This window comes from Chironomus tepperi, unplaced genomic scaffold (assembly GCF_022539635.2).
Source record: "Chironomus tepperi strain 1889 unplaced genomic scaffold, CSIRO-AGI_Ctep_v1 contig_388, whole genome shotgun sequence".
NCBI classification, from domain to species: Eukaryota; Metazoa; Arthropoda; class Insecta; order Diptera; family Chironomidae; genus Chironomus; species Chironomus tepperi.
This window is the reverse complement of record NW_027226510.1, coordinates 85,984-230,162: the sequence shown is the minus strand read 5'-3', so window position 1 is coordinate 230,162 and position 144,179 is coordinate 85,984. Positions and strand designations below refer to the sequence as shown.

The 144,179-nt window shown below is 32.8% G+C and overlaps 11 protein-coding genes and 3 pseudogenes across 19 annotated transcripts; 7 read left to right on the top strand and 7 right to left on the bottom strand.

Moving 5' to 3' along the window:
• Window positions 1-11,613: 11,613 nt before the first annotated feature.
• Window positions 11,614-23,867, top strand: RhoGAP100F (Rho GTPase activating protein at 100F). Of its 3 annotated transcripts, none has more exons than XM_070648126.1 (11): window positions 11,614-12,027; window positions 15,262-15,305; window positions 17,936-18,169; window positions 18,243-18,402; window positions 18,466-19,689; window positions 19,790-19,932; window positions 19,999-21,192; window positions 21,256-21,478; window positions 21,618-21,832; window positions 21,901-22,009; window positions 22,068-23,867. In XM_070648126.1, the coding sequence occupies exons 1-11, from the start codon at window positions 11,985-11,987 to the stop codon at window positions 23,492-23,494; spliced, it is 5,016 nt and encodes a 1,671-aa protein (XP_070504227.1). In that variant the 5' UTR covers window positions 11,614-11,984; the 3' UTR covers window positions 23,495-23,867. The 3 variants fall into 3 exon arrangements, with proteins under 3 accessions (XP_070504227.1, XP_070504226.1, XP_070504225.1); XM_070648125.1 differs by having other exon boundaries at window positions 19,745-19,932; window positions 21,910-22,009; XM_070648124.1 differs by having other exon boundaries at window positions 19,745-19,932.
• A 9,985-nt stretch (window positions 23,868-33,852) lies between these two features.
• Window positions 33,853-38,804, top strand: Uba1 (ubiquitin-like activating enzyme 1). Its single transcript, XM_070648090.1, has 6 exons — window positions 33,853-34,932; window positions 35,433-36,740; window positions 36,815-37,123; window positions 37,183-37,443; window positions 37,523-37,620; window positions 37,751-38,804. The coding sequence occupies exons 1-6, from the start codon at window positions 34,087-34,089 to the stop codon at window positions 38,166-38,168; spliced, it is 3,240 nt and encodes a 1,079-aa protein (XP_070504191.1). The 5' UTR covers window positions 33,853-34,086; the 3' UTR covers window positions 38,169-38,804.
• Window positions 38,805-39,731: 927 nt separating this feature from the next.
• LOC139096412 (leucine-rich melanocyte differentiation-associated protein-like) lies at window positions 39,732-41,407 on the top strand. The gene is made up of 6 exons (XM_070648115.1): window positions 39,732-39,964; window positions 40,028-40,142; window positions 40,383-40,504; window positions 40,557-40,612; window positions 40,731-40,808; window positions 40,942-41,407. Exons 1-6 carry the CDS (start codon window positions 39,932-39,934, stop codon window positions 41,291-41,293), a joined length of 756 nt encoding a protein of 251 aa, XP_070504216.1. The 5' UTR covers window positions 39,732-39,931; the 3' UTR covers window positions 41,294-41,407.
• Window positions 41,408-41,849: 442 nt separating this feature from the next.
• LOC139096387 (aldehyde dehydrogenase 1A1-like) lies at window positions 41,850-43,973 on the top strand. The gene is made up of 6 exons (XM_070648092.1): window positions 41,850-42,106; window positions 42,174-42,379; window positions 42,440-42,556; window positions 42,622-43,076; window positions 43,188-43,754; window positions 43,809-43,973. The coding sequence occupies exons 1-6, from the start codon at window positions 42,071-42,073 to the stop codon at window positions 43,892-43,894; spliced, it is 1,467 nt and encodes a 488-aa protein (XP_070504193.1). The 5' UTR covers window positions 41,850-42,070; the 3' UTR covers window positions 43,895-43,973.
• Window positions 43,974-44,084: 111 nt separating this feature from the next.
• LOC139096403 (uncharacterized) lies at window positions 44,085-46,178 on the top strand. The gene is made up of 2 exons (XM_070648106.1): window positions 44,085-44,198; window positions 44,270-46,178. Exons 1-2 carry the CDS (start codon window positions 44,138-44,140, stop codon window positions 46,084-46,086), a joined length of 1,878 nt encoding a protein of 625 aa, XP_070504207.1. The 5' UTR covers window positions 44,085-44,137; the 3' UTR covers window positions 46,087-46,178.
• Window positions 46,179-46,626: 448 nt separating this feature from the next.
• Window positions 46,627-51,019, bottom strand: LOC139096388 (prosaposin-like). The gene is made up of 6 exons (XM_070648093.1): window positions 50,856-51,019; window positions 50,686-50,773; window positions 48,175-49,787; window positions 47,990-48,111; window positions 47,151-47,837; window positions 46,627-47,089 (listed from the first exon to the last, which is right to left on the bottom strand). Exons 1-6 carry the CDS (start codon window positions 50,881-50,883, stop codon window positions 46,955-46,957), a joined length of 2,673 nt encoding a protein of 890 aa, XP_070504194.1. The 5' UTR covers window positions 50,884-51,019; the 3' UTR covers window positions 46,627-46,954.
• A 681-nt stretch (window positions 51,020-51,700) lies between these two features.
• Window positions 51,701-52,105, bottom strand: LOC139096414 (3-hydroxyisobutyryl-CoA hydrolase, mitochondrial pseudogene; annotated as a pseudogene).
• A 1,353-nt stretch (window positions 52,106-53,458) lies between these two features.
• Window positions 53,459-54,581, bottom strand: LOC139096400 (3-hydroxyisobutyryl-CoA hydrolase, mitochondrial pseudogene; annotated as a pseudogene).
• Window positions 54,582-57,512: 2,931 nt separating this feature from the next.
• On the bottom strand, window positions 57,513-59,203 carry LOC139096401 (3-hydroxyisobutyryl-CoA hydrolase, mitochondrial-like). Of its 2 annotated transcripts, none has more exons than XM_070648104.1 (2): window positions 59,102-59,203; window positions 57,513-59,034 (listed from the first exon to the last, which is right to left on the bottom strand). In XM_070648104.1, exons 1-2 carry the CDS (start codon window positions 59,128-59,130, stop codon window positions 58,068-58,070), a joined length of 996 nt encoding a protein of 331 aa, XP_070504205.1. In that variant the 5' UTR covers window positions 59,131-59,203; the 3' UTR covers window positions 57,513-58,067. The 2 variants fall into 2 exon arrangements, with proteins under 2 accessions (XP_070504205.1, XP_070504206.1); XM_070648105.1 differs by having other exon boundaries at window positions 57,513-59,030; window positions 59,102-59,191.
• Window positions 59,204-59,329: 126 nt separating this feature from the next.
• LOC139096396 (3-hydroxyisobutyryl-CoA hydrolase, mitochondrial-like) lies at window positions 59,330-61,876 on the bottom strand. The gene is made up of 2 exons (XM_070648100.1): window positions 61,023-61,876; window positions 59,330-60,954 (listed from the first exon to the last, which is right to left on the bottom strand). Exons 1-2 carry the CDS (start codon window positions 61,178-61,180, stop codon window positions 60,009-60,011), a joined length of 1,104 nt encoding a protein of 367 aa, XP_070504201.1. The 5' UTR covers window positions 61,181-61,876; the 3' UTR covers window positions 59,330-60,008.
• A 5,037-nt stretch (window positions 61,877-66,913) lies between these two features.
• Window positions 66,914-68,061, bottom strand: LOC139096413 (3-hydroxyisobutyryl-CoA hydrolase, mitochondrial pseudogene; annotated as a pseudogene).
• Window positions 67,194-69,677, bottom strand: LOC139096410 (3-hydroxyisobutyryl-CoA hydrolase, mitochondrial-like). 4 transcript variants are annotated; one of them, XR_011544968.1, is made up of 4 exons: window positions 69,380-69,677; window positions 68,137-69,311; window positions 67,937-68,065; window positions 67,194-67,880 (listed from the first exon to the last, which is right to left on the bottom strand). XR_011544968.1 is itself a non-coding variant. In XM_070648114.1 (2 exons), the coding sequence occupies exons 1-2, from the start codon at window positions 69,535-69,537 to the stop codon at window positions 68,366-68,368; spliced, it is 1,104 nt and encodes a 367-aa protein (XP_070504215.1). In that variant the 5' UTR covers window positions 69,538-69,677; the 3' UTR covers window positions 68,090-68,365. The 4 variants fall into 4 exon arrangements, 1 of the variants encoding a protein (XP_070504215.1); XR_011544969.1 differs by having other exon boundaries at window positions 68,140-69,311; XR_011544970.1 differs by having other exon boundaries at window positions 68,184-69,311.
• An 811-nt stretch (window positions 69,678-70,488) lies between these two features.
• LOC139096385 (CD2-associated protein-like) lies at window positions 70,489-94,709 on the top strand. 3 transcript variants are annotated; one of them, XM_070648088.1, is made up of 6 exons: window positions 70,489-70,835; window positions 88,972-89,173; window positions 89,519-89,640; window positions 89,893-90,249; window positions 90,451-92,015; window positions 93,819-94,709. In XM_070648088.1, exons 1-6 carry the CDS (start codon window positions 70,814-70,816, stop codon window positions 93,867-93,869), a joined length of 2,319 nt encoding a protein of 772 aa, XP_070504189.1. In that variant the 5' UTR covers window positions 70,489-70,813; the 3' UTR covers window positions 93,870-94,709. The 3 variants fall into 3 exon arrangements, with proteins under 3 accessions (XP_070504189.1, XP_070504188.1, XP_070504190.1); XM_070648087.1 differs by having other exon boundaries at window positions 70,490-70,835; window positions 89,893-90,324; XM_070648089.1 differs by lacking the exon at window positions 70,489-70,835 and adding an exon at window positions 82,023-82,173 and having other exon boundaries at window positions 89,893-90,324.
• Window positions 94,710-140,860: 46,151 nt separating this feature from the next.
• On the top strand, window positions 140,861-143,153 carry LOC139096407 (sulfotransferase 1E1-like). The gene is made up of 4 exons (XM_070648111.1): window positions 140,861-141,198; window positions 141,390-141,847; window positions 141,961-141,992; window positions 142,577-143,153. Exons 1-4 carry the CDS (start codon window positions 140,909-140,911, stop codon window positions 142,751-142,753), a joined length of 957 nt encoding a protein of 318 aa, XP_070504212.1. The 5' UTR covers window positions 140,861-140,908; the 3' UTR covers window positions 142,754-143,153.
• The last annotated feature ends 1,026 nt before the right edge of the window (window positions 143,154-144,179 follow it).

Below are 144,179 nucleotides of genomic sequence, written 5' to 3'. Positions count from 1 at the left end.
GTCCGGAAATTGTTAATTTTCCGGTCATTTTCCGCCTAGAAAAAAAATGTTGTCTTTGATTCTTTCATTCTCAATTTGTGACATGAATAGCACTAGATGGTAATTGATCTAGAATCCGACAACAGGCTGGCGTGACTCTCACTTGGTGTTGGGATAAGATTAAATCCGGCATCAGGTTCTCTTGACTCTGACTTGGTACTGGATTAGGTTTAAACACGACATAAAGCCAAAGTCACGCCAGAGTCGGTTTGATGCCGGATTTCGGATGCCACGCAACACCTCGGACGAAAGACTCGACCGAAATCCTTGACATTTGACATCCTTTCAAAAAATTTCAGTGGCACACTAACGTGCCCTGGCACACAGGTTGCCCACGACTGCAATAATGTGTCGCGTCACACCCTTTGAGCAACACTGCTTTATAGGGAAATTGTAAAAAAGTAGACAAAATAATTAAAATGTCACAATTTCAAGGGATTAACCATATTTAAAGTTCTGACATCCAACCAAGAAAAATGTATGAAAAATTCATTAGATAATTAAATTGAACCCAATTTTCCAAATTGATTTGCCTATTTAAGAATATAATTTTAAAGACTCAACCTTTAACATTCAAAATTGAAAAGTCGAATTATACCCTCCGCAATCCATAAAAACTGTCAATGAGATGAGATATGCATCGATATAAACCGATAAGGGAGGGAAAAAAAAAGAAAGTCACAAAAAGGATTTGACTCTAAAAAGATGTTTTGGGGAGAGCGAATACAGAAAAGGGGGAGAAAAAAGAGAGAAATCAAATAAAAACACTTTTGTCAATCATTGAACTTATCGCTGTAAAGAGGTTACCACGACTCCCCACACGACGAAAAATTTCGCATTGAAATTTTTTAGCGGATTTTGGAATGAAATGGTGCTTATAAACTCACTTTGGTTGGTTAGATGGGTGGCTGGTTGAGGTGCGAAATCTCAGCAACCTGACATCGTAGAAAGACCGCATTTTAAGCATAAGCTCAATTTTATTGATTTACTGACTTATCGCTAGGTCTGGTAACTTAAAACTGTCCCTAAATGCTTTAATTAATGATTTTTCTGTGAATATTTTAGTTTTTTTCCAAAAATCTTCGAAAATTTCCCCTCGTAGATTGTTTGAATTTATTTTGACCGTTGAATTTTGAAAAATAATTTTGACCTTTAGTTGCATACAATTCTTTATGATTTCACGAAATCGCTGGAAGATTATTAAAAACTCGGAAACTGATCGGGACAGGACTTCCCCAGTTTTGCCAAAGTTTTGCTCCCAACATTGAGGAATTGGGAAAACATATTCTTTGTTAATTTTCAAAAATATTTTGTAATGATAAATTTGAATTTTTTAAAGTCGTTTAAAGTTCAAATTTCAAAAACCCGTTAAATTTTAAAATTTATCAAATTCAGATGATTGATTTTATTATGTTCGCAAAACTACATTTTAGACTGATATGTCAGTTTATTGTGCTGATTGACAACTTGTTATTTGTAAGGTTTCACCATGAACCTCAGGCCAGCATTCCCTGCTGTTTAGATGCATATTAGATGCACATTTATCGATTGCAGGTCAGCAGTTTTGAACGAACATCATCTATATGTCTGTCAAATCACTAATCACTTGGTCCAAAAATGCGCTCAATTCCCTCAATACCACAAGAACTTTCAAAATTATTTCTTATTTTTTGGTTCGATGACATTGAAGATGTATCTCGTACGGAAGGAAAAGATTTTATATATTCGTATATTTTTAGGGTTTTTTTTTTGTATTCATTGCTTTTATCCCAACCCTTTGTACCTTTCACTCCATATCCTGATTTAAGATTTTTTCATTTACGCATCGATACAAAAAAAAAATAAAATTTTTTGCGATATTTTCAATACAAATTACATTAATTTGAATTTATTTGTGCTCTCTCTCTTCCCATCCACAGGAACTGAACTTTGTATATATATTTTATTAGATTTATTCAATTTTTACGTTATATAATAAAGCACAAAGAGTGATAATGTGAAATCATATCGGAATATGTGTGCACTTGAGAACATTTCTTTACAATAAGCACAAATCCAAACAAAAGGAATGAGCAAAAAAATAATCAAGTTTATTAAAAATTCAAAACTCTTCTTCAGTTCCTTAATATCTTTACAAAAAGCTTTTCTATGTCGATTTAAAAATGAGCGTAAAGTAAAAGAAAAAAAATCTGATAAACCAAATGAATTTTTTATACATTTATCTCCTTTTGTACTGACGATGCTTTCAATTCTCTTACAATTTTATTTATTGAACAATTCATTCATATTTATTGAAAGATTGAAATATGTTTTTTTCGTACTTTAATCAAATATTTCTTTTATTATTTTCCCTTAGTGTATTCTCAGAAATGAAATTGATGGATTTCTTGTTATTTAGGATTTTTCTATTGTCTGTAAAAACATCTTTACCTTCAAATCCATTATCAGCTTTTGGTTCTTAGAATGGTTTTACTTGTATTAAAAGTTAAAAGGATTGTTCTTTGAAATATATTAGCAGCAGATTAATGTATTTTAGGATTTCGACGTATAAGTGCGTAATCTACACTAAATCGTTTGTTACTAAGTCTTACTGAGACCTTGTCTGAGCTGGATAAGCTTTACCTTAGGTCTTGGGCATTTGAGTCTTGCATAAGTAAATAGCACAAATCAATTAATCGATTAAAAATCTGACCCAAGGTCGACGTGAATCTGACTTGGTACCTGATTCGGTCTGAATCTGCTACATTTCAGAGTCATGCCAGACTGGAGACAGATTTTGAATCGACTTATACTCGTGATATATTTACTTTAATTTTTATTTTTCAAACATTTTTTAGATAATCCCATTTTAAGACAGAAGGGACAAACTATTAATGAACAAGATGGAAAATGCAATACGAAGTTTCACCAAGTAATGCTGTACGAGTCTGAGTCATATGGCTTTTAAGGAACAGAACAAAACAGGTGTGTTTGAGTGGACGGTCTTAAGTCAAGTGCAGAGTTAAATCAGATATTCAATGAAGCTAGCTGATATTCCGAGTTACAAAAATGAAGAATTTTCGGACACGAATTTTCTAAATGCTTTGCCAAAGGTAGAGCTCGATGTCGACACACATTGTTTATGAAGTCGAGTCGACTTGAGTGGATTTTTCCATATTAAACCCCAGTCAACTTCGAACTCTGGCCAAAACTCTTTTGCCACATTGATACCTGAATTTGCGTTATTCTTTACATTATATTTGCGTTATATTTGCATTATATTTGCGTTTATTCTTAATATGCTTGATGTAGTCTTCTTCATTTGTATCGCTCGAATTTTATAGGACGAAAAAAGATTAACAATCGTGATGAGATTCAATACATTTTAAGAATTATTGTCGAAGCTCTCTTTTGTCGAATACGGTTTTTAAGTCTGACTATGTAGATGACAAAATTTCACTTGGATGACCAAAGAACTGTTGAAAAGCGACTGTTGGTAGAGACAGCAATCTGAAGTAATGTCTAGTTCTAACGTAATGCATATGACATCGATAATTATGAAGCGGAAGTCAGTAATAAAATAAACTTCAAGTGACATCTAAGGTAAGCCATAGATCATATTTGATCTATACTCCCATCAAATTAAGTAAGTCAGACAGAAAAAAGTCAAACTTCCATCAAAAGTCATATTCCTTCCACTTCATTGAATTGAAAATTTTTACACCTGTTTAATCAATTTAATAACTCTAAAATATGATTGCAATTTTTATTTATTGCAACAACTTTTTTGTGTAGTTTTTCTTATTCTTTCTAGTGTTGTTTGAGATTTTAAATTGATTGAAAAAGTTATTTCGATACAACTTTACAGATTGAACCATAAATATGTTTTTGCTATTTTATGACTCGAAAAATTTATTCTTTTAAACTTTTGAAGTTCTTTTTTTTAGTTTTTAATGTAGTAAATTCTGGCAAATTGAGGTTTTATACCAAATTATTTTGAAGCTTGCGAAGAACGCGAACCTGGGTGTCGGGTGACTATTGTTGACTAAAACTACAGAATTTATAAGTAGGGCTCGGCCAAAAACCGCAGACTTGCATTTTAGATGCACAGACTTGCAGTTTTTGACTGTATTTTATAGCTCGTCCAAGGTCTGCATTTTGTCCACAGGCCCGCATTTTAGGACGAATCCGATTTATAATCCTGCTAATGATAAGCCAAATCTAGTCGACTATTTAAAATCAATTAAGCTTCTCCCTCTGCATTTCACTCTGTCATGTTCCAAAAACTTTTGTCAATTAAAGTAACACAAAAAGTTAACCACCGCATACCTGCATGATCTAAAAACTGGAAGTGCGATTAAAGGATAAACTTCATCTTTAATCTACTTCAATCTATCCAAACATCTACTATAAAAACTCTAAATATTTCATGACGAATTTAATTAGGTTGTGAAAAGGTCTACAAAAAAGGTTCATCCAGACGGAATAAATTTTACTTTACAGACTTCTTTGTCGATTTCGAGTAAAATTAATTTTAGATTTTTTTACAGCAATAAGTCAAAAAGAGTATTTCTAAAATTTCGCAGAGCTCGAAGTCGATTCGAGTCGACCAGAAAAAACCGAGTCGAATTCGAGTCGACTCAAGTCGACTTCGAGCTCTGAAATTTCAATATAAATGTTTGATTTATTGAAGTAAAATTAAACGTTTACTAGAAGGACATATGGTATAGAAATGGCTGAAATTCAGTCCCACGCCAGCAGACTCGGTAAAATTTGGGCTTAGTCTAAAGACAAGTCGGTCTGGAATCGAATTTTCAACTTGTAGTTGAGAGTGATGTTGTTAGCTTTAAGTTCCTAATCAGCACAAATTTTGAATGTCAGTCACATGTCAACCAAATTATTACTGATACAGACATTGCGAGACAGGCATTGTTTTGAAACGTAAACAGAGTGTTAGCAGAAAGAAATTGACTTGATGTGTAACTGTAAAGAAAGAAGAAGAGCTATGAAAAAATAAAATAGCAGAAGTAGCCGTTTATGTCAGGAACAGAAGCCTGTTCAATTGGTTTATTAACAGCGCACGATTCAAATTGGGTCAATATGAACTAATTATGAAGTTACTGCCTCATGCGATCCAAGTCGGAGTTGACAAGACTTTAAAAATTCAGGCTCCAAAAGTTCAAAAAGTTGTATCTTCCGGAGTTCATTCAAGTCGCGACTACACTTTTCTTGGAGTTCGAATTCCACGAAGTCCAGATTTCACTGCCTCGAGTCCTACCAACATTGGAAGACGTAGTAATGTTCATGTCAATTACCAATGCAATTCCTGTAAAAAATGTGCTTAAGTCTACAATTTTCAGCTGTAGTTATTAACTGTAGGCCCACAGTTTGGGACGAACCCTATTAAATTGTCACTCGGCCTCCACTTTGCTGCAATGAAGAACATGTGCCAATCAAGATTAGATTAGACATAATAATTCAAAAACAAGGCAAAATATGGAGCAGTTTTGCAAATTTTGCTCCAAAAAAGACGGTGATTTTTAAGGAATATTCAGCAAACATTTGAGCAGCATGTGGGAAAAGGTGTAAATATGAAACCAAAATGACTTCAGAAAAATAAAAATTGATATTTGAAACATAATCACCAATTCATCTAATTCTCCATCCATTCTCATCGTTCAACCCCTCATGTGGCTCAAATGTCTGCTATTCAGCTCCACAACATTGTAAATTTGTATTTAAAATAAAATCGCGCAAATAAAAAATCGAGAAAAAAAAACCTAGAATTATATTTTTTAATAAAATATTTTGCATCTTAGGACATAAATCACACTTCTGTTTCCATAAAAAACCCTCTGAATATCTCATAAAATATATTTTTTTCTTGTACTTATGCTGCCTTGCATTGCTGGGGGTTTCTTTTATTACTTGCTTTTTGTGTACATTTTTTTACATTTCCCGGCTTGCTAGTTTTTTTTCCATCCATTCAGTTGACGCCAGGTGTGTAAAATCAATTTTTTCATATTAAAGTTCATGCGTGTGTAATTTGTTTAATGTTCCTTTATGAAAGCCTTCCTTGAAGTTTAAAAAAAAATTGTTTTCTAATTTGATTGAAATTTTTTTGATGATTTTATTGCCTCCACCTTTATTTTATACCTTTCGTACTTGATGTGTAAAGTCAAATACGCATCATAAAATCATGAGTGAGGCATATGTGTGCAATATTCTTTGAGATTTTTCTTGCCTTTTATGACTTTCAATAATTTTAATTGCACAATGAAAAACGGAGGGAAAATATGTCATAAAAATCAAAACATCTTAAAAAGTGCTGCTTCGTCTTTGACGCTCAATAAATTTCCGTCTATGACGCAATAATGCTTTCTTCAAATAGGCAAAAAAATAATATATACATAAAATAAAAAAGGAGAAAAAATCGTGTGATCCGTGACTTGTGCAACAGTTCATAAAATACGAGCTAAATGTTTATATTCACGTTTTTTATTGCATGACAAAAGCAAATTCTTAAAAAAGGAGATTATTTGCGCATCATGTTGTCTCTTTCCGGCATATACATACTGCTGCTGCTTTTTTTTTCACCTGTGAAACGGCTTTTACCAGTTGCTTGCTTCCTTGCCGAATGTAATTTCGCATCGATTATCATCGTCAGTGCTTCAACCTGTTGTTTTGGCGAATGATGAACACAAATACTAATGCATGTGCACCCCATCATTGATTCTCATCGTCGTCATTACTTTTTTCCCCTTCAACAATCATTTTAATGACTGTTTCTCATTTCCCCTCGCTTTTTACTTCCCTTTGCATGTATTTGAAATTATGATTTTAGCACAGACTACTTTGTTCTCATTTCAGCTCACGGATAGATACTCATAATATTTGTTTTTATTCAGATATGATGGCCGGGTGATTCTAGACTCAACGAAAAAGGTGCTTCATAGAATCCTGGAAATTATTGACTTAGATTTAGGTTGTATGAAGAAGAAATTTGTTAGAACTAGGAAGTACAGGTGTAGTCCAGAGTGACGTGATTGAATAATGTTCTGTCACGATTATGATATATTTATTAACATTTCATGGTAGCCCCGAGCGAGACAATACGGTGACCCACATTTATCGGCGTGAAAATGACTCAGAATCAGACGTCATGCAGCCGTCTGGGCAACTTGACGCGTTATCATTGATACGACGACATATTAGTACACACCTTATTAGACACGTGGTTGTGTTCGGGAGCTGTTTTCACATGCACTGTTAAACAATATAATTATGATGAAAAACATTTACGGATTCGTGATGGAAATTTTTTCAATTGTGTTGCTCGGGACTAGTGATACTTTCCATTTATAAATAGCAATAAATAGTACAACTATCCTTAACATTCTTTGAAAAATGCATCAAGGACCAAGTTACGAGAAAAGAGAAGATTCGACTTACCAAACAGACTCATTGCATAGTTATCTAAATTAACGTGCTCATGAAAATACTCAATCAATATAATAGAACATGCTCAGTTTTGTGAGCGTACTCATGAGCAAGCTCCTTGTCTGTTCGGGAATTAGATTAATATTAGTATTGAGGATTAAGATTTTAAGGTTGTCATTCATGGGATCTATAGAAAATATTTTCAAACCAAAATTCTCTACCCAATTTTCGTCTTGTAAAAATAAATATTTTAGATAAAAAATTTGAATAAAACTCGATGAGTCGAAAAAATTGTGAATAAAATTTCGAAGAGATTAAGCAGAATTTTCCGTTAACTCCATAAGTCACACTCAAGTTACACTCGGATTGTAACGATAGACTTTTAGAAAATTCCGGCTCAGCGCTCTTGGTAACGCTCTCAAATAGTTTTTAGTACTATCTAAGTGTCTATGTTAAGCTCATGCTTTTGAACCTTATAAACTTCAGTAAATCTAAACAGCTTTTTAGTCAAATACTTATATTGTCATTTTATAAAGATTGCAATTTAGATCAAAGTAAACATTTATTTTTACTTTTTTAAAGTTTCACGCAAGAGTGCGCTTAAAAATTCAATATTTTTATTAAAATATTATCAATTTAGTTCCCTAGCTAGGAAAAAATGTGCTCTCAAAAACACAAAGTAAGCAAAGAGCAACGTTCACAAGCATGCTCATCTAGTGCTTATATTTAAAACAGGATTTAAGGTGAGTTAACACTCGAGACCTTTCTCTTTGCTTGTTAGAGATTAATTTCAAGTTAATTTAAAAGATTATTCAAAACTTCTGCATAAAATCAGAATCAAAGATTATAAATCATACTGCATTTCATTGATTCAAATAATCACACTTACCACCCATAACATTTCTCACTGGGACATTTACGATAAAAAGAAAAATCTTGTCCTTAATTTATAAACTCCTTAAAATATTTCCAATTTTTCCTAACGTCTCAAGAAAATTCAACTTCCAAAAAAAAGTCATGCCTAGATTTCTTTCATTATCACTTATCCTTAGCAAAATTTTTTTCGCATCTGCGCAATTGATAATGAAAAAGCTAAAGTTCAATTTTTTCTCTGCAGATATTCAAAAGTAAGTCCCAGTATTAATATTAAACTTTGTTAGTTAATTCATCAATCTAATAGATTTAAATAAGTTATTTACATAACATAGTCGAATGTTAATGTAATGGTGATGAAGTTATTTAAATTTTCATTGATAACTTGACCAAAAAAGTCAATTGAAAATTGAGTCAAAAAAAGTTTGAAAAGAAATAAAAATTTATTTAGTGAAAGCGTTGCTGCATAAAGACGGAAATTTATGATCCAATAGCACTTGAAATACTTAATGCTTATCATTATTTTAAGTGATTTACTTTAATTAATAGTTGAATATTATTTTGAATTTTTAAAGTTATAAAATCAAGTTTCAAAGTCAATTCCAAAGTTTTATGCGCGAAGTGAAAAAAAGCTTTTTTCAATTTTTAGCCATTTTCTCACGAAAAATGGATATGGATGTGACTGTAAATGAACAAAAGATAATTCTCATCATTAATAGCTCATTTATCTCAATTTCTTGTGCCTAATTTTCGCCTATTTTTTTCTATATTCTAAAATCGAGTAAGGAAATTGAGATATCAATTGATACTCATTCGCTTCCTTCATGCTTACTTTCAGATACATAATAATGAAATTGAGTTCTTATTAATACCCGTGAACATTTTCTTTTCTTCTTTCCTCTTCCTTTCCATTTTTTTTTTTCGGAAAATACTTTGCACATATAAAAAAAAATTGAGAGAGGAACGGAAAAAATATCGATCGACTTTTTTTTTTACTTCTTCTTGTTCCCATCACGAAAAAAAAATCTCTTTTTATGTATATTCTATTCAGTCGCTCATAAAATATACGCAAACATAAACATATAAGATGAAAATGAATATTGAGTGAGTAAAAAGAGCAAGACATGTGTGTATACTTATTCATTCCTTTAAAGCATGAATACATGACAGTTGGAATTAATTTCTTAGTTGCTTTTTTGGGGAGTTAAAGACGGAAGAGACAATTGCCATAAGATGACGCGTCTGTGTACAAATGCATTATATATATTTTACAATGCTGCTTCCGTTATGCTTACTCAGATTTTTATTTCATGAAATATGAGACGGAGAATGAAAATTTATAGGTTCCTTGACAGTGCTCCTATATATAATTTTATCTTATGACTTTATTTCCCCCGAAAAAATCTCATGACTTCCTACATTATGATAAATAACTTTATTATTGTGGGAGTTTACAGCATACAGTTAGATTGGTCTGGAAAAATGGGATCAAGTGGGAGAATATTGAAGATTAAAATGAGAAATTCAATTCCGATGCTCATTGCATTTGTTACTTGTATGAAAATATGATAGTGTTAAAGAAGTGGCACTTTAGCTAAGAATACTCAAAATCTTCTTCATATTTCTTTCTTTTTTCGATGTGCCTTTTTATTCTTATCACTTTTCTTATTTTCCTATTCATATAAATGCTAGAGAAACTACTAAAATGGGATTTACAAGTTAACAAGCACGAAAATTTCAAGTTTTATGAAAATAGAGCAAATTTTGATAAGTCTTAAGTGGATTAGGAAAGCAGCTAGATATTTTATGTGAAAAATCAGAGATCGAAACCAATTTAGGTTCGCCAAATAATTTTAAATTCGGTAGCATCTTATTGAAAATTTGTATGAAATAATATACTTCACAAGTGCCAGTCGAGGAAAATTCCATGTTAATCTTAATCGGTTTTTAGTGGGATTCGTCTAAAATTGTGGGTCTGAAGACAAAAAATTCAGGTCTGCAGCTAACCATCTAGACCATTAAAACTATTTCGCTGCTTGCAATGCTGCAGCCTTGAACGAACTTTAAGATCTATCCCAAAACTGGAGACCTGATCCTCTAATATGCAGGAAATGTAAGCTAACAGTTCTTGTCCGAACCCTAGTTTTTAGTGAAACCGGAGTGAACTCAAGTCTTTTTTGATCCCTTTAAAAAACTTCAAAGTTTACTAGGCCAAATAATACTAATAAAGAAAGCCCATAATCCATTGTTTCAGCTTCCAATTGGTGATGGAAAATAAATTCGTTACGGAAACTTTTAAGATCAATGGCGAAGCCAATTTAATTTATACCACTTGGGTCTGAGTTGATAAATCTTTAGGATTTTCGATTGAGTTTGGACTCCATAAGTCCAAAAAAGCGCCTCTAGTTGAGTCTTACCAACACTAACTCGAGTAATATTTAGAGTTTTCTTTTATTAATAATTCCAAAATTTGAAACATTGTAAAGAATCATGTCAGAAAATCATTTTATTTCTTCTTCCTTAAATTATAATGACGTTTGGAATCTTACCAACAACTAAGAAGTAAAACTTCTAGAACTACTTTTCTAGAAGGAAACTAAACTTTCGTTACAACATAGTACGAGTGGGATTCAAACCCACGCAATCTTGAATTACATATCAAATGCTCTTTAGTGCTCTTTCCTAATGAGCTTCCGGGGGTTGTAAAAGAGTGTGGGACAATGTTCATTTAAACCTTCTTCACTAAACAGTAATCAGAGCTATGAATATTTCTCGAATGGATGCAATGTGCTCACAAAATTGAGATTGCTTAATTATATTGGCTGAGCAAACCAATGAGCACGCTACACTCATTAAGGTGAGAATGATCATTGCACAGTACTTATCTTAGTATTGAACCCAGACACAAACTCCAACGAATGAGCCCAATTATACACCTCATCATTAATTTTGATTATCTCCTAACAAGTTTTTCAACTAAAAATTGCACTAATTTGTTAGCATTGCTCTTGAAATACTTATTAAGGAAGTTTAGAAAACTTTAAAAAAATCACTGAGCAAATTTACTGATTTAATCACTAGGTCAATCTAATAAAAATGTCAAAATAGGGAAAAAAAAAGTATGTTTTACGGATTCACAAACGATAATGTGCTTAATGACTCGAATAATTTCATTCACAAACTTTTAGTATTTCATACAACAACAACAACATGCCATCATCATTAATAAATCTTTATATCATCTTCTTCTTCTCTTTTTTTTTTAGTGTGGTGTAATAGAAAATTTGCAGAAAGAAATGGCTGAAATAATTTGAAAAAAAGTGAAAGATTTGAAGGAAATCATGACAATATACAGAAATACAGATGAAATTGTTTTATGATGATAAAAAGGTACAATTGAAGTGTAAAGTTTTGACAATATATATATTTTGTTTCCTTCACGCAAGAGCATAAACGGCCAGAGTAAGAAATAAAGAATAAGAAGAAGGAAATCCAGTGAAAAAAAAAGTGAGAAAATAAGAGAGTAAAAAAAATTTTTTTTTTATGAATGAATTCAGAAGCGAAATACGTCGGTTGATATTTCGTCAATTGAGTGGAGTTTTCGATTCGACACTAATCCACAATAAGTGCCGAATCGTAGACCCATTAATCTAATGCAGTGGCGTAAATTTACACGACTGAAAACATCGGCTACAGGTATGTGCATCATCAGTTATTATTTATTATTATATAATTTATTGCAATAAGCATACTTGACATAAAATTTCACTTGCTTGCTGTAAGTGGCAGGTGAAAATTTTCTATTGTTTTAACATTCCTTGAATAATGAGTTCAATTTTGCTTTTATTATCCACGAATCCATGTCAATAATAAATGCTAGAATTTGTAAAGATTTTATCTGATATAATGAGCTACTTAGTCATCTACTTGACTTTCTCTTTACTATTCTATAATCAGTTTTTTATGAGCTGTTGTTACCATTACATAAAGTTCAGTTCCGGTGTTAATAGCATGCTATTTGTTCTCTGATTTTCTAAGGTTTTGCTTGGTAGCTTTAACACTTTGAAAACTATTAAACTACAAATTAATACAGAGAACTTATTAGCAGTTCTCTAAGTCGACTCGAAACTCGATGGAGTCGAGTTAACTTCAGTCGATTTTCTCATACAAAATCCGAATCAGCTTCGAGCTTTTCTTATTAGCTTGAAGACTTAAAGTAAAAATAATTCATTCTATCATTAATCATAAGCAATTGAAGCGCATAGATTGTAATTGAAATTTAATGACAATTTGAGTGGCATTTATGGTCGGAAAACAAAGTTGGAAGGATTGCATTGTGCAGACGACCACTTTCTATGGAGAACCCTGATTCTAAAATGCCACCTTTTGGTCTTTCCTGACTCCTAAATTCCTTCAAACTATGAATTAAAACATCATTTTAGTTTGAAGATTAAGAATTTCCAGAACTGCCTATAACTTTTGACAATTAATAAACAGCTCAATTCCCCTCAATTCCAAATTAAAATATTGACCCAACATCATTTTTACCTAAGATTTTCAAGAAATTACCAAAAATGCAACCTTAATTTAAAGGTTCAGAACTCATAGTTGACTAGATTTTTATATTGAGTCAAATCGACCTGAGTCGAGTCAACCTAACTGGAGTCGACTTCTTCATATAAAATCCGAGTCTACTCTGAGCTCTGCAAAAATTAAAAATACATTTCTAAGAGAATTCCCAACAAATATTTGCATAAAAAAACATTAGCTTATGTAAACATAAAATGCAATAGCAAAAAAAAAGCATGGATTAAAGCCTTGAACTAATTTCATAACATTTATGTAAATTTCTTACATGTAGGTTTATCTTTTACAGTCATAAATCTAGCATTCTTATTAGGTTAGGTCTATTTATAAAAAATATGTTCAAAGTTTCCTTGTTCTTTAATATTGATTACAAAGTTTTCTGTTTTTAATAATTTGTCATGTCTTAAACCAGTGGTGGGCAATCTGTGTGTCGGCAAATATTACCACGAACCAAATTCCGTGAAAGAAACTGCTATCATGACTTTCCACCAGAGTTGAAAAACGGCCTGATTTTATCGGCCGGCCAAAAACGGCGAGCGACAAAAACGGCGAGCCGATTGGTTTTTTAAAACGTTGGCCGATAAAAAACGGCGGCCGATAAAAACGGCGGCCGATAAAAACGGCGATCGATAAAAATGGCGGGCCGTTTATTTTTTAAAACGGCGGCCGATAAAAAACGGCGTTTAAAAGTTTCAAATCAACGCATATATGCTATAATTAACAATTTTTCATTTTCATAAACAACAACAACAAAAACAATAACACGAATTTTCATTGTTTTTCAATGTTTTCGATGTTTTTACAGTGTTTACTGATCAAAGTTTGAAGTGACTTAAATCTTACTGGATCTTGTTATTTAGGTCTGAAAGTGTACTGGATCCTACTGGATCATGTTTTTAAGGGTCTGGATGTTATATGGATTCTACTGGATCTTGTTATTTAGGTCTGAAAGTGAACTGGATCCTACTGGATCATGTTTTTAACGGTCTGGATGTTATATGGATCCTATTGGATCTTGGTTTTAGGTCTGAAAGTAAACTGGATCCTACTGGATCTTATATTTTAAGTCTGGAAGTGATCTGATTCCTACAGGAACTTGTTTCTAAGATTTGGAAGTGACCTGGATCCTACTGAATCTCGTTTTGTGGACCGGAAAGTGAACTGGATTTTACTGGATCTCGTTTTGTGAGTTAGGAAGTGACTTTGATCCTACTGAATCTCGTTTTGTAGATTTTAAAGTGACTTATTAATCAATTACTGATTGCTGGGAAAAAAATGTGCTTAAGTCGCTTGACCAATAACACGAGGACTTTTGTAATTTTTAAAAAACGTTAGCCAATAAAAAATGGTGAGCGATAAAAATGGCGGCCGATAAAAACGGCGAGCGATAAAAACGGCGGGCCGTTTATTTTTTCAAAATGGCGGCCGATAAAAAACGGCGAGCGATAAAAAACGATGGCCGATAAAAACGGCGAACGACTGGCCGATTCTCTCGGCCGCCGACATCGGCCTTCGCAACTCTGCTTTCCACCAATGTGTATCATGATACAAAAAAGTTTGCCCACAACTGGCTTAGACACGCATCTAAAAGTTTCAATTATATTTAGGGTAACAGGAAAAATTGTAAAATTTTGAACCCTCCTTACTATACTGGAACGTAACAAAGTTATGAAACAAAAAGTGTATATCAGTTATAGACAACCTGTGTGTCGTGGAAGGTCTCGAAATGTCATGATTCGTATGCCCTATGCGGTTTCGGTCACTGATGTACACCTTAACAAAAATGCAGATTCTCTCTTACCTTTAAAACGTTCTCTGAGTGTCTGAATCTGAAATGAAAATTGTAGTGTTTGGATCCCCGTACCCACCTTCCTAAATAAGTCCTTACTCTTGTACCAATGAAGTAATACCTTCTCAATCATAATTATTTGTCATTCCGATCATTTTGATAGCTTAGGTAATTTTGATAAAGTTGAAATTTCATAAACACCAAATAATTCCAGATTAGAAATTAAAATTGCTTCGCCTAACAGATAAAGCTTGTTCACCTTAAAAATGTCTTTATTAAAACGAGGAAGATTTCGAGAGCATTCTCTTTGTTTATTATGGTACTACATGAACATGGTATTGAATGTTGCTCTTAGCTTATTCTGGCCTGGAGAGCACTTTCTTTGTCTGCTTGGGTTCCAAATTTGTAATCTAATCCCCATAGAACCTTAACTTGACGAAATTATACCTTAGTTTAGAACAAAAAAAATAATCATTTTAAATTATCAAACTTAGTTTTTTATCATAACACTTTTAATCAATGTAATTATTTTCTCTCTCTTTTTTCATTTACAGGACATTCCCGTTGCAAGGCAATGCTTTGTTGCGGCAGAAGAAAGGTATGCAATTGATTTTTATTATATAAATATATAAATCTATAGTTGAATCGTAATGATGATAAAGACTGAATATATCTATAAGTCTGCTCCACTTAAAAGACATTAAATAAGAACTAGAAAATTGAACTTCTGTATTGTAAGGAGCAAATAAAGAACTGAAAATGAGGGCATTTAGGATATTTTCTCTTAAAATGAATCATGTCTAATCATTCATGTACAAATACGATACATTTTCTCACACTTGATATAAATGAATGCAACGAAGAAGAAGCAAAAAAAAACGATGCAATTCCTCTGTGGTATATAATAGTATTTTTTTTTTATATCCAACAAACAACGAAAGTTCTTTTCTCCTGTTTTTTTGGTGTGTGCTTGCCTGTCGAGTTGATTGCACTTAAAGAGTAGATGAGGATACAAATACATGTAAAAATTGCATATAGGTGAACTGAATGTAACGTATTTGTACAGTCGTGCAGCTTTGCATTATTCTCTCTCATATCGCTAAATTACAATCCTCTCTGACTTACTCTCTCTCATCAAAAAAGGTTAAAATAATGAATAAAATTAGTATACAAACTATCCATAATGCGCATGTACTCGTACACATTTCACACACATTTTGTACAACTGAAGAGCAGCACACAAAAAAAATATAGCGTACGAAAAAGCTTCGTACACACAAAATAAATGAAGTACTAGATTCTTTTTTGAAGAACTTTTTTCATTTTCTCCTTAACCATAGAAACTTTCAGAGGATTTTAAGGCACAAAAAGGAATTGAATAAAAAAATTCTCATTCGCCATCTTTTTTCCCACTGCGATAGAAAAATTGTATTATTTTTTTTGTTGAGAGAAAGATTATTTTATATTCTAAATTTTATTGCTTAATTAAAGCATTAGAAAGTGTTAAAAAAATCTATTATAAAGTATTAAGTGACATTAGGACATGATAGCAATAAACTTTTATAAATTTTTTTGAGTGAAAAATGAAAAAAATAATTAAAAAAAAATTGCTCAATGGAAGTGAACTTAATGAAGCTTAATTAGATGACAGATACATATCAATACATAGGAACTAGTTACTGTCCTTTTTAAAAATAATTCCAACTATTCTATATAAGAATTTAATAAAACTTTTTTTTTGGTTGGTTCCGTGGAAATCGATATTAACTTAGATCCTCAAAGTCCCAATTTTTAACTCCAATTCTGAGAGATATACAACAAAATTTTGTGGATAGAACAATTTTACCAACTTTTTTCTATATATAAATGTGATAAACTTGACTATTTTTAAGAATTTTTTCTGCCAATTATGAAGCAACATAAGAATTACAATCATAATGATATCCACCTACTTAACATATCAAAGAGATGAAATTCATATGAAAAGTATTAAAAGTGTAAGGAACAAAAGGAAAAAAGCTTTTCATTCAAGCAAATAAGTGTGGAAATTTATAAAAAAAAATCTAGATAGTAAAAATTTTCCGCCTTCTCTCTCTCACGCTTATTTTTTTGTGTGTCGTTGTCGTCGTCGTCTCCTAATTTCCAATCGTCCTTCACCACTTTCATTTTATTCGTCATCGTAATAACAAGAGAAAAAATATGTGTGATAGTACAAAAAGTGGATGCTTCTTTATCAGAGGCAGTAAGGTAAAAAAATTATAATGAACTTAATTCGAACAATTGGATGTGTACTCGAATGTGTGTATATCCAGCACAATATAGCAAGAAATGAATGTTGAATAATTAATTAGAAATGTTTTGCGATTATTGTGAATGTTGAATGGAATTGTATAGTATACATAAGTGCAAAATATAGTTGTACGATTCCATTAATGTATATAATTGAAAGTTTTGTAGTGGAAATGGCAGTTCTAATGTGTCCTAAATTGCTACTTAAGTATGAAATTGGAGGAAGTTTTTCTATTTTCTTTTTTTTCGCCATGAAGTAAATGAACAACAAGATGACTCATTAAAACGTCCTTCAAATGATTCAAAATTTTCCATCATATAGTTCAGTGGTGGGCAACCTTTGGTTTTCGAGGCACATCTTGAGAGTATGATTTGAACAAAACTGCACTCGGCATACGGTTCATGGAGTTTTGAACAATTTTTGGCGGTACATTAGTGCTGGACAACCTTAGTGTCACGGCACACTCATTTTTGGAACTGCCATGAACTGTATTAATTGTGCAGCTTCGATCAAAGCAGAGCTCGAAGACGACTGTGAAAAAGTAGTGAATATGTCGACTTGAGTCGACTCGATTCCATACACAATTCGAGTTGTGCATTTGAGTTGTGATTCCATACACAATTCGAGTCGACATCGAGCTATGGACCATAGCTTACCACCAAAGTGTGCCACGAGCAATAAAAGCTTGCCCACCACTGATCTACCACTTCAAAATTATAACTATAATAGTCCATAAAAGCGGTCATATTGCACCACAAGGACGCTCTATAACGACATCCTCATTACCTATTACAGATGATTTATCATACCTTAAAAAATTTTCCCTCCAACTCAACTATAATGTTGCCTTAGTGACTGATAAAGCGAATACTTTACAGCATAATGCTACCCAATAACAAATCATTAACAGAAAATTGTATTTTATTTAATAATTCTAGGATAATGGAAGATCAGTACCAGATCTCACAGCGAGTCCCGGACGGGCACCACACCCGGGACCAAATAACATTCAAAATCAACAGAATGCACATATGCAAAGACAAGGTGGTATGAAGGAGCCAGTATTGTTACAGGGTGATTTTCGAAAAGTATCTGGCATTAGTTCCGAAATTTTTCGTCAAATAGAAGCAGTTGAAAATGATCATGATCCAAGCACGGCTGCAGCATTGGATGTAAAGTCCTACACATATATACTTATTAGATAAATCCACCTAAATGTTATTTCATCATCTATTTTTTATGTAGGCTGTGGAGAGACGTGGGGAGATGATTGTAAGAGTATTAGAACCACGATGTATTGGAAGTCGTCAATCATATGAATCAGCGCAAAAGTTTTTAGCAAAGGCTGACTCCCGTCATACGGTACAAATGGTTGAGATTGTTAAACGCCCAGGACAGACATTAGGTAAGTTATTCAACTTAATAATTTAATGTACATCCATAATTTAATATTTATATATTTCTAAAGGTCTCTACATTCGAGAAGGAAATGGCGCCGACCGCTCCGATGGCGTCTTTATATCACGTATAGCTTTGGAATCCGCAGTTTATAACAGTGGATGTCTGCGAGTGAGTGATGAAATACTCGCAGTAAATTTAGTAGATGTTACAAAAATGTCATTAGATGATGTTGTAATAATCATGTCTATACCGCGCCGTTTGGTGTTGGCAATAAGGACACGAAGAGGTCGTTCAACTTCTCCCCCGCCACTTCAACGTTCGGAACAGAAACCGCCAGTTGTTGTTATAAAGCGTGATTTACGTGACGATCAAGATATGATGTTAGATGAACCAGATCATGTGCCACGTTCTAGATCATCACGCGAACGTCGTGATGGAAGGGAGATGAGTGAATCGAGGTCGAGACTAGGACTTGGTCTCACTAATTATAGTCCACAAAGTGAACAAATAGATTTGTATTATAATTCACGCTCAAGCACTGTTGATCAGCATACCCCAAGTTGGGGTTATAAGCCACCAGCACCACCATCTGTAATAACGGAGCAACCGAAAGGTGCTCATCAATTTCAACCATCACACGCTTATTATCAAAATGCAGGAACTCTTGAGAGTCTTGCTGAGAAAGTTCACTCATTCTATCCGGGACCTAGTCGACGTATGTCGGACACAAGAGCAGGTGTATCTATGAGTCAATCACATCAACGATTTCCACGTTCAGGATCGGCAGATATTCTACCTCGTGTAGAATATTCTGACTTTTCTGCATCACTCGGACGACATTCATTCTTGAGATCAAGCATGAAGTCGGGCGGTGCACCATCACCACAAGCACAACTAGCAGGAGGCACATTAGGACGATATGGACCTCGTTATGATCAGCAATCATCAAGGAATGCAATTAAATATTCGTCGCCTACATCGTCGGCAACATTAGGACGACAAAAGCCACCACTTGATTACTCAAGTGACACAGAAGCAACAATAGGTCGTCAAAATTATTACTATTATAATAACCGACCGAGTGGAACAATGGGACGAGGAGGTGCGGCGCCATCAGCACCAATAAACAGCGGAGCTGACTTTGCAAAATTCAACTCACTGCCAAGAAATCGTAATGATGCATTAGCAAGAATGAACTTGAGATCACGCTTAGTTGATAGAATAGGAAGTGAAGATGATGGAAATTTATCCGCTCCAGAATACTCACTGCCAACAATACGTCGGGATCGAGGTAAGAATTTGACGAAATATGTTACAAAATTGATTAAACAATCATTTTGTTGCAGATTTGCGACAGAGAATATCCACAAATCCCTCAATTTTTACTTCAGATGAGTACCGAGCGTGGCTGAGACGAGCACCAAGCAGTTCAGCAATTTGTGAGCAAATGAGAGCATCACGTGATATATTAAATCAGCAGAGAGCCCACAGATTTTCATGTAGTGCTGAGAATATACATGATGCATTGAAGAATGTAAGTAGAGCATTTAATTAATATTTTAATTCACTTATGTCCAACACAATATCCTTATTATTTTAGACGGAAAATATCTATAGCGGTAGAGCAAGAATGTTGGGCACATTAGACAGAAATAGCATTGGATTAGGAGCACGATCTGGAATTGGCTCTCTTCCTGTGAGATCACTTTCATCACAGCACATCGGCGGTCCATCATCAGCAATACGTTCCTCGCCTAATATTCGTCGTATGAGACAATTACTAGAATTAAGTACGGGAGCCGGCAATGTGCAATCACCAGGAAGTATGAGTGGACATCAAAGTCCAGCACCGACACCAAGCACAACATTACCGAGAAATCAACGACAAATTGATATAAACCCTGCCGAGTTTACAAAATATAAGCTTGATAAGCCCATCATGGAGACACAAGGTACATCCGGTATGTTATGGCTCAATTTGTTAGCCGGTAGAGGATTGCGTGCAACCCCTGAAGGTATACAAACCACAAATACGCAAGTACGCGATCTATACTGTGTGATAGAATGCGATAGAGTTCATAAAGCACGAACCGTTGTACGGTCTGGTGATTTACAATTTGATTGGGATGAGTCATTTGAATTGGATTTGGTTAATAATAAGCAACTAGATGTTTTAATATACTCATGGGATCCACAACATCGACATAAATTGTGTTATCGTGGAGCGATTGCAATTACATCACTAATACGACAAGCGCCAATACATCAACTTGCATTAAAAGTTGAGCCTCGAGGTACAATTTATTTAAGAATGCGTTATAACGATCCATTGCAATTGTATCGTCGTCGTGGTGTACCGGCACTAAGAGGTGGCGTTTCATCAGCTTTATTCGGCGTTGATCTCGAAACAGTTGTCACGCGTGAAGCTAAAGGAGCACCAGGAAATGCACCAGTACCAATAGTGCTGAGACGATGTGTTGAGGAAATTGAACGTCGAGGATTAGATATAATTGGACTTTATCGACTATGTGGATCGGCAACAAAGAAACGATTACTACGTGAAGCATTCGAAAGAAATAGTCGAGCTGTAGAACTAAGTCCTGAACATGTACCAGATATAAATGTCATAACCGGTGTTATAAAAGATTATCTACGCGAACTTCCAGAACCCTTGTTTACTCGTTGTTTATTCCAAATGACTGTTGATGCGTTAGGTGTTTGCTTACCTGATGATCCCGAAGGAAATGCAAAATTAATGTTGAGCATACTAGACTGTTTACCACGAGCTAATAGAGTAAGTTCACATTGCATTATTAATTAAGCTTGTTATGCTAATTTGTATAAATTAATTTTATAGGCAACTTTAGTATTCTTACTTGATCATTTGTCGTTGGTTGTATCGGCGTCAGAGAGAAATAAAATGTCAGCACAGGCATTAGCAACAGCACTTGGTCCTCCATTAATGTTACACTCAAGTGGAGCACCAACTGATATTGACATTGACCATGCACAACCAATAGCCGTACTAAAGTACTTATTACAAATTTGGCCACAGCCGGCAACGGCTGGAAATATTTCAGGTAATGTGGTTAGGTTACTACAATTCCTTAAGTTCCTGCATGCTAGTTAATTGTCTCTTAAAATATTATTTAATATTTCTCACAATTAGAGCTAGGAAATATTAATGATTAATACAGAGACTTATGTATTCTTAGACAGGCATGCAACGGCACGGCAACGAGCAGCGAACCGGTCAGCGTGGAAGCAAAGTCAATGTATTGCAAGTGGGCAAACAACCGCTGGTGGTGGTCAACAATACCCCCACCTCGCTCGCTCGAACTCAGCTTTCAGTCACAGTCAGCAATCCTCAGTATCAATCAGTAGTGGGTCAGTTAGCTCAATCGCATCGAGTCTTACAGCCGGTGGCTCAAACGGTAACCACAACTGCTCATCATAATGCGTAAATGTTTATCTAATTGTAAATTTTATTTCTTTCCATAAGTCACTGCAGTTGGCAGCCTCGTCGGGCTCATTGGCAGTGCAAGACCAATCGCAACCGCTCGCCACACCATCCCCAAGCTCTAGTTCGGCATCATCAGACTCTGGCTCTGGTATGTTAATAAATAATGTATTTTATAGCATAAATTATAATAATTCTGACCTTTTTAGGAACTGAAACAATAAAACGAGGTGCATCACCTCCCACAAGTATCACAGATTCAAATACAATATTGAAAGAGTCAAATAGCAACAACTCAATCAAGCAACAATCTCAAGAACAACACAAATCATCAATAATAAAGCAGCAAACTGATATAAAAGATGAAACAAAAAGACATCATATTACAGAAAGCAGTACAAGTGGACCAACAACACAACAATCGTATGACATGTCTGCATACACCAAAAATTCTTTGCTACCTTCAACTTCATCAGTATCATCAAGTACTAATCATCAGTATAAGCATTATTCTAGCATAAGTACAACAAAGTCATCACCAATTGACAAGTATACCAGTAGTATTGGAAACGGCAATGGTAAAAGCGATATGTCTAAGGAATTGCCATCATCAAAAAAGAATGGTGATCATGATGATATAACTTTATATAAACCAATATCGTACACAACATCGTCATCGACTACAGCTGGAACATCATCATCATCAAGTGCTAGTACTGATGCAAAAAAGACAGAATCATCACCAGCCACAACATCATCGACAGTCACGACAAATGGAAAGCATAAAATCACAAATAATTTCAAGCTTCCACCATTCCCAATTTATGTACCACCAACGGATTTACCAATGCATTTAACATCATCAACAAGTTCTTTAGCAGGTCTAAGTAGCAAGAATGAGCCAACATCTACATTCTCGGGAACGAGTAAGTATAGCGATTCATTAACATCATCCACAACATCGTCATCGACAACGTCGTCATCCTATTCGACGACATTGGGTCGATTATCAAACGTTTCATCATCTAGAACAATAACTAATAGTGCTAATACACCAAATACAAACACATTACCGTTACATTTAGGTAGAACTAATCCATACTTATATCAATCAGATTCAAATAATTTTAATAATGCAATTGCAACATCATCAATAAGTCCAGCGACAACAACATCATCTACAACATCATATTTAAGTCAATCAAATTATAATAACATTTATAGTACTTTGCCCAAAACAACTGGCTCATCATCATCAACGTCATATACAAATAAATTTGATACGACTAAAGATAATAATGTTATGTCGGGTGCGGGCACTTCTTCTTATTCATATAATTCGTATAGTACTGATTATTATTCTAATCTTGCAACGACAAATAATAATAACACATCAAGTAATACATCGACTTATACAAGTAGTAATGTATCTGAAAATATTTATAGGGTACAATATTCAGCGACTAATCCATTCCTCGATCCAATTGATACTAATGTAACCACACAGACGGCCTCTGACAATATAAGTTCAATTTTTAATGCAACACGTAATGGCAATAGTGGTAGTAGTAGCATGAGCGTCTCAGAAATAGCACGAAAATTTGAAAAACTCGATAGTGAAGAAGATTTAAAATAATGATAACTAATAGAACTACATATAACATATTAATTCATTCAATCTCAATAATACATTACCTTTTTCTCCCCCCCGATCAGTATCAGTTTTTGGCCAAATTATTTTTTAAAAAAATACGATATTCCTACCTTAAAATCGCAAAACGAGGTCATTCTTATAAAATATCTTACAATATATAAAATTTAGAGAAAAAAAATCAATGTTACATCACACAAAAGAGAGAACAAAGTGTTTAGATTCTTGGCATATAAATTATCTCCTCCATCCTCTTGTCTACCTATCTCTTTTCTCATTCCTCCCTTTCTCAAAAAAAGCTTTAATTGTAATAGAGAATGAATAACTATATATATATATATAATGATGATAATACTTAGCAAATAATAATCAATTACAATTTTAGTGACTTTTTTTCTTTACAAAGAATACAATACTAAATAATATTATTAAATAATAATTAAAAACTAATAATACATAACAATAATAATGAATTTACCAAAGATACCGAGATAGTATTACTTTCTGGATAATATAAAGAATATTTCGAAAAAAAGATAAGATCGATTAACTTTTTAATTAGTTTAAAAATGACACAAAAAAATGTATGGGAGAAGCATTTAAGAATCCATTTAACGCGAAATTCACTACTATCAACTACTGTTGTGGAATTGAAGAGTTTTTGATGAGTTTTTACAAAAATGTCGAAAATCCATAACTGCCATAGTTTTTTCAAACTTTTTCAATATTTACTGATATTTACCGTAATATACAAACTTATATATTTCTTTATTAAAAACTCCAATTACCTTGAACAATAAGCTTTTAACTTAACTAACTGATTAACAAAGTGTGGATAGAAAATTATTTGAAACAGCAATTTTCTTGATTGAAAAGCAATTTATCTTCAAATCTGTATTGGAATCACTTCTGTAACTTGTAAATGAAGGAACTTAATAGACCTTGGTTGTTGTAATTGAAGGAATATGCTGATAATTTTTAAATAAGATCTTAATTCTTTGAAAATCAAAAACAAACTAAATTTTTCTATTGAAGGGGAAAAACAACCATAAAAAGGGGAAACCAACTAAATATAGTTGTAAATGTAGTTTGAATATGAAATAACCGTTGACATATTCTCAATAAACTACAAAATTGTGATTCTAACGAAATTTCCAAAGAAAATCAGCGTGTTTTCTAAAATGTCTTTGAGAATGTTGATCCAAAATATTACAAATTGTATTCAAATCTTTCAAATCTAACTTTGAAGGTTGTTGAGGATTTACGTAAACAGCACAATTTAAACGAAATTTGGAATGATTAGAACATTCTTTCTAAGTCTAACTTTAATGAAAATGAAGAACTAAATCCATTGAAAAGCCAACATAAAACAATGAAAATTGTTCGAAACTTGCTAAACCTACAAAACTTTTGTCAAAATATTGTTCCAAGCAACAAACACAAAAGGAACTTTTCAATCAACGAAATTTGCCATCAGAAAATTCTCTCACCCACCTTTAAACTTACCAAACAACCAAAAAAAGGTCATCCATAAAACTTTTCAATTTCACAACAAATAATTCATTCCTACTGTATGCCCTATCAGTTATCACAACCTTTAACTGAAATGAAATTTCTAAGAGTTCAATAAATAAAATATAAACTTTATAAGATTAGAAATGATAGTGACAATACGTTATTAACAGCATTAAAAATGTGTACAAGACAGTCAATGGCCATCAATGTGAACAACTTTTTCTATATTTTATTTCAAATTTGTATTGAGCAGCTAGACCAAATTATATAAAAAAAGAGGAAGACAAATCAAATTTATACAGGAAGAAAATTTTAAAGGTTTTTTAAGAAAAATATGAAAAACAAAAAAAGCCATTACATCCGCATCAAGTTTCTATTGATTCTTTTTCTATTGAAAATTCGTAATAAAATGGATGCATCAATAATTCACATACAAGCTCTCTCTATCTCTCTCTCTCTTTAATATCGCCCTTCCTTTCTCTAGTTTTCGACTTAGTTTCAGTAGATTTTTTTATAAAAAAAAATGAATATAAAATAAAAACAAAATAGATTGAATGAAAATGATTAAAAAAACGAGGAATCGAATGAATTAAGCATGTATAAAAAAATATATAGACACGCTAATATGCATGAGGAAAGTGAAGAATGCACTTAATTATTATCATTATCGATACATTACTCAAAATTACACTATAAAAAATTTACGATGAGACATAAAACAAAATATAGGTGCTTTATTTATCTTGTGGTGTAGACAAATTCTCATACGATGTATTTTTAAACAATTTGTGGCTTAAATGCCCAAGTAATCAAAAGTCGTTAAAATCGTTCAAAATGTATTATTACATTTGTTTCTCTTTATGAATATGTGGACGATTTAGTTTTGAGCCTATCCCTCACCACCCCTAACAGTCAATGAGCATACTCATCTGAATGAGCGTATTCATACTCTCATACTAGAGAGTATGCTTATTGATTGTTAGGGTTATTAATTGTTCTTGTTAAATTTCCTTCTTTCCAATTATTTTGACACCCTGGCAGGAAAAGAACGTGCTTTTAAGAACAGACCATGCAGAGAGTCACGCTTATGAGCATCAACGTCTAATATATTTAAACAGAGTTGGCTCAACCCCATACAAAACTTGAGTAGACTTCGAGATCTGTAACTAAGCATGCTCTTAACCTGTTGGGGATAGTTTTAAATTATTGTTGCGAAATCTTCAATCAATAATGTTGACTACTTAATCATTGGGCTAAATTGACATTTCTATTAATGTTTGTTATTTGATACTTTTGTTTTGGATTATATGCTATCGATTAGTAATCGAACTGATTGAAGCGGATTTAAAAGGGATGAAGAAATATTTATACTAAGTAGTCCTTAACACTTTGCTATACAACAACTTCTTAAAGTTGAAATGGATTAGTTTGAATTGAGGATTCTATCAGATCCTGTATCATCTTAAACATGACTAATCCATTATTTATGACTACAATCTTCGCTCTGATGCGAATTTTAACAGAAAAACCTTTCGAAATCATTCGTTACTGTACGGTCAAGAATTATTTGCGTCTTACCGCTTGTTCATGCGGTGACTTAGAGATACTCTAGCAGGAACGTCATTCTGTTAAGTAACAGTAAAATACAAGCTCAAAACATAAGAAAAGTATCTAAAACAATCAAATCTAAAACAAACCTTCAGTACCAAGTAGTAAAAATGAAGTAAGCTCTTCCATAGAGCCTTTAAAGATCCACTAAAACTGTTTTACGAGCATCAAATGGAACCGAACTCTATTTGACACCAAATGAAAGTTAACTATATTTGACAGTCATTTGGATGCTAGGCAGAAACGACTTCCATTTGATGTTGATAAAGGAGCATAAGCGTAGCCTTCTTCTATATTTGTTTAACTCAGAAATTAAGTATCAAATAACAAACACTGCAATCAAATATCCAACTTAGTTCCCAATTGCGTGTAAAAACTTGCGTTAATCTCTAAATCCAAATCAATCTAAGATTTCCGATAGAATTGATTTTTTCAATATTCGTTCCACCAAAATCGGAATTAGAAATGTCAACATTATTGTTGTATACTCGTTTTGATCCTATTATCTACATGTGTATAGAACCTTGTTCAAATTGAGATTTAAAACCAAAAAAATATTTATTGAGATTTTAAAATAAAAGTCAGAGATTAATTTTGAAGTTAATAGTGAAAAATATTAATTAAATTATACTTATGATGAATGCGAATTGTCCTTACTAATTATTACGCGCTCAATTAATGATTTTTTCATCGATATATAAAGTAAAATTTGAAAAAAATCGTGATTTTTAAAATGCATTAGATTCTTTATTTGTCATGTAGGATTGAAAATTTTTTGGAAGGAAGCAAAAAAAAATATTAAAATAACATAATATATATACCTAAATATTGTATCATTATAATCATTGTTGACATATGAATATATATATAAAAAAAAAAATGTATAATGTTTTTATGATTTTTGATGTGTCAGACGTTTTAGTAAATTGATTAAACTTTTTTTAGTAATTTTCGAGTCAATTTAATGAAAATCTGATGATCAAAAGTGTTTTCTGCTTTTGTGAGGCTTATGTTCCACCCCCAAATACAAAACTCTCTACTATGAATTACTCTGTTGTGGTTATTTATTATCGATATAAAAAAAGACAATGTTGTTTCCCCCAATTGCATTTAATGCGTTCCATGAGCGATTCTTTTATGATATCAGACATATATAATCTCTACCTATAGTCCTTGAATATTGTACACTTTTCATGTATTTAACATTTATTTAGAATGTTTATGAACAAGAAGAAGAATGGTGCCGATTAATTATTTAAAATCTTTAATGTCACATAAAACTATATTCATAACTTGTTGTTGACACATTTGTGAATATTTTTGATTGATTTTTTTTAAAAAATTATTATCTCTATTATGGATGAAAGCAATACTTATTTAAGTACTAATCTAAATCTGCGTAATTAACTGTATATGTGGGGTTTCTAGGGTTAAGGGTAGGATTTTTAGTGGACTAGATGTATTCCTGAGGGACAAAAATTACTGGACACGACGGAGCTTTTAGCTCATATTGATCTCTTCTATTAGCATCAAATGGAAACCGCATATTTTTGGCAGCCTAATGTACGCCAAACTGGGGCGGCTGTATTAACATCAAATAAAAGGCGTCCTCGTTTGGCATACATTAGGCTGTCAAAAACAGGCAGGCTTCATTTGGTGTTAATAAAAGAGGTTTAGCGGAACCTTAAAAGCTCCTTGGCGAAGTCTTTTTAATTTGTGTTATCCGGTATTACTAGATGAGTTCAACATTAATATTTGGTGAATCAAAATGAACCAAAATGAAATATATCGACATCTAATTGAAAGCAAATCGATAGAAATGAAAAAAGGTCTGCAACAGATCTTTTAAGGCTTCGCCAAAGGTCTTAGATTAGGACCAGAGCTCGAAGAAGACTCGGATTTTGTTTGGAAACGTCAACTTGATTCCATATAAAATTCACATCAACTTCGAACTCTGATTAACACCAAATGATATCCGCCTCTAAATGACATCCAAATGGATGCCAAAAAGAGTCTGTTTTCATTTTGTGTTAGTAAAGAGCCTTTTTTATTTGATTCGTGCCATAAATAGATCCATAAGACCCTCTCAGAACTTCCTTTTATCATCCTATATCAAAAACAGAGGTTTAGCCTGGATATTATGGAATGCAACCACGGAAAACCATAAAAAATCGAAGAATGATTTCCAAAAAATGGATATGGGAGAAGGGTGTTAGTTGACCCAAGGTTGATCAAAAATGGACCTTCTGAATAGCCCTTGAATACGCCCATGACCAGAAACCCTACAAACATACAAAGCTTCATAAAACTTTAAGTACTCAAAAAATATCGCGTGTTTTTCTGCTACAATTTGAAGATGAAATGAATTCCTGGAAAACAACAAGATAAGATGGACAAAGACATAAATTGTTATTACAATTTAACACTAAATTTATGATGTTGATGCTGTTTTGGCTTCTATATCGGCCCCATCAGACGAAAAAAATATTATAATGTATTTTTAATTTGGCGCTGGACAAAAATCTGCTGATGTTGTTTATATCACTGTTTCATATCGTATATTTAATGAAGTAAAATGAAAGCAGCATTTGACAAGATTCATATTATGGCTTTATACAAGAAAAAAAAAATGAAAAAAACTAAAATAAAATTAAACTTTTTAGATGAAAATACATGTTTATTGCACAATATTTCATAATAAACCGTCTTAATGATAGCAAATTGAACATATATAATGAAGAAAAATTGGATGATAAATAAAATAAAAATTTTTTAGATGCAAAAACTAATAATAAATAAAAAAAAACTAATACATATTCGAAGCCTATGAATCATTAAAGAAAAAAAGTAAAAAAAAAATCTCTTTATGCGTTTTTCCTTTCTCAAGTTTTTCTCTTTCTATCTTTCTCGAGCGAAAATATAAAAATGTTTAAAAAAAATTACTGCAAATAAAACCAAAAAAAAAGAACAAGAAAAAAATCAAATGAAATTAGCAAATACACCAAAAAAACATACTTTAAATTGAAGAAGAAATAATGATAACTATTTCAATAAAATTTCAAGCTTTTCCAGACTTTGAGGGAGAAAATTTTGATCAAATTTATTCTGTGATTTAATCTTTTATAGTGTTGATAAACATTTTTTGTGACTTGATGTGGCATATATGACTATCAGCAGATCAATAAACCCCTAATTTTAAATTCGTTAGATCTCAGAAAATTTTGATTCGATTTTTTACTCTCAGTGGAAATTTCCCAAAATTTACTTTATTCTTTTCCGAGCGGCACAATGCGTCGAACCATATTTTGGGTGAGTAACGCTCATTTAGGTGAGTAACGCTCATTTAAATGAGTAACGCTCATCTTAGTGAGTAACGCTCATTTGAGTGAGTAACGCTCATTTGGGTGAGTAACGCTCATTTAAGTGAGTAACGCTCATTTAGGTATGTTCTGCCAGGCATTGTGCTGTTCGGGCCTCATTCATTTCTTCTTAAAATTTCATATTTTTTTACTTTATCTTCAGTTTGACTATAAATTTGGACGAACTTAAAAGAAAATTAATTGTCATTGTAAACATTCCTTAACAACTTAATTAACGAATGATGTTTCATTAAATTCAAGACTGGTTATTTACATATTAATTTACTCAAGTTGAACTATTTAAAAGATTTTAAGCACAAACAATAGAAATCGAAACAAATTTTAATTATAATTTTTACTAAAAATGACAATTTTTCTTAATTTTGAACTAAAAATCTTTTTGATTTTACTAAGCAAATACCTTAAAAAGAAGTAAATTTACATCTTTATCATTTTTGTGTAGGGAAAATTAAAAATATATTGTGAAAAAATATCATAATCGTAATGTTTTCGTGAAAGAATTACGTAAAGGAATCAAAACTCTTACTTCTATTTTTGTCATGAGAAAAATACTTTAACTTATGAGGAAGTGATATGTGCTGGGAGATGGATTGGCTTTTTATAAAAGTGTATAGTAATTCTCACGAACTTGAATTGATTGTTTTATAAACAATGAACTTTTTTATGGATTTGTAATATTCATCTGAGTAGCATAAATTGGTAAATCTGTCCGAATTACCAATGTCTTGACAACTATGAATCAGAGTCTGAATTTGACTCCAATTTTGTATGGAAAAGTCGATTCCAATCTGTTTAATTCAAAGTTTAAATCAAATTTAAAGAATTTCTGAAATTTCCGACTTGAGAAGCAAAAACTCAAATTTCAACTCAAATATTGGAATAACTTTGTAAAAATCTGCATTAACTTAAGTGTCGTATCCTGACAGAATCAAAATATTTAATTTGAAATTCAAATTTGTTTATAAATCAGAAGAATTAGTCAAATTTTAAAAAAGATAAAATCAGAACCGCAGTAACTCAAAATCATCTCAAATCAGCAGGCGCGCAAATGAAACTTATGAACACTAATTATCACACCTATCCATCTCTTGGTAAATCAAAAAAAGAAAAGTGAAGCTAAAACATATAAAATAAATAAAAAATTTGTCAATTTGAAAACTATACACTAACATCAACTATCTAGGCTTTATAAAGGCTTTCAAAAAAATAAGAAAAATCTGAAGAAATTCTCTTTACCGCGATTATTTAACGGAAAAGCACGGAATTCCAAAAAAAATAAAATAAAATAATTGTTATTTCTCAAAATTTTTATTGATTTTTTGTTTTAAAAAAATTGCAATTTTTTCCTTGCTAGACTTTTCCGGAAAGAAAAACTAAAATAAAATTTATTTTTGAACCATCGATAGTGATTCTTCTTGGAAACAAAAGACAAGTTATGGAATTTAAAAAATACACACATTATGACGCTCTAAATGAAATGAATCTATATGAACTTAATACGTTAAATTATCTATTATCAAAAAAAGAAATAAGTATATAGAAAAAAATGAAGTCCTATTGAAATTCGTTAGATGAAGAAATAAAATAAACAAAAAAAAATGTATGTAACGCCCTCACGATCCATCGATAGATTATATAACTTATAATAAACAACTGTTTTAACCAGTGCACAATATTTAATTTTATTTTTACAAGATGAAATGATTTGAAAGGAACTACTTTTCTGTGATTTTTTGAGGTTAGAATTTTCATTGTGGATAGCTTTAATCCTCAATTTTGTTTGCTGCTTCAACTTCTTATGGGTAATTTCAAAACAATTCAACTTCAATCCTTATGTAGTATCCAACAAAATACTTTTCAATAATGAAGTCAGATGCTCTTTTGGAATTAGTCATGAGAATTGAAATCTGCTGGAAAATTGAGGATTAAGGCAGTGGTGGGCAACTTATGTGTGACGGCACACTAGTATCTACACTAGTCAACACTTATATGCGTCCAAAGATGATTGAATATGGCATGAACCGTATAAATTGTGAGGTTTCGATCGAGGCTTACCACCAAGGTGGGCCTCTTTCATTAATGCTGAATGACAGAACTTATAACTGTTCAGAACTTAAATTCTGAAAAAAAAGATTGTCCATCACTGAATTAAGGCATCGACACTACAATGAAAGTTGTTTTTCCTTTAAAATCATCAGAAAATAGTTCCTTATTGAGAATAAAATTGCAATCAATGAATTGAATATGTTAATTAGTTATAAATCATAAAGATGATTGTAAAACCATTGAATATGCATTTTTAACAGTGAATTATTCGTTTTTATACTTAATTTATTATTTCATTTCTTACGTATTTACTTTACTTTTGTTTTAAAAAAAACATATATAGGTATAAAGAGAAGATTTAATCAATATGGAAATGAAATTTCAAAGAAGCAGTTATAATGATTAAGTTCTTTTTCAAATTAATACTCTATATTACACTTTACACTGCCACACAGATTTATAGCGTTTATACAATACAAAAAATGAAATATAAATAAATATAAAAATTTTAATGGGCGCGATAATTTATTGAATAAAAACTAAAATGAATTATTATAGTAAAATAAAAATAAAAAATTCCTTGTTTTCTTTCATTTTATTTGTCTTTCAGCTCTTTGAAGTACTTAACTAGCAGTAAAATTTTATTTAAAAATTAACGGTCAAAAAAAATTCAAATCAATAACGAGGGGAAAATTTTCAGTTTTTTTTTTTGCATGCAAATTTAAAATCCTAGCTATAATTAAACCATTTAGCGATGATTTTAAGCTTCCTGACCAAGCAAAAATTCAAACTTGAGCTCTGCGATGTCTTGTATCTGAAATTACAAGTTCTCTTAAATGTTTCTTGATTATAACTGTTCACGTAGATATTAATGTTTTTTATTTGTGTCCTAATTAAATGTTTTCAGAGAAAAATCAATTCAAAGTACCTAAAAAGCTTTCACCGGCTCATCAAATTCGTTGATCTGTTCAAAAAATTGAGAGGGGCTTTTAACTTTTTGTTTCAAAGGGGCTCTTAACTTGAAAAATTTAAAAATTATTTCCGTTATTTTTAAGAATTTTGATGATATTTATTTAATAATAAGGGCGTAAATGCTTAAAATCTGTCATTAAAAATCTAAATATGTGAACATTCAATCCAGTTTAATTCATATTATCCAAAATAATTTCAAAATCTCGTGAAATATTTACCGAAAAAATTATGAATCACCCTATTCAGCCGACTCAAGTCGAAGAAATTCCGCATGCAATGATGATTTAAAACGCATTATGTTAATATGATTCGATTTTATGATATTTAATTAATTAAATTATTCAAAAAGGTACAAAAGGACAGTTGAAATCCAATTTATTCGTCCTTTTTAAGCAGTTATTTTATTTTGGTTGTCTTTGAAATCTTAACGGTTTTCAAAATTTCAAAAGTTTCTGCAAAAATTTTTTTGACTCAGTAACAAGGGAAGGACAAATCTAAGTAAAGTGAAAAATTACACTAAATTATTAAAGAACTTAATAAAACTTTAAGATTTTACATAGTTTAACATCATTCTTTAATACATTCATCAGTTTTACATAAGCAATATTGAGGTAGTGTGAAATATGGATAAAACTTTGCAAACTTAAGTGCTCTCCCCCTGCCCAGTAATAATCAATAGTTTACAACCAAAACACACGCGTTTCTCTTTAAAATTAAATAAAATTCGAAACTTTTAGTTAAATCACTGTGGACAGCCAAGAAGACAACTTGAAGCGATCATCTCCTGTACATTAGTGAGAAGTACAAAAAATTCAGTTGCTCACTTTTCTAGAAACGGCATTTTTCGATTAAATCAAGTATTTGTGAGTTAAAGTGAAAATAAGGTATAACTAGAATCGTGTTTAGGCCGCTTATTATTTCATTCGTATTAGCTTATTCATAGTTGTAGAATTTTCACTAATTCTCTCAGCTAATTGGATCTCGAAGAAGAAAATCGAAGGAAAAGCAAGGAACGAAAAAAAAAATCTAGTTGCGCACTTTTGTGAAAATTGCTTCATGTCTGAAACTATAAATTTTTCTTCACCTGTCGCAAAAAAGAGAAAATTAGAGAGTGAAATTGACGATAATTCAGTTGCTAACAACCTTAGTACTAAACAGCACTCCAAGAATTCGTCGTCGGCGGGTGAATTAGAAAATAGTAACAACCATACAAAGAGTCAGCAACAACAACAACAAAAATCTTCAAATAAAACAATGGCGAATGGAAATAATGATGAAAAAGGCCACAAAGAAATCGATGAGGGACTCTACAGTCGTCAACTCTATGTGCTTGGACATGAGGCGATGAGACGAATGGCAATATCGGATGTCTTGATATCAGGCATCAATGGATTGGGCGTTGAAATCGCTAAAAATGTCATTCTCGCTGGTGTCAAAAGTGTCACTTTGCATGACGAACAAAATTGTACATTAGCAGATCTCTCGTCGCAATTCTACTTAAGTGAGTCATCGATCGGACAAAATCGTGCTGAGGCAAGTTGCAATCACTTGTCTGAACTCAATCAATATGTTCCAACGACGGCAATTACTGGAAAATTAACTGAGGAAATTTTGCAAAAATTCAGCGTAGTCGTTCTTACCGAAAATGATGAAATTGAACAAAAGCGCATTTCTAAAATTGCTCGTAAACATAATATTGCCCTTATCGTAGCTGTTACACGTGGACTTTTTGGCCAAATTTTCTGTGATTTTGGTCCAGAGTTTGTTGTTAATGATGTGAATGGAGCCAGTCCACTCTCAGCAATGATTGCTGGAATTTCAAAGGACAAGGAAGGTGTTGTAACATGCTTAGACGAAGCACGTCATGGATTTGAGGATGGCGATTATGTGACATTTACTGAGGTGAGTAATCTCTATGACCTTGTCTAAATTGTCTTCTTATTATTATGACTTACTCACGTCTCTTTATCTTTTTATTATATTTTCCTACTTATTTCACTGTCGTCATCATTATAATTAATAATTTATTTTTGGATTAAACAAACATTCCTTACTGTTTTTCATTACACATCGAGAAAGTAAATTTAATCATGCTTTTAAATTTACATACGATGAGATACAAATTAGTAGGAAAAATATTGAAAAGTAGTCGTTCTTATCGCGTCACTTAAGCGCATTTTGTGCTAACAATTGATAAATAAATATCGATTTTGTAAATTGGACGGAGCTAATGCTTCAAATCCGAACTCGGTGATGTCTGGTTGCTGAGATCTTGCGTCTCAACCAGCCAGTTAGTCAGCCGATCAAAGTGAATCTCTAAGCTTAATTTCTTATCAAAAATGCCCCTAAAAAAATCTATTTACCCAACTAATTAATATATTTTGTTGCTATTGCCTTTATAGATTCAAGGAATGGAAGAACTGAACGGATGTGAACCGATGAAAATCAAGGTTCATGGACCCTATACATTCTCAATTGGCGACACGACAAATTTGTCAGACTATATTCGTGGTGGTATTGTAATACAAGTAAAGATGCCGAAAAAAGTCGAGTTCAAGACCTTAGAGGAAGCTGAAAAGAGTCCAGAATTTGTTCTGTCTGATTACTCTAAATTTGATCATCCACAAAATATTAATATTGCCTTTACTGCTTTATCACGTTATTTCGCTAAAAATGGACGTAATCCACGACCATGGCATAATGATGACTATCCTGAATTCCTTGAACTGTGTAAAGAACGTGCAAAAGAATTAAATGTCGAGGAGCTTAAAGAGGAACTTCTTGAAATTTTCTGCAAAACATCAAGCGGTGATTTGTGTCCAATTAATGCCGTTATTGGTGGTATGAGTGCACAAGAAGTGATGAAAGCATGTAGTGGTAAATTCATGCCAATCATGCAGTTCTTTAGTTTTGATGCAATCGAATGTTTGCCTGAAGATATTAGCGTATTAACAGACACAGAATGTCAACCGATTGGATCACGTTATGATTCACAAATTGCTATTTTTGGAAAGAAATTCCAAGACAAGTTAGGATCATTAAAGTACTTTATTGTTGGTGCTGGAGCAATTGGTTGTGAATTATTAAAGAATTTCGGTATGATGGGAATTGGTGCCGGTAAAGATGGTGAATTAATCATTACGGATATGGATCTTATTGAGAAGTCAAATTTGAATCGTCAATTTTTGTTCCGACCAAAGGACGTTCAATCTCCAAAATCACGCGTTGCTGCTGCTGCTGTTAAACAAATGAATCCAGAACTTAATGTCACTTATCATGAAAATCGTGTCGGTGCAGCAACTGAAAATATTTATGATGATGACTTCTTTGAACGATTAGATGGTGTTGCTAATGCTTTGGACAATATTGAAGCTCGTAACTATATGGATCGTCGTTGTGTCTATTATCGTTTGCCATTGCTTGAATCTGGTACATTAGGAACAATGGGTAACATTCAAGTTGTTGTACCATTCTTAACTGAATCGTATAGTTCAAGCCAAGATCCACCAGAAAAGAGTATCCCAATTTGTACTCTCAAAAACTTCCCAAATGCTATCGAGCATACATTACAATGGGCACGCGACATGTTTGAAGGAATTTTCACTCAATCGCCACATAATGCATCAGAATATATTCGCGATGTTGGATTTATTGATCGTACTCTTAAATTGCCAGGCGTTCAACCATTAGAAACAATGGAATCAGTCAAGGTAATGTCATAATTTGCCTTGAAACTAAGACGATAATTTAATTAAATATTGATTTTTATTTAACTCTTTTGTAGCGCGCATTGATCGACGACCGTCCATTAAGCTTTGCTGACTGTGTAAAATGGGCTCGTTTCCATTTTGAGGAGAATTATACGAATCAAATTAAGCAATTGTTGTTTAATTTTCCACCTGATCAACAAACTACAACTGGTCAACCATTCTGGTCTGGTCCAAAACGTTGTCCAGTTCCAATGGTTTTCAATAAAGACGATCCACTTCATCTCGATTACATTTTTGCTGCTGCTAATTTGAAAGCTGAAATTTATGGCTTGCCACATGTTCGCGATCGCAGCAAAGTCTACGAATTAGTATCTCAAGTTCATGTAAGTTGCTGGCTATAGATTATGACTGCTTTAATATTTAATATGAAAATTCTTTTTAGGTTCCAATTTTCACTCCGAAATCAGGCATCAAAATTGCTGAAAATGATGCAGCTTTAGCTCAACAAGACAACAGTTCATACGATCATGATCGAGTACATTCAATTGTTGATGAATTACAAAAATTGGGAATGCCATCATTTACGATAACTCCACTTGATTTCGAGAAAGATGATGACTCTAATTTCCATATGGATTTCATAGTAGCCGCATCAAACTTGCGTGCAGCTAATTATAGTATTCCACCAGCTGATAAACATAAGGTATGTTTGAACAGAAAATCAATATGGATTTCCATGTATAATAATCGCATGTCTATTTTTTCCTACATAATTATTTTAGTCCAAATTGATTGCCGGAAAGATTATTCCAGCAATTGCTACTACAACATCATTAGTTTCAGGATGTGTTGCCTTAGAATTGATCAAATTAGCTCAAGGGTAAGCATTACAAAATTTCTAACGGTTTTCAAAAAATCAAAATTTGTTCAAAATAATTTTTGAATTTCAAAAAACCGATTGAAATTTAAATTTTAAAAGTACGTTAAACTTAATTTATTATTATTTTTAGCTTCAAGACACTCGATCGCTACAAGAACGGATTCGTTAACATCGCATTGCCATTAGTCGCATTTACTGAGCCAATTCACGCAAAGGAACTAGAATATAATGGCAATAAATGGACATTATGGGATCGATTTGAGGTTGAAGGCGAAATGACATTATCAGAATTCATTGATCACTTTAAGAATGATCACAAACTTGAAATCACAATGCTGTCTCAAGGTGTTGGAATGTTGTATTCATTTTTCCAACCAAAAGCAAAACGTGATGAACGTATGGTAATGAAAATGACTGAAATTGTACGGAAAGTAACAAAGCGTGAGATTGCACCTTATGAACGTGCACTTGTATTTGAAATTTGCTGCAACGATGCGAATGATGAGGATTGTGAAGTTCCATATGTTCGCTATACTTTACCACGCTAAAGAAAATAAACAAACAAACAAAAAAACACTTGATGATGATAATAATAGTAAATAATTGCATTCGCATTTATAAGAAGAGATGAATTACTTCTTTTTTTATTAAATTAATTAAATCATCCCACTATTTTCCAAAATTAGTGCATTATTTGTGCGAATGATTCTATTTGACATTGATAATTAATATATTTGATAAAGTTTATAATTCTGCTTATCGGTGGTTCGTTTAATTCATAAGAAAATCTAGGAGAAAAACAATATTTTCACAACTTTTTTTTTTTAATTTTCAATGAGTATTTTTTGATTATTCTACTCCCGAAACTAAGTTATCATCCTTATTCAGCGATTTTATGAGTACGTAACCTCTCCTTTGTATTTTTTGAATCCATTAAATGTTATTCATTGCTGTGCTTTTTTGGAATTTTTGTATTTTTCAATTTTTTTCTTTTTTCGTGTATTAAAAAAAAGGCTTTTCTGTTTAGTTTTATTCCCCGATAAAGCATTCACAATATTGATTATTAACATAATAATAATTTTTTAGTTGAGAAATGAAACACACTTAAGCTAAAAAGAAAAACAAAATTTATTAATAGACCCAGAAATAAAGGAAATCTGCAAAACTTTTTCAATCAACTTGAAGATGACTTCGACTTTTGGCGTATTACTTTTTAATTTCAGATTTTGTATTTTCTTTTGTTTATAAGGAAGACGGAAGTAAATACAAAAGTACTCGTTTCTGTCGAGTCATTTCAGCGCATTTTTGTCTCAGCGATCAATATTTGATTAATAAAGAAATGCAAATCAATTCAAAAATTTAGGCTTTGATCTTAGAAGTATGATCCAATAATGATTCAAGCCACTTTTGATGACAAAATACAACATCCAGAAACGTTTCAAAAAAATTCATCATTTCAGAATTCAAAATTTAACGGTTATTGAAATTTCAAATTTTTTCCGATCAAAATTGTTTAATACGCACTAATACAAGCATATAAGTATGAAAAATTGGATTATCAAATTTCTACTCAAATATGAAGTTGTGCTTTATTTTTCAAATTTAGCTTATTCGATTAGTGAATAAAGAATCATTTTAAATACTTCTGTGCTGAAGGAGTTCAATATAAAGAAGAGAATTTTGCAAACCCAAATTTTGACAAATTTCTTTCACAGTGTTAGTGTTTTCAAAAAATTCAAATTTTTGACAGTTATGCACAAATTTTTGTACGTGAGCATCTGCATATCTGGAACAGCATGACAAAGGAAACTCACAGACAAAACTCAAATCTAATCTAATACACTAAAATATTGAGTCATCTAATCCAAATCTAGATTCCCGAACAAAATTAAGACCAGAAACAACCAGTGATTTTGTCAACATCCTTTTATAATCAGAACAATAGAAAACTCGTAAAATAAATATTTGCAATCAACGCTAATTCCTGATTGGAGTCAATTTTAATTGCGCGGGAAATTGTCTTTATCGATGCTCTCTACATGATTAGTTGCAGCAAGCATTTAAATCTCTCTTGACTTCTCTTTTGTTTAACGCTTCTTCTTATCAATTTTTTATGTCTCTCTATTTTGTTTTCTTTTAATAAACATAAACGAGCAGTAAGGGAAGAAGTCAGTCAGTTTGTGATTGAGAAGAAGCCTTACAACCTTAAAGCGGATACCTGTAGACGAAAAATTCAGTTTTTTGAGTTTTTACTTTAATTTTCGTGTGATATTTAAATTATTCAGTCTGTGCAGCAACATTAATTTCCAAAATGATCTACAATTACTTTGAAAATGAAAAAAGAGTAAGTGGAATCAAGAAAAATTTCAGTGACCCAGACACGAGTGTTATTTTTATGTATTTTTAGTTAATTTATTATGAACATGATGCAGACCAAATTCCAAGTGAAATTATCAATGAATTTAGAGACAAAGATGTTACACAGATTGACTTTTCATCTAATTCCCTTATGTCAATAGACTGTAAGTAAATCCATTTCTCTGTCAATGAATTAAATCTTGACGTGTGTCAAGTGATAAGGAATCTTAAAAGTGAGTCATAAAGTCAGTGAGAGATGTTGAGCATTCTCTTCTCAATAGTATGCTCAAAAATGCATATTTTATGGAGAACTCATAGACATGGGTCACAGACATCCAAAAAATGTTGATTCTTGACCATAAATTGATGTTTTCATGAACTAACTGGATCTACTGTAATTTCAGTCATATCAAATTTTCCTAACTTGAATGAAATCATTTTGGATAACAACTTCCTCTCTGATGAAACAATGTTCCCAAATAAAGTTTTCCTTAAGATACAGCTGCTGTCATTGAATAATAATAAGGTAAATCAGATTGAATTTACAATTCTTCTAATTTAGTTAATGAAATTTCTAGTTTGAGGACCTGGACAAACTTGTGTACAATATTTGCTACTCATTCCCTAACTTACGGTAAGTGTTAATGTCTTTAGAATCATGAAATTTCAAAATTTACAAAAATACTTCAAAATGTTTCAAAACCTTACAATTTTTTCAATTCTAAAACCGTTCAAATTATTTTTTTAAATAGTCATTTAAGTTTACTTGGTAATCCACTCTGTCCCGTGCTCAATGAAAACTACAATGAAGACGATTATCAAAGTTATAGGTAAGCACGAGTCTGGCTCACATTTACAAAATAGCTATAAAGTATCAAAATATCACAAATTTTATGTCTGGAAGATACAAAATGGCTATAATGTGCTACATATAATCAATTATTAATTAATTTGTATTGATAGACTTCTCATCATCTCTCGAATGCCCAAATTGAAATTTCTCGACTCAAAAATGATAACAAGACATGAATGGTCAATAATTCACACAAATATTCCAAAAGTAGAGGAAGCAGTAGGACGTGTACAAAAGATCAACAGCATGGATCCAATAAGCTTCTTGAAGAAATTTTTCAAGTATCAATCAGCAAAGGAAGTTGAATCTGTGGACGAAGTAGATCACAGTAATTACACTGCTCTACCAACTGAAGGTAATACTGGATCACAGGAACCTCGAAGCAGTTACAGCAAATGTAAGCATTTTTATCAAGGCACTGAATCACAAGGAAATCGATTTATAGGAAATAAAATGCTGTAAAGTTCAAATATTTTGAATTATTTTAAAGCTCAAAAGCTCATTAATTAAGCTCATTTAAAAGAATAAAGCTCAAAACGATTTTTGTTTTGAATAAAAATACAATTAAACTGTAAATCTGTATTTCAATGTCAAAGGCATATGTATTTGCTGCTATATGTATATGTTACATGCTGATTGTGAGCATTCTTTACAGAAAATTGAGTAATTTGAATATTTTGTTCTTCAAATGCTTTTTTTTGCCAATTGTGGATTAATATTTTCAAGGACCTTATCTTAATGATCTTAATGGCTGAATAAGCTATGAATGAGAAGCCGTGTATGGTGAAATTTACATTTATTTCCAGTTATAAAGAATAAAGCTCAAAGACACTTTTTAAAATTGTACTGTTTTCATCAAACAATTGTATGGTTCTAATTTTAGGTAAATTCAAATAATAGTAAACCGGTAAATTTTAATATGAATATTCTCCGTCAATGAAAATGCTTTTTAAGACCTTACGCATTAAAGTATGTAGACATTATTACTGCAGTATAGAGAGCGCAAGTTCTGTTTACATTTTCACATACTTTTCATTCATTCTCTCAATTTTCATTTTGTGTAGAATACATTTAAATTTGTACAATTATTAAAAGTTTTCAGTGTATGTCCGACTGTATTATCATCAATATTAACAAGTGGTTTCGTACTTTATAATTAAGCCGGTTGATATCAATTTCAATATTTCTATAAATACAAAATTCTATAAATAGACGTTAGCCTGTAAAAAATCCAACAAAATGGCAAATCCAGCTCAAGAAATCAAGTATACGAAGGTTTGTTCTATTATTAATGAATCTTACTGGATGTCGTTCAATTTATATTGATTTTTAAACTATCCAGCTCTTCATTAATAATGAATTTGTTGATTCTCAATGTGGAAAAACATTTGCAACAATAAATCCAGCAACTGGCAAGAAAATAGCCGATGTTTCTGAAGGAACTAAGGCAGATGTGGACATTGCTGTAAAAGCTGCCCAAAAAGCTTTTGAAATTGGTTCTGACTGGCGTAATATGGATGGATCAGCAAGAGGAAAATTGATGAATCGGTAAATATCCATTTTCTGATTAATTTACCTACAATTCCTACTTTTTTCGGTATTTTGCAGCTTTACAGACTTGATTGAACGTGATGCGAATATTCTGGCTAACTTAGAAACATTGGATAATGGCAAAACGTTTGATGATTCTTTATTTGATATTCAAGTGTCTTGTGATACATTAAGGTATTTGCTTGAATTATTCGTTTACATATGTTAAGACGGCATCTATACAATTATTATTATTACAGATATTATGCTGGATTCTGCGATAAGATTCATGGCAATACAATACCAAGTGATGGAAACATGTTTAGTTACACAAGAAAGGAGCCGGTTGGTGTTGTTGGTCAAATTATCACTTGGAATTATCCAATCCTTATGATTTCGTGGAAGATTGGACCTGCTTTGGCAGCTGGTTGTCCAATAATCCTTAAACCAGCTCAACAAACTCCATTAAGTGCATTGCATATTGCTGCCTTATCAAAAGAAGCTGGATTTCCTGATGGTGTATTTAATGTGATTAATGGATTGGGCGAAGCTGGTGCTGCTATAGCTTCACATCCAGATATCCAGAAAGTTGCATTTACTGGATCTGTTAATATTGGAAAAATCGTAATGGAAACGGCAGCTAAAACAAATTTGAAGAACGTTTCATTAGAATTGGGAGGAAAGAGTCCATTAGTGATTCTTGATGATGCTAATTGTAAGTAGCAGTGCCAAAACAAAAGTGTCCAGACTAATATATTCTAACGGATATATTAAATTTGAAAGCTTTTGGATATTTTTCGATTTCTTTAAAACCTAATTCTTACAGTGGATGAAGCAGTTGAAACAGCACATAATGGAGTATTTTCAAACGCAGGACAAAACTGCTGTGCTGCAAGCAAAACTTACGTCCAAGAAGGAATTTATGACGAATTTGTACGTAGAGCAGCAGAAATGGCACGAAATAGGAAGGTTGGAAGTGGATTTGAAAAGGATGTACAACAAGGACCACAAATTGATCAAGCTATGTTTGATAGAATAATGAACTACATTGAATACGGAAAACAGGATGGAGCAACATTAGAAGTTGGTGGAAAGAGATGGGGCACTGAAGGATTCTTTATTGAACCAACTGTTTTCTCAAATGTCACAGAAGAGATGAGAATTGCACGAGAAGAAATATTCGGTCCTGTTCAATCAATTTTAAAGTTCAAAACTCTCGATGAAGTTATTGAACGTTCTAATAAGAGTGACTATGGCTTAGCTGCTGGAATTTTCACTAACAATATCAATGATGCGATGAAATTTGCTCATAGCATTCAAGCTGGTTCTGTTTGGGTCAACACTTACGATGCCGTTACTCCTCAGACACCATTCGGAGGCTATAAACAATCAGGTAAATAACTTTTTTATTAATTTTTTAACGTTATTTAACGAAATTTCAATTTAGGAATCGGCCGAGAACTAGGAATGGATGGTCTAGAACCTTATTTAGTAGTAAAAAGTGTTTCTGTGAAACTTCCAGCAAAATATTAAAAATCAATCAATCTAATATTCTTGAAATTGTAGCGTCAAGTATAAAGCATGTTAATAAAATTAATTTTTAGAAAAAGCAGCAATCATTTTTTGTAACGGTTTTCAAATTTTTAAAATAAATTCTTTTTGGTAAAAGAAATTTTAACGGTTTTCAAAATTTTAAACTTTCTGATAGAAAAATAAATTCATCATTTAAAGGTTAAAATTTTGATTCGCGCACGGAAAGAGTTTAATTAATATACTATGGCTGATATTAAGGAGATAAAAGCTCAAATACGATCTGTATTGTTAAGTCTTGGAAAGAGTAAGTAGAAAGTTTTGAAAATTACTGCAATTGAGAAAAAATTAATTAATTTAAAACTTTACGCTATTTAGCTGCAACTGAACAGGAATTTAAGAAGGCATACTATGAAATTGAAGGAACAAGCTTTAATGAGGTCCTTAGAAAACTCAATATTAATTTTAAGGATTTGTTTTTGAGGATTCCGGATGTTGCAAAGATAGTTTATGCTTACAATCAAGTTTTCATCCAAAGAGTATCAAATGAAGCAACAGCACACATGGAAAATCTTACGGTTAATAAATACTCTAAGAACTTTCGTGGACCAAAGCTTGTAGCTAAAAATGGTGCGATAAAAGGCCGTCCAATGTTGAGTCAATTCAGCGTAAAAGCACCAGTTTATTCACCTTATCCCATGCAAACAGCACCGCTTAAAAAAGTGGTTCCTTTTCAGCCAAATCGTTCGTATGGATATCAAACTCCAGTTCAAAATAATTTCAACATGAAAGTTTCTGTTGGAACAAATAATAGCAGGGATGTCCAGTGCTATTATAGTAATAATAATACCAGGACCTCGTATAATAAGCCATCAACTTCAAATACCTCGACCAAATACTACGAAAATAATAATAATGCAGGTACCTCATATAATAAGCCTTCAGTTTCATCAGCAATATCAAACAACTCAAATCAACCATCTAATTTTGCGGACATTTCAAATACATCGACCAAGAAAGATTTAAGCACACAAGTTACAGTTAAAGCTAATGAAATGCCTCAAACATCACTCACAGCTGGTAATTTAGACACACTCTCGAAAACCTCCAGAATGCCACAACCACCGCCAAGCGATATAAGCAGCATATCCACAACAGTTGATAGTGAGTCTACTAGAATTGATGAAGACTTTGATGAAGTTAACACAATGGATGATAAAACAAGTGTCAAAAGTGAATCAAAAACTCATCAAAGAGTTCTTACAGAATCGCCAAGAATTGCACCAATGGCATCGACTACAAAGCCTACATTAAAGCCTAATATTATGAGTTTATTAAGATCCAATAAACAGGAAGAAGCCAAAGATTTATCGAAAGTGGAGACATTAGCTGATAAAGTAGGAACACTCAAATTAAATGAGACAGAAAATGGAGCTCAAAATATCAATCCTGTTATGATTAGGCAGCGCTTAAGGTCAATGCGTATTTTTAGAGAAGCTTTAAATACCATTAATTTAAACCAGGAAAATGGTTCGCAAGACACAGAATCATTAATAGGGACAAATGAGATCATCATTCTTCCAGAACCAATTCAAAATGAAGAGGAATTGTTTTTCTTTGTGAAAATCATCGATGTTGCATCGCCTGGAAAATTTGTCTTTCAATTCTCGTTTGCAAGACTTAAAGATCTTAGCAATAAGATGAATGACTTCTACAACAATTTGAAAGACCTGAAAAAGTATGAGACAAAAAATTTAGTTAATGATAATATTGTGGCTGTGCGTTATAATGATTTGTGGTATCGTGGACAGATTAAATCATTCAATGAAACTGAAGCTTGCGTTCAATTGGTTGATTCGATGAAAATTCAGCCACGAAAAGTTTCGATCAAAAATATTTTCCATCTTCATCAAAAATTCACAACAGAATCGCCAAAATCAGCTTTCGGAAAGCTTTATGGATTAAAGCCAATAGAAGGAGATTGGGGTATGCGTAGTACAGCAAAAGTGGACGCAATTCATGAAAAAATGGTGTTGGCAACAGTCAAGTCCATTGATAATGGAATTTATTCGTTGTCCATCATTACCGAAACTGGAAAATTTACACGTTTATCTGATATTTTTGTTGAAGAGAATCTTGCTGAATTAGAACCTGAAGATTTTGCAACTGAGGCTGTTTTTCGATCATTGGTATAATGAAATTTTTATACAATTTTCCCTTATATATTACTTATATTTTTAATATTTTTTACTGAATCTACAGAAGTAAAGACTTATAAACAATTAATATAGAGAAATAATAATAAAATAAAGGATTTGAAAACCTTTTTGAAATAGAAATTTTCTTTAAATTCTTCCTATAATAATTTAGAAAAGTAACGGCTGAAAAGTATTTGAAAAATTGTCAAAAAATGAATGCTTTTCAAAATAACGAATTTCAAAAATTTGAAAATTAGTCTACTTTTAAATTTCAAATTTTTGAAAGCCGTTAAATTTTGAAATTTTTGTTAATTTCTCGATAAGAACTGAAACTTCATTTAGGCCGTTCACTGATTACGTTACGCAGAAAAACAAATTTCTAGACCCCCCTCGTTACAAAATGTCGTTACAAAAAAATTTTTTGGTTGAGGCTGTTACAAAATTCCCTTAAAAAGCGAACGTAATAAGTGAACGGCCCCTTAGGTAGACATTTAATTAAATCTTCCTGTAAAAAGCTGTCAATAAAAGCAGTTTAAGTGTTTTCCAAACGCGTAAATACGCGATCTATTTTATTAAAGACATCTTATCAGGCACTTTATCTTCATACATTCTTTGGTTATTTCAAACAAACATTCATATCCATTAGTGATAAAATAGGGAAACTAATTAAAATTGGAATTGAAGTAAACAGCCAAAAGAAAAATAACAAAGAAAATCTATTAAATCTACTAGAAACTTCAAAATTACATAAATCATGTACTTTTTAATAAACTAAGCATGAATTATCCTGAATAAAAAAAGAGGAATACTTAAAATATTTATTATCAGTTCATTAAAAATAATATTTTTGTTAAAAGTCTTTCATTTACGACATTTTCACCATTCCTGATGTCTCCGTTTGAGAACATAAGTTAAGTTTGTAGCATACTTGATCCGATTCTGTGACATTTTTCAAAAGGTTGAGTATGGCTACACCATAAGTACTTGCAAGGTTGCGGCACTGAAAGTTAAAAATTTTAATAAGAATATTTTACAGTCATTACCAAATCTTTGATTCTCACCTTATCCTTAAACTTTCTGGCAAATTTCTCACAAACTTTTTCCTCTAAATTCTCAAGATTTGTGTCAACTTGTGGATCTTCAATGATTGTATCTAATGCATCAACAACTCCTCTGCAGACAGCACAGGTGTAGATGTCATTCTTAATTTCAAGATATTTGACTTCTAAAAGTGGATTCATCTTTGGACATATCTTCAAAGCAGTACACATCTCTTCTGGCTTTGTTGTCTCAATCAGTGCAATTATCATGTCAAAATAGTAATCAATAAATTGATGGCATTCCTTTGAAATAGTTTGTGGCATTTTTGAGCAAATATTCTTGATTGTTCGCTTAATTTCTTCATCAGTTTGTTTGTCATTCAGTTCTTCTTCAGCCTTAGTCATAATAAACTCACAAATAATACATCCTGTTGATCCTGTTTGTTTTTCTAAATCATCATCATCGTTATCATCTGCTGGAATCTGTAAACTTCTAGCAAAGATATCTAATCCAAAGTCATAATCTTGCATATCTGGTTCGTTGTCCATAACACAGTACATTAATTCCTGACAGACTCTTTGTGGTTCCAATTCTTGACTAACTAAGTCAACAATTTTATCTGAATATTTATCGACAAATTCTTTGCATTCTTTTTGGAATTTTCTAAGATGTGAGCACGAGTTTTCAAGTTCACGACGGATTTCATCCTGAGTAATAAAAAAATTTACAAGGTTAACGATTTTTGAAAATTTAAATTTTTAACGGATTTTTAAATTTTAAAAGGGCTAAAGTTCAAAATTTTTAAATATTTTTTGAACGTTAGAATTATTTAAAATTACGAAAGTAGCAATCATATTACCTTTGAATTATGGTTAATAACTCTTTGTTCAATTAATTCAATAACAGTCTTGCAGAGTTGACATTGTGGATTATTGACCATTTCAGGAGTTTTCTTTACTTCTGTGCTATCGTCTTCAAAATCTAACAAAAAGTTGGTAAATGATTAAATTTACATATTTTAAAAATTAACAAGTTACTACAAACCTGTAAATTCCTCGCTCGATTCCGATGATGAGAGAGCACCTGGCAACTTAAATCTTTTAAGCTTAGGTTCTGACGATGTACATAATCTGATAAATACACAAGCTTCCTGTGGCGTGAAATCAGCAAGAATCATGTCTACGACTTCTGCTGAATAAGTTTCAACAAATGTCTTACATGGTGCTTGAAGTTTTACAGATAAATGTGTACATAGACCGTCTAAAACACTTAAAATGCTGTCCTTTGTTGAATTCTTATTAACGACTGCCTTGATTTCTTGCATTGCAAAAAGACAGAATGCACAAGTTGGCTTCTCGCTGACATTAGTTTGTTCCAAGAAATGGAAATCGTTGCTTGGTGGACACATTTTAATGATTGGACATACTAATCGGGGATTTGTTCCAGCTTCAACTGCTTCCATAATTTGGTCACCAAACATATCCACAATTTGTTCACATTCAGCGATATAAAGTGGCAATTTCTTGCATTCACCTCTGACTTTTTGAAGGATCTTATCATGAATTGTATTCTTAGTCACTTCCATATGAACTAATTGCATGGTATATTCACAAGCTGTGCACAAAGCACCATTTTTGACTAATTTAAATGAGTCTTCAGAAACGATATGAACTTCAACTGAGTCAACGTTTACTTGATAAGGTTGTGGAAATAAGTCACTAGACACTAAAGGCATATTTGGAGCATGAATAATACGTTCGTCACTTTTTGGCTTACAAATTTTAATCATCGTACATGTTTTATCAGGATCTAGACCGCTGACTAAGGATTCATAAATTATATCAGCATACTGATCAACAATATTAATGCACTCATTCTTTACTGACGGCATTTGTCCACAGATTCCTTCCAACATGTTTCTGAACTCAATTTCACTCGTATTAGATATTAATAGCTCACGTAAATGAACCATAAGCTGTTCACACAATGCACAAGGTATATCTGGATCGTCAAAAGCTGGCTGAATGTCAATAATTCCTTCATTATATTTATGATGCTGTGTGCATGTCGAATGACAAAGTTTTTCTTTGTTTACGATTTTAGGTAGTTGTTTATGGATTTCATTGAAATTTGTGAGAATCAAGCTTGAACATGAATCAGAGAATGATGACATTTGTCCACAAAATGCGAGCATTCCTTCCAATAAATCATCGCCATTAGTTGTGTCCAATTTCTTTTCAATTAAGTCACCGATGTGATTACATTGAGAGCATGTAAATGGCAGCATTTCGACTTTCTTCTTTTCCGGTTCTGGATTCTTAAACATCTTAGTGAATTCCTTATTATTACAGAGATGAATTGAGGAACAGACAGCATCAGGATCCATATGTGAAGCAAGAATCTTCTGGATTTCATTGATATTTCCTTCAATAAGCTGTTTGCATTTGTCTTTACCATTCTGATTTGGACATAGCTCACAAGACCATTCCAAGGTTTTAATGAGCGAGTTAAAGGTTGTGTTCTTAGATATCAAATCTCTAGCTTGTCCAACCCATTCCTTACAATCATCACATAATGGATTTGAGTCAATTTGGACGAGGTGATTTTCCCAAACAGTTTGAATACAAAAATCGACTGCATTACATTTTTTTGCGTTCCTATAAAGAAATACAGAATTGTCATATTATTTATGTCTTACATCTATTAAGGCTAATTGCTAACGACGTAGTTTTTAAACTTTGATTTATTTTTGACTAAATGACCTCTATTATTAAGACGAGATTGTTATTGTCGTAATATGCTGGTAATGGTTGTTTTAGATACATATTGTAGATGACAAATTTTGTTGATTATGCATCACGAATACATGGGAAAACATAAGTTAGTCATGAAAATGATAAGGAATCTAGTTCTACTAAATAACAATATACGACCCATATTCTTGATTAAAGCGATTTGAATCATACATATCTAATACATATACCTTTTAACTTCCAGTCATTCCTTTTATTCAACTTCCAGAACATCGGATTTACTTTTAAATCCTGAGAACAGCTTATAACTTTAAATTAGCATTTCAGTTTCAGCATTTTTCATAAATTGTGACTGATTGCGACATCAAATCAATAGTCATCAATTTTTAATTTGTTATATATCCACAATAATAATTATTTTTATGGGAATTTAAAGCCCTTTGTTGTTAATTTGTCAGCATTTTTCTATGTATACATTTGACAATATCATGATAAATGCTGATAATTTAACACATTCATACATGACTTAAAAAGCATTCGAGTCGGTCTATGAGTCATGCGAAGGAATCGACACTTTGTTTGTAAAGAAGTAAGAACAATAACATTTGATATCATGATGATGAACACTTATCAGAATGATCAAATTTAATTAATAGAACACGAAACAAAGAAAAAAGATAAGAGTGAAAATTTTAGACAGAAATAAAGTCGTTTGGAAACTAAGGCAATACAATGACAAGGATGATAATGTATTATTTTCAGAATTGTCGGGAAAACGCAATTAATTTAATTAGCGACTTACATTACATGCTCGCACCAATATTCAATTCCCTTTGAGCAGTCTTCATGTTTAATTAAAGTTGATTTTGCCGATGACACATATATTATCACTATTTGTTAATTAAATTAAATAAAAATTAGTATTGAAATATTTTTGCGAAATATAAATTTTAAAATGATTTTTATGCTTACCAAAAAGCAGTATCGAAAGATACTTCATCTTCTCCGGTTAATTTGCACAATAAATACTTATAATTATATGATATACACTTTTAATGATGCTCGTATGTCGAATGAAAGCTATTTAATGAATTAACGCTTTTTGCAATTCCTTCTTTGTTATTATTTTGACAGGGGAATATCAAATAAACATAGGGGAACAACAGCTGAAAATTAAACTAAAATTTCAAATAATTAAAGTTCGTTGAATCGGTTTATTTTAAAAACATTTTTATAATTCTGAATATCAATATAATTAATATCGTATCGATACGTGAATGCCGTTTCACAGTAATTACAACAACTTTAGATTTAAGTAGACATGTTACAATTTAAGACTATTTAAAAACATTTTTATCTCTTAATATCCACTCTAAGAGATATAATCGTAAAGATAATGCAAATATTGAACTTGTTTCTTTATGAATATATTTATAGATAGGACGGGATAGTAACTACAATTATTATTGTATTATCTCTTAAAAAAAATTTATGTGCAGTTCATTAAAAGTGATTGCAAAAGAGGTTATCAAAAGAGGTAATACTGAGTATTACTGAAAGTTACTGATAATGTGTTAAAAATACATTAGGCATTTTTCAAATTCAGCAAAATTATTAATTTCAAAATTCGTTGCGATTTTTTTTAAATTTTTTTCAAATTTAGTAAAAAATTTGAATTTCGAAAAATCGTTAAAAATGGGGAATCCAGACGAGGAGCTGGATGTTGAAAATTTAGACACTAAAGAACTGATACTTATAGTTGTGAAGTGGATCGTTCCATAAATGCAATGCTCTTAAATATTTTTGATCAGCTGGTCCTACATCTCTGACTTTTCGATATCACTATAAAATTTAAGTTCAAATTCTTCAGGAATTGACGCAAAAAGTTTATCGACATCTTCGTCCTTTATATCATGTAAGACTTTTGGGTTCCATTTTGGCTTCAGGTCTTTATCAATGATCAGTGCACGAACACCTTCTTTGAAATCATCAGGGAAATGATTCTCAATATTATAAGTTAGGATCATCTCAAGCTTCAAACATTCTTTAAGTGAAAGTTTACTTCCTACATTCAATAATCTATGACAAATTTTCATACTCATCGGTGACATTCTATTGAGACTTCTGATTGTCTGGAGTGCCCATTCACTTCCATCCAAACCTAAATTATCATAAATTTCTTCAACAGAATCGCCATCAAAACATTTATCAATTCTCGGCATTACTTCGTCAAGTTCACTGTCTGTACAAACTGGAACTGTCGAATAGTTTGCAATTGTTTTACCTACTTCATAATCATCCTTACAACTGACCAAAGCTTTCTTAAAATCTTCCATTCTCTTACTCTCAATAAAATGTGAAGCAAGGCCGAATTTCTTTACATCATATCCATATAATCGCGCACCGGCTAATGCAACATAATATCCAAGATTATAATTCAGTCTTGGCAAAAAGTAACTCGCACCAGCGTTTGTGAAAAATCCGATTTCTGTTTCTGGCATCGCAAATACCGTTCGTTCTGTTGCTATTCTATATTTTGATGTCATTGAAAAGAAGCATGCACCACCCATAGTTATTCCATCAATGATTGCCGTATAGGGCTTCTTATATTGCGATATTAAGTCCATTGTATTTGATGAATAGGTGACCGCGTCAAAAATATTCGGATTTTTCATAAGCTCTCGAAGATCTATTCCAGCACAAAATGCGCATTCACCGGCACCTTGCATGATAATATGCTTCTTGTCAGATGTCTCTAAATCTTTCAACAGACTATAGATCTGTCTAAAAATAATCTAATTAGCATAATTCCGCATAATTATACTTAGTCTAAACAAAAGCGTAATTTACTTTGGCATATCTTGGGTGAATGTATTCATCTTTTCCGGACGATTAATCGTGATAATAGCTGCGTTATTTATTTCCTTTAGTTGGACGTGTTTCGATTGAAAGGCTTTTAAAATTCGCGAAAACATTTTTCTACGAACAAAAATACCAATAAAATGTTTTTAAAGATTTTACTTTATTTTAAGATATTCAATGGTTCTTACAACCTGATTTGATTAAATCGATTCTTTAAAATATTAATTAATTTCACTTTAACTTCGATTACTATTTTAAAACCTTTTAAGTTTTGATAAAGTAAAAACAAAAATAACAAAAGTTCTCGTACTTATCGAGTCACTTTAGCGCATTTTTGTCCCAGCGATCAGTAATTAATTCCTGATTTACAAAACAAGATCCAGTAAGGTACAAGTCTCTTCCCTGACCTAAAACAAGATCCAATAGGATTCACGTCACTTCTAGACCTAAAAAACAAGATCCAGTAGAATCCAAGTCACTACCAGATCTATAAAAAAAGATTTTATGACGGTTTTCTGGGATTCAAATTCTAAAAATTTCAGTTTTACAGTTTTAAAAATTCTCCAGCATAGATTTGTTTACAATTTGTATGGAAATCAAAAATTCATTAATCATATTTATGTATTTATGCTATGATTTGAAACTTTTAAATGCCCGGCGCAGCAATAACTTTTTGGAACTGATCTTTTAAAACCATTCCGAGCTCTCATTCTCTAGTTAAAAAGTTTTTAACGTCAGCTGACCGACCAACCGAACATTGTGTATTATTAAGCTACCTTTTGAAAAAGAATTCAAAAATAAGGTTAAAAATTTTTTGTTGCCCGTCAATTCTTCGTCTCAATCATCGTCAAATTTATAAATGAACGTTAAATGATAAAGTTATAGAAAAAAAGATACTAGTCTTTAAATACAAGTTCTCGTTGGTCGTCAAGAGGTTTGAAAAACTGATCCATATATTCGTCCGTGACTTCATGTAATGCTTTGAATTTCCACTGTGGATTATTGTCACGATCAATTAACAAGGCACGAACACCTTCGCTGAAATCTCCTATGCCAGTAAAGTGATGGACAGCAACTCGATATTCCATTTTCAAGCAATCATCGAGTGACATTGATTTTCCAAGTGTTTGCCCCTTGTGGCAAAGTTTAAGACTGGTTGGAGAATTCTTATTCATTGAACGGAGTATTTCCATTGCCCAGTCACTTCCATTTAAATTCAGATTGTCTATAATTTCCTCAACTGTATTACCGTCAAAACATTTGTCGATTTCTTTAATTAATGTGTCTAATTCAGTATGTTTCGGCGGTTCCGATGTGAATTTCTTCAAAGTGCGTTCAATATCGTCTGTACTCTTAGACTTGACTAATTCATCTTCAAGTTCAGGAAGTCTTTCACTTTCAATGTAGTAATCAGCTAGTCCAATTTTAATCATATCATATCCTTTGATACGGGGACTTGCTAATGCAATATAATATCCAATATTTCTCGGAACTCTTGAAAGGAAGTAACTCGATCCGTTATCTGTGACACCTCCAATTTTAGCCTCAGGCATCGCAAAATCCGTTTTTTCAGTTGCTACTCGATATCTCTTAGCAGCAACGGTTAAAATGGAAGCAGAACCATAGCATACTCCATTCATAAGTGGAATAAAAGGAATTTTATAGTTATGAACTAGCCGGAAGAGATTTAATGTATGTTGAAAGTAGTCTTTTGGCTGATCAAGAGAAGTAAATTTTATAATCTCTTTAATATCACCTCCTGAAGAGAAGATCTTTTCGTTTCCTTTAAATATAACGAGATTATTTCGATGTTGGAGTTCATTGAGTAGTACGTAAAGATGTCTGGAATTTAACAAATGCCGGTATATATTTACTGGATGATTTCTTCTCAAATAATTGAATTACTTACTCGAAAGTGTCTCGATTGATAGCATTCAATGCCTTTGGTCGGTAAAGTTGCAGGACTCCGCAGTTGTTCCTTTCATTATGAACAAAATAAGGATCGGCCTTTGAGCAGACATTTCTTCCCAACAACATTAAATTTTTATTAAATTTACTGAACAACATTTTGCCACGTTTTGTCAGACTATTAGTGAATGTTGAATAAAAAAAAGATATGTAAGCACTAATTAACTCCTTTAATTTTTCTTTTGTTAATGAATTTTTACTAAAATGCACAGGGGAATGAGTGACCACTGCGCTGTGAACTTTCAAATTAAGACATCAAAAGTTTACTGAACTGATAACACAGTTTTCAGTTAGCACTTACATTACGCAATTTAGAAACCAAAACATCAAAATTAAACAGTCTGGCGAATTGCAAAACATTGCAACAAAGACTCAGAACCAAGGCCACCATTGATTAATGCAGATAAGTGCAATTCAGATAAGATAAGAAAAAAAGTTGACTGAACTGATATCACGGTTTAGAATTAACACTTACAAATATAAAACCATCAAATTAAACAGTCTAGCAGATTGCAAAACATTGCAAGAAAAGTTCAAAATCAATGGCAATGTTGATTAATGCAGATAAAACGTTCAACACTAATAAGACAAAAGCCAGGGTTTTCAGTGAATATTTTCGTAAAGCCAACGAAAATGCATTTGATTAAAACAACATTGAACATATCCAGGAAGTAGACAACACAGTAAAGGAAGCATTGGAAAGTGAAAATAGTAACTCTACAAATGTAGAGGAAATCTCATAAAAGAAAACTGAAAAATCCTAAAGAATCAGCACTAGATCATGTCAACAACATAATCCTCAAAAATCATCCACCAAAAGGAACCTTCTTGAATACTTGAAGCTCATCATCAATACGTGTCTCAAACTTAACTATTTTCCAAAAATTTGGAAATAACCAAAGTAGTCCCGATTCCAAAATTTGGCAAATCAGCCAAATGAAGTGAGTAGCTATGGGTCAATAAGCTTGCTTAGTTCCATAAACAAAATATTGCTTTCGCACACGATGATCAACATCTCAACTACTCTTCAAAGAAATCAGCAAAGAAAAAAATAAGCAGGAAGTAATCAAGAGGCATGAAAAAAATCCATACAAAAAATTTAAATGGATGCATTTGGATGTGCATTCAGAACAATAGAAACTGCAGGCCAACAATATCGCACTCTTCTTGGATGATCCTGCATTGTATCATTCTGCAGAAAACTCAGCCGGATATTGTAATACCTCTACAACACACTGGAAAAAAAGTACAACAAAACAAGAACAAATGAAAAATAAATCTCAAAAAACAGAAAATTCAAGCCATATTCATCACAAAAAGGTGCTTTAGGCAACATTAAATGGGGAACCGAAGCTAAATATCTGGGAATGGTAATCGAAAAGAGAGTTACATTGAAGCGGCATGTGGTATATGCCACCAACAGAGCTCACATTGCTCTAAAACTACTTTTTCCCTTCATCAGTAAGAACTCACATCTCGACGCTCGAAACACACTTCTCATTTACAAGCTAGCCATGAGACCCATATTCACAGCTATCCAACATTTGTAAGGATTGCAAAAATTCATCTTCATAAACTTTAAAACAAATTCTTGCGAATTATGCTCAACAAAACAGGATATATAAAATATCGGATCAGCATACAGAAGCAAAAATACCCTCCATTGAGGACTACGTCGGAAAGTTGCAACCAAACTTTAATTCCATATGATTTTTTTTTTTCACAAAAATAAATTTTTTTTAAATTTAAGTAAGAAAGTCACATGCGTAATTTTATGACAAAAATTCTTAATTTGGCCAATAAATTTTTAATTAAATCACTATATACATGCAATCATACAAAAAAATAGCACCAAAAAAAAACTATTACTATCACAATTTTCCATTGTTTTCCGTGTTAAATTCGAATGATAGTGTTAGTAATTTTTCAGAAATTGACAGTTGAATTTTTTTGTATGATTGCATGTGAATATTAAATTATATGAAATACACTTTTGGTGATGCTACTTTGTCGAATGAAACTTGTTTAATGAATTAAAGTTTTTTGCAACTCATTCTCTTCATCGTTTTGAGAGTGAAATAGAAATTGCACATAGGGGAGCAAAATCTGAAAATTAAGCAAAAATTTCAAATGATTAATGTTCGTTAAATTGGGTTCGTTTTGAATTTTTTTTTTTATTAATTCAAAATATCAATATAATTAATATCGCTGAGGTACATTTCATAAATGCCGTTTTACAATAATCACAACTATAGATTTAAGTATGCATGTTAAAATTTAAGAATTTTTAGAACTGTTTTACAGTTTTCTCTCTAAGAGATATAATCGTAAATAGAGATGTTAATCCCAAATAATTTCTACAGACCCAAATAGAACAAGAGCAATTCAGATCTAGAAGCTTCGCTAATGATTGCTTAACGTGTGAGGTCGCCCCAGACCACTGTACTCAATAGACCTATAGTTTGTTACAACATATTCTGTTTTACAGAATAGACATATGCCAAATATTTCATGTGTGCACATGGGAAAAATGTGTGGATATGTGTGGATATTCACACATTTTTACATGTGAATTATTTTCAAAACTGCTTTTAACAACCCTGGTTTATAGTGTGATCAGAACCACTCTTTGATGACGCTATTATCAGCTTAATGTCTCTAGTTCACAAATTGAGGCTGTGAGCTGTGTTTCCACTACATATGATTCGAAAAAGGACACGTGAAAAATTTCCAATGCCGAGTCTCGAACCAATGATCGCTGGATCGGTGTTACAATAATTCTGTACCGAAGTAACTAAACCATTCCGCCACCGAGCCACTTCGACTCACCCAAATAGTGAACTAAAAACTACTATGATTAATTCAAACAGTATAACTGCTCCTAAAAATAATGTTTTTTAGAACCATTTGATACTAAAACATATTTCTACATCTTTAGATTTATTTTAGACAGACTGCAGTCAGATATTTTTCTACTGTTTGGGTTAGTAGAAATGATTTGGGATTGACATCTCTATCCGAAAAGATAATGCAAATATTAATCTTGTTTCTATATTAATATATTTATAAATAGTACGGGATGGGAGCTATTGTTTTATGTCGTCATAAATATTTTTAGTGAGATATTTACTCTTTATAATAAGTGATTGTTTAAAAGGTCATCAAATTAAGTATTAGTGAGTAAGAGGTTATCAAATTAAAAAAGTATTACTGAATATTACTGATAATGTCAAACATTTTTAGAATTTGGACAAAGGATGTTGAAAATTTTGGTACAAATGAACTGATACTTATAGTTATGAAGTAGATTTGTTCCATAAATGCAATATTTTTAAATATTTTGGATCAGCTGGTCTACAACTTTGAATTTTTGATATCACTATCAAATTTAAGTTCAAATTCTTCAGGAATTGACGCAAAAATTTTATCAACATCTTCGTCCTTAATATCATGTAAGACTTTTGGGTTCCATTTTGGTTTCAGGTCTTTATCAATGATCAGTGCACGAACACCTTCTCTAAAGTCTTGAGGGAAATGATTCATAATATTATAAGTTATGATCATCTCAAGCTTCAAGCATTCTTTAAGCGACAGTTTACTTCCCATTTTCAATAATCTATGAGAAAGCTTCATACTCTTTGGTGACATTCTATTGAGAACTCTGATTGTCTGCATTGCCCATTCACTTCCATCCAAACCTAAATTATCATAAATCTCTTCAACAGAATCGCCATCAAAACATTTATCAATTCTCGGCATTACTTCGTCAAGTTCACTGTCTGTACAAACTGGAACTGTCGAATAGTTTGCAATTGTTTTACCAACTTCATAATCATCCTTACAACTGACCAAAGCTTTCTTAAAATCTTCCATTCTCTTACTCTCAATAAAATGTGAAGCAAGTCCGAATTTCTTTACATCATATCCATACAATCGCGCACCGGCTAATGCAACATAATATCCAAGATTATAATTCAATCTTGGCAAAAAGTAACTAGCACCAGCGTTTGTGAAAAATCCGATTTCTGTTTCTGGCATCGCAAATACCGTTCGTTCTGTTGCTATTCTATATTTTGATGTCATTGAAAAAAAGCATGCACCACCCATAGTTATTCCATCAATGATTGCCGTATAGGGCTTCTTGTATCGCGATATTAAGTCCATTGTATTTGATGAATAGGTGACCGCGTCAAAAATATTCGGATTTTTCATAAGCTCCCGAAGATCTATTCCAGCACAAAATGCGCGTTCACCGGCACCTTGCATGATAATATGCTTCTTGTCAGATGTCTCTAAATCTTTCAACAGACTATAGATCTGTCTGAAAATAATCTAATTAGCATAATTCCGCATAATTATAAATACTCTATGCAAATAATGTAATTTACTTTGGCATATCTTGGGTGAATGTATTCATCTTTTCCGGACGATTAATCGTGATAATAGCTGCGTTATTTAATTCCTTTAGTTGGACGTGTTTCGATTGAAAGGCTTTTAAAATTCGCGAAAACATTTTTCTACGAACAAAAATACCAATAAAATGTTTTTAAAGATTTTACTTTATTTTAAGATATTCAATGGTTCTTACAACCTGATTCGATTAAATCGATTATTTAAAATATTAATTAATTTCACTATAACTTCGATTACTATTTGAAAACCTTTTAAGTTTTAATGAAGTAAAAAAAAAAATAACAAAAGTTCTCGTACTTATCGAGTCACTTTAGCGCATTTTTGTCCCAGCGATCAGTAATTAATTCCTGATTTACAAAACAAGATCCAGTAAGGTCCAAGTCTCTGCTCTGACCTAAAAACAAGATCCAATAGGATTCACGTCACTTCTAGACCTAAAAAACAAGATCCAGTAGAATCCAAGTCACTTCCAGATCTATAAAACAAGATTTTATGACGGTTTTCTGGGATTCAAATTCTAAAAATTTCAGTATTACAATTTTAAAAATTCTCCAGCATAAATTTGTTTACAATTTGTATGGAAATCAAAAATTCATTAATCCTAGTATTTATGCTATGATTTGTAACTTTTAAATGCCCGGCGCATCAATAACTTTTTGGAACTCATCTTCTAAAACCATTCCGAGCTCTCTACATTGTCTAGTTAAAAAGTTTTTACCGTCAGCCGACCGACCAACCGAACATTGTGTCTTATTAAGCTACCTTTTGAAAAAGAATTCAAAAATTAGGTTAAAAATTGTTTGTTGCCCGTCAATTCTTCGTCTTAACCATCGTCAAATTTATAAATGAACGTTAAATGATAAAGTTATAGAAAGAAAGATACTAGTCTTTAAATACGAGTTCTCGTTGGTCGTCAAGAGGTTTGAAAAACTGATCCATATATTCGTCCGTGACTTCATGTAATGCTTTGAATTTCCACTGTGGATTATTGTCACGATCAATTAATAAGGCACGAACACCTTCGCTGAAATCTCCTATGCCAGTAAAGTGATGGACAGCAACTCGATATTCCATTTTCAAGCAATCATCGAGTGACATTGATTTTCCAAGTGTTTGCCCCTTGTGGCAAAGTTTAAGACTGGTTGGAGAATTCTTATTCATTGAACGGAGTATTTCCATTGCCCAGTCACTTCCATTTAAATTCAGATTGTCTATAATTTCCTCAACTGTATCACCGTCAAAACACTTGTCGATTTCTTTAATTAATGTGTCTAATTCAGTATGTTTTGGCGGTTCCGATGTGAATTTCTTCAAAGTGCGTTCAATATCGTCTGTATTCTTAGACTTGACTAATTCATCTTCAAGTTCTGGAAGTCTTTCACTTTCAATGTAATAATCAGCTAGTCCAATTTTAATCATATCATATCCTTTGATACGTGGACTTGCTAATGCAATATAATATCCAATATTTCTCGGAACTCTTGAAAGGAAGTAACTCGATCCGTTATCTGTGACACCTCCAATTTTAGCCTCAGGCATCGCAAAATCAGTTTTTTCAGTCGCCACTCGATATTTTTTAGCAGCAACGGTTAAAATGGAAGCAGAACCATAGCATACTCCATTCATTAGTGGAATAAAAGGAACTTTATAGTTATGGACTAACCGGAAGAGATTTAATGTATGTTGAAAGTAGTCTTTTGGTTGATCAAGAGAAGTAAATTTTATGATCTCTTTAATATCACCTCCTGATGAGAAGATCTTATCGTTTCCTTTAAATATTACGAGATTATTTCGATGTTGTAGTTCATTGAGTAGTACGTAAAGATGTCTGGAATTTAACAAATGCCGGTATATATTTACTGGATCATTTCTTCCCAAAAATATTGAATTACTTACTCGAAAGTGTCTCGATTGATAGCATTCAATGCCTTTGGTCGGTAAAGTTGAAGAACTCCGCAGTTGTTCCTTTCATTATGAACAAAATAAGGATCGGCCTTTGAGCAGACATTTCTTCCCAACAACATTAAATTTTTATTAAATTTACTGAACAACATTTTGCCACGTTTAGTCAGACTATTAGTGAATAAGGTATTACATATAGTTATTGTCAAAATAAGCTATGTAAGCACTAATTAACTCCTTTATTTTTATTTATATTCACACCGTTTTCACGTGTGAATGTATTGAATTTGTTCAGATTTGAAAACCAGTTTTTTGGATTTTTCAGCCAAACTAAGCATAATGGAAAGTTCAGTTCTATCACAAAAAGTTTGTGCCTGGAATTCCTCACCATAATCAAAAAACAGATTTGAAATTGGTTGAGGCATTGCTGAGAAAATCGAAAAATTCGATTTCTGTAAGCAAGCAAACAAACAAGCAAACAAACAAGCAAACAAACAAGCAAACAAACAAGTTAATCAGCAAGAAATCTCAATAACGAGACATCGTAGAGACTTCTAGTTTTTTGCAATCGATCCGTATTACTCTATAGAAGAGCTGATTAGTTTTTGAGCATGGCAGGAACAGCCGTTGCTTCAAAAAAAGCAAAAAACTTTCGTTTTCATACAAAATTTCAAAATCAATGTTTTCTATGATTTTTTGAAACTTTGAACATTGAAACATTGAACATGTGCCAAGCGAAGCTTTGCCTGCCCGCTGGAGCCTGATTCCTCAAACATTCGCCAAGCGAAGCTTGGCCTACCCGCTGGAGCTTGATCCCTCAAACATTTGCCAAGCGAAGCTTGGCCTACCCGCTGGAGCCTGATCCCTCAAACATTTGCCAAGCGAAGCTTGGCCTCCGCGCTGGAGCCTGATCCCTCAAACATGTGCCAAGCGAAGCTTGGCCTACGCGCTGGAGCCTGATCCCTCAAACATTTGCCAAGCGAAGCTTGGCCTACCCGCTGGAGCCTGATCCCTCAAACATTTGCCAAGCGAAGCTTGGCCTACGCGCTGGAGCCTGATCCCTCAAACATTTGCCAAGCGAAGCTTGGCCTACGCGCTGGAGCCTGATCCCTCAAACATTTGCCAAGCGAAGCTTGGCCTACGCGCTGGAGCCTGATCCTCAAACATTTGCCAAGCGAAACTTGGCCTACCCGCTGGAGCTTGATCCCTCAAACATTTGCCAAGCGAAGCTTGGCCTACGCGCTGGAGCCTGATCCCTCAAACATTTGCCAAGCGAAGCTTGGCCTACGCGCTGGAGCCTGATCCCTCAAACATTTGCCAAGCGAAGCTTGGCCTACCCGCTGGAGCTTGATCCCTCAAACATTTGCCAAGCGAAGCTTGGCCTACCCGCTGGAGCCTGATCCCTCAAACATGTACCAAGCGAAGCTTGGCCTACCCGCTGGAGCCTGATCCCTCAAACATTTGCCAAGCGAAGCTTGGCCTACCCGCTGGAGCCTGATTCCTCAAACATGTGCCAAGCGAAGCTTGGCCTACCCGCTTGAGCCTGATCCCTCAAACATTTGCCAAGCGAAGCTTGGCCTACCCGCTGGAGCCTGATCCCTCAAACATTTGCCAAGCGAAGCTTGGCCTTCCCGCTGGAGCTTGACCCCTCAAACATTTGCCAAGCGAAGCTTGGCCTACCCGCTGGAGCCTGATCCCTCAAACATGTGCCAAGCGAAGCTTGGCCTACCCGCTGGAGCCTGATCCCTCAAACATGTGCCAAGCGAAGCTTGGCCTACCTGCTGGAGCCTGATCCCTCAAACATTTGCCAAGCGAAGCTTGGCCTACGCGCTGGAGCCTGATCCCTCAAACATTTGCCAAGCGAAGCTTGGCCTACGCGCTGGAGCCTGATCCCTCAAACATTTGCCAAGCGAAGCTTGGCCTACGCGCTGGAGCCTGATCCCTCAAACATTTGCCAAGCGAAGCTTGGCCTACCCGCTGGAGCTTGATCCCTCAAACATTTGCCAAGCGAAGCTTGGCCTACGCGCTGGAGCCTGATCCCTCAAACATTTGCCAAGCGAAGCTTGGCCTACGCGCTGGAGCCTGATCCCTCAAACATTTGCCAAGCGAAGCTTGGCCTACCCGCTGGAGCTTGATCCCTCAAACATTTGCCAAGCGAAGCTTGGCCTACCCGCTGGAGCCTGATCCCTCAAACATGTACCAAGCGAAGCTTGGCCTACCCGCTGGAGCCTGATCACTCAAACATTTGCCATGCGAAGCTTGGCCTACCCGCTGGAGCCTGATTCCTCAAAAATGTGCCAAGCGAAGCTTGGCCTACCCGCTTGAGACTGATCCCTCAAACATTTGCCAAGCGAAGCTTGGCCTACCCGCTGGAGCCTGATCCCTCAAACATTTGCCAAGCGAAGCTTGGCCTACCCGCTGGAGCTTGACCCCTCAAACATTTGCCAAGCGAAGCTTGGCCTACCCGCTGGAGCCTGATCCCTCAAACATGTGCCAAGCGAAGCTTGGCCTACCTGCTGGAGCCTGATCCCTCAAACATGTGCCAAGCGAAGCTTGGCCTACCCGCTGGAGCCTGATCCTCAAACATGTGCCAAGCGAAGCTTGGCCTACCCGCTGGAGCCTGATCCCTCAAACATGTGCCAAGCGAAGCTTGGCCTACCCGCTGGAGCCTGATCCCTCAAACATTTGCCAAGCGAAGCTTGGCCTACCCGCGAGACTTTTTTGTTAATGAAATTATTTTTACTTAAATGCAGGGGGAATGAGTGACCACTGCGCTGTGAACTTTCAAATTAAGACATCAAAAGTTTACTGAACTAATAACACAGTTTTCAGTTAGCACTTACATTACGCAATTCAGAAACCAAAACATCAAAATTAAACAGTCTGGCGAATTGCAAAACATTGCAACAAAGACTCAGAACCAAGGCCACCATTGATTAATGCAGATAAGTGCAATTCAGATAAGATAAGAAAAAAAGTTGACTGAACTGATATCACGGTTTAGAATTAACACTTACAAATATAAAACCATCAAATTAAACAGTCTAGCAGATTGCAAAACATTGCAAGAAAAGTTCAAAATCAATGGCAATGTTGATTAATGCAGATTAAACGTTCAACACTAATAATGCAAAAGACAGGGTTTTCAGTGAATATTTTCGTAAAGCCAACGAAAATGCATTTGATTAAAACAACATTGAACATATCCAGGAAGTAGACAACACAGTAAAGGAAGCATTGGAAGAAGGAAATAGTGACAGCCTTGAACTTACAAATGTAGAGGAAATCTCACAAAAGAAAACTGAAAAATCTTAAAGAATCAGCACAAGATCATGTCAACAACATAATCCTCAAAAATCATCCACCAAAAAGGAACCTTCTTGAATACTTGAAGCTCATCATCAATACGTGTCTCAAACTTAACTATTTTCCAAAAATTTGGAAATAAATATAGTAATCCCGATTCCAAAACCTGGCAAACTAGCCAAATGAAGTGAGTAGCTATAGGTCAATGTGCATGCTTCGTTCCATAAACAAAAAATTGCTTTCGCTCACGATGATCAACCTACTCTTCAAAGAAATCAGCAAAGGAAAACATAAGCAGGAAGTAATCAAGAGGCATGAAAAAAATCCATAAAAAAAATTTAAATGGATGCATTTGGATGTGCATTCAGAACAATAGAAACTGCAGGCCGAAAATATCGCATTCTTCTTAGATGAAACTGCATTGTATCATTCTGCAGAAAACTCTGCCGGATATTGTAACACCTCTACTACACACTGGATGAAAAATACAACAAAACAAGAACAAATGAAAAATAAATCTCAAAAAACAGAAAATTCAAGCCATATTCATCACAAAAAGGTGCTTTAGGCAACATTAAATGGGGAACCGAAGCTAAATATCTGGGAATGGTAATCGAAAAGAGAGTTACATTGAAGCGGCATGTGGTATATGCCACCAACAGAGCTCACATTGCACTGAGACTACTTTTTCCCTTCATCAGTAAGAACTCACATCACGACGCTCGAAACACACTTCTCATTTACAAGCTAGCCATGAGACCCATATTCACAGCTATCCAACTCATCTTCATAAACTTTAAAACAAATTCTTGCGAATTATGTTCAACAAAACAGGATATATAAGAATATCGGATCGACATACAGAAGCAAAAACACTCTCCAATGATGACTACGTCGGAAAGTTGCAAGCAAATTTCAACTCCATATAAAATTTTTTTTCTTCACAAAAATAAATTTTTTTTAAATTTAAGTAGGATTTTCTAGTAGTAGGACTTGCGTAATTTTATGACAAAAATTCTTAATTTGGCCAATAAATTTTTAATTAAATCACTATATACATGCAGTTATACAAAAAAATTTCCCAAAAAAAAACTATTACTATCATAATTTTCTATTGTTTTCCGTGTTAAATTCGAATGATAGTGTTAGTAATTTTTAAGAAATTGACAGTTGAATTTTTTTGTATGACTGCATGTGAATATTAAATGAAATGAAATACACTTTTGGTGATGCTACTTTGTCGAATGAAACTTGTTTAATGAATTAAAGTTTTTTGCAACTCATTCTCTTCATCGTTTTGAGAGTGAGATAGAAATTGCACATAGGGGAACAAATCCTGAAAATTAAGCAAAAATTTCAAATAAATAATGTTCGTTAAATCGGTTCGTTTTGATTTTTTTTTATTAATTCAAAATATCAATATAATTAATATCGCTGAGGTACATTTCATAAATGCCGTTTTACAATAATCACAACTATAGATTTAAGTATGCATGTTAAAATTTAAGAATTTTTAGAACTGTTTTACAGTTTTCTCTCTAAGAGATATAATCGTAAATAGAGATGTTAATCCCAAATAATTTCTACAGACCCAAATAGAACAAGAGCAATTGAGATCTAGAAGCTTCGCTAATGATTGCTTTACGAGTGAGGTCGCCCGAGACCACTGTCCTCAATAGACCTATAGTTTGTTACAACATATTCTGTTTTACAGAATAGACAAATGCCACATATTTCATGTGTGCACATGGGAAAAATGTGTGGATATGTGTGGATATTCACACATTTTTACATGTGAATTATTTTCAAAACTGCTTTTAACAACCCTGGTTTATAGTGTGATCAGAACCACTCTTTGATGACGCTATTATCAGCTTAATGTCTCTAGTTCACAAATTGAGGCTGTGAGCTGTGTTTCCACTACATATGATTCGAAAAAGGACACGTGAAAAATTTCCAATGCCGAGTCTCGAACCAATGATCGCTGGATCGGTGTTACAATAATTCTGTTCCAAAAAACTGAACTATTCTACCACCGAGCCACTTCGACTCACCCAAATAGTGAACTAAAAACTACTATGATTAATTCAAACAGTATAACTGCTCCTAAAAATAATGTTTTTTAGAACCATTTGATACTAAAACATATTTCTACATCTTTAGATTTATTTTAGACAGACTGCAGTCAGATATTTTTCTACTGTTTGGGTTAGTAGAAATGATTTGGGATTGACATCTCTATCCGAAAAGATAATGCAAATATTAATCTTGTTTCTATATTAATATATTTATAAATAGTACGGGATGGGAGCTATTGTATTATGTCGTCATAAATATTTTTTATGAGATATTTACTCTTTATAATAAGTTATTGTTTAAAAGGTCATCAAATTAAGTATTAGTGAGTAAGAGGTTATCAAATTAAAAAAGTATTACTGAATATTACTGATAATGTCAAACATTTTTAGAATTTGGACAAAGGATGTTGAAAATTTTGGTACAAATGAACTGATACTTATAGTTATGAAGTAGATTTGTTTCATAAATGCAATATTTTTAAATATTTTGGATCAGCTGGTCTACAACTTTGACTTTTCGAAATCACTATCAAATTTAAGTTCAAATTCTTCAGGAATTGACGTAAAAATTTTATCAACATCTTCGTCCTTAATATCATGTAAGACTTTTGGGTTCCATTTTGGTTTCAGGTCTTTATCAATGATCAGTGCACGAACACCTTCTCTAAAGTCTTGAGGGAAATGATTCATAATATTATAAGTTATGATCATATCAAGCTTCAAGCATTCTTTAAGTGACAATTTACTTCCTACATTCAATAATCTATGACAAATTTTCATGCTCATCGGTGACATTCTATTGAGACTTCTGATTGTCTGGAGTGCCCATTCACTTCCATCCAAACCTAAATTATCATAAATTTCTTCAACAGAATCGCCATCAAAACATTTATCAATTCTCGGCATTACTTCGTCAAGTTCACTGTCTGTACAAACTGGAACTGTCGAATAGTTTGCAATTGTTTTACCAACTTCATAATCATCCTTACAACTGACCAAAGCTTTCTTAAAATCTTCCATTCTCTTACTCTCAATAAAATGTGAAGCAAGGCCGAATTTCTTTACATCATATCCATATAAACGCGCGCCGGCTAATGCAACATAATACCCAAGATTATATTTTAATCTCGGCAAGAAGAAACACGAGCCTGCGTTTGTGAAAAATCCAATTTCTGTCTCTGGCATCGCAAATACCGTTCGTTCTGTTGCAATTCTATATTTTGATGTCATTGAAAAGAAGCATGCACCACCCATAGTTATACCATCAAGGATTGCCGTATAGGGCTTCTTGTATTGCGATATTAAGTCCATTGCATTTGATGCATAGTGACTTGGATCAGAAATATTCGGATTTTTCATAAGCTCTCGAAGATCTATTCCAGCACAAAATGCGCGTTCACCGGCGCCTTCAATGATTACGTGCTTCTTGTCAGATGTCTCCAAATCTTTTAACAGACTATAAATATCTCTGAAATGAATCTAATTAGCATAATAATAAATAGTCTAGACAAAAACTGGATTTACTTTGGCATATCTGGGGTAAATGTATTCATCTTTTCCGGACGATTAATCGTGATAATAGCTGCATTTTTTAATTCCTTTAATTGGACGTGTTTCGATTGAAAGGTATTTAGAATACGAGGAAACATTTTTCTACGAACAAAAATACCAATAAAATGTTTTTAAGTATTTTGCTTTATTTTAAGATATTCAATGGTTCTTACAACCTGATTCGATTAAATCGATTCTTTAAAATATTGATTAGACTCACTTCAGCTTCGATCACTATTCGAAAAGCTTCTAAATATTAATAAAGTAAAAAAATTTTTTTGCTGCCGGTCAACTCTTCGTCTCAATACTTTTTATGCTCAAATTTATAAATGAACGTTACGTGGTGATAATGTTATAGTAGATAAAGGATTGTAAATGCGACACAATAATTCAAACGGTTTTCTAGTCTTTAAATACGAGTTCTTGCTTATCGTCAAGTGGTTTGAAAAATTCATCAACATATTCGTCCGTGACTTCATGTAATGCCTTGAATTCCCACTGTGGATTATTGTCACGATCAATTAATAAGGCACGAACGCCTTCGCTGAAATCTCCTTTACCAGTAAAGTGATGGACAGCAAGTCGATATTCCATTTTCAAGCAATCATCGAGTGACATTGACTTTCCAAGTGTCAGTTCCTTATGACAGACCTTAAGACTGGTCGGAGAATTCTTATTCATTGAACGGACTATATCCATTGCCCAGTCACTTCCGTCTAAATTCAGATTGTCTACAATTTCCTCAACTGTATCACCGTCAAAACACTTGTCGATTTCTTTAATTAATGTGTCTAATTCAGTATGTTTCGGCGGTTCCGATGTGAATTTCTTCAAAGTACGTTCAATATCGTCTGTATTCTTAGACTTGACTAATTCATCTTCAAGTTCTGGAAGTCTTTCACTTTCAATGTAATAATCAGCTAGTCCAATTTTGTTCATATCATATCCTTTGATACGTGGACAAGCTAATGCAATGTAATATCCAATATTTCTCGGAACTCTTGAAAGGAAGTAACTCGATCCGTTATCTGTGACATATCCAATCTTAGCCTCAGGCATCGCAAAATCAGTTTTTTCAGTCGCTACTCGATATTTCTTAGCAGCAACGGTTAAATTGGAAGCAGCACCAAAGCATACTCCATTCATAAGTGGAATGAAAGGAACTTTATAGTTATGGACTAGCCGGAAGAGATTTAATGGATGTTGATAGTAGTCTTTTGCTTGATCAATGGAAGTAAATTTTATGAGCTCTTTAATATCACCTCCTGATGAGAAGATCTTTTCGTTTCCTTTAAATATAACGAGATTATTTCGATGTTGTAGTTCATTGAGTAGTACGTAAAGATGCCTGGAATTTAAAAAATGCCGGCATATATTTACTGGATGATTTTTTCTCAAAAATATTGAATAACTTACTCGAAAGTGTCTCGATTGATAGCATTCAATGCCTTTGGTCGGTAAAGTTGAAGAACTCCGCAGTTGTTCCTTTCATTATGAACAAAATAAGGATCGGCTTTTGAGCAGACATTTCTTCCCAACAAAATTAACTTTTTGTTAAATTTACTGAACAACATTTTGCCACGTTTAGTCAGACTATTAGTGAATAAGGTATTACATATAGCTGTTGTCAAAACAAGTTATGTAAGTACTAATTTACTCCTTTATTTTTATTTTGTTTATGAAATTATTTTTTCACGAAAACAAATATTTTTATCATTTAAGTAAGAAAGTCACGTGCAAAATCGTTTGTATTGTTTTTGGTAATTAATTATTTTTTTTTTTCAGCAAGCTTTGTTTAAGCATTTATAATTTGTTTTCGGATCAGTTTATCTTTAATTTAGGTATCTATATAATTATAAAATTGACTGAAAATTACTTTCGATAGACAGTCTTCGAGTCAGACAGACTTAGACAATTGCGCAAAACAATAATTTGTCAAAAATTCAGCTAAAAACAATAACCGGGTTGTAAATTGACGTCATTTTAAAGAAAAATAATGTTATTTGAAATGGGTGCATAATAAATTAGTAATCATTGAAAATTTCTTAATTTCATGACAAAAATTGCGCAAATAATTTAAAAGCCAAAATTAAAAACAGAAATTAACGGTCAAAATAAATTCAAAAAACGTACAACCTGTTCAAAAAAGTTAGAATACGTATTCACGTTATATCAAATGACTTAAGCGCATTTTTGACACATTATTTGAATAGTATATTATGATAAATTTTACAATTGACGTGAAGATTACATTGCTTATCAATTGATACAAATGAAGAAATTCTAGTATTAATTTTAATTTTTTTAAATTTTTAGTTGGATAGGAATTTAACCGTTTTCAAAAATTCAAATTTCATGTTGTTTCGCAAAAATGTGGTGAAAACGAGTGAGTGGTTAATTATAATTGGATTGCAGAAAACTTAAAATTAGTAAATTCTTGAATTAACCAAGCAATGGGACAAAGCGCATAGCAAAGTTCCCATTTGTAGACAAGTTTCTAAAAATGCGCAAAAAATGATTGTTTTTGTGAGTTAGTTGTAAGCCCATTTTGCAAAAGAAGCACAGAATTTAATTGTATATTTTTTCACAAATTTTAATGTTTTTTAATTAATTATATTCACTGGAACTCGATAAACGTGTTAAGCGGCATAATAATGATAGCATGTGTATTTTAGTGTTGAGAAAAATGTGAAAAATTCAATAGAAAATTGATAATAAAAAAATACATGCAAAGTACGTCCAAAAGAAAGGAAGAAAAATTGTGTTAATTAAAGAAATAAGTATAAATTGTGAAAAATAGCAGATTCTGTGAAGAATTATTGCACTGGATTAAAGCAATAGGCAGCTGAAATGGATGCAAAAGGAACGGGAGGTGAGTAATCGAAGAAATTTTACTTCCAAATCAAAGAGTTATGACTCATTTACTTGAATATATTTTTCCTCTTTTCTATGTGTGACATTCTTTCGAGGAACTAAATAAAATACATCCTAACATCTTTATTGTTGTGCATCTTGATACTATTACTTTCATACTTGTTGAAAAATGTCAATTAGATCTGTTAATTTACAGAAATGCTTGCGTAATATGCTTAATAACAATTAGACAAATTCTATCATAAAACCTTATCTAAATTAAAAGGTCAGATGAGTCTTTGAGGAATAATATAGAAAACAATACCTATAAAGTTCCATATAAAGCAGTTATTATCGTTTTATTTCGAGAGCAATCACTTTAATTTAATTTTTACCGGTACAATAGTACAATTCTCATGCTTAATCTGATAACATACAAATCGTACACAGAATAAAAAGTTACTCATCAACATTCATCAAGTCAATAACGGTAAATTAATGTCTTGTCTGGGATATGCGGAATCTCGCGTAAAAGAAAGTCTGAAAATCAATTTTTATTCCTAACTAATTTAGTTACGGTTTTTATGACTACTCTTTCCACTTATGTCACCCATAATGCTGATAAAAAAGCTGATATCTAGAGGCATAAACAATTGATAACAGCAACTGCTATCAACTTACTCAGACCAAGTTGGCTTGATATTTTTAACATATTTAATTTAAGAATGAGTTTAAGTAATTACTTTGACTGACTCAATATCCTTAAAGACCATTTTTATTTTGAAAAGTGACTGAATCATGATGATTTTGAGGAATTGTCGTCCTTGAAGCAAACCCAACTAGATTTCACCATTTTTACTGATTAACAAAGTCACTAATTAATGCGCTTATGTCATCTACCTTTCTGTGATTCACATATTGTACCATACGGTATCAGTAAGCATTGTTAATATAAATAGATATATGAACTAAGTGATTTTCATTTTCTTCATCCTTTACTGATAAATGAAATTGAATGTAAATAATTAAGTGAAAATTACGAGTTGTTTTTTTTTCTTTATCAGCTGAGTTTATAAGTCATGCTTTTCCCCATGAGTGTCATAAATTTTAATTGAACTTGATTAGTTTCAATTTCTCTTTTTTTTTCCTTCCCATTCTTGCAAGTTACATGCTTACTACTTTGTTTGTTCAATTGCATACATACTATATTTAAAGTTAAAGAAGAGAGTCAAGAAATTAAAGTAATGAAAAACTTTCAATATTACAATCGGTGCTTACTCTAAAGCCACATACATGTGTGTGAAAACGTTGCAATACTTGCTTGATTGGAATAGAAAACCAGTTTTTTTGTATTCATTCGCTAAATGGTAAATAAGAAGAGAATTAACACAAACATTGCCGTGTGCGACGTAGTATGCCTTTAAGCTTCAATATATGTCCCATTCGCATTTTTATTGTTATTTTTTATTCCTTTTATGCGATCTCATTGTTGCTTTTTTTACTGGAAGATTACAAACCTTCCAGATTATGCCAATAACCTAAACATGCCGTGCTTCAAAATACTTGAAAGTGCTCGTGTGCTTGACCTATTTTCTTAGTTGTAGATTTATTTTGGACATGGCGAGAGACAGAGAAAAACTAAAATTAAATTGCGACAACCGCTTTCATGAAAATAGGACACAGCGACATAATGACTTAATACACGACATCATAGAATGCTTTTAATTGGATTGATTCTATTAATCTTATAGTTAGAATTTTTTTCCGTAATACTTCCTACTACTCACCACATACGATGTATACCGAGTCAATAGATATTATCTATTAACGTTATTTGACTGCGGGTATTCTAACTGCCTCAGGAATAACAGTCAATTTGTGTAATTTTGTAAAATATACAAAGTAGAAATCATGACTTAGAATAATGACGGCCGTGCATTGAAATTAAAACTTCTTAAATTTCAACAAATGTTTACACAATAATTTTTTTTTAGAAGCGGCAGAATGTAAACTGTTAAAAACCTTTAAGAATATTAATTCTATCTGTGATTCACACATCTTTTCTTTGTGTTGACTCATCAATCTGGATAAATGCCAAAAATCAACATTCTTCCTTTTAGAATCTTTTTATTTTTATGAATAAGCTTGCAATGTTTACATGCTAAAAAGTTAGTTCGAAGTGTCGATGCGCAGTTTTACTGAATTATGTGATAATTATTAACGGTTTCTTGAAATTTGTAATTAACGGTTTTTGGAAATTCAAATGCTTTCAAGTTCAAAAAAAATCCAATCGGTTATTAAAGTTCAAAAAGATTTAAAAATGGAATCTAACGTATTTTAGTCAAAATAAAGAATTAAGAATTGAATTCTAAATAGTAATTTAACAATGAAAATAACAGTTCAATGAAACATTAAGAAAACAATCCAAACTGCCCATTCTTTCCGCAAATCCAATTATTCCAATTTAAGCACAGAATAAATCTTTTCTTCCCCTTAAACGACACGTGATGAAGTCATCACAAGAAAAAATAATGAAAAGAAATCGCAAGTTGTTGTTCTATGATGTCACTCGATTTTATGATCATCACTCATTTATTTGCTTATTTAAATTATATTGTTTCTGATGAATTGTTGGCGTATTCTTTTAATTTTTATTAAACATTTTTACTTAAATGCTTGTATCAATCAACTCAATTGGATAATCACGACAAGCATAAATTAATTTATTTTTTTATTTTTAACAGTCACAACAAAAGAGTCATGAATTTATGCTTTTTGATTTTTAATGAGACTTAATGGCGTTCAACGGCGTCGATTATAAGACTTAAGAAACGCCCAAAAGAATGTGAGGAAAAGCGTGTGATTCACGCAACATTTATTGTATTTTAATTAATAATTAGTACGATTTAACTGCAGCGGAAGAGGATTTATGTATTCTAGACTTTTAGCCTTGCCTACTTATCAACTTTATTACTTTTTATCGTCGTGTGTTGTATGCGAGATAACAGTACAAAGGAATTTGTACAAACACAGACTGTTTTATGAGTAAAAGAATTTTTTTCGTTCAATATTAATTTAGTTTTTCAAGTGCGAAATATTAAATTTGATATGCTGGCTATGAGGCAGTGTTGCTATCTAACTATTTGCTCGATAAGACATGTCTTTTATCATCTTGAGTGCCTGATCATCTAAACACAGAAAAATGACTTTGGATTCTGTCAAATATGCTCGGCATCAAATATGAATCTAGCAAGCCTCAGGCATCTAAATTAACAGCACTGCTATATACAAATATGAAAAACATTCCAAGAGCTTAGAATCTCTAATTTCAAGTTGTCAATTTAAAGAGGATTGTAGGCTAAATTCTCAAATGACTGAATATCTAAATCACGATCAGCATGTCAAGTTAGCAACATGTCAATATTTTAACTGTTTAGCTTTCTTATTGAAATTTCATCATTTATTACGTTCATTGAGATTTGACAAAAATGAAAGGTTGGCAAATGTTATCACAATAGCTTAAAATAAAATTAATGGGAAATAAAATGTTATCAAGCAATTCTAGTTAATGGAAATGGTGAAATCAATCTTTTGAATGAATTACTACTAAATCGGCATGAAATCTTAGCTTAACTAAATAATAATAATATTATTCATTATGCTGGAAAATTATGCGCTTGAGCATTTTTTATATTATCAGCATGACCTTCTACGCACCATAATGTGAATATCTGCAGTTGTTGTCATCCTCATATAGTCGTTCGTGTTTCTAATATAAATAATGATTTTCCATACTGTTTTTCAGTCATAAATTTATGATAAAATAAAACATTGTTGTATAGTATTATGGGAAATGGAAAATATGTTATCAATGAAGTACTTTCGGAAGTTGATTAATGAAGTTGTAGGATGATGATTTGATAAAAATCCGTTGAATAAGTTGGTTGGTTAAATTACTGGTAGAAGGAATCAATTGCGATCCTTGACCTTCCTGAGATGTCTACTAAGGCTGGTCTCTGTTTGCCAACTACCAATAATGTTGGACTTTAGAAGCTGTACTCAAATTCCACTAGAACTTGATATGAAGTCGAGTCTATTTAAATTGACTTTTCCATACAAAATCCGACTCAACTTAGAAGTGTATGCACAGATATCAATCCCGATTTCTGTAGTTTTGCTAAATAGCTTGATGCCTGACTTGATGTCATAAGTGGACAATCCCAAAACCTCAAACAAATTAAGCACAAGAACTGCGCCTAAATCCATCAACCTTGATAACTCATGCCAATCTCTCTTGAATTACTCAACAACAAACATGTTTTGTACCATAATGAGAATTAGAGCTAAATAGCTGCTAATTTATAAGTTTTCAAGATCTTATACTTAATACTCATTTCATCGACCGAACGCAGTCAAAATAAATGTTTGTTCAAGTATTGAGAAACAAAATTTTTTAATAATTTATATTTTTCTCATAATTATAATTAGCAATATTGTTACTATTCCGTATGCAAATTTATTAGTATTTATAGAATGAATGTATGGCAACACCTCCAGCATGTCTAAAACTAATGAAGTAAAAATTATTCATTAATATTATGTCTAAATTTATCTACAATTTATTTATTGAATCTTGATAGGTAGAAACAAAGTGACCTTTAGGAAACTTTAGAGCTTTAAATGGCAAAAAAGATCCATAGATCTTATTACTTCGTTTTGCTTCATGTTCATTTATGTCTTGTTGAATAAGCTTGCATCGACATTTTAAGTTAACTCACGTTGTGAATAACACAAACTTATTTAGCCGAGACTGTTTGATTGAAGTGATGAGGAATTTGACATAATTATTTGTTACCTGTTTATCAACTATAAATGTTGATGCCTTTATTCTATTTGACGTAAGCTTGACAACTATTGCTTCACTTACTACATTTTAGTTGTGTCTCAAATATTGGGATATTTTTTGTGGTGAAAAATAATTATTAATGATGTTCCATTAGTCAATTCTTGTTAAGCATTGAAGATATCGTTTTTTTGGCATTTCCGGCAGAACATCTGAAAGCTTCTTTTGTTACTGCTTCTTGCATGTTTGTGTTGTATTTGGAATAATAAGCAACTTTGGCTTTTAACACACTTTTTAGCGCATTTTTGAAATTTTTTTCAAAAAGGTAGCTTAATAAGACACAATGTTCGGTCGTTCGTTCGTTCGGCTGTCATTAAAAACTTTTTATCTAGACATCGCAGAGAGCTCGGAATGGTTTTAAAAGATCAGTTCCATAAAGTTATTGGCGCCCCGGGCATTTAAAAGTTTCAAATCAAAGCATAAATACTATAATTAACAATTTTTCATTTTCATATACAACAACAACACGTTTTTTCATTGTTTTACAGTGTTTTTCAATGTTTGTCGATGTTTTTACAGTGTTTACTGAACAATGTTCTTAAATTTGTGGAAGTTTTGAACTGGATCTTACTGGATCTTGGTTTTAGGCCTGGAAGTGAACTGGATCTTACTGGATCTTGGTTTTTAGGTCTGGAAGTGAACTGGATCTTACTGGATCTTGGTTTTTTAGGTCTGGAATTAAACTGGATCTTGTGTTTTTGGTCTGTAAGTGAACTGAATCTTACTGGATCTTGGTTTTAGCTTTGGAAGTGACCTGGATCTTACTGGATCTTGGTTTTTAGGTCTGGAAGTTACCTGGATCTTGTGTTTTAGGTCTGGAAGTAACCTGGATCTAGGTTTTTAGGTCTAGACGTGACCACGATCTTCCTGGATCTCATTTTTGTGGGTCTGGAAGTGACTTATTAATCAATTACTGATCGCTGGGACAAAATGCGCTTAAGTCCCTCGATCAATAACACGAGGACTTCTGTACTTTTTGTTTAGTTATTCGATATTTTTAGTATGTTGTGGTTGTCAGGGATAATGGATGTTGGCTTACAGATGCTTATATTGGGTCGTTCACTTACATGTACGTTCAAGGGGTGATGGGGGACTCTAGTTGGATTTGGGTCTCTAATTGGATTCGGGTTCTAGTTGAATTCGGTTCCTTTTTCGGTATTCAAGTCACACCAACTCGGTTAGTGTGATTCGCGACTCACAAATTGTGGATAGGTACGTTGCATTGATATACCCTGGGTCATGCAGCGTGCAGGGTTGGGGAAAGTAAAACGTCCATTGGAACAAAAACAGTCATCACGACAAATCATCGTCTTCAATAATGCAACAAAACATCAACATCATATAGTGTTCATCGCATCCAAATCTAAAATTAAGTTGAAAAAGCCTGTAACTTGGTCTTTTAAAATTGAATTGTTCAAAATCGATTGAATAGGGTCCAAACTTCAACAACTCTAACTTATTTCTTACTTATACTTATTTCGCTGGATGCACAGATCAATTGTGATCCATTGTCTCTATCATATGTCGCCTAAAACTGTCTCTTTGTCTGGCTACCGTTTTCCATCAACTCTCACAGTAATCTTTTATTGAAGCACAGCTCGTAAAACATGAAGTATTTATAATAACTTATAAATAGAGACAGATAAATTTCGCATCTATTTTTTGTAAATTTCGCATTTATTTTTTTTTTGAAAATTAAAAATTTCGCTGAAATTTCGCATCAATTAAAAAAATGAATTTTATTAAATATTTTGGCAGAAAAAATACATTTAAAGAAATTACAAATCATTATAGCATAAAATTGTTGTAATTTCATTTAAGTAGAATTTCAAATTTTTTTAATTTTCGCGCATAAAATATTATATATTTTGAATCTCAAAAAACTGTTACTGAAATTCTTGCAGGAAATTTTTTTTGAAAAATTTTTGTGAGATAGAATTGAATTTTCGTAACAGAAATCATTAAAATTGGGCCCTGAAGTTACATATTCAATTAATTTACTTAGAAATTTGATATTCATTAAAAATTTCCAAAATTTCGGAATTTCGCATTTGTTTAAAATTTTGTAAATTTCGCATCTATCGCCAAAAAATGCGAATTTTCGCAACAATTCGCGGAAATTTCGTAAATACGAAATTTATCTGTCTCTACTTATAAATATTAACAATTACAAATTGGTCCATTAAATATTAATAGAAATTGACATTAAAGTTTGACAGTTTATGGAACAAGCCTGTCTATATACAATTAAATTTCAAATCTATAAATTATTTAAAGTGATTGTCGTGAAATATTTCTCTTAATTCATAGCCCTTCATCAAAAATGCCTTTGTCCCTCATCACTATTTATATCACAATCGATTCTATTGATTTTATTATTTTTCCTTTCACTCTATTTTAAATGAATGTTTTCCTGCTATTGTAATTTTTTTAATGAATTTTTATTCCACAACCATAATATAAATTTTATACACTGTCAAGTAAACAAATTATTAATAAAATAAAATAGCGTGCCTCAAAGCAAGAAAAGAAATGTCAAAGTTGCTATAAAAATTAGCAGTTTAATTTCTCTTCTTTCTCTTTCTCTAAGCCCATCGTGAATAACGGATTGTTCTGGCATTAAAACTTTTATTTATTTGTCAAACGGATTGATGGAATCTTTTATATACAGGCTACAAATATCGAGGAAGTCGATGGAGATGAATAAAAGTCTATCAAAATAAGGGTCATTAAATAGAAAATATCGAAAACTAAAAGATTAATTTAGTCAATCACAGTGATAATACCATTTATTAACACATCGATTTTCTATAACACAATTCATGTCGCAGCATATTGGTGCTCCATCAACTTAATACCATTGATTCGTTTGCATTATATCAAATCCTATTGAAATTTTGTTTATTTTTTTTTTCTCTCTCAAGTGTGCCGCAAGCGAATTTTTTTATAGACAACACAGCTCTCGGGCACCATAAATTCAATGTTTTTTATTCATCGACTTTGTCAAACAAATAAAGTTTGCCGATAGCTTATCACTCCAATTGTATGCAATGAATTTCTTAAGAGCAAAAAAAATTAAAATTGAAATTAAATGTATTCAGAAAGAAATAATATTAATCACTCCAAAACCGCCGCACCTTCCTATTCAAGAGAAAAAAAAGGCAATTTTGAAAGCAAGAATTATGGCAAAGAAAAATTGACAACGTAAGTGTTTTTTTTGCTTGCTTTGGCATTTGAACGAAATGAAAATTATTACGACATTATGGTTAGTCGAAATTATTTAGCGTAATTTTTGAATTGCAAATTAGGTTAGAATGTTCAGTTTGGGGTGTTTTGTGATTTGTTGGGATCAAAAGTTCATGGAAATTGCGAATTATGAGCGCGTAAGCAATTTCAAATATTATAAATTAAAGCTCAATTGGGAATTGGGAAAGAAGCCGAAGTTGAGGACAGAGTTGCAAAACAGGTGCTTGTGACAGGCAAAAACCGTACAAATTCTTGTTAACGTGTACAATTTTGCAGGAAAAACTATATAAATTATCAAGAATTTGTACGGTTTTTGCCTGTCACAGGCATCTGTTTTGCAACTCTGGTTGGGGATTAGGATTGCTGATGCTAGGGATTGGGAAAGCCGAAGTCTGATTCTGCAGCGGACCAAATGTCAAGAGTATGCCTTCTCGTGATATCCCCTGATACTAATTTATACACCATTGACTACATTGCTATGGGTTGGAATAAGTACGTTAAAGAATACAGTAAAAGCCTATCCAAAAACACTTCATCTCAAGGATGTTAACCTCTCAATCAGCCTAGATAGTAAGGTTTACGACTGATAATTTCCGAAATCAACTTGTACAAAGAAAGTTACAGAATTCAATTTAAAACTAATTGGATCTTTAATTAATATCATATGCAGAGATTTGGGGGAGGTTCGACCGTCTTTAATCATGCTGATATGCTGAGTTTCTCTAAAAATTAATCCTTTAGTTACATCTTACTTACTTCCTTGGCGAAGGAGCACGAGGTCCATTGTCGCATTTAGAGTTCGTCAAAAGCTGGATCTGTCTTCAGATAACTTCTGCCAAGTTTCTAATTCCCAGCACTTTTGATTTAGTTACATCACTTTCATAAATTTTCCATAAATCTCAACATATATGCGCCTATGGTCAATATTTTACGGTAACTTCTTAACATAATACTCTTACTTCTTTCAATTCATTTGTAAGCCTTTTACAGTGTTAAGCTCAATATGATTACGCTGTTGCATTTTTATGTGATTTGAACAGCAACAACAGACAAAAAGTACAACGCGCATAATAGAAAACAAATTATGTAAATTTAGTTCATTTTTATGATTTTGCTTTTCTTTCTGCTTCTTATTTTCCTTTTACATCACATTATGCATTCAGTGAATGTGACAATTTGATTGAATAATGCAATAAAGTGCATTGACGATGGCGGCAATGTGGTGATGAGAAATTTTGCAACATGCGCTTTTGAATTCGATAGGTATAATATAATAAACATATATAAATGAATGGATATGAAAAGTAAATTAGGTCAGCATTGTAATTGTGAACGGTTCAAAAAAACTTATGTCTACAAACTTTATAAACAATATTTTTGCGCTGCCAGAAAGAAATGGAATGTTTTTCGAGAAATTGTGATGTTTGTAAACACTATAAGTGAATCAGCTATAATGTGAAGGTTCTTTCTGTTTTTACATGATTTGCATATTGTTTTTCAAAAGCGCATTATGGCTCTCATCAAGTGTATTATTGAGGAATTTGTAGAATTTGCGTATAAATAAGTTATATGCATGCAAGATACCAAACGAATAGTAATAACTGCAAGGAGTGTTACGGTAAACCTGTGTATGAGTCATTTGGCATATGGTCATCAGTTTCAAGTCATAAATTTAAGATTTATTTGGATTGTGAAGTCATGAAGTGTTACATCGGCAATGGCTTTGACAAACGGCTTTTGTAGTTATGATACCCTAACAGATAAGGCATTGAGCATGCTCGCCTAAATGAGCGTGCTCATGAATATACTCAATCAATATAATTACCTTCAGCAACTATGTTCCTATGTGGAGCTTAGGTTACAAAAAAAAGCTTCCCAACTGACTCTGTTCAGTCCTGTCAATTAATACATGTCTAAACATGTTTAATTCTCTGAGTATATTCGTTATGCATGCTCTTTCTTTGTTCGGGACAAAGACAATCCAGAATTTCCAATTCTTTAATATTCAGACTTTTGACTCATTGCATAATTTGATTAGTATAATACGGTTTAATATTTAAATAGCAACTCTAATATGGTGACTATAAGATGTATTATCATGAATCATCCAAATGACAAAACTTAAACAACTCTAAAGATTAAGTCAATAACAAGCCAATGACTCAAATTCTTAATTTTAGAATAATTCTGCATCGTATCCTTCAAAAAGTCATAAGTCTTCCAAAAACTTTGAAAACAATCACTAAAGGATACGTAAAAATTTATAAACATGTCGATCAAATCCGATCCATAAATCTTGCAAACATTAATTTCATGTCTAGCTTGCAATAAAATTTCAAAAAGTCAATCGAGATAGCAAAATGAATTGTGAACGAAAGGTAGGCAATGTAGAGCAATTTGAAAGGCATATTTCATTGATAAAAAATCACTAATGACATGTGAAACAAAGGAATGATCTTTATTGAATTGAATGTCTAACACTATCTTCATCATCATAATGAGTCTTTCGAGTCTGCACCTATTTTAAGCACTTTACGTCTGACTTTACTGATACATATTGATATTTTTTTTCTCTTTTTTTCTCATCATTTATGGTACTTATTTACATTATTCACCCAATTCCGTTGCATAACATTGAAATTCTTGCGTTCATTAATGGATAATGTGTACATATGTGTGAATAAGACATTAAGTATGAAGAAGAAGCTTAGAAAATAAAACATACAGCAATCTTCTAGATTATATTACATTTCTTCCTTTGACTGTATAGGTGTTATGTTTTGTTGTTAATCAAGTTCTCAAGTTCTTTAACCTTTTACGGACTATACATACAGAAGAATATCAATAAACTCGAATGTTTTCATTCATTCAATGTTTTACATCTATTACAACGTTTTATTACAATGTTTTCATGCTCAACCACAATGTTTTTTATGAAAATTTTCTCATGAAACTCACTCAAATTTATTCAGTTTACTTCGTTCATCCGTTCCGACAAGTTCAAGATTAAGTAGAGATAAATATTTATTTTTTGTTGTTGTTTCATGCTAATATAGTGAAATTTTGCTTGCATGTGAATGATTTATTAAGAACAAATTTACAAAAAAATATAATTAAATGTGCCTTACTATTCTAAATTGGATTTGTTGAAATTTGATACCAAAAAAAGAACTGTATTTTCATCAGAATATTATACAATACATAAAGTGTAAGAAAAGATCAAGTATAATTCAATAACAAAAAAAAAAAAAAATGACAAGTAAAAGAAACCAAGTTGTTTTAAAAAAAAAAGAAACGAAACTGGTTTTCTTATGAAAGTCTAACGAAATAATAATATTAAAAAAAATTATTAATTTTAAGTATTGCTTCGAGTTGAGAAAAGGAAAATGAAGAAAAGATATTGAAAAAAAATAAGGTTTTAAAAACGTAAATTGGTGTAAAGAAATTATTAGAGATGTACAATTGAGTAGAAATTGAATATGGATTTACGCTCATGGTGTGTTTAATGGAAATTTAATAAGTAAATACAATTATGGAATTTATCTACATAATAATAATCATACGGACTGCATCAACTACTGTAACTTTTCATATTTTTTATCGACCGGATGGTCTGCTATGAATATTCAAAATAGCTGATAACACCACTCTGTGACCGTTCCACGCTTTATGCTTCACTGCCGTTATAATTAATGCAGATTTAATTGTAAAAACGCTCACAAATGCATCAACAAAAGAAAGAATAGTTTGTAATGGAATTAATGCTGCTTTGGCTTGGTGCTCTTTTTTTGCTACATAAATTGGTTGGCTGCTTCAATTGTTCATGAAGTGAATTCTAAAGTGAAAAAAAAAAAATGTTACAATCGAGAGAATTGTTCTAAAAAAGAAATGAAAAATTTTTTTGTGATTGTTCCATTGTTTGTTAACCAATTTCAATCATAATGGCACAGTTAATAGTGAAATGTACAATTCTTTATTTTCTCTTTGTCTCTTCGTTTTCTTCATTATGTATTTCTGTTATTAATTTTATTTTTTTGTGTGCTGCGGCATCATGTTCGCAATAACATAACCCGAGTGACACAGTATGACACGATGTACATTTTTGTTGTTGTAAAAATATTTGGGTCTGTGTTGTAAATGAATTGTTTACAGGATAATGAGAATGTTGTTTTTTCTCGCATTGACTATGCTGATGTCAGTTGCGGTTTCGTTCATGAGACTAGGCTTGAAATGATGAATGAATATTAATATTGATCAATAAGACATAGACTCTTCAAATAGACTTAAAAAGTACATTCTACGATACTTAAAGTTTGTCAAAATGACCATGAATGTTAGACATACGATCGTGTGAACATGAAACTTTGTACTGCACACGGAATTGTGGCACCTTGAATATTAATTATTAATAATAAATTCAATGAGTCACTGACCCAAAAATCAGAACTTTAAGTCGACTATACTCAAATTGACTTTTCCATATAAATTCCGACTCGACTAGACTCATGTCGACTTTTCCATGCAAAATCCGAGTTAATTTTGAGCTCTGCGTCTGGTCTGCGTCCAAAACTCTTGCATTTAAATCCAAAATCTCGAAAAAATTAAAGTCAAAGCTTAAAGTTACCACCAATAAAAATTGACCATGCATTACTCGGTAAACATTCAAAAATATAAACGAGACACAGAGAGAAGTGTCATGCCATTAGAGAGCCAAAGAGATGGAACACGAATGAAAAACTGTATAATTTAAATTTTAAATGATGGAATTGAGGATGAAAGTGACTGCGTTTATATTCATTTGTATCCAACAGTATTCCAAAATAGGAATCAACTCTACCTTTGAGCTAACTTGATAATGTGTGGGTGGATATGTCTATAAACAACAACTTAAAAAAAAATATTAAAGTTCAAGCAAAAAAAAAATGATCAAAAAAAGAAAAAGTTTCACTTTGCGAAAGTTGACGTTAATATGAAATTATTGCTGCATATTAGTTGTTTGATTTCGTAAGAAGATGTGGAATAGCAAGAAAGCATTTTCCTTCTTTCTTTCTCCAGTTTTAAAAGTCAATCATGTCACATGCAAATTATAATAGAAAACGTGTAAAGTGCAAGTGTTTTTATTTAGTAGTAATGTAAAGTATATTTAGTTACATGCATGCAATGCATATCGACACATTCGTTATGGCATTTGTAGTTTTTATTTGAACGTAAAGAAATAATTAGCTAAGAAATCGTGAATGAATAATTTGTAGTCCATTTTTGGAAATAATGACATTTTGTGATTTCATCGGCATTTTGAGGGAAATTCTTATCGGTGATGTATTTTAGGGCTTTAGATTGCACATCCTATCGATAACAAATAGTAGAATCATGCTTTTTATAGATGATGATCTAGTTTGTCGTACAATAAAGAGAATTTATTTGTCAATATTAGATTACTTACTTACTTACTTCCTTGGCTGGGGCGCACGAGAGCCCAATGACACCCTTAGAGAATGTCTAAATACGGCTCTATCATTTACTATCCTTTGCCTTAATAGATAGAGTCTGATTGGATTAAGTCAAGTAAGATAGACTTGAGTTAAATTGAGCAACTTTGCGTCTTACCGTCAATAATAACGACATAGCGGCGCTCTAGCGAACAGGTTGTTGCGTACAACATTGAATTCAGATCATTTTTGATCAGTACCTCAAATCAACTCAAAGCTTCTTAATAATGTCTTTAAATTATTTGCATGACTAGATTCTCTCATCAACAGTCAATTCTTACTGTTCATTAAATTGCCTTGAATGCTAAATATGATCTTATGGTAATCAATAAGCACATATAACTTACAAGGTAACTGAAAAGCCTCACGACACTTTTATGTCTTTACAATGTAGCATTACTAAGGGTTTTTTCAAAAGAGCATTATCGGTACTTAGGATAAATTGTATTTACAAGTGTTAGTCAAATAAGAAAATTGATCAAAATACTAGCAAGCAAGTGCTTCGTAAGCAATTTCAAAACTTCTTATTACTCAAAATTGAAATATGAAATCCATAAAAAGCAAAAAATTTAGAACAGATGATTTTAAGCGAAATACCATAGAGCATGCATCACACTTATTTCATGCCAAATACATCCGTTAACGTTATTTTCACAGTAGCACAAAATCATGTAGAAAACCATGTCGATATCTCGAAAATTATGAATGTGATATGTACTTGCGAAATTAAGCATAGCAAAAAAGTGAATATTTAATCACATTTGTTCTACTAAAAAAAATATTGCGTAAATGCTGCAAAAGCAGCACCAGCAGCATTTGACTTATATTATGTTATGATAGAGTACATTCAATACATATCAACCTTTAGACACGTAATCTGACTAACTGAAACGTTTTAATCTAAAGTGTGCTAAAATTATTACAATAATCCGTAAAGCACGTTTTTGTCATCACTTCCATTGTGCTCGTAACTTATTTTTTTTTTTCAAAACAGAAAAAGCAGCAAAAATTATTTCTCAAATTTTTATTTCTCTTTCATTTCTGATTATTCAATCCATGTACAGTAAAGCAAAACTAGTTTCATGCTACTGCTATTATTACTGAATAAGAAACAAAAAAATAAAAAAAATTATTTGCAGCTGGAGTGAATAAGAAAGATGTAAAAAATAAGCAATAAAGGTGTTTAAGTCAATCTAAGCTGCGGTTGTTGTTAAATCATCATTTTAATCGCTTTTCGATGCATGAATTTGGTTTTTTTTTTACTTCATGATGTAGTAAATTTCACAGCATGCAAAACCATTAAGTATAAAAATATTTAAGTACCTCACTACGACCTTTTAACATTCATGCAACTTTATTTGGGTTGAGTTGATGTAGGGATTCTGGAGATGTGTTATGATGTTTGTACTTGGATCCAGTTATATTTACTTGCTTAATTTAGTACTTCGTTGGCCGTACAAATCAATTGTGATTCATGGTCTCCCTCAGATACCGCCTAAAGCTGACTTTATTCATTGAAGCTTCTCGACATGAGTTTTGTGCTTGTCTTGTGTCCAACAAATTTTTAACTAAATACCTTGTTCAATGGAGCATCCACTGATCACCTAACAACATGTCCTGCCCAACAGATAGAGTTTCTTTCAAAAAAATCTACTACATGCTCGCCTTTGGGTAATTTTTCGCAATCTACAAAGTCGCATTCAATTTCATGCTTATTTAATTGAGCTTTCCGTAGGTCTTCTAATAAGGCCAAGGAGTGTAACTCGTAGAAATGGTTGTAAATCCAGAACTAGCCCATCGTGATTCTGGTCCTAAGTCAAATTTTATGAAATTCGGCCTCAGGCTAGAGTCAAGTCGACCTTTGACCGAATTTTTAAGCATTCCTACGTCATGTGCCTTCCAGTAACATGTTCAGCCCATGTAGTACATTTAGACGTCATAATTAGGTCATAAAAATATATTTTCGTTAGCATGAATCTTCAGAAGCAAAAGTCCAAACTATCTGGATTCTCTGAATTTTCAAAACCTCAAAATTTATGTTTAATCTGAACCATAAATCTTAGAAATTACTCAAAATCTATCGAGTGTGCGTTAAATATTTCTTATAATCGTTCTTTCACTTCACTTGCGGGTTTCTATTGAAACATTCTATTCTATTCTTCTTATTCTTATTCCCGTCTCTGTTTATCATCATCTCCATGCCTGGTTGAGTTCTCGCAGTTTTTCATTATTTTTTATATATATCTTATAAATACTGCAATATATCTTCATGAGTATGTATATGTGGAGTATAAAGAGCCGAAGAGATCCGGATGTAACATTTTTTGTGTGCTTTGTTTATCCAAAAAAAAAATACTATAAAAATATAAGCAGCAGAAAGAGCAAAAGAAAGAGGATGAAATAATAAAAAAGAAATGAATGTTCACGATGCAGTTCACTTGATTGTTGCTTTTATTGCTTCCAGTCCGCATTTGTTAAAGTATAAAGAAACATTCAAAGGAAGAGAGAGAAACGGTTTCATTTCTTATTATATTTTTCGTAGCTTAAAACACCGACTAAATTGGTTCCTCTCATCTACTACCAACCCACTGACTATATACATTGTAAATCATTTTATATGCCTAGTTATAGTATAGAAAGTGAAAAGACTTTGAATGAGACAATTTATTAAAATCTATGCCTTACAAAAGCATCATGTTATTTTTACAAGATACGGAAGTTGATGCTTTAATGATGATTGGACTCATCATGATGTTTTCATCTCACTCACTAACTGTTGTAAAACTTGTGTTTTGTGTGTGCTAGTTTGATGGACACAAAATTTAGATAACAATGACGATGAAGAGATTAGTGATGAAAATTATGTGGATTAAAAAATTTTAATTACAATGGGAACTGAGTGAATTATTGTAAATTTCCACTATGACTTGATTTCATTTAAAAAAATAGCATTTTGTGTATGTGGATGTACAGCTGAGTGAATGTTGATGTGGTTCAAAAGCTGGCTGTTTTAGCACAGATTTAAAGTATGTTAAATGATCTTGTTGGCGATGACCGAAAAAATGATCAACCTGAATTTTATTAAAATGAAATGATTCCTGAACAGCACAACTTGATCACTAGGGCACCGCTACCTTAAGTTGCTTTTTTTGTACAAGTTGATTTCAGAAATGATCAGTTGAAAGCCATATCATCGCTAGCTTGATTGTGAGGCTGCAACCTTTCAGATAAGTTGGTTTGGATAGGCTTGTACTCAATTCTTTTGTGGACTTATCCCGGCACATACCTCGATTGCTAACAGTGTATTTAGCGATATCAAGGAATACAACGAGACTGAATACACTTGACATTTGGTTAGCTTCAGAGTCAGATCTCAATTCCCCAAGGGCACCGCTTCACTGTCGTATTAACGGTTAGACGTGAAGCTGACCTTATGGCACCATCGCCACATTGTGCCGCTCGGGTATTGCCTTATAAAAAATATCAATTGCTGCATTAAATTCAATTAGCAATTTATATTGTTTAGTTTCATTTGTCAAATGTTTATGATGCATCATACTGCATACTAATGTCAATTACTATAATAATGAAAAATTTTAAGAATAGAATTAAGTTCAATTGCTGAACAATCATATCTATAAGTTATGACACTTTAGTTTCTCCAATTTCTACTGTAAAATTACAATTGTGGTCTAGACTTAATCCATATCTTATCAATCGTGTCATAAATTAATCAATTTTTTATTTATGGAAATGCCTATAAACCTCTTTAAACTCTTTTTGTTTGAAGGACAAAGCTGACGAGCTTTGTTTTAATTTCTGCTTTCCGTCTAAATAGCTGATAAGCATTCTGAATTACCTGATTTGTTTTTATTGGATGTTAACTTTTGACTGCTGTTGGAATAGTTTTGATTACTTTTAAGGCAAAGTTCATAGCGGTTTTGTATGGAACCTGTCAAAACAAAGAATTTTGTTTGCTTATAGCTTTCAAAACTGTGTTAAAGTTTATGTACAGCACAATATGAATAATGTGAATATTTCCAATGTTCCGAACAGCACGATGCGGCAAATTTAAGTTTTCGCCATTAAAATAGGCCTTAATTAGCCGTCATGTAGTCGTCAGGGCAGTTCAGGACATCCTTACGTCTTGTCGTCAACCCTGAACAGACAAGAACCCTGCTTATGAGTATGCTCAATTATGTTGATTGAGTATACTAGTTAGATGAGCATGCATATTTTCTGTTAAGGAATATGATAACTTAGTGACTCCTTTGAAACTACACTATGCTGCTCGGGTGTGTTACGATCAATATTCACTCCAATTAAGTCGAGAAATATGCGTTTTTAGTCACACAACCAGCCGTTACACTGACTAGTTTTCTTCTACTTCTCATAACTATTTTTATTTCTACATAATATACTTAAACTACTAAGATTTCTATTAATTTAAATTATATTACGTATGTTAAGTGCTTATTGAATAATCTGTGCCACTTCAATTATTTATTTCATTTTAGCAAGTGCAATTGTGGAATTTGATTATACAGCAAATGAATTAGATGAGCTGAGCATTGCAAAAGGGGATCTTATAACAAATATTAAAATACAATCTGGTGGATGGTGGTACGGAGTAGTTTCATCAACAGGAAAGTCCGGGATGTTTCCTGATAATTTTGTAAAATTATTAGATCCAAATAACGATGATAAAGTCATAATAAGGTAAGTTATTGCTATTTGCTGAATATTGGGGCAATTAATTATTACTGTTAAAATCTCTTAGATCTGTTCCCTTATTGTTCACGTGAATGATTATGGGAATGTTTCTTATTCTTCAGTTATTTTTAGCTATGCTTCTCTTCATTATTCCAAATTTTGCGAAAGAATTCTTTTCTTATTTTTCTTTTCATAATTTTGAAATAACGGCAAAATTGATGATCGCTATGCTGTTAATCTTTATGAATTCAATGAATTGGCGCAAATTTTTTATATGATGATCATTTCTTATGGCTGCTTTGTTATTATTATATAATATCGTTCATTATTCTTTTCGTTTAATTGTTACAGAGATAAAGCATCAACGAAAAATCGACGATGTAAAGTCATTTATAGTTATAAAGAGAATAAAGAAGACGAACTAACACTGGCTGTTGGAGATATTCTTGAAATATTTGATGAGGTTGAAGAAGGTAATGTATGAAGTGTCAAGAGTTGCAAACAGGTATTCAAATTTGATAATTTGAATGGTTTTGTAGGAAAAATCATTTAAATTTTCATGAATTTGTACAGTTTTCGCCTGTCACCGACACCTGTTTTGCAACTCTGGTTCCAAGCTTCAATTTTGTATTCAGCAGAACTGGCACTCCTTTTAAAACAAACTCAAATGTAACACAAATTACATCATGTTAAATTTCACACTCTCTTTTTTACTTCCATAACAGGCTGGATGAGAGGTAAACTAGGAAATAAAGTGGGTGTTTTCCCATCAAACTTCGTTGAAGTAATCGAGTCAACATCACCAATTAATGCAAATCACAAAACAAGCTTAAATAACACCATAATTCAAAATAAAATAAATAATAATCGATCGAGTCTGACGAATTCACGAGAAGATCTCGGTCATAATCAAAGTGGTGGTAATAATGACTCAACAACAGACTCAGTACCCATACTTCCGCCAAAACCAATTCGAGAGCAATGTAGAGTGCTTTATGCTTATGCACCTGTTAATGAAGATGAGTTGAAATTAAACGAGGGTGATATAATTACGATTGTAACGAAAGATTTACCTGATAAAGGTTGGTGGAAGGGGGAGTTGAAGGGTAAAATTGGAGTCTTTCCGGATAATTTTGTCACATCATTGCCATCAGACGGTAATAAATTGATTATTTTCTTTAAGTATCTTGTGATGTCTGGATGTGTATAAAAGATCCAGCAAAACATCCAATTGTGTCAAATTTAACATTATTTATCTAATAATTAATTATTTATCTTTTAAGCATCACCAGTCAAAGAACGTCCACCAATCGGTACAAAAACAATATTAAATGCAACTAGCACATCCATTAAGTCATCAACACAGTCGTATCGAAAGGATAGTTTCGGTTCAAAAGATTCACTCACAGAATCAAATAATTTAGTAAGTGCTGAGCGCAATAGTGGAATATTTGGTAATGTGGCAGCACATCGACGGTCTTTGGAGACAAAATCTATTGAAACTAATCATCATGGAATTGAGAAACCGCCAAGAAAATCCTTAATTATAACCGATGCAAATAAGACGCCATCAGACATAAGAAAAAGTTTAGAAAATCTTGACGATAAGAAATCAACGCCGCCACCAGTATTAACAAAGAAACCAACTGTTCCAATTAAAAAATCGCCATCTGTATCGACAGTTGCTGGCAGTATATTTTCTGGCTTGAAGCAGAAAGTGAAAAGTGTCGAGAGTAAATTACAACATCATGCAACGCATGATGGAACTGACGGCATTGGTAGCAGTAAAATAACATCACAAGTTGCTGATAATTCTGACAAGGCAGTTATTGGTGAGAAAATTAATGAATTAGATACAGTCGAGAGAGGATCATATTTACAGGATGTCCGACAAAATCGTGCAAAAGCACCAAAAAGACGTCCACCAACATCAGCTGGTTCAACATCATTAATAGGTGATTCAAACAATAATAATGTAAGCATGAATGGAAGTCATACCGAATCAAATGATTCATCATTAACAAGCGAAACGATTATATCGACAAGTCCTGCACAAACAGCACAACAGCATGAGGAAGAAACAGTCAAACCGAAAGCACGTGAGTGGGAGAAACATAAAGCACCATGGATGGAGGAATTGAAGGCAAATCAAGCAAGAAAAACGTCGCCAAATATTGAGCATAAATCACCCGATAGTGATGAGAAAAATGATTTATCAAAATCATTCAGCAGTTCATTTTCCCAAAAGAAATCGACTCAAGAGACATTCGAAGTTCGTGCCAGCAGTATGGAAGTAAAATCAAATAGCTTTGATGTATTTAAAAAGGATAATGTTGTGAATAATAAGGAAGTACATGCAACATCATCAATAAATACAAGTGTTGACACATCTAGTGCCAAATCCACAACGAAAATATCAATTACGGATAATTCAAGTAGCGTTATGACAACTTCGTCCACAACGGCAGTGAAAGTCGATGATTTAACCTCAAATATTCGACCCACAAGTGTTAGCTTGAGAAATCGTTCAATATCGCCAATTCCGCGTACACAACCACCAAATCATCACATTACAAAACCGTCACCAACAAATATATCGGCTACTCATATAACGACAAACAACTCATCATCATCATTATTGACATCAACAGCGACGGTAACATCATCAAGTACAGTTGATGTAAATTCAAAAGTCAGTGAATTGGAGCAACGAGTCAATAAGCTTGAAAGTTTAGTGCTGTCTCAAAATGCAACAATTGATGAATTAAAGAAGCTGCTTAGAGATGAAAGTGATAAAGTTAAGACACTTAAAAATGATTTGGAAAAATATGCCCAGTGCTTCACTCAGGTATGAGCATGCTGAATACTATTTTTGAAAATCGTTGTCAGAACTTTTGTGTGTGTTTATTGCCATTCACCAATATATTTTTTTTATTCTTAATTTAACTATATCCCAACTACTACTATACCTTTATACTTTTTAATGTGTGTGACAAATTTGTATTAATTAAATTTAATACATAACTTTTTATTCTGAAAAATCATGTAGAACATATTCAATAAATCTTTTTATGTTTGTGTAGTTAAGGTTGAAAGTTTATTTATGTAGACGTTCTGTTTTGTGGCACAACTTTTGGTTGGTTGAAAGGTAAATGGAACTATAAAAGAATCGACATCGTAAATGAAAATATGAATATGATAAAAGGCTGTTCTTCAAGTATAATTAAGGTTGTATTAAATGTCATCCACACAAAATATGGATGTGCACGAATTGTATACTTTTGTGACTTAAAATAATGAAAATGTTCATGTTTTCATTAACTTTTGATTGTTGAGCGCATTTTTGCAACAAAAACTAGACATGAATCATTCATATTTAAGCTATAAACTAATTGAATTTTTCACGCTATTCTGAACTAACGAACACGTTTGTGGATTTGCTTGTTATAACATGAACATTTTTTGCAATATCGATTAACAATGCAATAAGTCAACAGGTCAGAAAGAGTAAATCAAGGACGAGGAAATGGCATTTGTCGGAAATAAGGAATAACCAGAACATACGGAAGCTTCTGCATTGGACGAGTGGTTTGAGGAAATGAAGGATGATCGTCGTGGAACTATGCTCCGACTTTGAGTCTAGGTTATTACAAAAGGCCTTCCATCTGACTCTGTTGCTGGAATGAAGGATGATGTGACTTTGATATGAAGTTCAGTATTACCAATTAATCGTTTGCTTCTTCTTTGATGGATTATAATAGACTCATCATACTTGCTGGAACCATGCTCTGACTTGGAACCTAGATTTCTACAAAATGCTTTTCATGTGACTATTGCTGACTGAATCACAAAGCTTGTACAAATTCTCAGTTTTGACATCTAACTGGCATTCCTTCATCACCGTCCTACACCTCAATAGACTCATCATATTAGGATTTAATGTTGAAACTGAAATCGATGCTGTTGTAATTGGTGCAATTCTTGATGATTCTTTAAGAACCTTCTGATCTTTGATGAGAAGTTTAGCACTACCAATAAATATTTGGCTTTTTCCTGTTTTGTGGATCTTATAAGACTCATAACATAAGGTCAACTTTAAGACGATATAGTCGATGACATTGCAAATCTTGGCGATTCTATAAAAACCATTGAGGAATTTTTGGTTGCACCAAGTTGCACTTTGATAAGGAATTCAATACTTATGATGAAACTTCATAGCAATCTGACCTTATATGTGATTCGTGAAAATGCGCTTAAACATCAAAGTTAACTTTCCTGAACAGACAAGGGACATACTCATGAGTATCCTCACAAAATTGAGCAAATCCAATTATATTGATTGCTCCTCTAATGAGCAACTTATGAAGACACTCATTTAATTCAGTATGTTGTGAGGTATGCTAATGAACATGCTCAATGTCTGTTCAGAGTTCACCAGTTCTATTTACCAACCAATCAAACATTGTTTGTGTCACAAACCTTTCAATTATTTTTTTGTAACTGTTTCGGTTATTGTAGTTTCAACACGTCCTTAGTACTACTTTATTATGATTTCCTGTTTTTGTCACCATTCCTAAATTTATTTTTGGCGAAAAAATTTTCTAATTTCCATTTTTCGGAATTTTTCTCTATTTTTTATTTCCCATTAAAGGATAAAAAAGCGGCTTCCAAAATTTTTGTAAATAATCATTTCAAACATTAAAGTTAAAAATTAAAAGAGATAAAGGACGAGGCGACACTGCAAGCAGTGTGTATAATGATATCTAATAGAAAGACATCATTTGTTTTAGACACATGAAAGTTCCACATATTTAAGAGATGAAAAAAAAGTATTTTTTACAAAAAAATCCGTTTCGTGTAATTTTTTTTTTCTATTATTGAAACACTTAAATAATGATATAATATTTATAAAAGATAGAAAATCCTTATATGGCTTCTCATGCACCGTCATGAATAGCTGGTTAATAACATTTCATGTAAGAAATATTGTGAATGAAAAGTAATGAAAAATATCAAAAAAAAAGATTTATTTTTTTGTAATATTCTTAAAGAAAGAAAAAGATATTTTTATTCCATACATTAGTAGATTGTAAGGATGTGAAAGGAAATTTCCATGCACAGATGTGGAAGTTTGTATTGTAATAAAAAAAAAGAATGAAGATTGTGAAAAAGAGAGTTTTTAAGAATATAAAACAGAAAGAAAACTTTTTGTATGATTTGCTTACTAAAATGACTATCAGAAGTTTGGATTGAATTTTGGAGAGGATTTTTGAGGGAACTTGGATTGAAAATTGTAATTTTTACTTAAATGTTGCCTAACATACAAAGACCATGTTCACATTAATGAGCATACTCAAAGCATAAGCTCTGAGTATACTCTTTGTCTATTAGGAGTTTCTACATACCCCTACATACAATGACCATAACTCACTCAAATGAACGTACTTATGAGTATACTAAATCAATAAAATTCAGCAAGCTCAATTTTATGAGTATAATCATGAACATGCTAGTTGTCTGTTTGGGTATGGGAATCACTCAATCTTGTGAATCGAGGTATCCCGAAGTTTCGGCTTCGATGAATTATGTTCGGAACTTTACTCCTTTCTAAAGTTTTAAAGAATAAAGCACACTTTTAACCAACATAGCCCGAATAGGACTCGAACCTGCGTCCTATGATTTCCGATCGCATGATCCTACCACTGAGTTTCCGGGGTTTGCTAGAGATCCGTGGCATAAAGCACACTTAAACCTTTTTCTATGCAGTGCTCATTACACAGCTCTTATCGTTGGATTGGACAACATTACAAATTCAAAGATAAGACTATTGAAGGCTGTTTAAGAATTCTTTGAAGTTTCCACAAATCACGAGACTGAGACTAGGAAGTCTTTGTTTCTCAGTCTCAAAAGTTCTTACTTGCAAAGTTAAGAATTTCAGACCAAATTTATTCAATTAATTTCTTGAATTCGAAGTTGATATCTGCTCACTCTGGATCGCTAAAAATCTATTGAAATTTGTATGAAATTTTCTTTTGTTTTCACTTGTGAAGTATATAATTTCATACACATTTCAATCGGTTCTTATCGGAACTCTGATGAACTCACCCTAACAGGCTATAAGCATTCTTTCAAGAGCTTGCTCTACTTAAATTTACTAGTTAGGCATGGTCACGATCGTGCTCTCAGCATTTCGTGATCTTGAAAGCATGCTCTTTGTCTGCTAGTGTCAACTAGACTTCGACCCTTTGAAAATTTCTCCAAAATTCACTCCAAATTACTGCTAGAACAATGCTTATCATCAAAGGATTCTTAATCGACTGATTGTCAATTATCAATCCATAATGATGACATAAACATTTGCTACAAAGGAATATGAAATGCCTAATATTATAATAATAATAATAAAATAATATTTTATATATATTTTTTTATTTTATTTGTGCGCTTCTTATAATATAGTAATGAATTATAAATAAAGATGAAACTTTGCATAACGTGATGAATATTATGAAATTAGAAATGATAGGAAATAAAGATAACAAAAACAACCAAACCACATGAATGGAATGCAGTTAGGACTCTACCCTTAATTTTTGGAATATTTTCGTTAATTTGATTGCCTTTTTTGTGGCATTTAAATTGAATTTTTATCATGTTATAAATTTTGGTCAGCTATAATCGATATTGGCAATTCTTGAAATTATTGCAGCTACACCACACTATATGGCAGTGGTGGGCAACCTATTATTTTTCGCGGCACAGGTTGTCCATCACTGCTTTACGGCAATCAATTTTTTTGATTAATTTGATATAAAATTCACAATTAGACGCAGTGCGTTGACTATTTGCAACTATTTTTGATTGTTAAAATATGAAAAATTCTAATTTCAATTCCTGTATTTGCTCATTCCTGAAAAATAAAAAAAAGTCAGAGATTAATCATGTAGAAATTTTGTAGAATATTAAAAATTGTGCTTTTGGAACTTAAAAAACCCGCATTTGTATGAAAATAAAACTTATTAGTCCAATCATGTGGACCAACCTGACATAGAATCCTTAAAAATATTAAAATTACTATTTTCTACGAATTCTTGGCGAAGTCAACATTCCAACATTTCCTATTAAGATACTTACATATAAAAATCGATAAATTTCCATTTATGAATATTCCTCTTTATCTCTATGCATCTAATCGTAGAGTAAAGGACAAAAAGCAGGAAAGTTCTTATCGAAAAATTAATAAATGAAATCACAATGAGTAAAAAATGATGAAACATTGTATAAAATACCTTAAAAACTTATTAAAATGATTCCATAATTAAGAAATTAATAAAGATGATATAAACGATTGAAATGAAATCACTTGTTTTACTTACCAGAATAGCACAAGTCGGTACCAGATCGGTAGATACCTTTGATGAACTCAAAACGAATTCGATACCATATTTTTTTCCCTGTCAGATATTTGATAAATTATTTGACTTTTATTCGGGATTGCTTCCCAGAACTATCCTTGTAGTCAAAATAATATCTACACATCAAATTAGCAACTTATTCGCTCAATAGCATTGTACTGTTTTGATGACTATTATGGAACATGATTATGGCGGATAAGATCGTCCTTTTGCGTATCTGATGCCGAAGATTCTTAGTCACATGCTTGGTCCAAATAAGGACGGAAACTTTTTCAGAAGTAAGGGAAATGCAGAATTGTATCAGATCTTTAACGAAAATGATATTGTGCGAAGGATAAAAAATATGGTCCGTCAAAAACAGCGGGTCTGAAGGGCTACAGAATTGGACGAAATATAAGGTACAGAAAACTGCAATGCGCCGGATGCGCATCTAGACCAATCTCAAATAAGACTCAAAAGATAGCTTTTGCAGAACCGTTGAGACAGATGACTTACATTCTTAGCTACCACGGATGCCCATTACAATCCCATGAGCTTATTTTTCCAGACAAGATGAAGCTTCCCTTAATAAAGTCTTCAAGCCTGATTTTGTAGATGATAAAAGAACACAAAAGCGGCCAAAAAACTCTTAGAAAGAGGGTATTGATAGACTGTGTAGCATTTTGTATTGGTAGAAGGTAATTTCCAGAAGACAACTTCAAACGTCAATTTAGAATGACAATAGATTACAGATACCGTACAGATCAAGGCCAACTAGTACTATACAGACCACATCAAATATTACCAATAACCGAAATATTAATAAATACTTTAATTTCAACTACAATCTTCTCAACAGAACTTACGCCATCTATGAAGCAAGTTCCAATTCACACGAAATAAAATTTCCTTTACACTCAATATATAATAACAAAAGTCTTAGTAACCATAGAAATATTATTTTCATTTCCGCACGACATTTGTTTATATCAAAAAGTGAAAATTTAATTTTCTCAAGATTAAATAACAAAAAAAAAAAAGTAACAAGAAGTCAAGGATATGGATCAAATTACAGTTGAGGAAATACTGAAATTGACAGAAGCATGTTTGTGTAATCTCAAATCTGATGAGCTTTACCGTTTAAGGAATGACGCTAAATTGCGAGCCGTAAACAGTTCAAAAAGTTATGATGAATTCAAGTGAGAAGTAGACACGATTAAATTTCTGATAAAATGCCAAACATCATTTCCTGTCTAATATTTTGTCTTTATTTGTATAGAGATATTGTTGATGCAGCACATTTGAAGCCACTGTCACGTCATGATAAAATGAATTCACAAACCAACAAGTCCCGATGGAACTCACAAATTTGAATTATGTTTGTTTTCTCTCTCGCTACTGCTTTGTTTTTTTTTTTGCGGCTATAGAAATTAGTAGGGAGTGTGAAAAAGCATATAAATTACCAGTGGAGCGTCAATCGTCCCAAATTTTTGTCTACCCATGCCTTGTGTCTCATTTTTATTCATTCGTAAATTTGTTGGGACATTTTTGTTATATCAATCAGTTTGTGGGGGAGATAATTAATTGACAGATAAATTAGCATAACAATGAGATGGGCAGATGTGAGTGATTTTATGACTTGACAATTTCAGGTTTTTTTTAGGTGCTTTTAAAAATTAATTTTTATGGACATTATTTGTGTTTTTGAACAATTTTTGATGGAAAATAAATTGATGAACAATAACCTTTTTTTGTTTGTGTCTTGCTTCTCTCTAGATGCTTCTGATTCAAGAACTTTGACTTTTTTGTCTTCTTCTTTTTGATGCTATATAGCAATATATTACTAATTTAATGCTGAAACAAAGTTTGAATGAAATAGAAGAATGAACTTTTGTCGATAAAAATCGTGTGAAAATGATACAATATTGCTTGCAATACTTTCGGATAGGTTATGGAATATTTATCAAGCATTAAGCTTGACGAGTTGTAGATTTAATGCAAAATTTGAATTTTTTAAAGGCAATGATTTAGTCGAGTATATAAGTCACCTGAACAGACAATGAGCACTCTTATGAGTATACTCAATTATATTGATCGAGTATCTACCCAAGGGTCAGACACTCCAGTGGTACAGTACTGTTCTTACTGTACTTTTGTATACTTGAAGTAAAGTAAGTACAGTAGATACAGTACTTACAATACTTACTGTACTTGTAAGAAAAGTACAGTAAGTACAGTACTGTACTTTTGGAGTGTTTGACCTTTGTATCTACCTTCATTTAGATAAGTATGCTCATTGTCTATTAGGGTCAATATGGCAATTTAGTCCAGTATTTCATGTCAGCTCTTTGTCAGGACTTTTTAAGTCACTTGTAGTTATTTGTTCCTTTTTGGACATTGCAAGACAGGTATTGTTTTGCAACGTAAAACACAAATGTAGTGTTGGTAGAAGGAAAATCAATTGGCGTACAACCGTAGAAATTGAGGCAGAGCAGCAACACAAGAAACTAGCAGAAGTAGCCGTTCTGGCCAGGAACAGAAACCTGTTCAACCGCTTTATTAACGCCGTACGATTCACAGTGGATCAATAGGAACTAATCATCATCATTTGTTCCTTTTGGATCCCAATCAGCACATAACTACTATACCCAATCAACGGCGTAGCCCTGACGGCACTGTGATGGCGGATTTCGACTGATGGTTGCAGCGTAAATGTGACTCGCTGCATTTAACCGCTAGGAGACCAAAATTGTGAACCCCTTCTCCCTAAGCGTTACGTGATTTCCGAACGTTCTCTTATTCAACAACCTCTAATGTAAAATTAATGGCCAGACACTCGATTTATTGACTTCATTTTCTATTTAAATTGTGGACTTCTTACATTTGACATACTTAACAAGTTAATTTACCTTCATTGGATTGGGTTGCTCTTAAACCCAAACATTAACTTTGAAGATTAATATCATTTATTCTATTCATGTCTCTAAAGGAAGAGCAATAAACTTTATTTTGTATGACTCGGATATATAAAATGCACAGATGTACAAAAGGGGGGAAAACGTAAAGATACACGATAATCTCTTTACTTGACATCTCTTACAGCAAAACATTCAACACTAATCTTTCGGTATCATATCTAGCTTCATGACGTGAATTATAGGAAGGTTGGAAGTAATAGAATGCTTATGTCATATGAAGATGGTTCCTGATGCTTCCATTTCAATTTTGCTATTGGCTTACATTCTATGACTTTATATTAAAATTATCAGAGCATTCCTTTAAGCTACATCAAAACTTTTACGATGCATTTACTGAAACAAATGCTACAGACAGTAAATTTCACTTTCCTTTTGGATATGCTTCCTATAGAAAATGTAATACATAACAAAACTAGTATAGACGTGGCCACTTGTGACCGACGGAAGCGCATTCTCCCCGGAAAGAAACAAAGTAGTAAAGACGTGGTCACTCGTGACCATTCTAACCTCAAAGAATCAAGAAATCAAGTCATGAGATTAAGGAACTCGAAAAAAAAAATGTCAAATTAATCATGTACAAGACGGTCATCCGACCAGTCTGACTAAGTCATGGAATATGACTGCTGCAGATGAACATGCAATTGGAGTATTTGAGAGGAGGATCCTTAGAGTTATCTTTGGACCTAAGAAAGAAGGTGACCAATACAAATGTAGAAGCAATGTAGAACTGTACCAGCTACATGGAGAGGCTGATATTACAAGAAAAGTCAAAGTAAACAGACTCCGATGGGCTTGACATGTTATTAGAAGACCTTTTGAAGCTCCACTATATAAGGTCTTTAAATCAGACTTTGTGGATGGTAAGAGAACTCGTGGTAGACCGAAGAACTCCTGGAAGGAAGCTGTCGATAGAGACAGCATTGCATTTGGTATTGGCAATGACAACTGAGAACCAGTTATAGGCAGAGGCCATGGATCACAACTGATCTGTTCGGCCTGCGAAGTACGTTAGTAAGATAAAGGAACTCAATTCTTTGACAGACGGACAAAGTGTGGACAATAGCGTCTTTTCCCTTTTGGAAAAATGCGCTAAAAATTCCAAAATTTTATTCGTCGTTGTCAAAAAAAAATTCATATCAACATGCCTTTCAGGCTTTGTCTTTGTTCTCTCACAAAACTCCGGAACAATAACTTTCCTTCTTGTTACTTATCTGAATGCAAAAAAATGTCAATTTACTTTGACATGTCCTTTTTTTTCTTGTGTCTTTCCACCCGGGCCTTTGCATCAAAAAAAAAAATTATTTTCTTTCAATAAGTCCCTTACTGTCGTTGACTCTTTCTTCTCCCCTCTTTATCTTTTTTTTGGTACATTTAGACATGTCCTGAGGCAATTTGATTACATTTTTGAGAGCATTTTTCCTTTTTTTTCGAGACATGAAAAAATACAAAAAGAAAAACGAGGAATACAAGCTAAAAGGTCAAAAACAATGGATGGATATTTATGAAAATTCAATTTTATTGAAAGCTTTTCTCTCCTTTATGCCATCAATATCATTTTTGGATTCAAATTTCCAACATCGATAAGCTTAAATAACCTTATAAATAGCCCGTAAAAATTCAATAGTATAACATGTTAAGCCACAAGCCAGCAGCAAGAATATAACAGAAAAATAACTATAAATCACATACATAAAAGTGATTTATTTTGTCACGACAGTGGTACGTATACACTAAATTGAACTTATAGTTCTTCGGAGGTCACAAAACAGAAAATTAAAATGGGAAAATGATGATGATGTATGTGTTGATTTGCTCCGTCTCTCGTGCTGAAAGAATAAAAAAAGAAAAAGGCCACTCACATGTCGTTTTTATTGTGAGAGGAGGTTGAGAATCAAACAGACATAAGACAATCGTCCATTATTTTATGACCAAAAAAATAAAGAGAATATATCTCGTTTAACATGAACATAATGATGATGTTAGTGGAAGTATAATGCTCACTTGACTTTAAGGGCAATCGCAAACCAGGCAATTGAATAAATTTAAAGATGTCGTGACAGGGATGGAGCAAGGTTAAGGTATTTCAATATTGATAACTATTTAGTAGATGGTAAAAGGTAGAAGGTCCGATTTAGTAGATGGTAAAAGAACTTTTGGAATACCAAACAATTCCTGGAAGGAAGCTGTCGATAGAGACAATTTTGGATTTTGTGTTGGTAATTTGCATACGGAACCCAGCGATAGAGCCAGCTTTTGACACCATCTGAGGAAGGCCATGGATTACAATTGATCTGTACGGTCAGTAAAGTAAGTAAGTCCGAACATTCAATATGTGGAAAGAGGCGTATAAGACTTCGCATATTATGTAGCAGAAATAATCTCCTACACCCCAAAGCGTTATGCAATAAGTGAACGACTTTTAACCAGCATTTTTATGGGGTCTTTTGAATTTTTCGAACATTTGGGGATGGGTATGGGATTTACCAACGAAAAAGCCTAACAAATTGAAGAATATTTTCAAAAAAAGGTGGGATTTCGGGTCCCTTCTGGATACGCCTTTTCATTTTGACACTCTAATGGAGTCAATCTGGTGATAACATTTGTTTACTCATCCGTTCGTAACTCTATGTATTATGCATTTCTTGAACAACAGAGTTCGTAATCGACCTCGAATTTGTATAGAAAATTCGACTTGATTTCATCCAAATTTGAGTCCATCTCGAGCTCCACATAATAACTCGAACATAAGAGCATATGCTCAATGATGATGCTCATTAGGTACCCTAAGATCGTATCTTAGAATAGAATATAATGTAGGGTTTGCATATAGCAACAGCACTGCGATCGATGATCTGTTGTACCATCCCAAATTCTCTACAAAATGTCTATCTCCTTAATAAAACCAACAATGTCCAAATAGTTTTGGGATATCCTCAACAACCTCGTATTCTAGATAAAGTTCACTTATATTCTCAATTATCCTAATCGTTCCTTAACATACAAGCATATGTTCAATTGAAAATCTTACGATATTAGTGAGTATGCTCATTGGTACCTTAATATGCTTATTAAGCATATGATTGTATTTCAGGGATTAATTCTTAAAATGACATGTCCTGCTAAACTGTATTAGAGCTCCACCACTGGTTTAAGACTAAAAAACACAGAACATAATTATTGCTATACTAAAACATGATTCCTTCCCATTTTTATTCATTTATTCCCATACAATTTTCATCATTCTCCTTCTTTTTTCATGCCCTTGTTGTGCGTTTTACATTCAGAAATGATGCCAAGTTGTATAAATTTTCAATTGTACTTGCCTCGATTTTAATGTGGATGGAAAGGAGGAAACAGAAAATATATAAAATAAAATTTAATGCGGTAATTTAAAGTAATCTCGACTCGGGTATGAGGGGGAGCCTCTCAAAACGAAAATATATAAATTTTAATGTAAAAGGAGATGGGAAATGGTCAATTTGGCAAAAATGCGAATAAAAAGTTCAGTAAAGAGGATCAGGAACTTTTTTCACTTCTGAAATAAATTTGGCGTATTTTAAATTGTGCTATAATGATGGAAGTTTTGCAAATTTTTCTCATCGGTGCTACATTTTCCAGGTGTAAAAGTTTTTTTTAGTGTCAGTTTTTCGGATTTTTTTTTTTTGTTTTAATGAGTTGAGAGTTTAAATTGAACTAAAGTGCTTCTGCTGGTTGTTTAAAAAATTTAAAATTAAGAGGATATTTGAGTAGGATCTTTTCGACGAAAAGGCATTTAATGCTTGCTTTTTGTCAGTTTCTATTGAAATATAATCACTAAAGGGACCAAGAGGACCAATTTAATTTATGGAGCTTTTTTGAAGCTCATGTTGCTCTGGCTGTAGCTAGACTAATGCCTCTCAAACTATTAACTGAGGTACACTAATTTGCCTCTTATGCCTAGAATATATTGACTCATACATACTAGACCCTGAAAGCACATGATGTGAAATTGACGAAAAATCCGGCTCGAGGCTGACTTGACTCTACCCTAAGGTAGGACTACATCGATTCTAGTCTGATGCCAGATTTGATCGAATCTAACGTAATACTGGATTTCATCGACTCTGACCTGATGCTGGATCTCATCGAGATTCACGAAGGCATTGGTCCGGATTACTTGTTACAGTCAACACCGTCTGCCTTCCGGGATGATGATGTGGTCTACTGTGTCGTGCTTTTTTAAGATCGAGATATACTGATCTGGAAGGCAAATGGCGAAGAAAAGGCTGAAAATCTGGCCATTGACCAGCGTGACTCTGGTTCTAAGCTAGATTTGATCAAATCCTTCTGCAGGACAAAGTCTGGGCGGCTTAGGGACAGATTTTAAGCCTTTTCTACGCCGTCTGCCTTTCCTATGGCCTAGAGACTACAAAACAATAAAATTATAGTCCAAAGTCTTTGTACCTACCTCAATTAGATGCTTAAAGGAAGGCTTGAATCAAGATTTTCATGATAATTCCTAAATTCCTTCAATTATACCCAAATGCGCCATAAACTCAACATCAATTCCATGACTCATTTCTAACTTTTATCCTTTAATTTCTCTCCCACTCTCGCATCAGCACTAACTTCCTCTATCGCTACGTATTTTACACTTAGTAAAAAGCAAACTTTCATATAGTTTATAGAAACTTAATGCGATTTGACCTATTTTCAACTTTAGTTTTGCCAACCTACATTGATGTCATGACGTTCTCATATTTAGCAGCAGCAAAAGTGTAAAAACAAAAATACTTTATAAAAAAAAACTTTTTAAAAAATCATCGTTTTTCGCGTGGACTAAAAAGTAAAAAATAACTTTTATTTTGTGATTTAGAGAAATTGGTTTGAAAGTTGAGACCACCCATGAATTACAAACATGCACCTTGACTTTATCGTATAGTTCTACAACAAAAAACGAGGGCGCGAATCTTTGATGAAGTTCTGATACCAGGCGCCCTCGTTTTTTGTTGTAGAACTATACGATAAAGTCAAGGTGCATGTTTGTAATTCATGGGTGGTCTCAACTTTCAAACCAATTTCTCTAAATCACAAAATAAAAGTTATTTTTTACTTTTTAGTCCACGCGAAAAACGATGATTTTTTAAAAATTTTTTTTTTATAAAGTATTTTATTTTCAACTTTTTAGTCCAAATATCGATCTGTTTGTCTTTTTGTTTTTCATTCAACCTTTCACGATTAGCTCGATTAGTTTAGCATTATCGTTCAGATCGTAAAAATTTGTGAGCTTTGCTCAACCAAGTCCGAGCTGCGTTCGAAATATTTAATTTCGAGCTTCGCTCGAATTAGATCACAGTAGTGTCGGACTCCACTTCGCTTCGCTTCGTTCGCCCGACTGTTATTAGGTCACAGTGGTGTCGGACTCCACTTCGCTTCGCTTCGTTCGCCCGACTGTTATTAGGTCACAGTGGTGTCGGACTCCACTTCGCTTCGCTTCGTTCGCCCGACTGTTATTAGGTCACAGTGGTGTCGGACTCCACTTCGCTTCGCTTCGTTCGCCCGACTGTTATTAGGTCACAGTGGTGTCGGACTCCACTTCGCTTCGCTTCGTTCGCCCGACTGTTATTAGGTCACAGTGGTGTCGGACTCCACTTCGCTTCGCTTCGTTCGCCCGACTGTTATTAAGTCACAGTAGTGTCGGACTCCACTTCGCTTCGCTTCGTTCGCCTGACTGTTATTAGGTCACAGTAGTGTCGGACTGCACTTCGCTTCGCTTCGTTCGCCCGACTGTTATTAGGTCACAGTGGTGTCGGACTCCACTTCGCTTCGCTTCGTTCGCCCGACTGTTATTAGGTCACAGTGGTGTCGGACTCCACTTCGCTTCGCTTCGTTCGCCCGACTGTTATTAGGTCACAGTAGTGTCGGACTCCACTTCGCTTCGCTTCGTTCGCCCGACTGTTATTAGGTCACAGTAGTGTCGGACTCCACTTCGCTTCGCTTCGTTCGCCCGACTGTTATTAGGTCACAGTAGTGTCGGACTCCACTTCGCTTCGCTTCGTTCGCCCGACTGTTATTAGGTCACAGTAGTGTCGGACTCCACTTCGCTTCGCTTCGTTCGCCCGACTGTTATTAGGTCACAGTAGTGTCGGACTCCACCTCGCTTGAATTTTATGATTAAAGAACACAAAATTATCCAAAAAAAGAAAATGCTAAAAAAAAAGTTTGCTCATGACTAGGCTTGAACTCATGACCTAATGTATACTGAAACCTGCACTCTGACCATTTCGCCACCACGACATATTATAAATACTTGACGAATGGCAATTTATGATATTAATAAAAAAGTATTTATTTGATATTATTATTATAATTATTATCAAGAAATTTATATATTAACTTTAATATAAATTTGATTTCGAATAATTATGGAATAGTTTTTTCGACACTTTTCAAAAAATTAAAATTTTCTGTGAAAATGCGTGATGAAAAATATTAAACTCCAAGGAAACATTGGAAATAGCTTAGAGAAGTGTGAAAATGGAATTTTTATCATAAAATAGCATGAACTATCAAAAAAGTACAAAAAAGAATTGAAAAAGTACGACAAAAAAAGTTGGAAAATTTGAGACTTGAACACATGGCCGGATTGGAATTTTTGAAAAATAAAATTTTTTTGGCCTACGTAAAAATTACGTACGTAAAATGTACGTAATACGTAAGCTTATTTTAAAAATTAATTAAATATAGCATAACTAAGCAATTTTATGATTCACAAATGCTTGAATATTGTATTGTCATCGAGAATACACATCCATAAAAAATTTCGGCTCGATTGGAGCAGTAGAAGTGGTCGAAAAATCGATCGCAAGATTTGAACAAGACAAACAGACAGACAAACAGACAGACAAACAGACAAGAAAGCAAGTTAAGAAAAACGATGTAAAAAGGTGCTCGAGAGTGAAACTTATATCATGAAAAAAAAGTAGAACGAACACTGACGGCAAAATAATTGAATGAGACAAATTATAATGATAATATAAAGCAAATGTGCTACCGCTGTGCCTTTACATTCTCAACTATTCATCCATTCATTAGCCATTACTAATGTTCTTCCTCTTCATCTCATCTTCATTTGAGCATGAATTTTTTATTAATTAATGTAATGAATGAATAGCTTGACCCTTGAAAGTGAACAAGTGCACAGCATAATCATTTCTTTTTGGACTTTACATTTCATTCTCCTCTTTTGACCTTTTTTTTAGTCTCACGATATGAAATAAGAGCTTTCACTTCCATCATTTCTGCTTATTTTTATTAAAAGCACTTAAGCATAAAAGAAGAAGAAGGAATAAAAATTACAAAAGGACTCGACTTTATCGAGCGACTGCAGCGCATTTTTGTCTCAGCAATCAGTAATTGGTCTTACTTATTTACTTCGCTGGTCGGACAGATCAATTGTGATCCATGACCTCTCTCAGATGTCGCCTAAAGCTGGTTCTATTGCCGGCTTCCGCTTGTCAATTGCCAATACCAAATGCAATGCTGTCTTAATAATTGGTCAGTAAATTATAATAAAGTATTTTATCATTAAACGGTTTTCTAGAATTTACATTTTCTAACGGTTGCTAAAAGCAACGCTTTAAAAATTTAATTTTCTGTTTATGAAATGAAAAATCATTAATTAAAGTACATAGAGATGGATTTGGGCTTCCAAACCAATTGATACCAGAATAACTCGATCGCACTGAGTTAATGCTTCAAACCAGAGCTTTCTTCGATGTCTGATTGCTGAGATCTTGTCCCTCACCCAACCAGCCGAACAAAGTGTATTTTTAAGCACGCTTTTCCCAAAAATACGCTTAAAAATGAAAATGAATAATAAAAATGATGAAGAAAAGTGATGGCGAGGGAGACGAAAAGAAACGCTATGTAGAATTATGACTAATAATGAGAAGAGACCCATTCCAATCTTACTCAGATTAATTTTCATTCCCTTATTTTTCAACATAAAGTTACGATAATGTTCCTTTGAATTATTTTTGCTAGTAGTGCGAAGGAATTCTTTATTTAAGCAAGCGAAGTTTTTCCCTTTTTTTTTCATTAATTTGCGGAGCTTTAAACTCAATGAATTTTTCAATTGTTGTATATCTTACACAGTTGAGTGTACTTCAATGATGAATTTACAAAAAAATTCTTCACGCTATGATTTTAAAGATTTTGATATTAAGAGTTGGAGGGATAATGACTGTCAGCAGTTGGCAGACGTTGTAAAATATTTTGCCAGCTAATTTTTTTTAGAGTCTTAGTGGATTTGGGATTGTTTTAGCATTTACATAGCTTTAAATGTTGTTCTTTGCAAGGTCAATGGAATGAGGATTGAATTTTTGGATAATATTTTATATAAATTGCCTTTAAAGAGTCTTTGTAACAGCTTTAAGACTTCTTTGCCAAAGTCTGTGTTGCAAGAGGGTAGACCTAAGGGGGTGGGGATAGTATCGAACTTAAAAATTAGGGTATTTGGGATTTTGTTTTGATAAATCCTAGAATTTTGCAGATTTTTCAAATTGAGGATTTTACTCTCAAATCTATTCCCTTCCTTCCTCAATACGCCACTGCTGTGTGCTGTTTAGAAACATTTGCTCATCTACGAGCCATTTTAGATGTAAATTTTATTTAAAAAAATTAATTTTCCATCATAATTGTTTTAAGAAGTTGGACTAAAAGGTTGCGAACAGCCGCGAAATAAAATATCTTAACAGACAAAAAACCATAAGTTACTTTCATTGTACAAGTTGATTACGGAAATCGTTGATTGTAAGCCATACCATCTTTAGCCTGATTGCGGGGTTGTCACTCTTTAGACAAAGGCTTTTACTCTCCCCTCTAACGTACTTATCCCAGTACATATGTAGCTCGCTCTCCAGCGGTGTATTTAGCGATATCTGGGAATACCACCTTTGGCAAAGGGCAGCCATCGATAGAGCCAGTGTTAGACGTCAACTGAGAGAGACCATGGATCACATATGATCTGGACGGTCATTGAAGTAGGTAAGGGAATAGCACGAGAAAGTATACACTTGACGTTTGGTCAGCTTCGGAGTCAATCTTCGGCTTTCCCAATTCCCCTATAAGGATATTCACCTAAATGAGTGTGTTCATGAGTATACTCAAACAATAAAAATGACCATACTCATTCGCATGCTTCTTGGGATAATTGTAAAATGAATTATCAGCATCCAAGTTCCATACTGTCTCCATTAACAGCACCCTTCTATTCTGTCTCGATTACTAGCCCTCTTCCAGAAGGTCTTTAATCAACAACATAATCTCTTGCCATTTACAAACCTAGATTCAGAAAGTCTTCAATGTACTTAAAACCGTTAAAACCAAGCAATTTAACCATTGGAAAAAAGTAATAGAAAAATTCCATTGAGAATTCATTTCCGCTTAACAAAAATGCATTAAACTCTTCATTATAACGGAACATATTTTGTTCTAGTGTTGAAAGCTCCTGCGGTAACTGCGGTGGTTTGTATGAAAAATGTTTCATTATAATGGCTGCAGTTTCGAACACTTACTTTATTTATGATCCCTGCAACAGTTATGAGCATAAAAATCAAGCATAAAATGTTTCCGCTAAACTTGTCTATTTATAGGAACGGCTTTGGTACTTTTTATGAAGATCATAATTAAAATTTTTTAATAAGAGATTAAATTCAAATTTAAACATCATCATGTTGATGAATGGATGGTAAGAAGAGGACAACAACATAAAATATAAAACGTAACCATCAAAAATACCAATAAAGTCAAAAATAATGAATCTGCGAAAGCGAAGAAGGATGATGTAATTATGTAATTGAGAGGAGAAAGAAGATCTAGAAAAGCTTCATTTCAGCTATACAAAAAAACGTTAAAAGCCCTCGTGTTATTGATCGAGAGACTTGAGCGCATTTTTGCCAAGCGAACAGGAATTGATTACCAAGTCAGTTCTCGACCCATAAAAATTGATCCAGTATAATTTAGGTTACTTACCGACCCACAAAACAAGATCCAGTACGATCCAGTTCATTTGTCGACTCACAAAACAAGACCCAGTAAATTCCAAGTTGCCATAATAGAAATTTGAGAATCTCATTTTTATTTAACGGATTTTCATAATTCAAATCTTTTAACGGTTAAGACAACTTCAAACTTTGTTCAGAAAACACTGTCAAAACATCGAAGAACATTGAAAAACACTGTAAAACAATAAAAACACGTGTTTCTTTGTTGAACAAATGAAAATTTGTTAATTATAGTATTTATGCGTTGATTTGAAGCTTTCAAGTGTCCGGCGCATTAATAACTTTATGGAACTAAGCTAATGCAAGAAAACAGAGCTCTCAACGATGTCTGGATGCTAAAATCTCGCAACCAGTTGAAAGAATGACTGAAAAACCGAACGACCGAACATTGTGCCTTATTAAGTTACCCTTTTGAAACAAGCTTCAAAAATGCGCTAAAAAGCCTTCTTCTACTTATTCCCGTAGACGATTTGAGCACTTAGCAATCATGAAAAATGACGAAAACGAATGCTTTTTGAGGAAAATAAAATAAAAATTGAGAAATTCCCGTGAAACTTTATCATTTCTCTCACTCACTCACTTTTTACGTATTTTTAGCTTTGGCTCTGTCATGTTAAAATAAATAGCAAAAAATTATTCTTTTTTTCTTTATTTGACTTACAGGCAAACGCAAAAAAGCGAAGCGACTCCATAAATTACTTGAATATTTTTTTTTCTTCTTTTCTTACTTTTTTTTACCCCCGGAAAAATGGAAATTTAATGCAAATATTTTTCTTCCACTGAGTTCATACTTAAGAATGAGTATATGAGTGAGATGGTGAAATGAAAAAGAAAGTTTCGAATGATGATGCCGGTTCTTCCCTTAAGCACAAAATATTTTCTCTATTTTTTTGAGAGATTTTTTTTTGTTTGGAAAATATGAAAAATTAGCTTTTTGTTTGGCGTTATGTCTATTGGCTTTTGTTCAATCTTTTCATTATCATTTGTTTTGTATGAATGAGTTATTTTAGAAATTGTGCAGCCTTGAATCTCATTTTAGAAGCTATATTCCTTACTATAATGAATTTGAATGAAGTGAAAAATTCAAGATTAAATCCTATTAGCTTCGGTATGGTCAAGAAACGCATATATACGCGCATCTATAGATTTTAAGGTCTTAACAGCTAATGTTTATTTATTTCTTATGTTCAAAAACTGAAGGCTTGTACTTTTTTTCTACGTTTTAGATACGCAAGCCTGTTGCTTTCGGTTGGCCCTTGTTGCCCTTATGAGGCTTCAGGGAAGGTAATTAGCATGGTACTCAATGAAGTTTGTCGGTTCGAATCTTGGCATACACAAATATTCGGTCTTTCCAAAGTTTAGTTAACAGCTTAATGTTCAGGGTCGGGGGATTCTGTCGGTTTGATTCGATGACTGACCAAAAGTTAAGTGTTTCACCTTTCCTTGGTACTTCTTATCTTCACTAAGAACATCACTGGCGATCAAAACGGACCCAGGTTAAGTAAACAAAAGAATATATTAAAAACCTATTCAAAATCTTCATCTTTAGAGTGGTACTGGCTATGTATAGTAAGCTTACAACCTGCTACATCCAAAACTAAACTGTACAAAGAATCTTACAAGAGGAAAACAGAACTGAATTAACAATGACGATCCAATGTCAACGAACTGATTAATGTTTCAGGCGATATTGGAGCTTTGAGCAACTTTAGATTATATTACGGGTCTGGAATTAATATTGAAGTTAATACGAAGAATCGAAGAAAGAGGTACCAAAACGTTACCTTACGAATGTAATATTTTAATAGAAAGCGGACAGTATCACTTGTGGGAGACCAAAAACTCCTCGAAGGAAGCTGTCGATAGAGACAGTATTCCATTTGCTATTGATAATTGACAGATGGATCAAAATGGATCACAGATAATTTGTGCGGCCATCGAAGTAAATAAGTAAGGACAGTATCACCTAGTTGCGAATATTGTATTTCTGATCCTATATAAAAATGCGCTAAAACATCCCTCAAATCCGGAAGCATTTTCTATCTTTTTGTTATTTTCCTCTCACTGTTACTTCTGCTGTTGTTGTCTAAAAACGAACAGCAACGAAAAACAAGAATGTGAGTAAGTAGAAAAGCAAGAAAAAAAGAAAATAAATTCAAGAATATCTAATTTAATTTGTTTTATTTTTCTTTCCATATTTTACGATCTTTATTTCCTATTCATTCATACTGCACACACCATCAAAGACAAATGAAAATGTCTTTGTTGTCATCACCAGACTTAGAAAATGTTTCATTATTCCACTACATTTTCTTTCATCATTTCCATCGTTAACGCTATATATTTTTTTGGGTATACATACTACATTTTACTTATTTTATTGCATGTGAACATGTCTTATTGTGCTTAAATTGAGAGAGAAGTCTCATTGATAAGACAATATTGCATTATGTCTCTTCCATTTCCTCATTTTCAGTAGTTTATATCTTTAGATTACAATGACAATAAATTTTATTGTGCAAAGAGAAAGAAGAGATGAGAAAATAATGAAACGGAAGTGAAAGTTTCTTTTTTTTTTCTCTTTCTTTTTATCAAGTCTGCAAGAATTTTCTGCAGCAACAAGTCCTTATGAAAAGTATTCATTACTTTTTGGGAATATTACTTATGATTTTTCCTTCATATTTACTTGACTCAATAGATTTTATGCTGTTTCTAGAATTTTGCTAGATTTATGTCAATAAAATTGGTGTTAAGCTTCTAATGCCTTTACTGAAATGAATGGATGCAATTCGAAAGCTAATTGATATTAAGGCTAGAAAATAAATTTTTTTTCATAGACAATTCCATGAGTATCTACTTTTAGAAACTAAGTCACAAACAATTAGCCTTCTTTATCAAAAGAACTAAATCAGTGTCGACTTCATGCTTTGACTTACCCGACTCAAGACTCAACCGAGTGGTAAAATGTGGGGAACCGCCTATATTGTCATAAAAATGGGTTGAAATGGGCTGTTACGTTGCCGTCAGGACTAATTTGCGTCTAATTGTTAATACAATGCGTTGTAGCGGTGTCTTAGCATACATGGTGTGCTGTTTGACTGTCTAGAAGAAAACTTGACAATTGTAGAATCTCCCATGAAATGTCAAGTTCACAACTAGAAAGAGCAAATTGGTTAATCGATCCACAATCCAGTCCCAAGAAAGCATGATTCTGAATTGGTGCCAGATTCAAATTTATTTTTATAAAATTTGGTCCAGATCTAGCGTGACTTTGGTATCAGTTTCGATGAAATGCCAGGGTTAAATCGGCATGGGACATGAATTTCGGCCATTTAAGCTTATAACTCCCACCTATATGAAAAGTTCCACAAATGTGAAGTTTGTAACTAAAAAGTATTTCAACTAATCCTGTTCCACTCGGAAAAGATTAATAAGCTTAATAACATTTTGTCAACACGTGCATCATGCGTATACCTTCCTCTCAAATTTAATCAAAGAAATTAAAATCCCAAAAAAGTGATTTTATTTATTTATTCAAATTCAAACTCTGAAGTTTAATAATCCCAAGAGCTTCCCTGCTAAATATTGAAATTTTCTTGTTTACAAAAATTTAAGAATTCAACATTGCAAGTGAATAGAAAATAAGATGAAAATTTGACATTTAAATTGTTTACGCTTGGCATCCCATTTGGAAATTTAATTTCAAATGTCTCCGAATGTTTATTGTTTTATAATTAAATCTACTTAATTTGCGTATACATGAATTTGCTTTGATGTTGTGCAGACATTATCATGAATATAAAATATTGAAATTAATTTTTTGCTTCTTGTTGTGTCTTTGTTATGGGTTTAATGTGAGCATGTACGAATTGTTTGAGGGAATTTTAAAGTTGTTTAAAGGAAGGCTCTTAGAGAATTTTTGACAGGCAAACATGGAATGGCAAATTTTACTTAATTTGTTGATTATTCTAAAGTTAGAGATCAAGTTAGAATCCCGAGCGAGACAAGAAAGAAGACTTCGTTACGAAGCTTTAAAAGACTCAATTAAAGCTTATTTTTAACACCAAATTCTGTCATTTGACATCTACATGAAGGCGACTTACATTTCATGCAGAATTGGCAGGACTTTTGGACTACGGGAGGCGCTTCTACATTGGAGTGTTCTGATTTGACTCAGATTTGATGTTAATAAAGTCAGATCGTCTTTAGTGAATCCTTTCGTTGACTATGTATACTCTCTAAGTTTCATGGTTCAAGAGTGAGCTCACAATTTATCTTCTACGTTAGTACCGCACTATTTAGACGGTTTGGCAATGCCAAAATGCACCACGGTGAAGTGGAGTAGGTGCTTGGTTAGGAGAGACTGAAGGGCGATGAACATGTATATTGCTCATTACTACTCTTTACACTCAAAAAAATAACTAAGTAAGCAAACCAGCGTTATATATTTACATACTTCCTTGGGTGAGGAGCATGTGGGCCTATTGCCTTGCATAGAGAACGACTAAAGTTGGTTCAATTCTTCGAGAACTTACTTCTGCCAGTTTGGAATGTTAAAGACTTTTTCTCCACATCCAATCCAGAAATTCTTTTGTCTTCCTCGAATTCTCTTAGCAGAGTCTTTAAAGCTCTGTGTTGGCCTTCTTTATTTGTGACTCTCGGGTTTCAATAACATTATCTTGTGTTTAAATAACTAAAATAATTAAATTTTTTACTTCAAAAATCCTTTAATTTAACATGAAATATAATTTAAAATCTGAATAAATTAAATGCATTCTGGAGCACTATAGTTAAAAAGATGAAGAAAATGGAACCAAACAGAATCTTAAGTAGACTTTTTTTCTCAAGATGTATTATTCAAGTATTATCTGTAGGAATCAAATTATACGAAATTTTTTTTGAATAAGATTCTGAAGTTTTTTATCAATTAGAGTCAAAAGGAGGAACTATCATTGCTGTCTGCATACAAATGCAGACATCTTTATTCTTCAATCAAAAGATTTTCTTGATTATAGAGAGAAAAAATAAGGAAAAGAAATGAAAAACAAAAAAATTCATTTGTAGAATTTCAGTTCCTTTATAATTTACAGAATGGAAAAAAGTTGTGCAATAGTTGATGTAAAATTCATGAATTTCTCTCTTTTTTATCCTTACTATATATGCATGCACAACTTTTTATTCTCTTTTTTTCTAGCAATTTTCCTTTTTATATTCACTTGAATTTCGAATTCGCCAAAAAAAGAAAAAATGCAATTCAAACTTTATGAAATATGCATGGTTGAATGAAAGAAAAAGAAACGAGAGAAAATTTATTTCACATATTTTTAGCAGATTTTTTGAAGGAAATGAAACTTATGGCTTCACTTTGATTGGCTTGCTGGTTAGATGACTAGGTGAAACGTGAGATCTCAGCAATAAGTCATCGAAGAGAGGTCGGATTTGAAGCATTAACTCTGTTTTATTGAGTTAGTGCCTTAACACGTGGTCTGGGAGCTTAAAACTATCTCTAAATGCTTTAATTAATGATTTTTCTCCGAATTTTTCAATTTATTTACAAAATCTTTCAATAATTTCCCCTCGCCAAATGTTTGAATTGACCGTTAAATTTCAAAAATTTTTGACCGTTAAATTTTAATAATTTTAGACCGTTAATTTTGTGAGAAAAATTGAACGTTTTTTCATACAATTTTAGGTTCAATTTTAAATAAGATTTGGCAATGATAAATTTGAATTTTTGAAAACCGTTAAGAGTTTGAATTGCCAAAAACCGTCACCTAATAATTTGTTAATCAAATAATAATCGTCCTAAAGACAAAAACAGTACAAATTATTGATAATTTGTATGGTTTTGTAGGAAAAAATACTAAGAATTCGTACGGTTTTTTCCTGAAACAGGAACCTGTTTTGCAACTCTGGTCCTAAAAGACAACGAGACTGCTTTTAGGTACCGTAATGGTATTTCTGAACCATAAAAGCATGCTCTTTGCCTGTAAGTATATTAAGCACAATTGCGCTCAAGTCTCTCAATAAATACCACAAGGACATTCAACATATTTTTTATTCCTTTAACTGCTTCTCAGACACACTTATGAGCTCATATATATCGTTGAAAAAATATACATGAATAATATTCCCATATACTTTTGTTTGTAAATTTTCATGATGTATTGAAATGAGAAGTTATTTCATTGCATGAAAAAATTTAAATTTATTCCTACGCTCTTGATCTCCTTTTAAGTCCTTACATAGCATCATTGTATTCATATTCTCAAGTGCCTGTTACAATTTTTTATTTTTTTGCTAAAATTTCCGGTCGAGTGAGTCGAGGAACGAATTTGAGTGATGAAAAATTTCTTTTTGATCTCTCATATTTCAAGTTATTTCAATAAATGTTCGTAGAAATTTAATGAATTGATGCTAGATTTTTATTTCTGTTGAAATGAAAAGAAGCTTGTTTGATTTATTTTGATAGGGCTCATGAGAAGATTTCTCCATCAAAATTGCTGTTGAGAAATTTGATAAGACTCATTTATCAAGGCTTAGGTTGCTTCAAACTTGTTCAAACAACTGCTTCCAAAAATTTTATTGAATTGAAGATTCTTTTAAAAACTTTTTTTTTTTTTTTTATTTTCAAAGCTAATTTCGAAATTCGAGCATCTTTCAAGGTTTGCATTCATGACGATCATTTTGATATTATTAATGCAAAATATAAAGTATTGACAACGTGGCAACATAATTGATTGGACAGGTTGGATGTTATGGTGATATGGTTGGACAACTGTAATGTCGTGAGCTTAGTGAGGATCTTTGTCATATCGACAGCACTCTCATAAAGACTGGCCTTAGATCAGAATCAATCTGAACTGTGGCTGGCTTTTCTACATCGAGTGCTTTCAGGATGAGATAGTCTTAGGCGTAGAAACCCAGCACTTCCTGATATGATTTTTGAAATCCCTTTATATATTCCAAAGCTAATCACTAACTGTAGCTCATTTACTGTAGGGATATCTAAAGAATTAAAAAAATCATATCAGGAAATGGTGGAATTATTTTAGGGATATTTGGGAGCTTTCACGTTTTGCATCGGTCTGTGTTGAAAATGTAACTCACGTACTCAATAATAGAGTGATACAGACATCCGGTCTGTTGCTTAACCACTCGGCAACAGAGGTATTACTCTTGCACAAGTAGAATCGAAAAGATTCAAGAATGTAAGCGTGCAGTTTAGTGTGTCAAACAAGTCTATGAATTTAAGGATCATGGTGTATCTGAACACTGAATAGTAATAAGACTTGAGTGTGAGAACACCAGTGGATGACACGTGAACGTTTTTGGCTCTACCTAATTAGAGATGACGATGACAGATGGTCGAATTATTAATGTGCTACGGATGCAGTTGCATTATTTTGTTAAAATTTATGAATTGATATTTCTAAGAACTTTAATATCATTTTGGTAAAATAAACAAATTATCACCATCATCATCATCAAATATTTTAATCGATCAAAAATCCGGCTCGACTAAATGCGTGCATAATTCTAATTTTGATCAGAATTTAGTTTAAATCCGACATCATACTGGATGTCATATCATTCTGGTGCTGGATTTCGGATCAATTAAACGTTTTGTGTTATTCAGTATAAATATGGCTCGATACTCCAGATTCCACTCTACTTAGACACCACAGCAACTTAGTTAAAGTTGGAAATTCGAAATCATTATTGAGTTTAAAAAGTTCAAGTTTATTTCTTCTTAGCAATTTGGAACGAATTTCGAAGAATTTCGTTTTGTGAAGAAAAAAGTCTTCAAAATTGATTCCGAATTGCTTCAAGGGTAATTGAGTTACCGAATCTGACCAACATTAATTCCTTAAAGAAATACTAAATGTCATCAGTTAAGGTTAACTTAAAGTAAATTAAGATAAACACTATACTTTTTAAGTACTTTTCTTCAATTAAATCTACTTTCTTATAATTTATAATGCTTCTTCCGGTATGTTTACTCACCTATATAAATATTATCATTCCGGAATTTTGAAGGAAGTTTAAATTAAAAAATTCCACAAAAAGAATTCAATTTCAATTTTTCATGACATCCTTAAAAACACGTCTAAAAAAATCAAAATTCAAATATTAAAAGACTTGATGGCAAAGTTTAATAAAACAAAACAAAAAAAAAGTCATAATTGTGGAAAGGAAGAGAAAAGTTCAGTACTTGATTTACACTGTACCAACTCGTGATTTTTCATTTCACTCCTTCTCTTCCGGTACGTGATTTTCTGATGGAAAAAAAGCCGCATTTATTATTCATTCGGTGTATGATGAAAAACAACAAACAGGAAAACAACAGCATGCACGAAAAAATAACGTCAATAAAAAGCATGCGATATGAGGACGGAATGCAAAATTTTTACCCTCTAATATTCAAACAATATCTCGTAAGAGGTTTTATGTGTGATATTTTTTTCTTACATGCATTGGATTTACTGTTTTTTATTTTCTTGTGCTTTTTCAGGTTTTACAACTTGCGAGTGCCGTGTAAGCGAGTGAAAGAATGACGAACAAGAGTGAGAGCTTTTGTTGGAAAATTGTTCATATTAGTCGAGTGTGAAGCGCATTTTTGGTCTTCTGTTGCAAAAGTAGTGAAATAGCATCAGTGGTCTAAATGGTAGGGCGTTGTTCTTATGTGCCAAAGGTCCTGAGTTCAATCCCAGTTCATGTTTAATTTTCGAAGCAATCAAGGAATGCCACCGATTTCGAAATAGCGTTGTTAGCGAATATCCTCAACATCCACAGGGTTCTTATTAAGTAGTATTTAACCCGTTGCATATGTACAAAACGACCTACATCTACAAAGAATATGGATGACTACATGCCTAGCTATATTTCAAAATGTTTAAGCATGTATCATCGTTTAATGACGAGGAATCATTCTTGAAAGCAGTAAATTGTTAAGGAACTAACTGCTGAACGCGTTATGGAGCCAGGAACGTCATGGCTTACACTTGATCTGTACGGTTAGCGATGTAAGTAAGTATTAATAGACCGAATAGCAGAAAGTGTTCTTTGTGAGCATTGCTACTTCGCAGTATTAAAGGTAAGAGTCGAGAGTGACCTGCCGGCGTCTTGACGGTTGATTTCGATCCAGTTTCACGGTAGAAAATGTGATTTACTGAATTTTGTTGCTTGGGTAGTTCATGTAGTGAACTGACTTATTCGTGTAATGAGTAAAAAGACAAGCCTTAACAGCTAAATAGCATGCTTTTATGGTACAGAAAGGCCGCTACGGTGCCTAAAAACGGTTTCTTTGCCTGTTAGAGTTAATATCGAGTAATCTAACTGAGTATCAATAATAAAGTCAATCAGATAACAGACAACCACTTGCGATTCGAGACAATGTGACTAAAATTGCGTTAAACTTCAAAGAAATTTAAGAAAACTACGGCAAAACACACAAAAATCAATAAAACCTTAAAACACATTCTTTTGCCTTTTTTTTCTGCTGAGATTGAAATGTGTAAATGTGATCTGATGGAGATCCAAATTGATTTCTGATATCAGCCTCGGATCAAGAATGTGGGGAGAAGAATGTGAACGATTGAGGTATGCGGAATGTAAGGCTATTTATTTTATTTTCTGCTTCATGTTTTCTGACTTTTCCTTTCTATTTAAACCATCTGATTGATTTTTTTTTATGTGTACGTATGCTACATTTCTTTCATACTCATTGCTTGTTTTGATTTTTGTCTACTGCTCATCCCTTGAGAGTCGATGGATGTTTGCTTTTGATATTTTTTTTTTCGTATTTCTTCTTCGTGGCTTAATGCTGAATTGAAGCAAAAATACTTTCGATTAACTTTTTCAATATGAAATTCGATAAACTTTTTATATGACTGTCGTTTTTTTCTTCTTTCATAAAAAATCTATTTTTTGGGGAGTCTTTTCTGCTGATCAGCGATGTTTATCGAGATATGAGTGCTTTGTTGTCTAAGATTCAATTCATGATGGATTTCATATTGAATTTTCTTTGTAGAAAATTATTTTTGAGAAATGGAAAATTTTACTCTTAAAATTACAAAGTTGTGATTTGAGGTACAGGAGTATATCAGGGGGAGGCGGGTCGAACCTTCCTTATTCCATTTGGGAAAATTCTACATCTTTCCAGTGTTTTCTCAATCCTTTCTTAATTTTAACAATCCATATAAACAACTTCAATATACCAAACCATTCTCCATCCTCCTCTGCTTCCTTATCTCCTTCTTCCCAAAATTTCTAGCTACGTCATTATTCAGTTATTTGATGATTAGTTCTTATTGATCCATATTGATTCTTTGAATTAGAGAGCAGTTATAAAGCGGTTGAACAGGTTTATCTTTCTGACTAAAACTGATATTTATGCTAACTTATTTACTTACTTCCATTGTAAAGGCGCATGAGGGTCCATTGCCGCATTTATTATCTGGATCTGTCTTTAGATAACTTCTGTCAGTTTTTAATGCCCAGCACTTTTGAATCGTTGCTCACACACTAATCCTATGAGATCTTTAGTGCTATTTATGCTAGTTTATTTTTTTGTTGCTCTGCCTCCTTCTCTTCGGTTGTACGCCAAGTGAATTTCTGTCTGCCAACACTTCATTTGCCTTTAACGTTTATAAAAGACAAAGAGCATCCTTTCATGATACAGAGAGACCATTAAGTTACCTAAAAGCAGCGTCTTTGCTTGTTAAGTTAAGGTCTATGAGAAATTTTTAATAATTCTGTTCCAAACCTCTGGAGGCATAACATTTACATCCATTTAATTAAAATCCCAAAACATAAAGTCATCATGTCACAAATAATGAATTTACATGAAGATAAACTTTTAATTGGTGATTTATAAAATTGGATTTAATCACTCAACTTTTTGCATTAGAACAAATGAGTCGATGATGTACAAGAACATTGTCTATGCACTTTTCTGTCTTTAGTGCTGAAAATTTTCATAATCAATTTTTAAAGTTTACAATTTTTTTATGTATGAAAAACTTATTTTATATGTTATAAACTTTAAACTCTTTAGTCTTGTTTCTGTGAGTGAATAGGAAGGGAAAAAATTAATTAACATTTGCACAACGCTTGAAGCCACACAAACGCAATGCACGAGAGGAGAATAAGGTTAAATAGAATTTTAAAATAAAAAAAAATATAAACTTCGTATGTAGAATGAAGTTGTTTTTATCGCGCGTACATATAAAATACATTCATAAACACATAAAAATGCTCAGAGGCACAATTATAAACAGACAAACATCAGCGGAATATAAAACATAAAATAAAAAAATCTACGGATATATACAACAAACAACGAAAGGTAAATTGCATTCAATAAAAAGTGATTAAAGTTGCAAATGTTTTCATTTCATTACGTAGCAAAAATTAAATGTAAATAATTTTTTCCATCCATTCTCTTGACAATACAGACACAATGGAAAAGAGGAACGCGAGAAGTTGTTTGGAATATCTGGAAGGATTAAGCGCTTTTTTCAAGGTGATATACTCAATTAAAAATAGCTTATGAACTTACTTACATTTTGGAACTGGAATCATGCTCTGACTTTGAACGTAGTATATTACAAAATGTCTTCCATCTGACTCTTTTGCTAGCCATATCACAAAGCTTGTACAAGATCTCCGTTTTGACATCTAACTGACCTTCTTGCTTTACTGAATTACGCCATATTGGTTTTGGAGCACAAGGGCACCTTTTTCCTTGTTGATTCCACCCAAGCGTTTGTTTCCGAAGCGTGTGAACTATCCAGCCATACTTTCGCTTGAGAATTTCCCGATTAATTCCTTCTTGGTGTTATATCTTTGAGATATGTTTATTAACTGATTTTTTATATCATTTTTACAAATCATGTTTACTATGATTTCATATTATTTAACACTTGGCCAGCTCTTTGTAGCAATACTTGATACAATCAGCAGGATCTTCAGTCCACCAGATAACAGAGATTCAGAAAAAACCCGCAGTTGTGTCCTTTGTATCTCTATATTTACCATAAATTGATGAACTTTGTCCTTTAGCACTTAAAATTACTCTTTGAACTTTACGCTTTTTATATTGAACTTTTAATTAGTCCTTAGCATCTTTTTCTTTTATGTTAAGCCTTTACTTTTCCTTTAGATGTTTCCTTTTTGAGTGTTTAAATTCGACTGAATTTTATCTTTGAAAATTCCTAGTTTTAGTTCCCGCCAAAAATTCCCAAAGTTCAAATTTTGAACTTCCTTTTTGAATATTGAATGTCCGTTACTTTTTGAAATCCTGTATAACCGTTATTTCCCTTTACCTTGAATTTCAATTACCAACATTCCCATAAATGTTCAGCCAATTTTGCACCAATAATTCACTTTTCCTCATTTTCACTTAAAACTGTAAAAGCGAATGAATGGGAAAAAAGCGAAATAATGATACAACAGCAGCAAAATAATAAAAATTACATCTATCTATCCGTCTATATTCATCGCTTTTTTATATCCATGAGGGCTTGAGTGGAACAAAATGTGAAAATTGCATTTTTTAATTGCTTTTTTTTATTCAGTTTACAAACTTTTTTCTTGTTATTATTTTTTTTTTTCATTTTTAATTTAAACCTTAAAATGAGTGAGTGAGTCCAGAGCATAATCTAGCAAAAAGAAGGAAGGATTAGCAGTGAGGGATAATGATTGTATACATGAATTGAACATCGACAATAATTGAATAATGTGTCAGTAAAATGACCATTGGAATTTAATCAGTTTGAGAAATTGATTTTTTCTATACAGAGCAACAGAGTAGACATGAGCCAAGTGCTCTTACTGCTTTGAATTTATTTCAAGTCCGGATATTTTCAAAAATATCTATTTTTAGTCAAGCCCATCCAATTTTAATTTAGAAAAAGTCTTCACAGACGTTGAGCATTTTTTTAATTAATTTTCCATCACCAGACTTCCATTAAATAGGTAGTCAAGTAGCATTATAATAATGAAAAGATTAAATATATTGTTATGAGACTTTCTTTAAAAGAAATTGTACTTCTTTCTGGAAATAAGGCAATCCTACTCATGAATATGTTTACTTGGAAAATATTAGACAACAGAAACATCCACCCATTCAGTTAGGTATAATAAATTTGTTATTATATTTTTTAATTGCCCAGAGAGAAACGACTGGAGATATACAGAAAAAAATCCATATTTCCTTGATCAACAAGTTGTTTTTTTGTTGATATTCAGTTGTCATGGAAGTTAAATTTCTTTTTTGAAAGTTATAATCATAGCTGGCAGAAGAATCTTAAATAAAATTCAAGTTACTTCTGCAAATTTTCTTTTTCTTCGTTGATTTTTGGAATGTAAGCAAGGATCCATTCCGAGAATTTCAATTAAATCTGCAAACAGAGAATTTGTACAAGCTTAAAGTCAGAAGGCATTTGTAGTAACCTAGCTTCCAAGTCGGTGCATGGTTTCAGTAAGTAAGCATGGATGCTTGCGACTCACTGTTTATGACTAGTAAAAATTCAAAGGAGTGAAAGATTAGCAGACAGCTAAGCTCAAATCCAGATAGACTATTATATGGATTGAGAACTTATGATCACAGCATACAGATCAATTGTGATCCATGGTCTCACTTAGTTTGCGTAAGTTGAGTGAAGTCAATTCAAGTCGTTTTCGAGCTCTGGATTATTAATCTCTAGGTTGTTCGTCAAAGGCTGCTTAGTTTTTTGTAGTTTTTGACGAGCACTAGATTAAAATCTCAAAAATCAAATTTAACTCTTTAATGTTGCCTAATAAAATATAAATCTTGATTTAGGCATTCAACTTAAAGCCCGTCATCTCCATAACAATTCTCAATGGAGCAAACTTAGATCATTAATGTTTCCCTCAAAACTAATAAAAATTTTGTCATCATTAAAAACAGCTTTTTACGACGTAATTAAATCATTTTGTGGCCCATTGTATGAATAATTGAGTTTGCCTTTATATTCCTCCAAAATTATATGATTTCTATTTTGTCAGGAACTAGTTTAATTAATTTATTTAGTCGGTAGCATATGTGCATAATAAATGAGATAGTTAAAAACTTTACATCAGTTCCCGAAGGAATTCTCAATGGGTTTTAATGCTGAAATATCTACAAACTTAAAAGAAGAAATTCATACTTTTTTGGAAAGAAAAAGCTTCATTTAAGAGCTCTATATAGCTTCGACGATAGTAAATAAGTACTTAAGTAAATGAGAAAGATTCGTAATGGAACATCACCATAAAACAAAAAGCCGAGACTCGTAAGAAAGCGGAAAAGGGAGAAGAATATTTTATTTAATTTTATTTCGGCATACGCCAGGCATAAATGTGGGGGTGGATGTGAAAAAAAGGGTGGCTGCATGAATAATTAACAAGTCTTAATTGAATTTTTGATATGAAATATTTATGACGTTTATTTGTGTACATGAAATTTAAACAAACTCCACTGATGCTTAATTAATTTAAAATGAAAATGAATAAATGATGGGAAATTGAAGGGAGAGATTAGGAAGGGAAAAGAAGCTTTAGGGGATTGTTCACTTACTTTGACACGATTGTCTGGAGAAAAGGATTGGTATTAGATTCCTGATCTGGAGCAGTTTTTCATTTCAGCCAGATGGTGGACACATTTAATCCAAGTGTCAATCAACATGAAATTTACTACTTGACCACCACATGACCCTCACTTGAATGCCAAGAACAATTTGTGTCGGTTGGGAGTTTGTGACATGTCGACCAAACCCAAGCGGACAAAAATACGTTAGAACCAGCTTTTTACGACGTAATTAAATCATTTTGTGGCCCATTGTATATTCCTCCAAAAGGTCGAAGTCGTGGCGAAAAGTTCACTTCACTTCGCTAAAATTTCAATCGGTTTCAAGTCAGCTCGAGTGAACAAGAAAAAAACGTGTTCACTTTAACCGAGGCGAAACCGAATCCGTTTTTCGTGTTCACTTTAGTCGAGGCGGAACCGAATTGATTTTTTCGTGTTCACTTTAGTCGAGGCGGAACCGAATTGATTTTTTCGTGTTCACTTTAGTCGACTTGAAACCGACATCGTTTTTTTGACTTCACTTTAGTCGACTCGAAACCGAGTCGATTCAAGTGAAGTGAAGTGAAGTCGAGTCAACTCGACTTCACTTCATTTCATAGAAAAAAATATTTTACCATAGAAAGTCATTTCTGATTGCGTTTGTGAAGTATATAATTTCATACAAAATTTTATCAAGAATCCTTTTTTTGCACATTTTTGTAATGTAAAAAAACTTAAAAATATCTATTGAACAAGTATGATTTTATGTGAAACTACATGCAGCAGGACTATAGATTGCAGTCAAACCTCAGTTTCTTCATTATTTATCAAAAATGAGTAAAAAAGGATTTTTGATGAAATTTTGTATGAAATTATATACTTCACAAACGCAATCAGAAGTTACTTTCTGTGGTAAAATATTTTTTTCTATGAAATGAAGTGAAGTCGAGTCGACTCGACTTCACTTCACTTCACTTGAATCGACTCGGTTTCGAGTCGACTAAAGTGAACACGAAAAAATCAATTCGGTTCCGCCTCGACTAAAGTGAACACGAAAAAATCAATTCGGTTCCGCCTCGACTAAAGTGAACACGAAATTTTCGTGTTCACTCGAGCTGACTTGAAACCGATTGAAATTTTAGCGAAGTGAAGTGAAGTGATATCGACTTCACTTCACCAACTTCGACCTCTGGTTAGAACTAGACATCAACTGGAAATCACATTCAGCTCCAAAAGCTACATGGTACACTACTGTGATGAAAGAACATTTGCCATTTGGACGAAACGTATCAGCTCAATACGCAGACAGAGAATTTGTACAAACTAGGTGACATAGCCTGGCAAAAGAGTCAGATGGAAAGCATTTTGTTGTAACCTAAGTTCCACATAAAAGCATGGTTAAAGTAAGTAAGTTAGACATCAAATGGATATTAACTTGTCATTATTGGCGTACTATTGACGGTATTGAAGGAATGCTATTGTAGTTAGATGTCAAAACTGAGAATTTCCAAACTTTGTGAAACAGTCAGCAATAAAGTCAGATGAAAAGCATATTGTAGCAACCTAGGCTCCAAGCCGGAGTATGGTTCCAGTAAGTAAATAAGTATCAACTAGCCATCGACTAGATACTCACTTACTTAATTCGATGATCGTTCAAATTAATTGTGATCCATGGCCTTGTTTAGTTTGCTTCTGAAACTGGCTTACATTTGCCAATTACTGATGCCAAGTGCATTACCATCACTATCGACCCTGTCTAGTCATAATGTGTTATTATCCACTCAGGAAACGAAGGGGAGAGACCTAAAAATCGCTTTTGCGTTACTCGCGATCAGAAAAGTATGAGTATCCTCACAAAATTGAGCCTGATCTACTATATTGATTCAGTATACTCATTAATACGCTTATTTAGGTACACTCACTTAGAGATTTAATCCTTAAACTTCCCCTAATTATTTAAACTCCAAAATCTTTCCCATTCCTTAATCCTCAAGATTTAATATAAAATTTATGACACATGTCAAACAATACGAATTGTGATTTATTACTGGATATATTTTTTATTATATCTTAATGCTTTTCTGTGGTTACTCTCATACCATTTCATCATAATGTTTTATTGACGCCTCAATTAATGTTCTTTTGATTCGGTTGTTTAAACGATTTTGGATCGTGGCCAAGACATAAGACTATTCATGTATGTCTGACGCTGCTGCTCTTTTTATTGCTCTCTCATATCCGTAAACACAAATACATAAGTACTGTAGATATGTTTTGTAAATATTTAAGGATGCATGTAACAGAGATGGGATAGAGAGTTTTATATGTATGAGGGTGTTAGGCTGGCTGGCTGTTGGGGGAAACCACTCAATTAAAAAACTATTGAAATGGTTGGACTAAGTAAATTGTGATGTCCTATAAAAGATTAATTGGAATAGTTGTTATTAGTCTTATGCTTAGTCCAAACACTCGAAATCACAATATACGGTTCATGACATTTCCACTAAATTTCGACAGCACATTATAGCTCGAAGTCGACTCGGATTTTATATGGAGTTGAGTCAATTTTCCATGCTTAATAAGTGTCAACATCGAGCTCTGCGACACACTTGTGTGCCGACAAAAAGTTTGGACATCACTGACCTCTAACAGACAAAGAGACCGCGTTGGTTTCGTAGTGGTATTTCTGTAACTGAAAGTATACTTTTTGAATGTTAAGGGACGCATGCTCTCTGAGTATGTTATGCTCTCAGGGGTAGAGGAGCGAGAGGGAAGGGAGGATTCGCAAAATTGAGGACATTCAAATGTATCAATCGTCATGTAATCATGTTCCTTTGTGGAGATTTGGTACCATCAATAGGAACCTCCATGACATCCTTTCCTTAGTAAGTCCCATCTAAGGACAGTGCTACTACCCCTAGTAGGCAAAGGGCGTGCTCTAATGAGCAGACCAAGCTGAGAGAAGTGCTCTTGAGCAAGTTCTCAAAAGCATGCTCACTGTCTTTTAGGGTAACATATGTTTCTGTTCCAGGAATGACAAACTACACCTTCTCTTCATTACTCCTCCCAAACAGTCACAATAGTTTTAACATTTTCTTACCCCTTCCATTTTACCCCACCAATCCCAACTCTGATGCACATACATAATTATCACTTTGAAGAACGTAAAGGGGTAAATGACATAAAAGGAAAATACACAGAATGCGACGGGATAAAAAAAAAGGAAAGTGACATGCGAACATAATTAAGATAAGTTATGTCTAATGTATGCATTATATAGAAAATTATCTAAACCAATTCATTAACATCCTCTTCTTAGTTATTCCGTCTACACTTAGTTTTTTTCCTTATCGCAATGAGCTTCTTAATGTGAAAATTCATTTATTCACAATTTTCATCATCATCATTGTCGTTGTGTCTTTAAATTTTCTCATTGTGCTTTATGTATAGAGCAGTGGTGAGCAACCTGTGTGCCGCGGGACGCTAGTGGGGAGTCAAAGTTTTTGGAAATGTCATGAACTGTGTGCGGTTTTAGTAGAAACTTGGTACGAAGATGTGTCGTGAAAAAAGGTTGAGCACCCCTGCCATAGAGAAAGATTCTTTGTGTCTCATCATTTCTGTTTATTGTTATCATTGTAATTTTCATTTATTTATACTACATATGTTTTTGAAGTCTTCCTTATAACTTGTCTCATTTTAGTCTATGAGACATATTCATGCAAAGTAAAGATTTTAAAGCACAAGGGATTTATTAAGCTGTCTATGCTAATTAACATTTAATATTCTTCCAGCAATTAAATTTCATTGTTTGTACTAATGCCTTTAATTATGAGAATTGTTGAATTTAATTCTGTTTGTGTATCCCTCAAAGAAGATCCTCATTCAAGAGGATTGAATGCCTTCTATGAACAGTAAATAATTTAATCAGATGAACATTATACTTGGAACAACTTTAGAAAATTAAGATAATCAAGTTAGGGACAGTTGCGTTTCATTCATTTTTGAACCATTACATTCCAAAAAAAAAGGATAATTTAACAAATTTATCTACCCACATAAGTATAGACGGTGAAATTGCATTAGCAACGTTAAGATGTGAAATTCTGTATCATTTTTCATCTTTAGCACAAAACTTTACTCGTTGATGTCAAGTTGATGCCTTTCTTCAACATTTCAAGCTTCTCGAGTGATACAAATGAAGAAGGCTGAAGCTCTTATTAACACTTAATGGAGAAGGCTAAAGCCGCCTCTAATCAGCAACACAGTGGCGCCTTCCATCTATATTATAAACACCCAATTCCTTTGCTGATACAAGAACGGAAGCCATGTGAAGACATTTTGTAAAGCCATGTGAAGCCGAAAATTGAGAAGAATCGGGAGGAACGTGGGGTTTATTGTAATTCCACGTGAAGCTAAGTGATGTTGAAAATTCTGAAGATTGGCGCCACGGGTGCTCCCGATACTCTAGTTTAGTATTAATATGAGTAGCTTTAAATATACGCTAGTGGAGCCTTATTTATTTGTGTCGGTCGGGTATAAGTTTATGAAATAATTCAAAGTTTACAAGGGATCGAAGAAACTGAAGTCTGATTATGAAGCTGACCAAATGTCCAGTATATTCATGGTATCCCACGGTATCCTTTGTCACACCTAAATACACCACTGGCGTCCGATTAATGTGTGTGGATAAGTACGCCAAAGGAAAGAATGAAAGACTGTCCAAACCCCCTAGTCTGAAGGATGGCAGTCCAACAATCAGAACAGGAATGGTAAGGTTTAGAACCGACCATTTCCGTAATCAAATTGTACACAGCTAGCAACATACTAGAAAATTTAGCTCACTTTATCCCTCCCCAGCAGTGAACATCTTAGGTGACAAGTGACAAAAATGACAAGTTTTACCACTTGAATTTTCCGCCTCTTGCCCCTCCCCCCTTCAGCTCCGATGTTTTCATCCACAAGACTTATGAAGTCATTCAGCATCAAAAACAATTCATCATATAATTTCGAAGAAACTCTTAAAAGGAATCAAGAAACTGACAGGAAAATATACAATTTGTGTTAATTAATTTAAAAGATTTTAAATAATTCATAGCTTGATGAGAGATGCTGTGCATACATATCCACTCCATGTCTACATACGTATGTGATTTAAATATATAAAAAAAACAATCTTCCTCAAATTGTTTCTTTTATTTTCACAATTTCCTTTCATTCGTATTGTTCGTTCCTATGTCATGTACATATGAGAATGGATATACACACACAAAAGGAACTCATTAAGAATCTGAAAAACTTTTTATACTCAATTTTAAATATTTTTTCAGAAGCAAAACAAATGAATGGAAAAGATTTCCCAATAGGTGCTTTCACTTCCGCCCTTCCTACTCCTCCTACTCAAGCTTTCAGCTAGATTTTAATAATTGATTTCGCTTTTACTGCTGCTGCTGTTGCTTTCTCATCCTTTTTATTTTTTTCAAAAATTTTCTCCCTTCTTCGGTTTTTTTGTGTATTTTAGAAAGTAGGAACTTATTCCTTAACCTTTTCTTCTTGCTGTACATGCTTATTATCTTCTTCTTATTTACATATCTTACTGTATGTGCGAATATGTGAGCATACACAATTCTTTATAGGAAAATCAATGGAAATTTTCATGAATTTTTCAATTAGGATTTTTTCATATTTTTTTCATCCGGTCGGATTTAGAATTGAATTTTTAAAATTTTAATCAATACTCTAAGCTCATGAAAGCATTGCTCATGCTTTGCTTTAATATTTAAAATGAGAATTTTTAAAAAATTCAAAATTCAAAAAGCGCAAAAAATTTTTAGATGCATTAATTTTATGAATGAAAATTAGGAAGGAACTGATGTTTTGGAACAACAACTGAATTCTATGTAGGTTGCTGCTTATGCTTCTTAGAATTGGGGTTCAAAATAATATTTTTCCAAATGATAATCTGCGGAATAAGAGCTTAATGAGCCAAGAATTTTCCAAACAATTTTGAATGATTAGTCCTCAGATGAAGAGATTGCAAAATATATTCAAAATTGTATAATGTAGAGCTAAAATTCATGAACCAAAGTCATTTATATTTTTTGACAATTTTCGTAGCTTTTGAGTATCTTGTATATTAAGGAAATATACATAGTTTGTAATTCAACATCACTTGGAAGTGAAACCCGAGCTACACAAATGAATCTGTGTGACATTCATGTTACTGTCAAATTCAGGCGGCTTCCTTCCTAACTTACTTACTTACTTACTTACTCACTTTTTGGCAAATAGTTTTTCATCTGACTTTGTTACTAGCGCTGTCAATTAGTTTGTACAAATTAAAATCAAATGCATCAAATGGATCAAAATGGATTCACATGACCCCCCAATTTTCAGCTTCACGTGACATCACATTATACCCTCATTCCCCCTAATACCCCTCAATTTTCGTACAGCTCTTGGACACCGTTTTACTTGCGAAATTCAACCAAAGACAGTGAAACAAACATGTGTTGCTGTCCCTGGCTTGACAATTTTTCTGGCATTTTTCTACCGAAGTAAATGTTCAATTCTGAGTTGCAAAACAGACACCTGTGACAGACAAAAACCGTACAAATTCCGAAATTGTACGGTTTTTTGCCTGTCACAGGTGCCTGTTTTGCAACTCTGGTTCAATCCTGCCGTACTTTTTATCTGTATTTCTGTTGATACCTTACTAATCTGATGTTTGCAGAAGCTATTCATTTGAAGTCAGATTCCGTTTAGTATTGATATAAGAAGCTTTAAAACTGCCTTCTTTATTTATGTCGCTCGGGATGTATAAACGCTAGATTGATAGCATGTTGAAAACATTATAAATATTTTTTTCTGTGTCTTTAAACTTGAAACGTGCATTACCATTTTTAAATTAATTGATACACATTCATATGCTTCTCATGCACAACCGCTATTATTTATCTTCATCTTCTGTTATTCTTCAAGCATTTTTGCATATATAAAAAATAATAAAGTTCATTCATTAAATGAAGTTATACCAACAACATGAAATGAATAAAATTATTTTATTATCGCAAAAAGCAGAATGAGCTGAATAAAAAAGCATAAAAAAATAAGAAGAACAAGAAAAAATATTTTTTATAATTTCAGAGGGGATTAAGTTTAATTGAATTATTTCCGTTATAGCGATAAAAATCTCCTCATCCACCTTCCCGCCCCATACAAAATTTCACCTCGATAAGCAGCAACATAATTAAAAAAAATAAATGAGATTTTTTTTTGTTGCTTTTTCATAAATTAAATTTGTTAAAAATCATTCTGCTGTCTATAATAAATGACTGGTTTGAAGAGCATTGATCGCTAATGGCGAAATTTATGCAATAAAAATTGTGATGTGAACACTTAATGTGATGCGCAAAATATTTTCATTATTAAACTACCGTAATTTGATATTTGAAACCGCCATTAAAGTTAAAATTGTCGGTTGGATATAAATATTCAGTGTTAGAAAATGAAAATTAATGAACAGATTGTCTGATTAATAGAATTGACTGACTATATTTGTCATGAAACTAAAGTCACTATATAGTGATATTTTACAATTGATTGACTATTACTTATTTATGTCAAAGTCTCTTTGTGAGTCGTCGTGGCTCGGTGGTTGAATGGTTTGGCACTTCGGTATCCAATCATGTCAATATCGACCTTGTGTTCTTGGATTCGAAACCCGACAGGAGAAAATTTCACTTGTTCATTCTCGAATCATATGAACTGAAAATTCAGCTTACAGCTTACCTTCATTTAACTGCAACTCATATTGTCCAAACATAACTCATATTAACAATTGTACCTTATTATAACATTTGATTTAAAACCGACGAGGTTAATATCAAGCTAGTCTCATCTTATTTCCGACGTGTATCATTAATTAAATAAAGGAATATATATTATTATTACCTTCCTTTGAAGCTGCAACAGGCAGTAATGTCATCAAATGAATGGTTCTGATCCCACTTTAAATTGTAGGTTTACTGAGCACAGATATCTCGCACATTCTCACAGCTTAATCAATTATAAGCTGCGATGCTTCCTAGCGCAGTTCTGGTCCTCGATGATCTAAAAACTATTTAAAGGTTTTTGTTTATACTACCTCTAGTGGCAGGGGCTTAATCTGGTGAGAAAGAAATTTGAGTTTCAGTCCTTTTCTGATAAATTTTTTTAATTTGTTAAAGAGTTCAAAATTCCCCTTAATATTTAGATTTCATCCCTCTCCCAAAGCAAATTTGTGGCTATGGTTCTTGACAAGGGGTAATTTGTCAAAACACTTGGCATTTGTGAAGCTTGCCACAAAACAACACGCTTAATACAAGACGTACTATTAGCTAAACGCAGCCAATATTAAATATAATGCTTGAAGGGTCCAGCCTTATGAGTTGGAGGCACTGCGATTCTAAATCTGTTGTACCATACTCTTTAGACCAACAGTTTATAGTGGAATCCGAACTACTTGTCAATATTACTCGAGAATAATTTTGTCAATAATCAAGGTATTCTCGAATTTGAATACCAACATTCTTCGTTGCCCATATAGATCAATTGTAATCCATGGCCTCTTTCAGATGGCGCCTTAAACTGGGTCTATCTTTGTCTTTCATCTGTCTGACATTCCCAATGTCGAGTTAAATACTGTCTCTATATCGACAATTCCTCGAAGTTGGATAAGAACTCAAATTTGATCATCCACAGTTCGCACTGGCTCCTTCCTGCTCCTTCATAAAGCTTCAGACTTACCCTTTATTGTGTGTTGTCATTAAAAGCCAAACCCAATGATCCATGCTACATGCTACAGCACAAAAATTCCTTTCTCATTCATGAAGTTTCATTTAAATTTAAACAATTGAATGCTATGCGTCCTTTTTAATCCATAGCACCAAACCATATTTAACTAATTTTCGCACAACCAACCAGCCAACCAGCAGGGTGAGAATGATTACAAATTCCAATGAATGTAATCATATTAAATTTTCAATGCGAGAGATTTAATTATTCATGAACGAAAATAATAATAATAATAATAATAATAATAGAAATTGACTGTATGTAGTATGTGGCTGCAATTTTACTAAAATTTACAATTCGTATCGATTGTCTAGCTAAACTCTGACTCCGACGATGAACTTTCCGACTGTATCATCCTCATTAGTGTTGTTTTTCCCATACTATTCGGAATAAAGTTTTTCATTCGGGTACGAAACATAAAAAATGAGAATATCCATATAAAGGTAATGGATAGCGATTGCAAATTCGTATGAATGCTTCATTAGACCGATTAATGAGATGGAATTTTTGCAATTAAAAGCAATTTTTAATACACGCTTCATATTTTTTATTGTTTTGCATAAATATTGAACGAATTAATTTATATATTTTCAGTTCTCGTAATGTATTATTTATGCGGTGAAATCACACAAGTAGAGAATGAGATAAGGGGATGTGGATTTTCGTTGAGGATGAAAAAAATTGAAATATATAATATTAACGAATACAAAAAAAAGAGTTTTCATGCTTAATCGATGAGAATTGCAATAATTTAATAATTTATTTTTCATAATTGATGTATGAATGTATTTTAAATGATTTATTATGAAGTTTGGGGATTTAATCTGTTTGTGGAATGAAATGTTTGTGAACTAAAGCGCATATTGTATTTTTGCATTGATTCGGACTATATATCAAGTAGTCGTAAAGACTGTTTTTGTCACAATGGACGTTTTGCTTTTTCCCAACTTTGCACAGTTTCATGACCCAGGGTATTCCAATGCAATGTATCTAGCCAAAATTTGTGTGTCGCGAATACACAATCCGAGTTAGTAAGCCTAGAAATAACGAAAAAGCACTCGAATCCGACTAGACTTTCCCGAGGATCGAATCCAAGTCGTTAGAACGGTCTAACCACTAGGATTGATTGGTTTCATAGAGATTTTGTTAGGGCTATGAGGGTGGGGTTTCTTAAAAAGTCAATTTTTGACGTCACATTGCGTTACTCAAGTAAGTGAATGGCCCCTAAAGTACTTTATGGACGTATCCACCCTAGAATAAAATTATGAATTTAATTAAAGATAAACAAAATTTGTGTAAAATTTGTTAAATATTTGCTAAAAATTGAATTATATCCATTAAAAACTCGACGGAAAATTAAATTTTTCTAGGGTAAAAAATATATTTTCTTGCGTTATATAATTTCTTGCGCGAACAAATTCACCAAAAAATAATTTTTTTTCTGACTTGAAATTTTCAAATGCTTATACCTCCTTAAATAAACTCTTCTGACAAAAATGGTTAAAAAAATACGAATTTTGTGAATTTTCAGATTATTCAGAAAAATGTTTTTAGGATGCTCCATTGCTTCAAAAATCGATCATTTATACTGAATATAATTTCTTGCGCAAAAAATATAATTTCTTGCGCAAAAAAATATAATTTCTTGCGCAATTTTGGACAAGTAGGCGATTAATTTTGACGACACAAAACTTCAATTTTTTGACGATTTACCCTTATTTCTGACGTTGTTTTACTTTCAAACGGTTTAAGGATTCTTCTTGATCATTTTAAAATATTTCTGAGGTTGAAAATGCGAAAAAATTATCACAACAAAATTTTTTTGTGCCAGCCTACTTGTCCAAAATTGCACACAAAAATTTCAAAATTTTGTTTTGGTAATTTTTCTCGATTTCAGACCTCAGAAATATTTTTAAAATAATCTAGAAGCATCCTCAAACCATTTGGAAGCAAAATAATCTGTAAGAAAGTAGACAAAATCGTCCGAAAATTGTAAGTTTTGTGTCATCAAAATCAGTCGCCTACTTGTCCAAAATTGCGCAAGAAATTATATATTTTTGCGCAAGAAATTATATTTTTTGCAAGAAATTATATTCAGTATAAATGATCGATTTTTGAAGCAATGGAGTATCACAAAAATATTTTTCTTACGAAATCTGAAAATTCACTGAATTCGTATTTTTTAAAAATAAACCTTTTTTGGTAAAATTTGCTTCCGTTTAAAATTTTGTTAAATATTTTCTAAAAATTGAATTATTTCCATTAAAAACTCCACGGAAAATTAAATTTTTCTAATTAAATTGGTGCCATTAATTTAATGAATTTTGCAGCGCAGTCATTCGATGTACTGCCATCAAGAGTAACTTGATATAACTGTATAATCACAAACAAAATCATAAAATTATTCAATAAACATCACATGTAATTAATTAGAGTCTATCATAAGGTATCCTAGCAACAAAATTAAATTAATTACTTCCATTTATTTAATTTTCCAAGAAAATTTACCAAAATTTTCACAAACAAGAAAATTAAATTTTCATTTCATAATTTTCCCTCCCCTCAAAACCTAAATACAAATCAATCAATTATTTACTTATTTGTGGCTCCTTTGAAGTCTTCAAATTTTCATTTCCCACAGAAAATGTGTTACATTCAGTCTAAACACAAATTGTTGGCATTAATGTCTTTTGTAAATATTTGACACATTTGACGAGTTAATTAAATTGATTGCTGATGCTGCATAAAGCTTATAATCAAGCAATATAGTTTGTAGCTGACATAAAATCAAGCATATTATTTTCTTCTGTTGCTATGGATGTGTATTCGTAAAATTGATATTGTAAACTTCTTCTGTTCTTAGACATGCATCGTCAGCACTTATTTTTTGGGGAAGAAAAGATTTTCTTTTTCATTCTCAGTGCTTCCTTTCAGTATCAGTATATTGAAACCGAAACACATAATGATTTTGTGTTTTTTGTCTGTACATGTATAGATCAGAGTTGACAAAATGGACTCATTTTAATGGTGCTTTAATACATACTTACTTCGCTGACCGTACATATCAAATAGAATCCATGGTCACTATTAGTTGTAATCACAGTTTGCAGTCGATCCGGATTTTGTTAATTTATCGATATTTGCTATTAAAATGTTCGAAAAATTACAGTCTATTTTCGGGAATTACCCGAGTTGGCTCTAAATCCTGACGAAAATTTCAATCTCGATCCCGAATTTTTATCCGGACCGGAATTTCGAGAAAGCATAAAAGTCGACTAAACTCCAAATAATATTTGAGTCGACTTTGAACTCTGGCTACCAATTTGAGTTGGCTTTATCAATGCCTGTACGGTTACAGTACGGTTCAGTAAATGCTTATTAACCGGGCCGTTCCTTTCTTATTGAGAATCCACAAGGAAAAATACGTAGAGCTTGCTTTGAGACGTCTTTTCGTTATAAAACAAGATTATCAACTGATCTTTTATTCTTTTTACATTTTTACAAGATTACTATGATCAATTATTTTACATTTTTTTCATTGCATACTATGATTATATTTTACAGAGCTACCAAAAGGTACATCTTGCAGAACAATGAAGAAGAGTGTCAGCTTAACGTACGGACAGAGAATTTGTACAAATTAGATGACAGAGCCAGCAACAGAGTAAGATGAAAAGCTTTTTTATGTAACCTTAGTTACACATAGGAGCAAACATGGTTACAAGTTTGTAAGTAAGCAACCGGTTGACAGAATAATTGAAAAATGAGAGCTGGACGTGAATGTTCGGGACCTTGCTACTTTTAAGATTCTATAGAATCTAGAATTCATAACATGAGTGGGACTCGAACCTACGTTCCACGATTTCCCGCCACATGCTCTTGCCACTGAGCTGCCTGGGGGTTGTTAGTGAGCGTGGCACGAAGCACACGTAAAGCTTCTTTCTCTATCCAGTGCTCATTATATAGCTCTGATCGTAGTATTGGACAACATCCCAAATCTATCAATGAACCCTGATTATAAGATTTAAAAAAAGATTTCAATCGACTCTCAGTAGAAAATCAATAAGCTTCAACTCTGACAAAGATGATATTCATATAGACTTGAATGACATTGCAGAAAATTTGTCTCTTATTGAAATACTTTCCATCTCACTTTCTCATGTTTTTCTTCTATTATACATTCACATATGAATGATTTTTTTGGGTATAAAAATTTCTTGTTCATCAATTCCTTTTTTTTGTGTCTCTTTGAAGTTTCATCTTCTTTCGTCTCAATTTCGTGTGAAAATATTTACACTGCTGGTTCATTGATTCTTTTGTGATTTGAGAAATATTTTTAAACTTAAGAAGAAGCACTGGAGGGTGATATCGGCCTTAGAAATAAAATGTCAATAGAAATTGTATTTTTGTCGATTTTGATTCAATTTTATAAAATTATTTTTGAACCCTATTAGTTACCGATTGGTACAACGGCGATGAAACGTCAGTATACTCATAATCCAGTGCTAGTCATTTGTTGCAAACAATCAAATTTGCTACGACCAGAGCGTATTCAGAAGGGAGGTTTGGAAGTCAAAGCTGAAGCTGGAGCTGAAGCTCCCTCTCTCCATTTGTCAAATTCAAATTCTCCCTTTTCAAGATTTTCATGTAAAATAAATCAACCAAACCCTCCACTTAAATTCACGTGTGATCCATAGTCTGGTTCAGTCCATACAAAATAAAAAAATAAAACCCCTTGCACCACCTTCCTTCACGAAATTCTGCATACAGAATTGCAAGACATGCATATTTTTCAGGCAAAAACCGTAAAATTTCTTCATAAAATGCATGATTTTGCTTACAAAACTTAATTTATCAAGAAATTGTACGGTTTTTGCCTGAGACAGGTGACTGTTCTTGTTCTGCAACTTGCAGTACAGTATAGGTAAATTTGATTTAATCAAGTGGATGCAATTTTGTTCTAAGTATCCTATCACCTTGTCGTCACGTCATTCAAAATTTGTCGAACGGGGTCATAGTACCCAGCATTATGGGTATTCAGAATCCACCCTTACTTAGTTTTGAAAAAAAAAAATTGTTTAATTTACTAGGGTATATCCTAGAATGCCTACAAATTAATCGCATAATTCGGACTTACTTACTTACTTCGCTAGTTTACAGCCAGTGATCCATGGCCTCCCCCAGATGTCGCCTATAATTGCTTCGATCGCCGGCTTCCGCCTGCCAATTTCCAATACCAAATGCAATACTGTCTTATCGACAGCTTTTGAAGGAAATTTTCGGTCTACTAGGAGTTTTCTTACCATCCAAATATCCTGAAAACTCCTTATAAATTCTACACGACGCCTCTATCTTCAATAAATTTCTGGCAACAGCCCCATTGCTGCCATTCGGTTCTAAGTTTGCCTCGTCGCCATGTTGGCAACATTTGAATACATGCCGATCGGAGTTATGTCACATAAAATTACTTCCTTTATCATTCGCTTCATCATTACAAATGACAGTCTTCATACAGTATTTTAAGCAAGTAGCAATAAACCCCACCAATTTATGATTCATGACTACAAGGTGCAAAGCTAAATTTCTCCCCTTTAAAAATCTTATCACAAAATTGAACACAACTCCCAAACTCGTTATGGCAGCAATTTATTTTGAAAATATATAAACATAAAAAAATCCCTCCGCATTTGTCAAGAGCTCCAACTCCTTTACCTAAAAGAACTGAAAAACAAAAAAATTGTTCTCTCTTTACACAATATAAACAATTCAGCATGATACATATGTAAACATTATATGCATAAAAATAATCTCGCATTTAACAACCAACAACAGCAATAACAGTATATACAGTATTATAAAAAATAAGAGAAGCAAGTGGCACAATTGTGTGTCAAATGGTTTTAAACATTTTTATTTACCGACATTAAAGTGGAAGAGACTGGAAGGAGATAGGATGAATGTAGAGGAGAGTGAGTATCAGTTTGTATCATAACAAAGCACCAACTTAGCATGAGAGCATAATAATCCATAGAGATATAACCATAAATGTGCATAAATTAAATGAAATTGTCTGAATATATGTGCAGCATAAAAAAATATTTTTTACTCTCTGCAAAACACTTTTTTCCTGCGTTTTTCTTCTGCTTCTTTTTTTTGTTACAATGGATTTAAATAAAATTCACGTCAAGAACCAGATTTGCTGTTAACATATTCACATGCTTGCTTTTTGCAAACAACTTTTGATTTTTAAATAAGAATTCCGTTTCATTTTGGAATTAAAACATTTTTTGGAACTAGATTTTGTATCTTTTTGAAACTCTTGTGAAGCATTAATGACATTTTGAGCATGTGAATAGAAAAATCTCCTTAACTTTAAAATTATCCTTCGGGGAGTGTGTGGGAACAAGTTTAAAATGAGAGCAGATAGGAGCAAATTAGAGAAAAACAGCATAGACAATTTAATGCAAAAGATATCCAGATTTGATGGTGATTGTGTTTTAGATAGAGTCTTAATACTTGCTTTGTAAAAATGGCATTGCAGATCTTAACATCAGAGCTGCAAAACAGGTAAAAATTGTACGGTTTTCGCCTGTTACATGTTTTGCAACTCTGCTTATTTTAGGCGCACTAAAATTACTACCACTGTGTATTTTGTCAATGCAGTGAAAAAGCAGCTGTGGCGTAGTGGCTATTGTGCCGGTCTCGATATTCTAGTTGGATTCGAGTACTTTTCTCTATTCTAGTCATTTAAACTCACCAATATTTAGAATTTAATCACAAATGTATATTTTACTTGTTTCAAAATTTTTAGCGCATTTTTGAAACTTGTTTTCAAAAAGGTAGCTTAATAAGACACTTTGTTCGGCTGTTCGGGCGAAGAAAAACTTTTAACTAGACATCGTAGAGAGCTCGGAATGGTTTTAAAAGATCAGTTCCATGGTTTTATTGGCCGCAAAGTATTTTAAAAATCTTAAAACAACCTCTAAATACATAATTAATGAATTTTATATTTCAGTACAAAATGTAAACAAACTTTTGCGGAAAAGTTTTTAAATTTTCAAATCCGTTAAAAAATTTGAATTTCAGAAAGCCGTTATTTCAAAATATTCTTAATATTTGAAAATTATTTGCTTGAATTCTTTCTTTAACGAATCATAATCTTATTTTTGCATAGCGGACAGAAGTGACCTTACTGGATCTTGTTTTTGAGTCTAGAAGTGGCCTGGAATTGTTTTTTAGGTCTGGAAGTGACCTGGATCTTGATTTTTAGGACTTAAAGTGTCTTATTAAACAATTACTGATCGCTGGGACAAATATGCGCTTAAGTCCCTCGATCAAAACACGACTTTTGAATTTTTTATTATAAATCGTTAGTTTTTTACAGTGAATTGCTCGACTTCATTCGTTCAACCGTTCTAAGATCAACACTTGTCAGATTGTAGAAAAAGCTTCAAATTTATGTAAATCCCATATAACGGCATAAACAAGCTCATAATTCCAAATGGTTTAAAAATAAAACACGTGCCTTCGAGTCATATTTGCACGAAAACACTAGAAAGTGTGATCACTTATTATGTTATGCAAAAAAAACGAATTTATAGACCAACCTCTCTCCCCCCTTCTTTACAAAATGTCCATGTTATTTGGGCTAATACAAAATCCTAGACCCCCCTAAAAAGCGAAAAAAATAGGTTGACGGCTTCTTACACAAAAAATATAGATAGATAATTTTAAAAATGGAACCTTAAGGTTTAAAAAAATTATTTTGATATAATCAGCTAAACTTTTTCTCGAAAATATGATACATTAGTATTGGTGGATAAGCAATAGTCATTGATAAGTGATAACTCTACTGTTTCAATTAAAAAATAAGTAGATTTGTGACTAAAACATTTTAAGAATATCTTTGCCTTTAAAAAATGTCATCATTTGAAATTGAAGAGGGGACATCCCTCACATCACCTCATATTTGTGTAAAATGTCTAGACAGGAAATGGCAAAACTTCCCAAAGTCAATTTTGCCAACCAATTACGCTGAGAGGTTGGAATCTTACAAACACTTTTCAGTAAGATCAGATGATATATTCATTTTGGGATTTCAACGATCAGGAACAACAATGCTGCAAGAATTAGTCTGGATTATTGCAAATGACTTTGATTTTGAGACGTTGATGGCTTATGATGCTGAGGCCAGAGTTGTTTTCTTTGAGTGAGTATCATAATCAGCACAAGTTTTTTCAGAACAGCCAAATGCCGGCAATTTGGCATCCAAGGGACAATTTTTATGACAGTAAACTTGGACTACTATGGCAACCAATTGGCTGCCATGAATAATTTGTGCCGATCGGGTATGTTTATAATGAGATTTGAAGCTATAATTTACTACAAAATCACTTCCAGAGTACCAGAATTCAGCCTAAAATATCGAGAAAGAACATTGGCAAATTCATTAGAAGAGATGACAAGTCCAAGGCTGATGAAGAGTCATCTTCCAGTTCAACTGTTACCTGATGAAATATGGACTAAAAAGCCTAAGCTCTTATTTATCAATCGTGATCCAAAGGATGTTGCAATATCACATTATCATCTTCTTAATTCCTTTTCTCCGACTTCATTTACACTTAAAGATTATCTGGAAGACTTTTTATCTGATGCTGTAATGTATTCGCCATATCGAGAATATATTCAGAATTACTTAAATTTGCCAGATTATGAGAATATTTTGCATCTGACTTATGAGGAAATGGCTGCTGATTTAGATAAAGTTATTCAAAAAGTTGGTAAATTTCTAGGTAAAATTGTATCAGATGAAAATGCAGAGAAGATCAAGAACTACTTGAAATTTGAGAACATGAAAAGTAAGTAAATGTAGAGTTGGGTCTGGACTCCATTAGTGGAGCCTTTATGGACTTTTGGAGACCGGACTCCAATTCTATACAGCTTCAAAATTTTGATTTTACTTTTTTTAAAGGCCGTAAAACAAATGACAACAAATTTGCTCACCACTATGATCTAGATTTGAAAATTTTGTTCAAAAATGCATTTTTGTTGTGTTTTATTTACTACTTTGTTTGATGATCAATCGAAAGCTCAAATAAGACTGCATCATTCCTCAAAATATCAGCCTTTAAATCATTGTCTAACTATAGAAAATTTATTCCAAAATATCGAATTTTTTGTTTACATTTTTCAACCCAAAAAATTTCTCTTAAATTCTCGTTATTTATACACTAAAGTTAATGCCAATATGCCGATCGACGCCGATTTTGAGATATTTGATGCTGAAAATTGCAAAAATTTGGCTTTTTCACTCTTGTCGTGCAACATAATTTGGTGTAAACTTCAAAACTTTTCACATTATTAAAGTTATTTCACCATTTTTTCAGCTAATATGTTATTTTTTAATTAAGGACTTTCATAATTATTTAAGTTAAAGCATTTAAAAGTACTTAAAAGACCAAAAAATTGCAAATTTACTAATCATCAGAAAAACGGTCATTTGGATTTTGAAAATTTTAGGTTTCTTCCAAAAATACTGCAAAATGCATTTTTGAACAAAATTTTCAAATCTAGATCATAGTGCTCACAAGATGTGGATGCAGTCCATAGATCCCAATTCCAACAAAGACATCAATTTCATTCGGAAAGGTGTCGTTGGTGGTTACAAAGATGAATTGCCTGAAGGGTATGCAGACAAAATTGACAAGTGGTATGCAGATAGTAGTAATCTTAACCAAGGATATAACTTTAAGAATGAGAGCTAATGCTTGAATAAATGATGCCTCGAGTAACACAATACATAGGAGAGCTTTATCAAATTAACACCAAATGCAAGCCGCTCAAAATTCAAACATAAGTGCTAAAAGCAGGATACTTTCCATTTATCCTGGATTAACACCTAATGGTACCAGTCTCCATTTGCATTCCATATTGCTTTTACACGAAAGTGTCTGTGATTTGTGCAACTCGGGATATTTTCTAACTATATGAACTAAGCTTAGTAAATCTGAAAGATGATCAGCTTAAGCATAAAAAGCGCAACCTTAAATGCTATTAAAGGAAGAATAAAATAACAAAAAGCCTCAAGTATCATTTAGAAAATATAAAATGTAGATAATTGCTTTCTGTCTGCATTACTATGCAACTGCTTTATATCTAAAAAAAAGTCATAAAAGGAATGAAAATAAAGGATACTTTTAAAGTGCATTATTTATTGTTGGTCAGACAATAAAAATGGAAGTGAAAAAAGAGGAAAGAAAATTCCTTTATAAAAAGGATAAATTGTGAACGTAAAAGGCGAAGTTAATCTCAGATGTTAAAGGTTCAAATGGATGCTTTGACTCTTTTTTTATTTTATTTATAACAGAGTGTGGCCGACTCAAATTCGAGTTTTTCGACATTAGATTGTCGAAAAATTCGAATAATTCGAACTCAACTTATTTTAAAATAAAAATTTACGTTACGAAGAAAAGAAAAAGTAACGGTCAAAAAAATTTGAATTTTAACGACAAAATATAAGTTTTTGAAAAAAATTAACGGTCGTTTTTGAGAAAGCCACACTCTGATTTCAAATAGCAACAGCTTTTATGGAAATTAAAAGCACAGAACAGGATGAAAAAGGAAAAAATTATTTTTTTAGGAGCATAAAGCGAAAAAATTTCCATTTTTTTTTTGCAGCTCGGATTTTTCCCACTGAATGGTGAAATTATATTCTGTTGATGCAAAATAGGTCATGGGAGGACTTTTAACGTTAATGAGGGTTACGGGATGAAAATTGTTTTTAAATTTTTCTTTTTTGTTGCTTTGTACATTTTCCATCTTTTCATACATGGGCAGATTTAATCATGTCATTCATTAATCTATGCCTTTCACCTGATATTGTGGTAGAACAAAAAGTTTTTTGATACTTTTGAGTTATATGAAATGAAACACCTTGTGGCTTGCCATCACATCCAAAATTGTACGTTACATGTAATATAAGGCTTGAAGGGCCTAGTCTTATGAGCTGGATGCATTTCAATCGACAGTCTGTTGTAGCACACCCTTTAGATCTACAATTTATAGTGGGATTCGAACACGGCATGTAGTTCATGAAATTTCCACGGGCGCTTCCGATACTTTAGTTCCTAATATTCACAATCATTCCCATTTTGTATGAAAAATTCCCTTAATTCCTTAAAAGAACGCTTT

Bases quoted from the DNA above. Each gene is read 5' to 3' on its own strand.
- LOC139096407 (XM_070648111.1), top strand. From the start codon at position 140,909: ATGTCATCATTTGAAATTGAAGAGGGGACATCCCTCACATCACCTCAT. The intron at 141,848-141,960 runs GTAAGTAAATGT...CTTTTTTTAAAG, and splicing joins GAAATTTGAGAACATGAAAA to GCCGTAAAACAAATGACAAC. The intron at 141,993-142,576 runs CACTATGATCTA...CATAGTGCTCAC, and splicing joins ATGACAACAAATTTGCTCAC to AAGATGTGGATGCAGTCCAT.
- LOC139096403 (XM_070648106.1), top strand. From the start codon at position 44,138: ATGGCTGATATTAAGGAGATAAAAGCTCAAATACGATCTGTATTGTTA. The intron at 44,199-44,269 runs GTAAGTAGAAAG...TACGCTATTTAG, and splicing joins ATTGTTAAGTCTTGGAAAGA to CTGCAACTGAACAGGAATTT.
- RhoGAP100F (XM_070648124.1), top strand. From the start codon at position 11,985: ATGCAGTGGCGTAAATTTACACGACTGAAAACATCGGCTACAG. The intron at 15,306-17,935 runs GTATGCAATTGA...TAATAATTCTAG, and splicing joins TTTGTTGCGGCAGAAGAAAG to GATAATGGAAGATCAGTACC. The intron at 18,170-18,242 runs GTAAAGTCCTAC...TTTTTTATGTAG, and splicing joins GCACGGCTGCAGCATTGGAT to GCTGTGGAGAGACGTGGGGA.
- LOC139096396 (XM_070648100.1), bottom strand. From the start codon at position 61,180: ATGTTGTTCAGTAAATTTAATAAAAATTTAATGTTGTTGGGAAGAAAT. The intron at 60,955-61,022 runs GTAAGTAATTCA...GTTAAATTCCAG, and splicing joins ATCAATCGAGACACTTTCGA to ACATCTTTACGTACTACTCA.
- LOC139096412 (XM_070648115.1), top strand. From the start codon at position 39,932: ATGATCTACAATTACTTTGAAAATGAAAAAAGA. The intron at 40,613-40,730 runs GTAAGTGTTAAT...TTTTTTAAATAG, and splicing joins TACTCATTCCCTAACTTACG to TCATTTAAGTTTACTTGGTA. The intron at 40,809-40,941 runs GTAAGCACGAGT...TTGTATTGATAG, and splicing joins GACGATTATCAAAGTTATAG to ACTTCTCATCATCTCTCGAA.
- LOC139096388 (XM_070648093.1), bottom strand. From the start codon at position 50,883: ATGAAGTATCTTTCGATACTGCTTTTTG. The intron at 49,788-50,685 runs GTAAGTCGCTAA...ATTTCTTTATAG, and splicing joins TATTGGTGCGAGCATGTAAT to GAACGCAAAAAAATGTAATG. The intron at 47,090-47,150 runs GTGAGAATCAAA...TTTAACTTTCAG, and splicing joins CCAGAAAGTTTAAGGATAAG to TGCCGCAACCTTGCAAGTAC.
- LOC139096401 (XM_070648104.1), bottom strand. From the start codon at position 59,130: ATGAATACATTCACCCAAGATATGCCAAA. The intron at 59,035-59,101 runs GTAAATTACATT...GATTATTTTCAG, and splicing joins TTCACCCAAGATATGCCAAA to ACAGATCTATAGTCTGTTGA.
- LOC139096410 (XM_070648114.1), bottom strand. From the start codon at position 69,537: ATGTTGTTCAGTAAATTTAACAAAAAGTTAATTTTGTTGGGAAGAAAT. The intron at 69,312-69,379 runs GTAAGTTATTCA...TTTAAATTCCAG, and splicing joins ATCAATCGAGACACTTTCGA to GCATCTTTACGTACTACTCA.
- Uba1 (XM_070648090.1), top strand. From the start codon at position 34,087: ATGTCTGAAACTATAAATTTTTCTTCACCTGTCGCAAAAAAGAGAAAA. The intron at 36,741-36,814 runs GTAATGTCATAA...ACTCTTTTGTAG, and splicing joins AAACAATGGAATCAGTCAAG to CGCGCATTGATCGACGACCG. The intron at 37,621-37,750 runs GTAAGCATTACA...TATTATTTTTAG, and splicing joins TTGATCAAATTAGCTCAAGG to CTTCAAGACACTCGATCGCT.
- LOC139096385 (XM_070648087.1), top strand. From the start codon at position 70,814: ATGGATGCAAAAGGAACGGGAG. The intron at 89,174-89,518 runs GTAAGTTATTGC...TAATTGTTACAG, and splicing joins GATGATAAAGTCATAATAAG to AGATAAAGCATCAACGAAAA. The intron at 89,641-89,892 runs GTAATGTATGAA...CTTCCATAACAG, and splicing joins ATTTGATGAGGTTGAAGAAG to GCTGGATGAGAGGTAAACTA.
- LOC139096387 (XM_070648092.1), top strand. From the start codon at position 42,071: ATGGCAAATCCAGCTCAAGAAATCAAGTATACGAAG. The intron at 42,107-42,173 runs GTTTGTTCTATT...TAAACTATCCAG, and splicing joins AAGAAATCAAGTATACGAAG to CTCTTCATTAATAATGAATT. The intron at 42,557-42,621 runs GTATTTGCTTGA...TTATTATTACAG, and splicing joins GTGTCTTGTGATACATTAAG to ATATTATGCTGGATTCTGCG.